At 41.4% G+C, this 129,772-nt stretch overlaps 2 protein-coding genes and 3 gene segments (V, D, J or C); 2 read left to right on the top strand and 3 right to left on the bottom strand.

Moving 5' to 3' along the window:
- Nucleotides 1-14,167: 14,167 nt before the first annotated feature.
- Nucleotides 14,168-80,727, bottom strand: LOC119712788 (ephrin type-B receptor 5). Of its 2 annotated transcripts, none has more exons than XM_038164558.1 (17): nucleotides 80,544-80,727; nucleotides 61,787-62,005; nucleotides 51,493-51,557; nucleotides 48,326-49,022; nucleotides 35,712-35,867; nucleotides 34,373-34,711; nucleotides 25,715-25,839; nucleotides 24,529-24,691; nucleotides 23,637-23,751; nucleotides 20,818-20,873; nucleotides 20,583-20,702; nucleotides 19,934-20,181; nucleotides 18,818-19,033; nucleotides 17,630-17,779; nucleotides 17,288-17,481; nucleotides 15,910-16,065; nucleotides 14,168-14,891 (listed from the first exon to the last, which is right to left on the bottom strand). In XM_038164558.1, the coding sequence occupies exons 2-17, from the start codon at nucleotides 61,878-61,880 to the stop codon at nucleotides 14,783-14,785; spliced, it is 3,003 nt and encodes a 1,000-aa protein (XP_038020486.1). In that variant the 5' UTR covers nucleotides 61,881-62,005; nucleotides 80,544-80,727; the 3' UTR covers nucleotides 14,168-14,782. The 2 variants fall into 2 exon arrangements, with proteins under 2 accessions (XP_038020486.1, XP_038020394.1); XM_038164466.1 differs by lacking the exon at nucleotides 80,544-80,727 and adding an exon at nucleotides 80,042-80,429.
- An 8,368-nt stretch (nucleotides 80,728-89,095) lies between these two features.
- LOC119703477 lies at nucleotides 89,096-99,265 on the top strand. The gene is made up of 7 exons (XM_038143412.1): nucleotides 89,096-89,164; nucleotides 90,329-90,586; nucleotides 93,093-93,114; nucleotides 93,603-93,742; nucleotides 93,852-93,918; nucleotides 96,134-96,310; nucleotides 98,851-99,265. Exons 1-7 carry the CDS (start codon nucleotides 89,096-89,098, stop codon nucleotides 98,910-98,912), a joined length of 795 nt encoding a protein of 264 aa, XP_037999340.1. The 3' UTR covers nucleotides 98,913-99,265.
- A 2,513-nt stretch (nucleotides 99,266-101,778) lies between these two features.
- On the top strand, nucleotides 101,779-103,367 carry LOC119702790. The segment is given in 2 exon segments: nucleotides 101,779-101,967; nucleotides 102,061-103,367. Coding segments are annotated over 2 exon segments (480 nt in total).
- Nucleotides 103,368-109,166: 5,799 nt separating this feature from the next.
- On the bottom strand, nucleotides 109,167-116,184 carry LOC119708200. The segment is given in 4 exon segments: nucleotides 109,167-109,609; nucleotides 110,739-110,756; nucleotides 111,135-111,470; nucleotides 115,885-116,184. Coding segments are annotated over 4 exon segments (624 nt in total).
- A 4,343-nt stretch (nucleotides 116,185-120,527) lies between these two features.
- On the bottom strand, nucleotides 120,528-129,069 carry LOC119707829. The segment is given in 4 exon segments: nucleotides 120,528-122,531; nucleotides 123,663-123,680; nucleotides 124,058-124,393; nucleotides 128,812-129,069. Coding segments are annotated over 4 exon segments (624 nt in total).
- Between the last annotated feature and the right edge of the window lie 703 nt (nucleotides 129,070-129,772).

Here is a 129,772-nt window from a genome sequence, read left to right as displayed (position 1 = left end):
ATAAAGCAGTAAAATTGATTAGAGTGGCTCAATAAAACACAGGGAACTAAAGAAAATAATTAGGCAAACCCAGAAGATTCAGGTAGAGTTACAAAAGATCCTTCAGCACAAATACAGTTCTGTAAACCTGTAAAATAGTCCTTTCAAGCACAGAAGCCCAAACATTCGTAACCTAAAAGATTTAGACTTCAGCAGTGGCAAAAATTGTGATTTTTTGACTACCCAGGGTAGATCACAATGAAATGACATTCCAGACTTTCATATATATTTTCTTCTGAGAAAAAAATATTATCTTAAGCTTGACTTTTGTCCATATTTTTAATTTCCTGCAACTTCATGTTCAAAATCTTAATTATTCTGTAATCAGCTCCCAGGGTGTTTTTTAAACTTATCTTATAGATAATTCAGACTTAATCTGATTTAATTTTTGAATCTCTCTAGGAGTAACAAGTGACAGGAAGACCTGATCAATTTTCCTGGGGAACCTGCTAAACTGAGGGACATTGCTGCCATCTACATTTTGGCCCATTCCTAATGCTGAGGACATCATAGCCTGCATGGCTAGAGAGAAGCTGTAAGGACTTCAGAACAGCCCCCTTTTATATGAAGTGCTCAGAAACCATGGAGAAATACATGAAGGGAACTTAAAAGACTTGGCAGAAGGGTTTCTCTCATCTTTTTGTGGGAAACTAATGGAGGATCAGGACCTACTTTCCAGAGTGGGTTTAGGGTAAATTATGAGCCCTATATCCTCTTTCAACGTTTCTTTGGGACTAACATCCAAATACATGTGCATGATACCTCTGTTTCCTTGAGCAGAAAGGCAGCAAAACAGAGGTCCTGGGCTGTAATTGCAGATGTTTATATTACCCACTGAACCATGAGGAACTATGACAACCATTTATCTTATCTATCTTTTTTATAAATCAGGAATTGCAGTGCTGGTAAAGATGCGTAGCTGACAGCACTACCTGGTGCTGTGCAGAGCCAGTGAATGCTGAACAATTGCTGACTCCATATTCAAGTATACGCCTGTCTCTTCATCCTTTTCAGCTCTTTTCCTAATTTTGTTCTCCAGCCTTGTATAGCTGTGATGTGATACCTTGTTGGCAAGATCTGCTGTTACCCCAGTCTTGCCCTTTCAGCATGTTTGTCAGTAACTGCAGGCTTGACTTCTCAATTTCTTAAGCACAGCCCACCTCATTAAAAGCAGGCAGAAGGGTTTTCATTCCCTCCTTATGAAAAGCATGATGCTGCATGTTGTTAGTACATTTTCTTAGCGTATCACCTTATTTTACTTAAGTTAATAAAGAGATGAAGAAGAAGCTTCTTTTTTTTAATTATTTTTTTTTAATTTGGCAGAGTAAGCTGGCTGGGACTTTGCAGGCTGAACCCCTGTGGCTCTCAGTATCAGAGATAATTACAATGGGCATGCAGCCAACCTTTATGTTACTTAAAAATTATTTACTTCTCTTAACAATGACATCTTTATTTTCAAACTTTCCAGAGGGGTCATTATGTATTGTATTGAGCTGAAGCTCTCATGCTGGGATGGAGCAAGATGAAAGGTTTAAATCTTTAATTAGGATTCTTTTTTATCCGAATTTCCTGGTTAGAGCAGAAGGGTGAGAATCAAAGAGACAGCTTTGTGTATTGGCTGCATATTTCCATCTGTCAGAAAGAAAGGATTTGGTTACTGAATTTTGTACTATGGCAAGAATCAATGATCCAGTCTACTTGAAACTGGTTGACGAACTTGAAATGGGAACAGAAATCCAGAAATAATGCCAGGAATATGTGCAATTTCTGCATGGATCTCTGTTGTTGTGTGCTGAAAAATGCCGAGGCCTGGCCATGTAAAAATGGAAGGTAATTTGACACCTTGTACAAAGTCTAGTCAAGTACAATAAATGTGCAATAACCCTGGAATGCTGAATTACCACCTGGGTCAGAATTATGTTTCCTTTGTGACATCTTCATCAGCTCCCTGGTCATGTAAAAGCTGAATTACAGATCTTCTGGTTATGCAAAATGTCTGATCTATAAAAGGTGGATCATTTCCATGCATGTCTTGAGAGTTCTCAAAGTGTCTGCTACTTTGAGAACAAAAACCTCTAACCAAGTCTGGTTTGCTGATGCAGCAAAACTCATTTCCTGTAACAAATGTATTTATTTTAAGACTATGAATGGGCAATTTTTATTGTTCCAGGCTTTGGGAATCTCCCATGCTCCAGGCCTTGGAGGATTACGAGCTATTCAGAAACTTCTTGCTTATAAAATCTGTTGTACTCGTGAGATGGGTAACGCCCCTTCTTGTGCTAGTCTAGGCTGCAATACTTTTTTAGAAGAAAACTACTGGGGCCTGCATGTTTGGACAATGGGTACTAGACCGTAGCTGTAGCAGAAAATAAACTTGCCAGTGTGAAGGAGAAATGGCTGAATGGTGGGGACTCAGCACTGGGATGGTTAATTTATTAAAATGTCCCTAGGTGCAGTGAGGGAGGCAGCCCTGCATGTGACTGCCTTGTAGGACAGCATGGATGTTGCTCAGCTGTGACAGACACAGCCTCAGAGCTTGTCAATGACACAATGACATCTGAGCTGTAAGCAGGTATAAATATATGAGAGGACAGTATCAGGACATCCAAATGATCAAACATGGTCCAGTAATGGTCCAGAACCATGTAAGAGATTCACTCAGGATCCCTATGAACTAGTGAAAATTACCTGCTCAAGGATGTTTTATTTTATTTACTCACGACTCAGTTTCTTGATACCTCTGAATACTTTGCTTTCACTCCAAGAGGTGAATTGTGTACCTACACAGTCTAAAACACCCATGTCCCTAAACTGTGTATTCATGATGACCTAAAAAGCCTGTAAGTCAATTTTGTCCTTGGAATGTATCCCACTCTCAGCTTTTTTTCTCCATTTCTTTTTCCTATTTGATTTGCCTGGACTGATAATTGAGAAAAATCACATTATGATCACCTCTGCAGGCATGTTTCAGGGCTGACAGAAACAGTGTGGATCCAGATGATGCTTTTCCTATCTGAAGCTCATTCTCACAGATGTTGCTACACAGACCTGCCACAGAAAGCAATGTAAACAGTCATGGGGAGGAGCCTCCTCCCTGAACAAACACAATTCATGAGAGGAGAATGCATCTGAAGTTCTTGTAAGATCATGCAGCCCTCAGGAGCAGTAGTATTTATTTGTGGTTTTGCCTAAATTTCAGGGTGAACACTACATTCACACTGAATTTTTGGAATGGTATGTCACTTTTTAAAATGCTTTCATAGCAACTCTGCATTGTGTGAGAATTGCATCCACTTATTTCAGAAAAAGTCTAAAAAAAGGTAGGGAATAGTGATTTATGTGTGAAACCTAGTTATGGTCAATTTCCCATCTATGAACGAAAGTCTTCATTTCTCTGTGCCATCTGTAAAAGAGCATTTTTTCAGAGCCATAAACAAAGGCTACTTCACTGAAATCTGGTGAAGTAGCATTTCCAAGGACTTGAGATACTTACACTTAAGTGTTTAGAGAGTATAAAATTATGACTGGGAACAGAAGTGGAATAAACAAAGTGCTAAAACACTTAAATGAGAAATGCTGACAGTGAATTTGTTCACTCTGAGTGGCAATTCCTTTCACAGATCTAATATCTGCCTTTGGGTCCAAACAAATTGAATGCTGCACAGATGAGAAACTAGATTAGATCTTATGGTCCTTCTCACAGGACAAAACCCAGACTGTCTTCTAGAAAGTCACTCCTAATATGAAAATGAGATGAGCCTTGAACTGACAATTTCCTGAGACTTGAAAGATATCTTATGCTTCATCTCCCTAGTTCCATGGAAATTCATCACTCATTGCCATGGAAATCTTTGAAAATCCTGTCGTTTCCTATTATCTCTCAGTTTTCCACTAATAAAAGATCTGTGGCTGTGCTATGGATTTCTAGTTGTTGAAGTGTTTCTGGCACATTTGATATGGTGTGAGAGACAATAGGAAATGGTGTGTTGCAGGAGAGACTGCTCTTCACGGTGCTGTGGTGAAAGAAACCATCAGTTTGGTGAAGGTGATCACAGAAAAGGGAGATGATGTCAAGAATCCTCGGGCCACTAAATCAATTTTCAGTCACAACTATTACAATCTCATCTACTTTGCTATTCACCTGTGGGTTAAACTGCTGTGTTTTCTTTATTTCTGACATGGATGTCTCCGCAACTGTCCACCTTTTCTTCCTCTTTCTATCAACCTGTTGAATCAGTAGCATGTCTGTGTCTCTTCCACGAATTGTAACTTCAGAATTGCCAAGGAAGACAAATCTTGTCCATGAACTTTTCTGCAGAAATTTGGTCTTAAAAAAGGAAGCAGTTTTTGGTCCCGGTACCCTAATGGAACTGCGTCCTGTGGGGAAATGCCTGTCTGAGCCTGCAGGCAGCCTGATACAGTGAAAAGTAGCAGGAAACTTTAATCCTGTAAGATAATGGTACTGACAAGAGCTGCTAATGACTTCACTATCACCCATTACAACACTAATACAACTAATCTGAAACTTCATATCATGCTTTCTCTCTCATACCGTGCCCAAAACCATCAGCTCTTCATATGCAACTATGAAAATATTCTACAACCTCAACTGTGAATAGAAATATGCAATATGAAGTTCTGATGTATGTGGAAAGTGATTCTAAACCAAAGTGATCATAAAAAGTATCTAAAGAACCCAAAAGGGCAGACTGTGCAAATGCATTCTCATTGTTAATAATGTATTCAAATGGAACTGTTGTTCTGTGAGTCCAGATGTATTGTAAGGTAACATTTGACATCAGACATGGCTTTATGGTTTGCCTCTTCAATTAATACAGATGGCTTTGAGAAAGTGATATTATTAATTTAAAATTTAGATGTCTGAACATATGTATATATGAAATATTCATTTAATCTCTTATCTACCCTTCTGAAATTGAAAAGCATTGCTTCAGAGTGCACAGACTTGTGATTTTCTTTCCAAAGCCGTCTTTCCAATTTGTTCCTCATGTGGATGCATTTCCTTCTTCCATTCTCTCCTATGGTCTTTGTGTCATGTCACATCACAGCACGCCACATCATCTCTTCTCACCTAATCATATGCTTCAAAACAGCATACAACAGTCACAGACAGCAGATATTCAAAAAGGCCTCAAAAATACAACAACAAAAAAGGGATTGAAATTTGATAAGCAAAAGTGCGTGCTGAGTATCAGGAAATATTTGTGATAGTAAGGAACTGGGGATATTAAGCATTAGGCATTTAGCAGACAAATTCATGCTCACTTTAAATTAGAGTAGATAAAGAATTATTATTAATATGCTAACACTCAGTAAGTCGTTCTCTTGACACAAAACATCTGTCTATGATAAAAAAACTCTCTTTCAAATGCTGGAACACCTCTTCTGCCAGGATTTGGCAAGGCAGAGATGGAAGATCAGCAAGTGCCCTGTTGCAGGAGAGAATAATCTTTTCATTATACTGTTAATCTGAATTACCCCGGAAGAGCAGAAAATCTCTGCAGGACAGGTGGAAAAGAATGCAAATACAAATAATTTTTTTATTTCCACATTTCATTTCTGTTTTCATTTCTCCAAATTCTGTAGCTTGCTTGTTACATTGCTACGTCCTATAATGCTGAGTTTTCCTCTTAAGATACTACTGGGCTGAACTGTCATTTGATACAAACTGGAATAATGCAATAAATGCCAGTATTTTATTTATGTTAGTCAACCAGCTGGCCACTGTATTTAGTAACTGTCAGTGCCACAAACTTTGAGTGTAAGGAAATAAGAAAAGAAATTTACCATTACCTTTATACTGACACTTCAATTCATTTTTAAACCAAACATCTGTGTGGTATATATATGTATATACCTCTGGTGTGTACAGAAACATGTGTACTTTGTGCTTATATATGACTGTACTATGTGTATATTACATTTTTGCTTCCATTTCTTTCCTGGGAACATCAACATCTTCTCCTACTGAAACTAATATTGTAGATCTTTCCATCCCATTGATTTTTCAATATTCTGCTTTAAAACTGTTACTGGTCCATTGTCTAAATTCCAATTCAGAAAGCATGAAAAGTTCCAAAAGAGGGTCACTTATCTTTCCATGTAGATACTTAATAAAAGCAACTTTTCAGAGTTAGACATTTTTCAAATCAAATCTGCTACAGATGGTGGTCTAATCTTACTCTTGATTACTTCACTGTAAATATAGTGACATTTCATTGAAGTAAAGGCATTTTAAGTGAACTACTTTTATGAGGAAAAAGATTCAGTGTAAATAGAGCCATTATGAGGCTGATGAACTCCTTTACATCCCACTCACACTATAAAATAAGATTGAAGTGGGACGTAAGCCTTGCACTGTGCATGATGAACTTCTCTTACATGATGAATGCTAAGTAGGAGCATCCACTCAGGTTCTGTACTGCCCTGCTAATAGACACCACGAGTAAGAGCTCATAAACAGGAGATTATAAACAGGACTTATGATTAATATAAACAATTCCTTTCCCCTTTTGTTTGCCCTTTCTAATGTTTGTAAATAATTATCTTGTTATGCTTCCACTTGTATTTCATTATATGAATAGTTCTTTCTCTCCATCCCACAAAATCAAGAAGATATTTTTCTTTTCATTCCTGCACTAAAATGAAATGCTGAAAAAAACCCCGTTATAAATCATGCCTCTGGCTCTGTGGCTTTGCATAGTCTGGGGATACTGATGGAACACAAGTTGAACATGAGCCAGCAATGACACCAAGAAAGCTAATCCTGGGCTGCATTAGACAGAATGCTGCCAGCAGACTGAGAGAGGTCATCACTCCCCTCTGCTCTGCTCTGCTCTGGTGAGGCACCACCTGGAGTCCTGCATCCAGATCTGGCCTTCCAAGTTAAGAGAGACGTGTAGCTGCCACACGGAGTCCAACAAAAGGCCACTAAGACAATTTAGGGAGTGGAGTTTCTTTCCTAGGAGGTGAGGCAGGGAGACCTGGGACTGTCCAACATGCACAGAAGTCCGAAGGGAGTGTTTAAAGAAGGCAGATCTGGACAGGCTCTTTCAGTGGTGTCCAGTAACAGAAAAAAAGCAATCAGCATTAAATAAAGCATAGCATGTTCCATCAGGAAATGTATTTTACTGGGAGGGCGATAAAGCACAGGAGCAGGTTGCCTAGAGATGTGGTAAAATCTAAATTTGCTGCATTTTCGGTCCTTCTGAGGCTCTAAGCCCAAAGATACTTCTTACTTTAAAATTCTTCAAGAGTTTCCTTGTTTGTGTCTTATGTATTTTCTCAGTGTGTAAGTTCTTATTCCCTTCATCTTCTCCTCTGAAGAACATAAATCTTTCATTTGCTGTCTTTACTCTCTGCTATGACTTAATTCTTGTCAAAATAATTTTCTCTCTCTTTCAGGCAACCCCCCCTAGATTCCTTTACTCTTTTTGCCTTCAGCAAATAATTCTGGAATGTTGTTGTGGGAATTTCATATGAAGTGGTGGTGCGTAAGTGGAGACATTTGTTGACACAGAGCACTCCCTCTGGATCATTTGAATGGTATTTTTCAACCTCATGGTGAAAAATGTTCAGTCTTAGGCACTGGTACACTACAAACTTCAATAAAATGAAATTAGTTCTCCAGTTTACATTAATGGACAAGGGATAAATCTATTCTTCTTTTTTTACCTATGCCACCATCTAAGCAGATGATTAAACAAGACAGAGGAGCTCCAGGAATGGATCCTTGACCTGACTTGGTATGCCAAAAAATGCAAAAGCAGGGGAGATTGATGACTAGGAAATCAATGATACAATTGCTTAAGAACTTAATAGTTCAGTATTGTAGGATCTTGACTATGATGGATCAATTTGAAGAGAGGACTGGAAGGAGTGCATGTTAGTTTTTATAGCTATCATCAGCTTACAAGACTTGGTAATTCACAGGGTACACTCCTCTGTGAATGGCATCACAGATCCCAAGTGATGTATGGACAACCATCGAGTTGCTATGATAAAACACACACATCACAGCACTGTGCAATCCAACAGCACAGTCAGTTTCATAACAAATGACAGGATAATTTTACAGCATGGCCATTCAGATCCACTAAAAGACCTGAACACCTAAATGCCTGAGCCTGTGATCCATAGTTGCTCCAGCTAATCTAACTCAGTTTCAGAGAGGACGTAGTTTAAGAATTTCTTGACTGAGTTATTTTAGACCCCAGGATAATTCTGTTATGCTTACCCATAAAAACACACATATGTGACTTAGAGATTATCTCATCAAGCTTTGCTCTAGCTGTATGTTGTAGGGGACCTATCTGATAGGTACTCTCTCAAAGCAGAAATGTTAAAAATTGACAGGATGCAAACCAGCACTCATGAACCAGCATTTGGCAGGTGAGGTGGTAAGGCCTGTCTTTGATAGGGCCATTAGGGATTCAAAAGTTCTGGATCACTATCATTTTTAGACATTTTATATTTGTAAATTCCTGGTTGTACTTAAAAAATGCTATAGTAATATGGCCCAGGATTTGTAACTCCTCTGCCCTTGGAGTTTCACCAAATTGGAGTCACAGGTTCATTCCTTATTGTATTTAAGAAGGGCTTACAACCCAGAAACAGCTAGATGCTGGATTCATCTGATGAGGTGAAGAGCAAGCAAGGGAAAACTGTGTCTAGGGAGGAAGTGGCAGACACTGATATATGTTCCTTAATACAGGCGGTTCTTATGAATACTTACTTTGAGATTTGGATAGCAAAGTTCCCATACAATTGATCTTACATAGTCCAGACTTATGGGTCATTTAATGGTCTGTTAGATTGAAAATACTCATTAAAAACTGCTTAGCATTGTAAAATGTCAATACAAAGATCCATTTTTTGAAAACTCTCCTCTAAGGAGAGCACTTGACAGCTGGGGGAAAGAAAAAGAGCGCACTTTCTATCTACATAGAATGGGTTTCCTAAAAAAACATTTACGTCAGAAGGATCAGAGTGCCCTGATTGAGTCAAAGAACTCAATTGTGAAAGGCTTACTGTGATCTGTGAGTGAATAAGCAGTGAGCAGTCAGTGTGAGAGGCTGGTTTCCTGTCTATGTAGAGTATTAGTGAAACTGGTTCTGTCTGTTCTTGATATTCTCTTCTTAGAAAGGAAGGCAGAAGATGAGGAGAACCATAACAAGGATGGGAGGACCAAACAAGATGTATGACAGGGAGACATGTAAATATTTCCTTTTTTTAGAATTTAAAGAAGCAATTATGTGACCCAATGATGGTGGAAAATGCAGAAGTCTCAGATTACAAACAGCTCTTTATCCAAATTGGGTAGTAAACAAAAAGTGCCAGGCAAACTGCAATTTAAAATTATCACAGCCATGGGAAAAAACAGTCCAAGGTATCTTGTAGTTTCATCATTCCTGAATTAACCAAGATTAGATACCTTTCTAGCAAAAATTCTTCAGTCAAATGTAAGTTAAACTCAACAGTGGGTCAAGAGGTCAAGTGTACTGTCCTGGAGGGTAAAGATCAATATTCCTTCTTCTACCTTAATAGTAGAGACAGTAAGGCACATTATAATTACTGTCTTTTCTAACAGAACATGAATAGATCTATTTTTAAATAGCTTATTTCAGATAGTGCCTTGTCATTCATATCTGTCCAACTAGATGACTTCTCTGAATAAATCAGATTTTCTTATTTTTAATCTCCTGTTCACTTGCAGAGTTAGTAGAGTTCAAAGAGGGCAAGAGTCTGATCTCAGCAACACAATTGCTTATAAATGATCAATCTGCTCCAGCTGTCCAAATGTACAGGTTTGGCTAAAAGTGTCCAAAATGCGATGAGATGGAACTCAAATTCCAGCTGTAGCCAGCAGCCTGTGTAGTTTCTAGTGTCACTGTAAACTGGAAAAAATCCAACCTTACTTAGCATGGCCTGAATTTAAAGGAATGTTTTCAGAAGCAAACAGCTTTATCACTGTCAGCTAAGCACACTTGGTCTTGTATAAGAGACCTAAGTAACAGGCCAAACTATTAACTATTTAGGGCATAGATGTCAACCCATTGAGCTCATACTTGTGACTTGCTCTTGCAGCACTTGAGTAAAAGACCACATTACTCTGCTTGTTTGAGGAAAAGAGGTCATGGAAGAAACCAGAAGGAAATCTCACAATGTTTTCATGAATCTGCATGTTTCAACTGAGAATATTTCAGGAAGAGAGTTTTCTCATCACCCAGGAAAGGGAAATGAAATAGCTAAGCTCCAAAGCTTTTTGAAGGCAGTTCTGTACCACAGCACATCGGGACACCTAAGTTCTGCATTTAAGCACACCAGGGGGAGTGATTCCTCTTTGAACAGATCCTAGTCACAGCTCCACAGGGTCTAGAAGACACAGTGGCTTTTGATTAGCCCAGTGCAGCCCTTTCAACAACACTGAAGTGGAACAGCTTTACACAAAGAACACGATGACCTTGAATGCCACAACAAATTGTGAATTCAGAGAGAGGTGCCATTTTTTCCATATAGATTTAAAGAGTGAAGGATTAGACTAGCTTTTAGGTAGAGCAAAGAGATTTGCTGTTCCATGCTGTCTTTTAATAATATCCAAAGATTTGAATTTATGTGTGAGCTGCAATCCTCCAAATGCCTGGTACTCATGAATAGTTGCTAATGCACAACACATGTGATCAGCTGATTGCATTGCCCCTCTAGCATTACCTGGTTTCAGGAAGAGAATTTATCACTTTTGTCCTGAACCCAAATCTACTGCCTAGCTGCATCTCTAGGTGTAGAAGACATGAACTTCAAGTAGAAGACATGAATTCTTCATGAGGAAGAATTGTGTAGCCAACTGGTGAGAAAATGTGCCCAAAGCAGGATGGATTCAAGCTGGTTACCTTCACTTGGAATTGCTCTCAGGTAGATGTGTTGGCTGGAATCATGACCAAAGAAGATCCAGTGGTAGGGACAGCTTGTTTGTTTAGTAAAGCCAAGCTCCTTGGTGGTGTTCATCATTTCCCACCACACCCACAGGTTTCATTCAGCTTCATAACATATGAATTGTCTGGGACTTGCTACAGCAGCTTCTTTCTTTCTAGATAGCCCTAGGTGCTGAATATATTTGTGCTAAACAGACAGACTCTTTCAGCATTTCTCTCCACTGAGCAGCCTGTGCTCCCTCAATTTGCCCTAGTACAGTGTTGTTGAAGCATGGACTAGGATTACACCCTTCAATTAAAAAAACCAAACAAACAAGCAAACAAAAAACCCAGGGACTTCAGCCATTTCACCCGCACATGCACTGAAGCTACTTGGGTGCAAAGCACAGAAATCACTGTGTAAGCCATACTGTCATTGAGCCTTTCCTTAAAATCATTTCAGGCATGGAAGAAAAAATCTTAGCTTACGTGCTTGTCTATGAACACTCTGGTGAGCAGGGCCTGCTTCTGGGAGAAACATGCCATGGCTTAGTGAGGCAGGAGTGCACAGGCATGTAGCTCCTGGCTGAGAATTTCACTTGGCTGCCAAAGCAGCATAGGTGGGAACTTGCTTGCCCGACGTGCTCTCTGGCAGCACAGAACATTAACTGACATCCTGGTACAGATCCAATTATCTGTCTGGGAGGCTGTCCAGCAACAGACACCAAAAAGACAGGTTCAAGGAACCTCATCAAGAATAATTACAAAACAGCTTGCCTTAAGGTGAAGTTTCTTCCTGTTTCCAGACAGTGAAAAGTTGGTGTTCAAGCACAAAAGACATTTATCTTTGAAATATATTCTTTCTAGCTATAGGCATGACTCTTCTGAGCTTTCATACAAATATCTAACACTCTTAACAAGGTCTGTCCACTGATCCCCCTGTGCATTTAGTTTATTCATTACTCTTGTACACTGCCTGTTGTAGAAATCACATGGAGTGAAGGTGGACAATAACTTGTTAGTCTCCCATTGCTTCTCTGGCAAAGCTTGTAAGACATTTTCAGCACTGTTTCTTATTCTTCTGGTGAAGGGCAGATAGCAGGTGCCTAGGTGAGCCCACTGCTTTCCCACCTCATTTCCATGCCTATCTCTTAGGGTTTCTCATATACTGCAGGACATCCCAGATGACTGTGGAAACAGAATATAGAATTCCTGCTTTCAGATGACTGAGAAAAGTAAGATCAGGGTACTTTTAATGCTTTTGCCATAACTGCCCTTCCTCCACGCTTGCACAGTTAAGGAGTTACATGATGGCAAATGACACAAGTTGTATTGCAATTTGAGAACCTTTGCATCCCAAACTGTGTAAGAAAATAACCACCAGAAAACTGGGAACACACTGGGAATAAAGAGAATGGAGACACTTCTTACAGAAAAGAGTTATCCATTTGCACTCAAATGTGATGCCAAGCCTGCTCCTTGTGCAGCTCTAAGTCTCATTGTTAACACAACAGAATTCAGGCGAGGCTCCCATTTAATTTCCTATCGCATGAAGAGAGCAAGAAAATGTTTCTTCTGCATGTTTGTTCCTACTAGGCTGAAAAGAGGCCATAAAATTCTATCTAGATTGCTAATCTCTCCAGTAATCCTGACCACTCAAGGCATGGAAATGAAAGGTTGCCTAGTTTCCCCAAATGGCACACAGAACTTCTAGACTACACTCATTTAGGGAGATGCATACATGCACTGTTGTCCTCTGGTGAATATATATGGAAGGTGCTAGCGACCACAGATTCCCCTCAACATCTTGTGCTCAATATGCTTTCTGAAGAGGACAACACTTGTTCTGTCTCAGATGCCGTGGGTGGAGCTGACAGTCAGTCAGCATACACGTGACTGGATGTGTGAGTATTACAAGTTTCCAGAAACCCCTTAAAAAGCACAGACTGAGATTTTCTAGGTTGGACTCTAGTTGGATGTGATTTGGGTTTTTTTTTTAATCTTCACACTCTCTTTGTACTGTCATGAATGTTTTATTCATGTTTCCTTTTATTGTTTTTGTATTGACTTTTTTATATCTTGCAAAATGCGCTGCTGTTCTCCCTCTTCAGCTAAAAAAATTCAAAATAACATTACTCTAATGCTGCAACAAAGAGTTTGAACTGCATTGGCTATTCCAGTGCAACTATTCTGGAGCACCTCCCATCATATTACTGGACTCTTCAATCACTCTTAAATATGGCTTCTTGGTCTTCAATTGTTAGGTTGACTGGGGGAATCTTTAAATCCATACAGGATTTATGTATGTGAAGAAGTTGTGATATTCTTGACAGCTAGAGAAATACATGAGGCTCATGTCTAGTCCTCAGATGAGCACAGATCAGAACAGTCGGAGTTATTTCCTCTCTAGACACACAGAGGGTATCATAACTGGGGTCTTGTTTACCTGGGCCATTTCCATTTCCTTCCTACGTGTTGATGAGGTAGACAAGTGTATAGTTTATGAGTTTTCCTCTCAAGTTCAACTTCATAGGGATAGATAGAGAGATACAGCCCCAAAGCTCTGCTCCTTCTTGAAGCAGAGTTTCCCATAAACAGGTACTTGTCTGCCTGAAAGGATACATAAGCTCTACCATTCTGGTCACTCTCATGTGTCTTGGAATCAACACTGTTGAATCCAAGAACACTGTTAGCCCTTTTTTAAAGACTGAAGTGACCTATGGGACTGATACCATTCCCTGATCACTCTTGACAAAACATAGTGAAAGAGTTTCACCTCACCCATTCCAACGGTCTGTTTGAAGTTGACTACTGCATGTCTGCATTTTCTTAAAAAAAAATTAAAACTGTGCCTAATGGCTAGGGTGAGAAAAAGAGGAAGTATTTTTCAGCAGCAAAGGGTTTCAGATTTTTTTCATTCTGCTTTTCATTGTACAGGGTTCAGAAGAAAACAAAACCCAAGATCTGGGTACTCAGGATTTCCGCGTATCACAGGTTACACCTTTCCTCACAAGAATGGGCTTGTGAGAACAAAAACCTATTTGTTTCCCCCTTCACTTGCAGGTCTTGCAGGATGGATTCTAGGAATCGTTGTGTATTCTGTTGCAGTCCCATAAATAGAGATGGACTGTTCCTCACGTCAGCACAAAAGATTAGCAATTCCCATCATGGAGCAGACCCAAGAACTGCACACAAAATAGCATTGAATTTAGATTCTTTACTCTGAACCTGTGTACCAGGTGACATCTGTTTTTGCTTACCACATGCTGTGCACTAGCTGGAACTTCAGTTCCGAACTGAGCTGGCACACCAAGTGATAGCTTGATGCTCATCTCCATCTGAGGAATAATCTTTCACACCACGATGGCATTCTTCTGAAAAAAACCCTAATTTTTTGTTGCCTTTATTATGTCTTTGCAGCTTTGCTGGGCTCTCAGCCATAAATAAAGCCTGCTGATGACTTTGTAAAGTTGTAAGATACCTTTTGTTGGCAGACAATAGGCAACAGGTGCTTGTGATCTGTCCAAGCCATATTCCATCTCCACCCTGTGTTATTATAACCTTCCCTCCCCAAACCCATTCCCAATGTATGACATCAGCCACATGTAATCGTCACCAGTCATTTAGTTCTGCTTGCAAATCACGGCAAGGCTTGGTTTTTGTTCATGGAACAGGACATGTAGTGTGCACTCTCTGGGTGCATTAAGTCTTCAAGTAGCATACTGACACCTTTTCCTTACATTGAAATCCCTCTGAATTCCCCCAGAACCTTTCCAGAGTTTGAGACTAGTGGAATGAGGATGATGTAAACATCACACTTCAACTGGTTCAAGTTGATTCAAATGGACTCGCATGAGCTGGATGCTGTTTAGAATCTTCTTCTGGTGACCAACGAGGGTGATTCCGATACGCTGGATATCTCTGCAAAGGAACAGAGGACACAGAAGTTGTTAAAATGAACTGCTTGTTCTGAACAGTCTCAGTCCATTTTGTTATAGATGCAAATAAACGGGTATGGATATGTGTGCCTATCTGTGTCTGAGAAACAGCTGACGAGGCCTCTGCTTTTGCTTGACAAATGTGTGTGGGTGGAGGGGGTGTTGGCAGAACTTGGTAGGTACAAAAAGAAACTGGGCCACAAAAAGGATCAGAGGGCTGATCTCCTACAGAAAAAAAGAGAGTTGGAGTTGTTCAGCCAAAAGAAAAGGCTCCAGAAAGAACTTTCTCAATATATATAAAGGGGGCTTACAAGAAAGATGGAGAATGACTTTTTACCACACCCTGTAGTGACAGGACAAGGGGCAGAGGTTTGAAACAGAAATAGAGTAGGTTTAGACTGGAAATAAGGAAGGGTGGTGGGACACAGAAACAGGTTGCCAGGAGAAGTTGTGGATGCACCATCCCTGTCAACATTCAAGGTCAGGCTGGACAGTGCTGTGAGAAACATCATCTAGTTAAAGGTGTCCCTGCTTATGGAAGGGGTGTTGGACTAGATGACCTTTAAAAGTCCCTTCCAACCCAAACCATTCTTTGATTCCAAGAATGTTTGTTTTCCTGGATCCTGTCTTTTACATAACACTTCAATGCTCTATATGGTGTGGCTGGTTCTACACATCTGCTTAAAAGTGGTTGTTATTATCAGTGCTAGCTGTCATGAACACTCTGATATAAACAGGCTCTCTGCAACACTGACAGTACATTTTCTGATGCACACTGGATCCGAATTACTGCTTATAGATACAGATTACAAGTGTGTCACACCATGGATGCTGTCCAGAGGCCCTAGTAATATGCAAGGAACAGTAGCTACTGTGCTTTGGCTTCCATCTCCTTTTTCATGTGTATGTATTTTCCATATAGCAAATTTCTCAGACTGCTTTCACTTTCTGCATGGAAAACTCAGGGTCTGGTATCTGTTTCTCTCTGCTCTGTTACTTACTCGAGAGTCATACGTGATATGACATCAAATGTAGCCAGACCGGCCTGGTCAAAATTCTCCTTGTAGCGACCCATCTTGATAGCATCCAACCACTCGTGAGCATTGCTAAGGGAAGGGAAATCTGGAGGACAGTTGCTCAGGAGAGGCTGAGATGGTCTGCAAAAGAGGCAGGTTCTAAAACTCAAGTTATTGGCATCAGCCGAGCACAACAGTAAAATAAGAATTATGAGAGGGAGAGAATGCAGGCTCCGAAGAGGACAGAATGAAGAACAATGACATTTGTTCTTCATGCCCTGGCTCCTGAAGTCCCATCTTGATGTGCTGTTTTTAGACTTCCAGTGTCCCTTTTTCTGCCTGGAAACAACCAACCAACCCAAGAAATTGATTCTTTCTTCCCAATGCCCATACTCTCTCAGACACATTCTCTTCTTGTTGCCCAAGATCCTTCCACACTTTCTTGGTCTAGACCTATTAGCTGGGCAATGAACAGCAGTGAGGTTTCTGAAAGAGACCTTATACACCTTTTTACCTTTGTGACTAGGTCTCCCTCTCCTAAATGTTCTGTTTTGGTCAGATAGTGACCTATGACACAATGAGTGCGTTATTTCAGCTCCAACACCCACCAGATAAAAGAATTGCACTAAAAGGCTGAAGAGATGACTGTTTACATATGGTATTTGCTCTTTTCCTCATCATCTGCACCTGTCCCAGAGCTTTAACCCTCTTTATGTGGTGCTCTTAGTAAAATGACCATCACTAGATACTGTTCCCCTTCCCCAGCTGTGGAGTACATTCCACTGAGACAAGATTTATAACCACAGGGAAAAACCCTCCAGGCCAGCAGGATGTAATTTCGTCATCAGCCCAGCAGCCAACTAACCTTGGCACCGTTTATCCCTCCAGAGACTTCTTCTTTGCTGACCTCCTGCCTCCTGTTCCATCAGACTGCAAAATGCAGTTGGGAAAATATGGGATGTAAGCTGCAGTTCTAATTATTCCTATGTAGAGACTTCCTTCCCTCCATAAGCTAAGGTCTTCTTTTTCTTCATCATCTCTTGTGGTCACACAATATGGTGTGATCACAGAATATCTCGTGCTGCTGCACCCAGATGTGTCCCTCCCTTCATTCCCTCAGCCTCATGCAACTCCTTGAGATTTATCTCCTGTCACATTCAGCACTCAGAGCTCCCCATTAACTGAATCAGGATACACAGTTCTTCCAACCTGCTTCCTCTCTTTTTTTCTGCTTCCTGTTTGTTCCCAGTCTCAAATGACAGGGTTAGGAAAAAAACTATATAGCCTGACTTCTGGCTTCCCTTTCCTCATGGTGCCTACTGAGAGACAAGTCCTGTTATTTTACATTAAATCCCCACCTCACCTGCTGGTCCCAGTGCCAATGGCTTTGAGGGCCGATGGCTTGCGAATCATTTTATCCAGGGCACTGACTATTTGCTCAAACTTGGGTCTCTGGACCCTCTCCTTCTGCCAGCAGTCAAGCATCAGCAGGTGCAAAACAGTTGGGCAGTCTGGGGGTGGTGGCAAGCGATAGTCCTGGTCAATGGCATTAATTACCTGCAGGAAAAGAAGAACAAAGCTTTATCACAACTGGGAAAATAAAAGACAAAAGAGCTTCAATCACTTGCTGTGTGTGGCTTTCTTCTGCTTGAATTGATATAGGACAGAGAGGCAGAAGTACATCCTCACATCTTCCAAAACTTACATCCTGATTGGACATGTCCCAGTAAGGCCTCTCACCGTAGGACATCACCTCCCACATGACAATGCCATAGCTCCAGACATCGCTGGAGGAGGTGAACTTGCGGTACTGGATGGCTTCAGGGGCAGTCCAGCGGATGGGGATTTTGCAGCCCTGGCAAGCAGACAGAAAGCAATCAGAATGTAGTGAGATAAGGACTGCTTGTGAAAACAACATCACTGAAACAATCAGATGTTAGCAGCACAACACAGCCTGCAGCATGGAGTGACAGTCCCGTTGATTCTGTCTTGGAAACACTGCTGGTTTAAATTCATACTATGTTCAAGGTTTCCACCTTGTTTTGCTGACAAGTTTAATGAAAAGAGAGAATCATGCCTCCTTGATGCTACAAATCCCATGATTTTATACTTTCACAGCTTTACTTGGCAGCATTTGAAAGCGGCATATAGCAAAGTCCTCCTGAGTCACAATCATCTGGAAATCTAAAGCCATTTAAATAATGCCAAACAGCAGCACTTAGGGACAGATACACTGAGTAGCTAGCATTAACTCATTTCCCTTTCCATCTCAATCTCTCTAACTGCACGTATGACCTCTAAGATGAAATACCATTCAGGTGCTGGTTCTTCAAAATGCACAGATCTAAAAATTGTTCCACGTTTCAGTGACTGAATTCTTCCTCCCCTTCTGTTTCAATACACCTGTTATACTCCCACCCTCTTTGTAGTATGTGTGACAGGTGTCACAATTTCATAGTCAATAAGCTCATTTGATGGTTGGCTGTAAGCCCATAAATACACTTAGGTCATTTATCTTTTCTGTAGGAAAAAACCCAACTCTTTCTCCAAAGAGCAGTAGTACAGGATTGTAATCTCTCCTTCAGTCCTTTATCCTTCCTATAAAAAGCTAATGAAAGGGGGAAGATAATAGTTACATCAGGCTGTGAGGTCTGACCTATTCAGTGTCATGCCACAAAGAACAGCACTGAAACTTCACATGGCAGAGTGGCTCAGATACTCAGTTATTTTTAATTTTTACTTTGCTTTGGAACAAACAGCTCACAAGACAGAAGGGTCTACTCCATGCTTCTCTATGGTCTCAAGACAGACTAAAGAGGGTGCACCAAACAAAGGAGGAACACAAGAAAAATTCTGTCAGCACTACACAACTCCCACCGCAGCAGTGACTCACCAGACCCCCAGTGTAGGTGGGATTGGAAGCATCATCCTCCAGGAAGCGGGACAACCCAAAGTCTGACACCTTGCACACCAGGTTACTGTTGACCAAGATGTTTCGTGCTGCCAGGTCACGATGCACATAGTTCATGTCTGACAGGTAGCGCATGCCGGCTGCAATCCCCCGCAGCATTCCCACCAGCTGCAGCACACTGAACTGCCCTTCCTTCTGCTGCAAGGGACGAGGCAAACACAGGCTCTCATGGCCACAGAACATGAAGCCAACAGGGGAGACTAACAAAGCGCAAGGTAACAACGTGGATTTATGAAATTAGAGAACACACATCTTAATTTCAGCCCAAATTTGTTTTCAAGGAAAACAAATAACAAAGGAAGGTGGGCTTAAAGCAATGAACCTCAAATAAAATCAGACATTGGTGAACTTTTCCTGAAGGCAAACCTCCTCTTGGGGCCACAATCCCCTTTAGCATCCTACACCTAACCTCACTAACTACTAAGATGGCTAAATGAATGTGAGCAGACAAATCTGCTTGCACTAAGATCTTTACAATGGCTTCTATGCAGCTCTACTCAGTGTGCTCTTCAAATTGTACCTGCCAAAGCATTTGTGGCTGAATGAGCACATGAATCAGTAAAAAAGGAGAAGTGAAGCAGCTGTACTACATGGATTGTCCATATTTGTGTTTCATTACTAGAAAACTCAAAATCCACAAATAACTGCAAGTTTCATTACTTCATTACAAAGTTAAAACTAGAAAATATTCTGTGAAATAAAGTCTGGAAAACATTATTAGAAAGGAAAAATTTGGAACATGCACATAAGCAACTGAAAGGCTGTGTACAAAGATTTGGTACTGTTTACAATAATTATTGGAGTTGAAGAAATCTAAAATACTGAAATTTTATACGGTTGTTAAGCCCTTGGAGTATTTTCACCATGTTGTCCTGAAACCACTTACTGTGGCTGTTTGCTATAATTTCTGTTGGACCTGAAGAGGGCAACTGAGGGCTTGGGGACACAGGAGTGAAGAAGGACAGGCAAAATTATCAGCTGTGAGACTGGCACACAGTGACATGAAGAGGTTAATGGTTGTGGGAGACTGTGTGGTACCCTGAGGAAGGAATCCAGCGATCCATTCTCCATGAACTCTGTGACAATCATGACTGGTCGGCTCTTGGTGACCACCCCCTCCAGGTGGATGACATTGGGATGCTCAAATTGCCCCATGATGCTGGCCTCGCTCAGGAACTCCCGACGCTGCTCTTCTGTGTAACCTGACTTCAAGGTCTTAATAGCTACCATGTATTCACGCTTCCCTGGGTGTTTTAGGCGCCCAAAGCACACCTCTCCAAACTCTCCTGTCAGGAAGGGAAGAAACACACCTTGAGTAAGGAAGCACAGCAATGGATTTTAGTCAGATGTACTAAAGCATTCTACTGTGGATGACTTTGCGTGATGCTTGGAAGTAGGGTTATGGGACTGTTTAGATTACGGCAAAGCTTTTGGTGAAAGTTGGAGAACACTACATCTTTGGGGCTCAAATGAGGAGTTCTGAGTATTCAAAGGGTGTTTTAAACTTGGTTTAGAGCCAATATCTAAGGGTTAGTAGGTTAAAATGAATTTTGGTAAAAATGAAGGTTTAGATATCCTGGGACACCAGATGTACCATGGATCCATGAGTCCACTTCAGGCCAGTAGTGTGTCAGGTCTCAAGGTGAACAAGAAGGCACTTTAAATACTCCACAGATTCTCACACTACCTGATCCAATGACCTCCTCAATCTTGATGAGGGACACATCAATCTCCTTGGCAAATTCTCGAATGGCTTCATTGGGATCTTCATAGGTTGAAGGATCAATGTAGTACTTCACTCCGAGTCCTGCAGTGGGGGAAACAGTCCAAAACATCACCAGGATCAAACCCTGAGACACACAGGTGTTAATGAGTCCTGGAAAGAGACAGGCCCTTGTCATGTGCTGCTCAAACACACTTACCTCGTGCACCGATATACTGCTGCAGGCGGTCTGTGTATGGGGTCTCTCGCCTTTTACTGCAGGACACAAAGGAAAGGAAAGTCAAAACACACACAAGAGTCTCTCATCAGATGCTGGGATAAGCTTCTCACTGCAAGGCTCAGAGAATCCTTGAAATCAGGGGTAGAAGATGGATGTTAAGATCCTGCCCATCTCCTGGTAACCAGCGCATGCTATTTTTCTATGTGGTGGTTTTTACACCACTGTTGGCACCCCCACATTAGAAATGACAAATGATAGGGCTTTCAACACTATCCTGAAAAAGAATATTACAGTTTAACTTTACTGCCTTGGAAGTTTTATTGTTATTCAGGCTAAATTTGCATTTTAATTTAATTTAATTACAACAAATTATTCTTCTCAATTATAATGTATGCTTTCTTCTGTGATGCCTTTAAAGTTCTTCAAAAACATTCTAAGAGCCATTTACTCTAATGCTTAATATGTATAGATCTCCCCCAATTATTTTTCCTCCTGGCTTTGTTTAACAGCATTTACTTTGGCCACTCTATTCCTAAGTATGGTACCCAAACAAACCACGCAGACCCAAACAGATGGAAATCTGTTCCTTGATGTGACTTTTGCATGTGCAGGTCAAAACAGGCATGGTCTTTATTATTGTAAAGTTTATTGCATATATGCATCTAATTTCCAGTAAGCATAGATCCTTCTCAGCACAGGCATTTTTCAGATGTCATTCTCCTTCCGAATGTGTATTATTCAATCATTTATTTCCCACACAATCTAATTATTTTAGAAGTTTCATTCCATTCTTTGTTTGCACTAAATCTATTTGCCATTTTGAAGCTACTTCCTTTGTTCCAAGCAGTGTTCATTTTTTAAAAAAAGAAAGTATGTTTCATGCTAGTTTCCAATCATCCTATTAATTAAACCAGACTGTAAATCAAACCCTACAGTATCCTGCAGTATCCCTGCTGTCTGCATGGATTTGTGTCAACGCATGTTTTGCTGTTTCAGCATGAGACCTTTTAGCTGCTGATTCAATTAGCATTTGAAGGCAAAGTATCATGAAACATTATGTTACTTTTCTTTATGAACATAAGTAATTCTGACATTCTAACAGCTAACTGTATTATTCTTACTTGTCACACTTATCTCTTTAAATTCTGCTTTCAAATCCACAGACAGTTTTAACTTCAAATTTTTTTCTCTTGTGCAAAGAAATCAGCTTTGCCAGGGGCCTATACCTAAGAGATCTAACTCTGTTGTTGAACCTGAAAGTCATGTCTACAATAATGTTTTTATAGGTTATCTGACAGAATAATTGTTTTCCATATAAAAAGCCAACAAAACAATTAGCTAAAATAGATGTTTCACAGTGCATATTGCCTGAAAAATGTGTACCAACAATTTATAAAAACAAGTTAAAGTCATAGCATTTGACTCTACATATGTTCAACCTTTTAAGGAACTACTCATTTCATTTGGTGTTCCTCATTTTCTGCATCTTCAAACTTACTTTTCTTATCAAGGACAAATTTAAAATAGAAATTTGGTATCTCCACTTTTTCTGAAAAGCTGTCTATTAATGGTACATAATTCTTTAAGTACAAATGAATGTATTTTTTTAGGATATTTCCTCATATGTATATTTACAGATGCCATTAATGTCTTTCCCCAAAACAGTTTTGGTAATATTAAGTTATTCTGGGTTTGGTTTATTTTTTTTAGAAAAATATATGCTTTATTGAGTTGTGCACATAATATCACATTTCCAGCTGTAACAAGAAATTGCATTTTTAACAGTTCAAAGCAACAAAAGGAGGCAACATTTAAAATATAACAATATGTGATAATTCTTTTCTTTCCAGAAAGAAAAATATTAAAAGATAATATGCACAAGAGAAGAAAACAAATGTAGAAAAGGGAAGAGAACAAAAAAGAAATCATTAAAACTAGACGTCACTTTCTAAAGTTAAGTAGTTTATACATTTTTTTTTTTTTTAGGTCAGTAGAAAAAGCTATAAAGTCCCTCTTGTGCAGAGGCACAGTAGAGCAAAGACACAGAAATCCATTACTGACAATCTAGGGGATTAAGTTCAAACCTCAGTAAATTCAAGGAGCGGGTAATGACTGTTTCTTTTCTTCAAATAACAAAACCCTCATTGTTTACTTTTGTACCTCTACAAAAATAGCAACCTTTACTTTTTTCTCTTTAAAATTTCTGTCCTTTTTTTTTTTTTTCTGTAACAGATTATCTCTACAATCTTTTATATGCCCTTTATTCTTTTCAAAATGGAAAGTGGTACTTGCTTTCTTTAACCTGTATTTTATGAGCCAGTTTTCCATGGAACCATTGGGGTTGTATAGATTTTATTCTTCAGCAAATGAGCCATTGTCTTTTGGTCCTTGGTGAAAGGGTATTTATCACCTTCTAAATAACTGGATATGCATACTTATTCCATCAGTCCTTCTCAACTACACTGTTTCATTCTCCACTTGCTTACCTAAAATGTAATTTACAGTCCCTCCTTCACAGCGATGCATTTAAATACCTTTTGAGTACCAGCTTTGAAATGTTTTCCTTGTGTTCATATTGCTAACTAGCCAAATATCAGCTAAGTACATGAGCGGTTTACCAAAGGAGAGGCTCCTCAAATAGGAGTAATGGGGCAGGATCTTTCCTTAATTAGAGAATGGCATCTCAAGGACAACTGGATAAATGCAGATCAGGATGTTTCCCTTAGGACGGGGTTATGTTGCGGGGGGTAAGGAAGTTCCACTGTCTGAAGTGCACATGAGCAGGTCAAGGAATTCACCTCTTGAAGATGATGGCAAGGATGGCAATGGCAGCAATTACCAAGAAGGCCAGACCCCCGAGCGCTGAGCCCACGATCAGAGGCAGTCGGTCCTGCACCATCTCCGAGCGCTCCCCTGCCAAGGAAGACACACATACATACACACGGATGCAGAGGACAGGAACTGTGCAGAGTTTCCCTTCTGCTCACTGAGATCTCTCCCATAATTCCAGCCCTACCAGCCCTTTGCTCCCCAGTCACTGTGCTTCTCCAGCGCCTTCTTTCCTACATCTGAAAAGGCAGTGCTGCTTCTGAATCCACTTTCTCCCTCTTCCCCTGGTCCACTGAGAGTTGACAAGCCACTTAAGCACAGGTTAGCTCTACACCTGGGCTGTAATCCCACTGTCCCCTATTAATGTAGCTTGCCAGTACCTTTGATTCATACCAAAAGGATGGTGATCCTGCTGGAAGGCAAGCTTCTGCACATATGCCTGTGTCCCATCTACCTTTGTGTCCTGTGTCCCACCTGTCTTTTAGACATTCACAGGGCTTTCAGCTGTGAGATGTCTCCCTGACAGCTGGGGGCCAAACTACAGCAGTATATAGTGCTATGTACTGCCACATCTCCCTAAAGAGATTTTTACTGGCACACTGCACCTGCTGGTCAGAAGCACACAGGCAACAAGGAGCAGGGCTGGGGAGTACAGCACTAGCATAAACAATACCCTCTGACAACATGAAGCTTCTCTGAGTGAACAAATCTACATATGCAAATTATTACAAACAGAAATACAAGTTGAGTAGGAGTGTCTGGTAGCGGTCCTCCAGAGGATAAGCCTATACACTCAGGGACACAGGCAAGTGGAAAGTGATCATGTGCAGACCTGAAATGGCACAAAAAGGCAGCCCTTACCTCCTGTTAAAGTCTGGAAATACATCTTCCCACTGTAGGGGCCATAGCCGACTGCTGTCCTTGCACGCACTTGGAAGGCATAGATCTTGCCTGGGCTCAGACTTGATATCGTGGCCATGTTGGTCTCACTAGTTAAGGTCAATGAATTATCCTCATCTTCTGCCTGTAAATGTCAATGACCAAAAAGGAATGTGAAACTTCTGCCTACACTGCTCACTCTCCTCATCACGGCATGACAGTTTCCATGTCAACCCAATATTCTTTGAACCTTTACAGAGCCTCCCAACAACAGCTGCTATTCCAGACCCTACTTCCTCTCACACTACTCATTCCTCACTGCTGTTTTTCATTCCCTCAGGCCTGGGCTCCCCACAAAGCTCTGCTAAAGACTCTCAATCTAAACAAAAATGAAAGACAAAACTTTGTCTTGGGGCTTGCTTTCTATAAACTCCAAACTCATGTACTCTCCTAGGAGAATTCAGAGCAAGAACACATGTAAACTTGTATCCAGGAAGCTGCTATACACCTTATCACAAATAGCAGTTCTTTTTGCCACTAAAAAATAGTAGCCCTGCAAAATCCTGCAGAAGTAGTTCTGTGAAAGACCAGTAATATGGAATGGGAGTTCATCTGAACAGCCCCACACATCTCTTCCCCTCAATTCAGATAGATTAGGAGTCACAAGACAAGTGAATGGAGGACAAATTTGTATTTGCCACCCTGTAATTCCAGCACACAAAGAGGTATTTGCCACTTAGCGAATGAAAGAGGGTATTTCTTCTCGTAAAATTTCTTAGAGATGTCTGTCCAGGCATAAATGGGGACACGAGACTTCTCCTCATAAATGAATGACAGACTTGCAGTGAATCCAATTCCAGTAAAGATATTTAGACACTTCAGCTCCTTCCACTGTTGCCTGTGTCAGCTGATACTAAACCTATCGTTAGCTGCAGCTTTTAAGCTTAAAGAAGTGCCTTCTCTTTTCTTAAAATCTGCCTGGTCCCTGGATGTTTTCAAGTTGGGAAATGCAGATGGACTGATGTCAGATGACATGTATATCACTAACTTTTGGTATTGCTAAAGTTTGTTCCTTCTTCTTGTCTGAAGCATTTTTTTCCACCTTGTTCATTCTGATGCAGGGGTGCATCACCCAGACATGAAGTGCTCACAGTCACTTTTTGCTCACCTTGTCAAAGTAGCGTAGCTGGTAATCCAGGATGACCCCATTGGGCTGGTCTGGCTGAGGCCACGACAGTGTGATGCTGTTGGTGGTACGACTCACCTGATGCATCATAGGCACAGCAGAGGGGACTGGAATAAAAGACAAAAAGGAGAGATTGCAAAGGGATAAGCTTAAAAATGAACTGTAATTGAACATTCCTCAGGATGAGTTAATAAGTTAGGCCAGTTCTTCCTTTAATTTTCCTTAATTTGCATTATGAAGTACTTTGTAGAATAACCAGAAGAAATCCAGGCACAATACTACTCCGCTGGGAGATACAGTCATTGACAACTCAGACTGAAAGTGAAGAAATCTACACCCAACTGATCATGCACAGGAGTTAAGAAATTATCTATATAATACCTGAAATATAATTCTGATCTTCAAATGTGCAATTTTTATGTGCAAGATGAGAAGGTGGTCCATGCCACTGCCTTGTCTTAAGATCACTCCTGGACAAAGAATATGACAGTGGTCAAAACAAAAGCAGAGCAGATTACTTCTCTTCTGCTCCTCCCCTAGACTGTAATTCTTTTCCTGGGGGAAAAAAATCAAGTATAGGCTACCAGAGTAATGGAGGCCTTGTATATGAGACATTCCAGACAATGGAAATCCACTTCTCCCAAAATCATTCATGAACCCATCTGCACACACATGCACACTCTCCAGGTTCATGCAAAAGCCAAGAGTGTTTGAGTTTCATCTTGGGAAGAGATTTCCAAGCAAAAATTTCAGGACAATTTTAAGAGGATCCAGCTGTCTTTCCATAAAGCTCTTCTCAAGTTTTGCTTTCTCTCTGCAAAGAAAATGTCATGTTGCCAAGAAACCTACAGGTAAGCAGCTAGGGTATCCTCATTTTCCTAATGGATGCAACATTTTCAGCAACATTTAAATTTTCCAGAAAAAGCATGCCAATGAAAAGCTGCCACCAAACACCACTGGTTTTAGAAAATAGACATAAACTTCCTTGATGTGAAGAATGAAGCAGAGACATTTGGCAAATGATCAAAACCTGCAGAATAGCATTTTCTTCCCTCATTAATAGTGAAAAAGATAAAAGGATTGTTTTTAATAACAAGATAAAATTATTCTGAAAAACATATTTCAGATGGGCTTCAAACAGCTCAGGCAAGTGGGAACTAATTTAAAAATGTAAATTAAACAAAATAAGAGTCTAAGCAATAAAATACTTTCTCTCCTTGTTACTCCTTTCATTTTTCACCATCTCCTCCAAACAAGATTACACAACTACTTTACCTGCCAATGAGAATGTTGTGACAAGAGTGGAAGAGAGCAACAATTAACCAAGACCATATGTAGCATTTAAGATGCAAATGAATAACACCGTATTAAAATGTCAGGAGGTAACTGGTCAGCTAACATTTGACCAAGACAGATTCTGCTACATTTAATGTTCTAAAAAGTTTAACTCTCTTCCACTGAGACACAAAGCAAACACACAGGAGAGGTGCAAACCTAAATGCAGAGCTACATTGCCAGGGAACAATCTACTTTCTTCTAAGATTTTGCAGAATGATCAGAGTTAAATCTCCCCTCAAGTCCTCTCTTTCCCAGCTCTAACAGTTATTCTTCTCTTGCTTCTCATTTCTTCCTGATCCCAAATTTTCCCCCTACCTGGAGGAATTAATCAATAAAGAAATAACAAAAACATCACTCAAGTGTATCTCCTGACCATGTGCCACAGCATTCTAGAATGTTCCTATTATTCAGATATGTCCATCACTTAGGGTAATCAGATGGTGGGGGGGGGAGGGGGAGGAGGCAACCAGGATACTGCAGTATGTTGTATTAAAAATAGTAATTTTAGTGATTTGCACCTAATAATCAGACAGAGAGCAAAAGCCATTAAAAACTCTCAGTAATAAAACCAGCTATGAATCACTGCAAGGCAGACTGTCTTTAATCTGCCTTTCTGAGACATATTTTAGATTTTGATACACGTGTGCCTCTCTTTTAAGGACCTAAAAAATTATGAAACACTGGCCAGGGAGCTCTTCCATCTCTTGAATGAAAAGAGATATCAAGATTTCTCTTTTGAAAATTTCGTACTAACATGGTATGAATACCAATACTAAGGTGATGTGCAAGGCAAACATAATTGTTGGTGGAGTAAGTACATATTTCCTGTCAGAGGTGTATTATAAGGTTATTCTCTCAGTGTTAATATATTAGGAAATATAAAGTTCAAGGTTTTATGTCTGTAGACATTCAAAGTTCTATACTTCTGCTGCTACAGAAGTGCTAGGTGAGTATTTTCCCTTTTTTCCATGCCAACTTTTAAAAATGTTAGTAACAGAACTTTGCTTTCAAAACTTTCTTCTGTGTACATAAATGTGTCCAGGTCTATATTGATTTGTCAGTTTTATTCTTTTCTTTTTACATGAGGTTTACAGACATAAACATGTTACGTCCCTGTCTAATAGCAGCTGAAATCACAGTGCCTGATTCAATCCAATCTGGGCAGCTGGACTAGAGGATCATTGTAGGTTCATTTCCAACTATGCTATGCTATTCTATTCTATTCTATTCTATTCTATTCTATTCTATTCTATTCTAGTCTAGTCTATTCCATTTACTGAGAGCAAAAAACATGCTATGAGATCAGATCTTTAATTAAGACTGAAAAAGCAGTTCTCATTGTATGCAATTTAAATAATAGCAAATGCATGGAAAATTCTTGCCCACATAAACCCAGTTAAAGCTGTAAAGAAGTCTAAACACCAGTTAAATACTACTCCCAGATTCTATATTCTGTGGGTTGTCAGTTGCAGGACAAATTTTTTCCTGGCAGCAGACACGTGCTCGCAAGACTAAAAATCTATCTCAATCAACAGACTAGGTAAGTAAGGAATGTGAAGGAAGTGCAGACTCATGTAACAATACAATGCAATCCCCACTTCTGCAGAGCACAGCCAAGTGCCATTCTCAGCAGACCATGAGCATTTCTGGCATGTGACATTCAGCCTGTATTACATTCTATGAAGATACTTTGGGAGAGCCAATGTGACCCCTTTGTGGTTCTGCCTGAAGGAGTCCCGTGAGATAATGCCCTGGAGTGAAGAGTGGCTCAAAAAAGCTAGTTCATGTGCAAGGATTACCTCTTCCAGGTGCAAAAGCACTCCATCCCAACAAGAACAAATTCAGGCAAAAAATGCCAACAGGCTTGCATGTTTGAACAAGGAGCTCCTACCTAAACTCAGACACAAAAAGGAAGTACAGGAAGGGTGGAAGCATGGACAGGTAGCCTGAGAGGAACATAGAAGCACTGTCCAAACACGTACACACATGGCTAGGAAAGCCAGAGCCTACCTGGAATCCCATCTGGCTCTGTATGTCAAAAGCAAGATGGGTTTTTCTAAGTACAGAACTGGTTGAAGAAAGAGGGAAAATGTGGGCCAGATGCTGGGTGGTGCAGGGTCCCGGTGATCAGTCTTTACCAGTAAATCTTGCCTTTAGGAACACCAGTTTGTGCAGACCTTGGGGAAGTCTGCAGCCAGGAAGATCTTCCTCATGCCAGATCAGGTGATGGAATATTTAGGCACACTACTCCATTCCATGGACCTTGATGGGATGCATCCTTTGGGCGGATGTCATTTTGAGGGCACTCTTGATAATCTCAGAATCATCTTTGTGACTGTGAGGGGTGCCTGAGGACTAGCGGAAAACAAACGCCACTCCTCTCCTCAATAAGGGAAGGAAAGAGGATACAGGGATATACAGGCAGCTAAGCCTCACCTTCATCCAAAGGGGTTGTTGAGTCTCCAACCTTGGCAATATTCAAAGGTGTTCTGGGTGTGGTCAGGGGCAATTTGCTTGAGGTGACCCTGATGAGCAGACAGGTTGGAGAATATGTTCACCAGAGGTATCTTCCAAGCTCAGCCATTTTCTGATTCTGAGGAGACCCTCATTTAGCAATACTGACTGGATACTCATGGAGTACAAGAGGAGTTCAGACACCTGTCTCGTGGGTCATCACTCTGCCAGCATTCAAACTAAATCCTGCCAAGACCTGCATGTTATATCTAGTTATTTACATGTTTTCTTCCCCTTCCATCTTGCCCCACAATCTTCAGAAGTTATATGGTTTGACCAACCTCAGCTAGGCCTCTAATGTTCACTACCATGTCTCTACAGTCTCTCATGGTTACTTGACTTTTGTTACCTCTTCAGGTATCCTACTCTCCTCATATTCCAAGCAGATGACATGAAGACCCTAGCTTTGTTCATAGCTTTGTTCCAGCTTCCCAAACATCATCTTCTAGGAAGACCAGTCTGAATGCAGCATGGAAATTCCCTTCTTGATGTGTTTATTATCTTATCCTTATTTTGAAAACGTCCTACATTTTTCCACACATTTCAATTTAGTTCTGGCCCTTTCTCTAAATACCGCAAAATCCTTTAAAAGTATCTTGGATTGTATTCTGCCACAACCTCGTACGTTTGCTCCCTACGGATGAAGATGCTTTAAAAGGGCAAATTAGTCAGTTATTTTAACTCCCCTTTCCTCTCTTATTATTAGTTTTTGTATATGCATTCCATTCATGCTTAATAAAAAGGAAAATAGCCTTTATGACACAAGGTGCCATGTTTTACTTTGTATTTTATACTTGCTCAAAAGATTTCTGACTTCATTTGACCAGTAAGTGAAATGTGAATTTTGAAAACAAGCACTTTCATCCTCTGCTCATGCTGCAGAGATTTGGCATAGTAAAGAGAGAAATTGGAATAGTTCCTTTTTGTGGAGTGACCATAGAAACTATTATTAATTCCCAGTCATAGCTGGGCAAATCTATTAAAGATGGATAAATTGACAAATGTCATTAACGTCACTAAGGGAAAAATTAAAACTTAAAAGAGTATTTTTGTTGTTCCTATCTGAACAGAAAACAAAAAAGTTGAATTCTTTGGGAACTTTGGAGAGTGCTCACGGGTGGCAATTAGATCATAAATAAGCAAACAGCTAAGGACTTTGAAGAACAATGTATTTCATTCAGAGGACAATGAAGACTCACACTCCACTTGCTGTACCTGCTGGCTTTAGCCTGCAAAACACAACAGCATGTAGCTTTTGACAACTCTCTTCTTATTTCTTTCTTGATTTGAACTAGAAAATGCCTTGCCTTTGTCCCTGATTTTGCCAACTAAGTCTACTGTACTCTTTTGGCTCTCTTTAGAAAAGCAAACATCTTCAAGCAATTCATCATTTCCCTTCACAATCTCATAATCATACTTGGCATTTAATTCCTTTCCCCTTCTCATACCATTTCATGTGAAAATCTTCTGTCAGGTCCTCTTAAACTTCCTGGCACTACCCAAAAGTGTCCTTGTCCCCATTTATCCTCTTACACAAGCCTTCAGACTGTCTAGCAATCATTTCTGCAGTGCTACAGATTTTTGGTATTGCCAGGTCCCACTGCTCTGATTTCCACTGATGCAGAAGGCTGCTACATACATTTTCACACGTACAAGGCAACCTGGTCAAATAACCTTTATCTTCATACACCTCTACCAGCCCTCAGAATGTCTGGGCTCAGCTAAAAAACCCCAATACACTTGCTTTTAAAAGTCGGCATTGATTTGTTCCAACATTTAAATCTCTGCTGCCTTTCTTTTTTCCTCTTCTTTCTAGGAATGTAAGAACTGCCTGAACGAATAAGTTCAGTAGCATTTTTCTGGCTACAGACATTACTACATGCTTCAGTGAAAGTTGCAGGGAAGAAGTGGTATTTACAGGTAGTTACAGCTGTGCATAGAAGAAATTTTTTCACAGTTCTTTGAATGAAAACCTGACTTCTGTCCTTAGACATGAGACGAGATATTTGTTTATCCTGATAAGTACATTTGAAAATGTTAAAATTATGAATAAAAAATTAGATAGTTTTATTTTTTGTGATAATATGGTAGGAGTTTAAGTTCTTTGCATTTTTGTGTGTCAGGTTCACACATGTGAAAAAGTATAACTTCATTAGAATTACATAATTGCCTTTCATCATGTGGTTCCTGCTATCTGGATCAGCCTTCCAACACCTCTCTATACTTCCTGACATTTATTTAGGTATTCACTCTCAGCACTTCAAACCTGAGCTGAAAGCAATTCCCTTCTCGTCTCATCTCTGCACAGTTCTTCCGGTGATTAGCATATCATATTTGCATTTCACACTATTACTATCCAAACAGGTTTCATTACTGCTATCCAAACAGCTCTCAAGTTTCAGGTTAAGTCTGACAGTAAAGGAGGTTTTCCAGTGACAGCCCTTCTGATTTCAGGCACACGGTCACTGAACAGTAGGAACATCATAATCAGTCTGCCACAGAAAAATGTGATTGTGTAACAAAAGGAGGATCCTATCATGCTCTGAAGAAGGGCCAGAAGACCGTGAGGGGTACGCAAACTCTTAGAGGAGCAGTGTTTTGGAGACAAAGTTGAAAAATGATTAGGTATCATGGGAAGAAGAAAAAGTAGGACTCTTTCCACACAGAACATTGCCTAAGATACCTCTAACAAAGGGGCAGGAGTATTTTTTGGACCAGCAATTTAGAAGAAGAGAGAGAACTCCGACTGATGTCTGAGTAAGCAGAATCTTCAGAAACTGCCAGGACTGGAGGGTCTTTTTTTGGGTCATCTTTAATTCAGTGGAGAGAAAATTTTTGCTATGGCCCTTTATCCTGACACTTTTTTATCCTGTATCTTTTTCTGGTTTGCTTCTTTTGTTTTTTGTACCCTTCATGTTTTCATGTACCCTTTTTCTCTCAGCATGTAAAATCCTGAAAGTTCTATCTCTGCTGGTATAATAATAATAACAGAAATAATAATAATTGTTACAATAACAACAACAACAAGAAGCAATGCTAAAGTGAAAAGCTGCTGAAGGGATCAAAAGGAGGGGGTATGGATGAGACAGGCCACGTGATGGAGGAAGCAGAGCCTTGTTAGTATGAGCTGTCAGTACAAATCGAGGGCAGCTCATCTCAAGCACACTTCTAACGATCCCAAGGAAAAGCAAGGAAAGAAAAAACTGTGACCAAACACAAAAAGAAGCCACTCAGTACACACTGATGTTTAAGGAAGTTGTTCTCCCCTGAAACAGCTTTACTGCACAAGAGAGGCACCTTAGAGAGGAGGACCCAACATACCCAAGACACCCAGAGACACTATGAGACACCTGGAAGGGGAGTGGTCAGAAAATTCAAACAGAAACAGAAGAAGAGGGTACTGGGTGATTCCGGGAAGGAGAAGGAAGCAGCTGCTCAATTAAGTTATCTCTGATATAGATAAAGAAGGTTGAGATGAGAAGCATGAAGAAAGAGATTTCTGTAGGACGTTAATAGAACACCCACCTTTCTCCAGGAGAAGCCAAAGGAACTGCCTGGAATTACCATACAAATTACTCAGCCACATTTTACTGTAAACAAAAACTGATCACCCACTTGCAGCCAAACTCTTAAGGGGACCAGGGATCCTAGAGGTGCTTTGCTACTTGATGTCTGTCGGGTAACATTTCAAAGGGAACCAACAGATCAGCCCCCTGGCATCTATTAACAGCAGGAAATTAGTTGGGGGTATATATATATTCCCTTTCTTTCCATATCATAGAAACAGAAATGATAAGATGTGATTTAACCAAGCACATGATGCCACATCTGGTTTCACAGCACTTCTCTGGAGCTTTACCAAAACCTTGTTTTGCAGGGGTTTCCACACTACACTCTTGAATCTCATACGGGATTTGTTTAACATTTACACAACTCTAAATGTTTGCAGACATTTTCTGTCACTCAGTTCAAAATGTTCCCCCTCTTTCTCCTCTTCATCACATTACTCCTTATTATATCCTCTTAAACAAGCTGTGTATAATTCCTCTCTGTATTAGCTTATACATGCTTGTGAAGAACAACATATGCCCAGTCTCTTAATGTTGACATTTAGCAGAACTCTATGCCTGGATGTATGTGTCTCTCTCCAGCTCCAGTCCTTGTAAATTATATTTACAGGAAACAGAACTCCTCTGACTGCCCACACAACCCATTAGTATGTTAGTTTAGTCATCCCCACGGTTTAGTTTCTAGTTACAAGGATCACGACATCTTTGAATCTAACTGCAAAACACATTTTAATATTTCTACCATGTAAGGAGCAAAAAAAAATTTGTTTCTTATTAAGAGGAAAATAAGACGATGAAATGAAGAAGGGTAGGGGATAGAGAAAATGAATAGCTTCTCTGGCAAAATGATGCTCCCAAAATCCTCATCAAACCCTGGTAGTGTCCCCTTTCTTGCACAATGAAACAATGTGCTTCATCTGACCCATAGCACTACATCTCCTATTGGAATCTTCTCCAGGGCAGCTTCTTCCCCAACAATCACATCAGCTGCTAAACTTGAATTTTTCTGCCAAGAAGCAAGAATGGAAAGCCCATTTACGTAAGACAGGAATGAGAAGGGCAAAAGTGAAACTACGGAACTAGCAGGGCAGGATAAAAAAAGGCACACGACAGGTGCGCCATTTTACACAGGTATAAAGAAAAAACTCTAGGATCCAAAAGATAAAAGCAAATCAAATAAGAGAGACAGGAAGAAACTTCAAGACAGGGGTCTCCTCACCTGACTGGCTGGTGCTAACATTGATGGTGGCAAAGTGAGGCGCTTCTGAACTCAGCTCAGTGACCAAGTTGACGGCCTGGATCTCGAAGGTGTAGTGCACACGGGCCAGGAGGTTGGAGACCTGCACGCGGCTCTCGGTCAGCCCCACCTGGCGCGGCTCGAACTGCACGCTGTCCCCGCAGCGCACGCACGGCCCCGCCGAACCCGCTGGGCACACCTTGCAGATCACGTTGAAGAAAACGTCCTTGCGGCCACCCAGGTCCTTTGGGAGGCGCCAGGTCAGCAGCACGTTGGAGCCAACGATTTCGTAGCTGAGGTCACGAGGAGCAGAGGGGATGCCTGGAAAGCAAAATGAAGGATCAAAATCCCAGGAAAGAATGGGAGAGACGTGAGGGAAGGCAAGAGGCAAAGGGAAGGGAAAAGAATAGAAGAACATGTCGCTTCTTCTTGTCATTCTCACTCTTCTTCAGTTCTTTGAGCGAGGCTAAGAAAAACATACTCTTTGCTGCATCAAGCACACACATTAACAGAGGAACAACTGTATTAGCACATTTTAGACAAACAAAATTACAAAGAAGAGTCTTTGTTTCAAGGGTGCGACTTTTTAATTTCCCTAAAAGAACAGCCATTGTTTAGGGAAGTGCCAATCCCTTGAAATTTTAAACTTTACACAAGCTTAGTAAAAATTTATCTCTACTGAGACCTGTAATTCTCTCCTTTTGCATCTAATATCTCTGAACTTTCTCACACTTTAGTTAACCTGTTGCATCTGTTCCAGGAACTGGACACCAGTTTTGCCTGTAATTATTCCTGGTGCCAGCCAGATTCCTCAATGGCATCAGAGGTAAACTCTGATAGTTGAAAAACTGCCCATTCTGTGCATCCAACACTTCCCTTGATGACACAGAGACAGTGAAGAGAAGGAGGAAAATGCAGAGGGTGAGAAGAAGGCATGGGGATGAGAATGGGAGACAAGACACTGCAGCTAAGAAGTGAAAAGTTCAGAAAGGTAGAAGTAGGCAGCAGAATTGCACTGCTAAACCTGGGCGCAGACATAAAGCAAGAAGGGAAGGGGAGGGACAGAGAGGCTGAGCTCAGTAACAGGGAGGGGTAAGGGAAACATTATTTACAGAACATTTTCCTCTGAAGGCTGTAATGAAACCCAAGAATCATCATTCTCACCAACACTCTGTAGTCAGGTGCAGGAGAAAAGGGAAGTTTTGGGTTATTTCAAAGGTCTTGAGAAGAGGGGAATTGCAACCCCCCCTCTAATCATTTGGGTACATTCTCTCTCATTAACTTCCCTTCTTGCTTTCAAACACTTCATCCAAACACTTACCAGTACAGGGAGCATCAGAATTGTCCGAAGCAGATCGGTAGTACCGGTTCTGACACACGCATTCCCGGGAGCCCGGCAGTGGAGCATGGCTGTGGGCAGGGCACAGATGGCAGGGGTCATCTCCCACAGATACTTTAAAGAAACCAGGGGCACAGGCTAAGAGGAGGAAAATAAGAGAGGCAAAAGCAGGAAAATCATTTATTCAGATTTCACAAACACTGTAAATGTAACACTGTAAGATGTAAATCTTATTTACATTTAACATGTGCTGCTTCTTCTGGGAGAAGTTATTGCATAGAGCTACTACTGGTTTTGGTTCTTTATGGAGCATATTTTGTCCAAGCTGCCATTTCAAAACAGTTAATTTTATTCTGTATGTAAGCGCTTAAATTGATTCACTGGCAGATGAAAGAGAACCAGTCCTGAGACAGCTTTGGCCACCTTGAATAATTGTCTTCTCATTATTCACTCAAAGAGCTTTTAAATTGGAGAAGCCAAGGAGCCCAGCCAAGCGATTTGTCTTGAAATATCAAACAGTTACCCACACCTCCTTCCCCACACCCAACACAGCCACAAAATTGGATTTTTTATGCTGCCTACAACAGTTTCATTGCTTAAAGTAATATACGGTACCATAGCTGATTTTGCATTAAAACTAAAAGCAGACATTAAGACTGGCAGTCCTATTTTTTCCTGGAGGTCTGAAAACTTCCCAGTAATGGATAAAAGTATGTTAATTAGTCAAATTTAATCTGCAAATGCATAGGAACATGTATATGCAACAAGCTGAAACAAGGATGGAAATCCATCCTACAGGGAAAGAAAATGAAAAATGAAAAAAATAATTTATTAACAATATGGGAGTACGGCACATTCTAGGTTTGGCAAAGATGCCTAATAGGAGGCGCTTGGACCTTATATATAAGTGCTAGGGTACAGCTTTTACTGCTTTTATATACGTTTTCTAAAGATGATTTTCTATATAAATAGTTGCAGCTCTTTTAGATTTTATGGACTAACAAACTCAGGTGAAAGTTCACTTGCAGCTGACATTTGATTCATTGATTTCACAATGAAGAGCATTTACAAGGAATGGGAAACTTTCGGATAGACCCCAGATAAGCATTTGATGTCAGAAGACACAAGGGGCACCCTTAAGAGCAGAACTATTCTAGTGGTTACTGTAAGCAGAATATTCCAATAGATTGAGGACAGCAAAAAATACCTAAAAAAGCAAAGCAAGTAAGAGAAGAATATTGTATAGAGGTGTATTATGAAATCAGAATCATATGTGTTCAATCCCCTCTGTGGCTACAGGCGCAGTCCAGAAATAACAGCCAATAACATCTGTGGAGTCCCATCAGGTTTATGCCTCTTGTATTACTTCATCCTCTCTGTCAAAATTCTTCTTGGATGCACAGAGCAACCTCCACATGTACACAGATAAAAGTGGTAAGTCCTGGAACAGGCCAGACCATAAAGGGGACTTCAATAACTCTGAATGATAGGTATGAGATAGAGGAACACTGTTTCTTTCCAGCACTCAAAAAATGACAACATTCAGTGTGTGATACATTGCCATTTGGAAAGGAAAGGGGAAGAAGAGAGTGTAATTTTTCATGTGATGGATAAGAAAAGTGCAACCGCCTTTGCCTTCAGGCCTTTATCCAGCAGAAAATCAAATTATTCCCATATGGACAGATACGTCCATATGTTTGTATGGACAAGAAAGAATATGTAAGATTTTATCCACTTCATAAACTATACACCTTTCACTCAATTTTAGGCTCTCTTAACAGCCACAGATGTAGAATATAATATTCACACTTCTTGGCAAAGGCATTAGTACTGAAACTACAAGTAGTATGAATGGGAAGTTCTCATCCAACACACTGCAAAGTCATTCAACCAAAATTTCAGGGATCTTTCTTTCTTTATTTCAAGTTTGAGAATGCTGAACTTAATGTGAAAGTCTTTGTTTTCTTATCTCATCTGTTTTTTTCTAGAATCAAACTCCTTCTGGATCATTTGTTGAGGCTCAGAATTAATGCCGCATTCATTCCACTTGTCAAGGCAGACCCTGTAGAATGGTTATTTTCTTTCATTCAGTATTACAGCCCGATATCAAGTAGGACACCTTGCTGCTAGTCACAATAATGAAAATGAACAGGTAACGGTAATGTCTGCCATGTATGTGATGCTAAAGGGAAATCTGTAGAGGGTACAGACTTTACCCCTGAAGTACAAAACCACATTTACCGTACAAGGACAGTGCAAAAAGATTTCAGGTAAATTCACCTTCAGCACAACTGAAAATCATATGGAAAGCTAGCAAAGCTGTGAATGAAGAATTTGTCTGGTATTTAGTAAATAAAAATAATTTTAAAATAAACATGTTGTGTTAAAATAAATAAACATCTATTTTTACAGAGTTCTTTTAACATCTACTGGCAACTTGCTGTTGAGCCTGGGGATGCAGGGATGAGGTCTGCAGAGATGGCACACTGTTGATGAATTAGCCAAAAGTAGTAAGCACAAGTGCAGTGCTGCAGGTTTAATGCAATGGAACAAAATGGTGCAGCACCGCCTCAGAAAGGCAGTCTGTGTAAGTAAGAGCACCTCTACTGCTTAAAAGGCCATGCAAGATTTCATCCATGTTATGGGCAGTCACTCCAAGTGACCATAAACATTCAAAAGCTACTTGTAAAAACCAACCAACCAACACACAGCGCAAGAACACAAGCCTCTAGACAGGAACATGGTGTCAGCTGATGGATAACAATGTTATCTGCTTATATCACTGATGCAGTACACTGCTATAGGGACAACACTCTGGAACAGGTATGTGTAACAAACACCAGTGATCAAATACTTACACCTGTTCTTAACTACCTCACAAAATCTAATTTCACCTTCCATGCACTGTGCTTGGCATTACATGTCCGAACCATATGCAAAAGTAGGTTATTGCTGTCTCCCCAAGCACTGCCCAGGGTCCCATGCCTTTTGTCTTGTGACACTGAGCTGATTCCTTGCTACCTAAGAGATCTCTTACTCACCGAGGCCGCATCTATTTTTGAGTGCAATCCCAGAACTGTAAGAGTCACTCAACGAAGAATTGTTTATTTAGGTGCAAGAGTAATGACAGCATGAAAGCAGGTGACTTTACGGTAAATTACAGGTCTAAACAAGAAGAATATTTCCACCAACTAAAGTAGCAGGCTTCTGAGAAAAAAACTTCAAATATGAGCAGCAGACCAAACCAAAAGAAAAAAAAACAAAAGCCAAAAAGCCTAACCACATTTAAGGAGGAACCTGGCCTGCTGGCCTGTTTGTGATTTTGATACACTTGCCATTTATATCTCTTCCTGACAACATCTCCAGGCCAAATATTCCCTTGTCCTTTATTTAACTTAATCAGAGTGAAGCAGCCACATAGCCTCATTAATAAGCACTCCACTAGAGCTGAGTAAACTGAAGAAACAAAACTTCACTGCAGCTGTTCCACCAATGAAACACATTTCAGTAATATGCTCACAGGTCCTATATGCTAGACCAGAAGAGACTGATGTCTTGGCTGCACCAGATGGCATTCAATGTTTACATGTGAAAAACTGGATGGAGCTCAGAGCTGACAGCTGGAATCAGCCTCCCATTCAGAGGCACTGATCTTCAAGGGGGACTACAACCAGCCTACTACACTGGAGGAGGAACACAGCTGGGCATAAGGATTCCAGGAAGTTCCTGGAAAGGATCAGGAACTACTTCCTGACCCAAGCAATAGAGGAGGCAATGAGGGGAGGTGCCCCCCTGGACCTGATGCTTACAGACAAGGAAGGGCTCACTGGTGATGTGAGGGCTGAAGGCAGCCTGAGCTACAGTGACCATGACATGGTGGAGTTCAAGACCCAGAGTGCAGTGACCAGAGCAAAAAGCAAGCTCACAACACTGAACTCCAGGACAAGCAGATGTGACCACTTGGGTGATTGGGACGAGTCCCATGGGATAATGCCCTGGAGTGAAGAGGGACGGGACTCAAAAAAGCTGGTTCATGTACAAGGATTACCTCTTCCAGGTGCAAAAGCAGTCTATCCCAACAAGCACGAATTCAGGCAAAAAATGCCAACAGGCCTGCATGTTTGAACAGAGCTCTTAGAACAGAAAGGAAGTATATGGAGACAGAAGCACGGACAGGTAGCCTGAGAGGAACATAGAAGCATCCAAACACGTAGACACATGGCTAGGAAAGACAGAGCCTACCTGGAATCACATCTGGCTCTATGTCAAAAGCGAGAAGGGTTTCTCTAAGTACAGAAGTGGCTCAAGGAAGACTAGAGAAAAAGTGGGTCGACTGCTGGGTGACACAAGACAAGTTCTTCACATCAGTCTTTACTAGCAAGACCAGCCTTTAGGAAATCTAGGTCCTGGACACCTTGGGGAATTCTGCAGCAAGGCTGATGATCTTTGACTTCTACTCAGCTTTGGTGAGGGTACACTTGGCGACTCAACACTAAACTGCGTTGAGTTTTAGGCTCAACACCAAACCATGTTGAGTTTTGGGCTCCCAAGTACACTAGATATGTTAACGTATTGGAGAGAACGCAGCAGAGGACCATAAAGATGATGAAGGGGATGGAGTATTTCCCACAGGAGGAGAGGCTGATAGAGATGGGACTGCTCAGCCCGGAGAGGAGAAGGCTTCCAGCAATCTCATGAATGAGCACAAATAGTTGAAGGGAGGAAGTGAAGAGGACAGAGAAAGGCTCTTTTCAGTGTTTCTCAGTGACAGGCCCAGAGATGAACAGCACAAACTGAAACACAGCAGGTTCCCTCTGAACACAAGGAAACAGTTTTTTACTATAAGGGTGATCGAGCACTGAAGCAGATTACCCAGAGGGGTTGTAGATTCTCGTTCCTTAGAGAAATTCAAAAATAGTCTGGACCTACTGCTGGGCTACTTGCTAGAGATGACCCCGCTTGTGCAGGGAGGGGGTTAAGGTGTACTCTAGAGATCTCTTCCAAGTTCAGCTATTCTTTGTTTCCCCTTAAACATAAGCCAATTAAAATGTGTGGATAGAGCCCTGTGGCCTTGGCTGCCTCACTGCCAGATCATTCATCACATACATGATTGTGGGTGGGTGGACAAGGAACAATGAATGGAAAGTTCTTGACACTAGACTACATCTCATTTCAGATGCTCAGAAGTGAAATGAGAATAGGATTGTCAGGCTCCCTCTGAGGGAGGGGCCTGAGAAAAGACTTTAAACAAGACAGAAAAGTGTAAAGAAAAGCAATAAGGAAAGGATTCACTTGCCCGGTTTCACTCACATTACAGAAATTGCACCTGAAGAACTATGGAGTGGAATACTGAGCAACTTAGGAGGGAAGATCTTTCCACAGTGATTATTTTTTATTGTTGAGTGAAAAAAATAATTACTACATAAACCTATAATCTCACGTTGTTATTTCCAGGAGGGATGGCAGATATAGAGAAACAATCATGCTTTGAAACTCTCATTCTGCCCCTGGGTATTTCTATTTCCAGAAGAAAAACAGCAAAATGAAATCACATAGCATACTGCAAGCAAAGCAGATTTACAGTGATTAAACATGATTCACATCGCTCTCACCTTCTTAATAAAATATACTTGGAAAAATAATACTATGGCCTAAATTTTGGTGTTGCTTATATTTTATGTCTGTAATTTTGGCCAAAATGGCCAGACTGAATAAAGCAGACACTAACTGGTCTCAAACTACAAAAAGCTAAAGAATGGCTTCCAAAGGCAGGCACTGCATCTATCACAAACTTTCTGCTTCCACCTGAACCCTGCCTCTGCATCCAGTCAGAGAGCTGCTTACATTCAGAAAAACCTTTATCCCCTTCCAAAATTGCCTATGATAGGCTGCCCACAGCACTCAGGACTTCAGCCCACAGATAGCAATAATAATTGTTCCCAGGACATGGAGCTTTTCCTGGCATTGCCTCAGTCCAGTCACTATAAATAGTATATCGAAAGTCAAGTCAGGAGGAAAGAGAAAAAAATTCCCTGGCAATCTAAATAGGCAAAAGCCACTTCCTCTTATTCAAGCACTTACAGTGAGCCTAGGGCTGTCTTCATACACACAGACAGAATCCATCTCTCATTTGTTTCTGAATGATCCTACCTTGCATTCTCTTCTTACTGCAAATCATGGCATCAGGTCCACTTGTAGGCAAGTCCTACAGCCTCTGCAGATGACTGTGCTCACTGGAGACAGTCATAACAATGTTCAGACTGCAGCAGGCCCACTGCCACCAGGACTAGGATATTTTCCCTTAGTGAACACTACCACTTCAAGATCATCCCAGAGAAAGCCTGAACAGGAGCAGCTTCTCCTGAAACACCTCCACCGTGTTCCTGCAGAACAACTTCACACAAAACATGAACACCAGCTAAGCCACAGGCTTTGTTACTGGGGATAGTGCAACTTACCATCCTCCAGCACCAGAACCTTACAAGAAAACACAGACCTAGCTCTGATTGATTCACAATATCTGATGCAGGGACAGAGGGTTGCAGAGCTAGCACCTCAGGGAGCAGAGCAAGCTGCCACTTCCCATCAAGTCAAGCCTACTATGAAGGGAGAAGGCAGAGTTTGGAGTGCGCAAGCGCTTTTCCTTCAGCTTGTCTCAGTCATTTTTCATATCTTGGCACAGTGTCAGAATGCCACAACAGTTCAGCTGGGCACAGCTCATCCCAGACACTGACCCAGTTTTCCTCAGCTCCCCCTACAACACTCGCCCCTGTGTTGCCTGTGTTTGCCTGACTGCTCACTGGACATAAGTTCCACCGGAAAGGCCAGAGGAGCCGCTTCTGACAGACTTCTAGCAATAACAAATAGCAAAACCAGCAGAGAAAAGTGTTGCAATCATGGAGTGGCAGTAGGGAGAGGGGTAAGGAAAATGAAAATGAAGAGAGGACAGACCAAGAACCAAAGAGGTAGAGAAAGAGGCATTAAAAAGCTCACTTGGACAGTAAGGGCAGAGACAAAATATTTGGAGAACTAAGCAAAATGCAGCAAGAGGAGAAGGACCAAGAAAGGCAGCTGGAAACTTCACCAGAGCTTTAGGTACACCCAGCAGTAACTTTAGGGAATGTGATACAGGTGACACTGACTTTTTGTATGCAGATATGACTTGAAACTGAACTGAGACACAAGAAGACATTTAGAAGAGCATAAAATTGCTCTCAACTGAGACAAGTGATCTGTTTCTTGTATAGGAGTTCTGCTCCCAGGTGTACTGTGGGGCAGCAAGAATAAATACTAGATGTGAGAGTACTGAAAATGAACAGTGCCAAAGCTGGAACTGAAGTCAAACAGGGAAGGATGAATGGACACAGATGATTTTGAGGCCTAGGGAAAATTGGGTGTGCAGAGCTACAGAGGGCCTCAAATGAGAATGACTCTAGTTAAAGGGATGGATTTTGGCACTTAGAGGTCAGGATGATGGAAAGGAGTTAGCAACCAATAATATTGTAGAATCATGATGTAGACATTTAGACATTGCATTTTTCAAAATGCTAGAAAGACAGCATAATTAGTGTGCAGAAAACACACTAGAAAATAAAAATTGCTGTGTCTTTTAGACAAAACACTTCTTCCCAACTCCCCTTCCCATAAATATATCTATGGCTTGCTTATGGTGGTATTAAATTCCTACTGGGCCAGGCTATTCCACAGCGACTGCTACTGTGCATCTTGCATCTTGATCTGAATAAGGTGGGATCAGCCTGCAAGAGAAGCCAGGCACAGTGATGCAATAGGGCCCTGGGTTGATCTATAGTTTCACAGTTACTACAACTGTTTGGGTGGGGAAGAGAGACTGGAAAATGAAAGAAACATAAGGACAGAAAAGTGTGTCTTTTGATTCTTAAAGAAGAGTATCAAATCCACTGAGATAAAATAAATTAAATGACTAAGAACTCTTTCCTGCTTAACTGTTGATAGGAGATCAGTTGAGTAAGGGATTTTTTAGGTAAAAGAGGTGGAGCTGAAGCAATTACTGCCTAATTATATGTGGGAGAACTGCCAGGGAATGGGTTGTGTGAGGAAAAAAAAGGCAAAAACACGAGAGGAAAGATTTGGGCAGGGCAGGACGGAATATGAGTAGACAGCAAGCACTTGATAAAGGAAAAGAAGCAAACTACTTGAAAAGCACCAAAGTGTATGTGCAAGTAGCAGAAGGAGGCTCAAGAAGCTGATGAAGGGAGCAGTATGGAAGAAAAAAAATTGAAAAAGGTAATCCAGATCAAGGCACCAAACATTATTGTCAGCTGTGAGTTTATCTTGAAATTAAAGCTCTTACCCAGGAGAGGCTAAGACACTGGGTTTGTTCATTTTGAAGCAGAGCAGGCTGTGGGGCGGGAGCTTACGGCTGTCATCAGCCACCTAATGGGAGGATATGAAGAAGGTGTAGGCACAAGGTGGCAGAACATGAGATAACAGACACAAGCTGTAATAACCTCTTACTACATCTTACTAAAATCTTCTTCTACATAGGAAAAAGTAATTTCACCATGGGTGTTGTCAAATATTGGAACAGTTGCCCAGGGACATTGTGTAATCTTCATCTTCAGTAATAACTAAAACTAGAGTAGAACAGGCCTTGAGTGACCTAACCCAATTTGGTCCTGCTTTGAGCGTCGGGTTGGAGCAGATGACTTTCAGAAGTCCCTGCAATGTAAATTATCCTGTGGTTTTAAAGGAAGCAACCTTTAAGTGATTAAAATTTAAGAAGAGCTTATTGTGTTCTTTTTTCCCTTTGCTACTAGTATGTGCATATTTTTAGCTGACTATCAAATCTTTTATTTTAACATAAATCTTAACACTCTTTTAGCCTCACACACTGAAAAAGGTTTATCCAAGATGATGAGAAAGGGCATTTTTTAGTAATACAAAAATAATCATGCAATATTCTTCCCAAATGAGACCTCCAACAGCTCCGTGCACAGCTGCTTGTTCCTGTAGTTATCAGTAATACAGATGTGATTCCTTCAGCAATCAGAAGGGACTGCAACTAGCTGAAGGACACGGGCAATTTTATGGAATCCTTACATCAACTACAGATGACAGGCAGACCTTTTGCTTGCTAAATACTCTCAGAAACAAACATCCAGAGAAAGAAGAGAGGAGAAGCAGCCATGTGGATGGCTAACCTTGGTAACCACCCAAATGCCCACCCTCTTACTCTCCCTCCTCAGCAAGAGATAGGGAGAAAATTGGATGACAAAGCTCGTGGGCAGCGGGTAAAGAAGTTATAAAGACAGAGAGCTTGTTTACCAATTACTATCGCAGACAAGACAGACTTGGCTTGGGGAAATTTAACTTATTGCTGATTAACATAGATTTGGGTAATGAGAAAACAAAAACAAACATTAAACCAACACCTTTCCTCCTCCCTCTCCCAAGTTCAGCTTAAAGCTTTTCACTCCAAACTTGTTACCTCCTCCTCTTTCTAGCTGGTGTTTTCTGCCTCTGATTAAGTATGTTTGTACAGAGGTGCCACACACATGGCTAATCAGCTCAGCTCTGTCCAGAGCTCTGCCCTTATTTATTTGGAAGACAGCTTAGCACTTTATCAGGCAGTCATTCCTCTTCTCTTTTTTTGTCTACAGCGTCTAGAAAATATTTTTTAAAATGTCCCTGTCATAAATTCTAAATATTATTTTCAAAAGCACCTGGTAATCTAAATCCTATATGATTCTGCCTGGCAAGGCACCCTGTGTGCATACATCTACAGAAAGAAAAGGAACTAAGGTCCCAACCTTCTTTTTTCCTCTGTAAACTGCCATTCTCTTTTTTGACTGTTCAGCATGACAAGTCTAATCAGATAAAGTGAAAAGTGAATCCCACACAGATTGCACCCCACATCGCCCAAAAGGCTTGCTAAAGGTTGCTGTTTCACTCTTCTATTTAGCTGGAGAAATCTGCCATATAGTAACACAGAGCAGGCAGTCTTATAAAAATAAGGAAAGAAAGTACCTTAAATCATGATAGGGGGCAGGGGGAAAAGAAGGGCTTTCTATCTATCTGCTCAGAATGGCTCTTGGCAGATTTGTTGTTCTAAATAAAGAGGTAACAGCTGGTCCAGGAAGGACTCCACAGGCTTGCATATGGTGAGGGGGAAGGCAATGCCCACACACTCTTCTACCAAAGTGTAAGAAGGAAACTTGCTTCTCCTTCTTATCCTTGGTTGATTCTTCAGTCTTATTAAGAACACCTTTCTGCATTACCATCAGCAGAAATCTGCCCTTGAGCTATTGCTTTTGTTCTGTGTTTCATCTAGAACACTGTGGCTGCTCTGTATCAGGGTGGACGTCTGTTCTCAGGAAAGGAGAACACAAGCACAGAGGAGATGGGCTGGAGAGGACTCCACGCAGAGAAACACCAAGCAAGGGGACACAAGCTGATTGTGGCTTCATTCAGACAGGACAGCAACATGTTGTTAGCAGGAGAAGAGATCAGGAAGGATGATCAAGCCAGAGGAGTTTACAAAAAACATGAGGAGGAAGGAATACCCTTTAACATTATGATTCATATTTGGTTGTCGTTGGCTACTCCAGGCTACTCATGGAATCTCGGGAAGTAAATTATAGGAAGTGACTTTTGTAGCTTGATAGACTGTCATTATTTCAGTTATTCCTTATAATATTAACCATTTTCATCTGTCTCCAGCTTCTGTGACAATGAGGCTGCAAGGAAATATCAGCTTTCACTGAATATTATGGAAAAACAGAAGACATTTCTTTAAAAAAATCCTTGTTTTTATTTGGCAAGCCAAATTTTTTCTTTTTTTTTTTTTGACTGCTTAAGACTAGTATCTGAAACTAAATTATTGACTGGCAGTTTATTTAGACTGTGAACTAGTCATGCTACTGATGCAGACAACAAATCATTGTCATACAGAGCTGCTCTATGTCAGAGCTTACTGTCTCTGAAGCAGCACTAAATGAATGTAGTTACATTTCTCTCAGAATGAGCAGGATAAAAAGGCACACATAGTTTAATTATTCTCAAAGTTTAAACAAATGAAAAGCACTTACCAATTTTAATTGCTTTTTAAGTCTCCAGTACAATGACCTGTATTTTAATAAAGCTATTTTGCATGACCCAAATCACTTCATGAAGCAGGAATTTAAGGTAATACTGACAACATTAATTATTCGTTGCATTTGCACTCTGGTGTTAACCAGAGTATTTGTACGTTCCATGTCCGAGTTGAACTCTTGTTTGAATAAATCCAACTTTTAAATTTTGTCTGCAGCCAAAAGTGTGTTCCACATGACACTTATTTTTTAGAGTACTAAGTGTAGTGCAGCAACATTTTAGACTGCTGAGAGATTTTGAGTAGATTAAAACAAAGGATGCACCAGAAGAACATCATACACAAATCAAACAACCAACATAAGCAGTTTGCTCTAATGGACTGTCCTAACCTAAAGATAGGACCACAGTCATGACATTAGACTGGGTGCTCAGGCTTGGCCAGATTTTAGCCCCGTACCACTTCTGGGTGACACATAATGTACTCTACTTCCTCCTACAAACATATCACAGAAATACCATTGGCCCTGGGGCAGAGAGTATATTATTGGTAATGATGATACCATTGTAACTGCTTTTTCCAGTCAGGACAGGCTCATAGAGCCACATTTTCCGTCTCCCATGACCAGGCTGCTGCCTTTTTTTTTATTTTATTACTACACACCAGCAAAAGGGCCCAAAATAACTAGGACAGAGAGTGTATTCGTTCTGGGCTCAGCTCTCCTCCAAGTGGCATCTTCCTTCTAATGCTGCTGCCTCTTGGTAAAGAAGTGGAATTATGGTAGATCTGGCTAGTGACAGCTCCTGCTAGTTCTTTATAAGTACCCTCAGAGGCTGTCTCTGGTGGCAGCTGTAACTAAGGCCTGAGTGGAGTTTCCAACCATATTCTTAGCAGCAAGCAGTGGTGTCCTGATTTTGGCCAGGACAAGGACAATCTCTTCCATTAGCTGGGAGTGGGCATGGCTGTGGGGGTGTAACCAGGAACAGATGTTACTCTACACCACCTCTTACCATTGACAGGGGGAGGGAGATGGCATTCACACTCCAAGGAAAAGGGCATTCCTTTCTGTAGTGGGAAAACCTTTCTGTGTTGGAAAGAACCAATCAGATCAGTATTTGTTTATTGTCACTTCCCATGTAAATCATCTGTCTTACACCTTTTGTTGTTATTATTGTTGTTGTCACTGTTCATTTTATTATCCCATTGCTGTTTCCAGTAAACTGTTCTTATCGAAACCGATGATCTTTGCCTTTTGTGCTTCCAACTGGAGGGGGAGCAAGTCGCAGCGTGCTTTTAGTGGCAATACCAAACTAGAGAACACCATTCCTAAAACATGACAAGTGGTCACTCCAACTCCAGTCTGAGGAGCTAAATGTGTGAAAAGAGGCTGCTACAAGGTGATCTCTGTGAGAAATGATTTACTATCCCAGCTCTGTGAAATTTTGGCTAGGGCCAAATATTGTTGGCACAAAGAACCAATGAAAAAATGGCTGCCTAAGGGGAAGAGGAAAAAAAGTTCTCTCACCTTGGCAGGCTCTTTCATCATCCACAGGCTGGTAGCCAGCCTTGCAGGTACATCGTCCAATGGCCACCATCCACTCCCCTTCTCCATTGCAGTGCAGCCGAACACTCGAGGACCCCGTCGTGCTCGTCTCTTCAGCGTTGGGTACACATGTCCCCGGGGACTCCACCAGTGAGGTCCTCTCCCCGCCAGCAAACGTTTCAGGAAAGGAGGCAAATCCTTTCACCACAGCTGGGCACTTGTAGAAGAAGACTTGGACTGCCACCAAGGACATGCAGGCTCCCGAATCCTGGAAGGCCAGGTAGAAGCCATGCTTGGTGAGTGGCCCAAAGCTACGTACTTTAACATTCATCTTGACCACCTTCCCAGTGCTGTCCACCTGGGAAAAGCTTTCATCAGCTGCAATAGTATCCACTTTGGTCCAGGGGCCCTCACGCCACTCTGGCATGTCCTGAGAGGCTATGTCAGCCTCTGACTGGTGGTAGTAGAGTGTGAAAGTCTCCTTGCAGGAAGAGGCCACAGTGCGCATGCTGGCGCAGTCCCTCACTGAGAAACGGAGGCGGACGTGGACGCGGTGTGCCCCGCGCCGCTCTATGAAGTGAGTGCGCAGCCAGTTATTCTGACCTGGTTCAGCCACGTTGCACACTTGAAAGGTTCGGATCAAGCGCTTCTTGTCATCCAGGACACTTACCTCATCCCACTACAATGGATATAGAGGAGAAAAAAGAAACAGGATAAAAAAATGGATTTAGTATTCATTTGCACCAAAAATACAGGACAGGTCTTTGTCTTCCCCCTCTCCTTGCCATGTCTATGACAAGATTTGAACTTGTTGATGCTATGTGCAGCAGAGCCTTCTAGACAGAGTATGACCCTGCAAAGAAGAGCAGTCAAAGCTCTGAAATAAGAATTGTTGTGACAGAAAACATAAATCATGCAAAGTTGGTCACATGACACCGAGAATCTTAAAATGCGAGAGTCACACTTTATTCCTTCCTATTTTCCCATCTCTTATCTCCAGAGACAAACCAAATGACACAAACGAATGAGACAGAGCAACAAGACACTGTTCTCTGGAGAACACATTAAAGCTTCTACCTAGCTTTACTACAGTGAGAGCTGTGTTCTGACATCTCCTATGCACATAAACCACTCTGCATGGCCACTGCAGGGGAAGGTCCAGATCTGGTTTGTGGCTGCAGGAAGGCACAAGGGAGGGATAAGGAGGGGTGGAAGCAGGTTCCTGTACAAAGCTGTAAGACAAAACCCTCCTTACCCTCTCAACAAGCTTTACAGAATAGGTACAAGGCCTTGGGTATGACAGAAGACATGCACAGTGAGATAGAAAATAAGGGACCCGCTCAAGCATTCTCATGAAGGTCTGACCAACCAACTTCTCACAATAAGATCTGCATTAAGACCATTTGCCAAGAACACAAACAACAGCAAGTTACGGTCATTAGCGAGTTACTCCTGTGTGAAACAGAAGCACCGTTTTACTGATCGGAACATCTTTTCAGGCAAGTGCTGTCTCCCTGGGCCCCAGTTTAGCAATGTCACCAGATGATGGAAGAGCTTAGTACAGCCTTCAGACTACTATCCACACCTGCTTTTTCACATGGGTAGAAATAATGTCCCAACAAAAAGTGCGAAGTTGATCGTGAAGAGTTTTCAGGGCCCTGGATGAAATGTTAAAAAATCAGGAGCAGGGGTAGTTTTTTCTCAATGTTTTCAGTAGTAGTAAGGCACATTTGAAAGAAACAAATGATGCCAAGACATCAATACTGGCTTCAGGACTGGTGCCTCTGCCAAAATGCTTGGGTTCGTAACCACTGAAGAATCTCTGAGACATAGGGTGTGTTGGGACATGACAGGATCCACCATCCCGATGGAAGAAATGTATCTTTGTTCATAAACTGGAGGGACTGATTGAGAGATGTAATCTATAATTGATATTGAAGGAAGGGCATACCTCCAGGAGAGCTGAAGGTAAACCAAGGACTGGCATAGCATAGACTTAGGATGGCAGGGCTAGCTGGGATCATGTATGCTGCTCCTGGGAGCATGGAGAGCTCAGGAGCACAATTGACATGTTTGTACACTGTGGGAGCATTGGGCAATCATTCATGGCACAAAACTCAACAAGAACAAGTGCCAGATCCTGCACCTGGGATGGAGTAACTGCAGGCACAAGTACAAACTGTGACAGCAGTGTCTGCAGAGCGCCCTGCAGGGAGGGCCCTGGGGGTGCTGGGGCAGCAGCAGCTCAGGGAGAGTCAGCAGGGTGTGCCTGGGCAGCCCAGAGGGCAGGAACCGTGTCCTGGGGGCATCAAACACAGAGCACAGCCGGGCAGAGGGGGGATCATCCACTGTGCTCAGGGCTGGTGCAGCCTCGCCTGGAGTGCTGGGAGCAGCTCTGGGTGCCGCCACTTAGAGGGGTTGGAAAGTCTCTGAATGTGTGCAGAGGGGGGAAACAAAGCTGGTGAAGGGGCTGGAAGGCGTGTCCTGGGAGGAGCAGCTGAGGGCTCTGGGTTTGTCCAATGTGGAGAAAATAAAGGCTGAGGGGTGACCCCCTGCTCTGCAGCTCCCTGAGAAGGGGAATTGGAGAGGGAAGTGCTGATCCCTTCTCCCTCAGATCAATGACAGGATGCATGAGAATGGTTCAAATCTGCCTCAGGGGAAGCTCAAAATTGACATCAGGAAACATTTCTTTACCTAGAGGGTGATCAGACACTGGAACAGGCTTCCTAGAGAGGTGGTCAATACCCCAAGCCTGTCAGTGTGTAAGATATATTTGACAGTGCCCTCTATAACATGCTTCAAATTTTGGTCAGCCCTTAAGTGGATAGGCAGCTGGACTAGGTGATTGTTGTAGGTACCTTCAAACTGAAATATTCTATTCTATTCTATATGGGGGGGGGGGGGGGGGGTGCTGCAGAACTCTTTAGTATCTCTGGAGCTCTGAGGTGAAGGAATAGGGTAAGGACGAGGCAATAGCATTCCACTCAGCACCCTTCTCTCTTAACAATCTGGCTTTGCAAAACACACTGTGTTCAAATTCTTCATATATACAAAATCTATAAACCAAGTCTCACAGTTTCCCTTTATTCATCAGATGCATGCATGTCTCAGCAGACAGAGTCAAGAAGAGGGACAAGGGAAATACTTACCCCATCAGAAGGGTGTGCAGTCCAGCCAATCTCTGAGGTCTCTTGAGTTGTATCCAGAAGTATTTCTGTTTGTATTTAAAAAAAAATTAAATTAAAAAAGTATTTTGTGCTATTCCAAGTCAGACTAAAATCTTATCTGTTCCTCTCAAGATTGTCTTGTAGAGGACTTCCATACACCAAAAATCAACACTCATGTTTTGAGTCTAAATATGATAGGTTACGTCCATACTAATAAATTAAGAAAGGCCAAGACAAAGGCAGAGGCATTGGGCACATAATCATACTAACTCATGATTCTCAAGTTGCTTGGCAATATTCTCACCAGACTTTCCCAGGCAAAGTATAAGCACACTGACAGCATGGTGCAATGTTATCATAATGAGCAGTTCAGATGAGGCCACACAATTTTCGGAAAGGAAAAGGCGGGACACAAGATGAGCTACATGAATACATGCCAGTCTCATTAGGACTATGGTTGCCCATTTTATCTGCACATGTAAGTGTGGACACAAGGCCAAAGCATGTTTGTTCTCGTTCTGGAACCAAATTTCTTTAGGAGTTTATGACCCAGCTGAACCTGTAATGGATTAATTTTGTTCTGGAACTGGGAATTACACTGCAGGCCTCTGTAGGAATCCCAGTATAAAATAATCTGTTGCATTATTTCACTGCTCAAGAGTAGGGTACATGCATAACTTCACAGGCCTAGTTTATTCCCACAACTAGTCCGCATTTCCACTGTTATTGAATCTACCACTGGAGACATATATCAGCCTTGCCTGCTCTTGGACAGTTATTCTCTGCTTGGGTTCAAAGAAACACAAAAGAGATTTTGACAGTACAAACTATAAACATAGTATTCTCTAAAAGAGAATGTCAGGGTCTGAGACCACTGTGGTATGCAAGCATGTGCTCTTCACTCTGTATATTTAGGACAAAGAATAAGAAAATGACTCAGTTGAATAGGTATTTACATGTGTTGCTATATACTGTATAAACCAACTGGCTTTTCTTAAATTCTGGGAAGCTTTATTTGCTTATTTTGATCTTCATATTTCTATCTTATTATTAAAAAAAAAACCTGCAAAAACCAGATTAAAAAATCCAACCCAAAACCTAACAGCCAGCTTACTAACAAATAAGATTCAGGATCCATTATTAAACCTTGCAAAGGTTTAGTAATATGATTGTTCCATGTTTTATGCAGGAGAGAGATCCTCAATGGTTTTTATTTCCAGTTATGATTTGCTTATGTCACTATCCCTACCAATACACCTGGGGATTCACTCCACATTAATCACTGGAAAGGAAAGACTAGGCTCATCCAAAAGCAGACATGATCAAGTGAGCAACTTTATACAGACCTCAGCCTTCAGTGATGTCCCTGAACTATATTCCCTATATTCTTACAGGATATTTTATACTTTTTAGACCTCCCTGAGGATGCAGCTCCTTGATTCAAAAGCAGTGCAAAATATTAGGGCTGGCTTGCCAAACCTGGAAAGAACTACTGGCTAGAACTAAAGTACAACCCCACTAAAATTAGGTAACAGACCTCAGGAAATGCTGAGCTGCTCAGTTGAGCTGCTCAGTTCTCAAGGATTGCTCAGCTGAGACAGCCCCTCTGAGCAGCAGAACATCTGCAAAAGGCCTATGCCTCCCTGAGGCACAGTCTTCCCTAGGCTGCCCTAGCAGCAGAGGGACTTGGCATTCCCCCATGCCCATTACCTTCTCAATTGCACAGTCTGGCACAGGGATTGCACAGTGTCATGTCATTACTTTGCCACTGGGATCCAGACATAGCCTTGATATGCTGAAATAGTACACAAGGCCATTTTTCAACACAGAAAGAACTTTTTTCCTAATCAGATCTGAGTCTCCCATTTACCAAATTACAGTGCTTCTACCCTTTGAAAACTCTAGAAGAAAGTAACATAGGAAAAGGTAATCAGGGCACGGAAAGCCATACAGAAATTGAGAAAGGAATGGAGAGGAAAGGAAACAGAGAAGACTTGCTCAGTAGCCCATGCTCTGCCTTGTCAAGCATATTCTCCAGACAACTTCTCACCAGTGAGCAAGGCAGTATTTACCAAGCAAGTGAGTATTTTACAAGCAAACAGAAATAGGCAGTCTGAAGCAGACAGAACTGTCCCTTTCACAGTGAATACTTTAAGTCAGAAACCACTAGAAAAATAAGAAAAGTACACAAGAATTTTGTGTGCATAAATCTCATTTCACAACCTACGGCCAAAAGTCGCTCACTATTTTTGTTCTTCCTCCCTTTCCTACTGGCTGTATGCCTGGAATCACATCCCCAGTCACACTAGCTGCATGCACACTCGTAAATCTAACAAGCTGTTAAACTGCTCTCTAGCACTGAGGACAACAGGCGCAGTATGGTTCATGTTCCCATGGCTAAAAATTCCAACCCCACAGAAGTGCACAGCTGCATCCAAACCACCTCCCAGGAATGGTCCTCAGTCCATCCTAGCCCCTGATCTATGTGTAGGCACTGTTTGTGGTAAGATTATTTGGCATGGGCCAAACAAACCCATGGCTGTGCTCATAATTTAACAGCACTCATGACTACATGTGTACAGGTATAAGCCTTCATTCTGACACTTTATTAGTACTGATGACTGAAGTGGCACTTCACATTCTCACTGGGCAGGGCCAGACCAGTATTCTGCAGCTCTTCAGTGCCAACAGAAATTATCTGTTCAGCTGACTTATCACCTTGGAAGAAAAATGGCTTATACCATTTCCACATTGCTCAAAATCAAGGGTCTTGCAACATCAGGTTAGACTCAGTCTCAGTCCAGCCCATGGTGCTGCTAGAGGCAACACAGATTTAAGTATCTTAGGGTATCATTGGAGCAATATTCCACTCTGCATTAAAAATTAGGAATACGTAAGATATGTGAGCAACCTAAACTAAAAAAAATTAAAAAGTAAAAAAAAAAATCACTTTTTATAGAAGAGTCACATGGGTTCATTACACTCTGCAAAATCTGAACTCTCATTTGAGCATCCTCAGTTCTTGCTGGCCAAAAAGGGTGAAATAAAAATCCCAAATACTTCAGCTTGTACTATTCTATATTTACATCACAAACCAATCTACATTATGCTATAATGTCAACATCCAGAAAAACTGGGCAGAGGCTGGAAGCTATTACAGATCAGGCTGTTCAGAATAGGCACATTAATAATTTTCACATTTTGGTCTGCCTGTGCTTTCAAGCAAGACTATTAAGCGCTTGTGTTACAGACAAAATGATCCCCTGATGCAAGAGGATGACAATTCACCCAAGGATGACTGACCCTTAGACAACCTTCATGGAGGCAGAGATGGCCTAACAGCTTTCTGGATTGAAGAACATTTGCCCCCGGTGTCCCAACAGTGCAGTGGTGCAAGAGGGAATTATACAACCAAAGCCTTGCAAACTACAGCCACGGACAAGTGAGTCAATCCTGAGAAGAGAATAAAAGAATCCCTTTACCTGTGTGATGAGAATCTACTACAAAACTGTAGAATCACAGAATGAATCAAGCTGGAAGGGAAGTACAGAGGTCATCTTAACCAACACCCCGCTCAAGGCCAGGCTAAATTACAGTAGGCTGCTCCAAACCTTGTCCAGTTGAATTCTGAATATATCCAAATATACTGGTAGAAGGCAAAGGGCACTATGGTAAAAGGTAACATTCAGAGAGTTTGCTTTGCTATGGAGCTGAATGCCCCAAGCAGCAAAACTTACTTGCTTAACAGATTTGAAAAGAACTGAAACATTTCTGAGCTTATTCTGCCTTCTATGATCATTCCTTGAAAAAGTAGGAAGAGTATGAATGCTGTCTAAGAAGGCTGGGAAGAGAAAGCATTCCCTAGGCTTGTGCAAAAATAGTGTTAGGAGTTGTCAAATCCACTAACCTCACACAAGCCAGGCTGTTGCAGCTCCGTGGCCCCAGGCACAACCAATAGCAGGGTTAGGTGGGTATTCCCAACAGGCACACACACAAACACATGCAGGCACTGCACATCTATGGATGGCCAGCCACAAAGATCAACACAGACAGAAGCACTCACCAGGCATGCAAACAGAAACAGCCCAACCAATGGCCTCATCCAGCTCCCCTTTCTGGTTGGTCAGGATTAAGGTCTGTTAGTGGGAAATATATGTGCATTTGTATACAATGCGGATCTCTGCAAAAACTGTCCTTAAAGATTTAGCCTCCTGACCTCTGGATCTGTGGTCTTTCCATCTGCTGGCACCTGAAGCTCATAGCCCCACTCCAGGTGTGAGTAGTCAGACAGGCTCACTCACTGATACATCCCTTCATACACACACAGAGGCACACCATGGATCCCCTGCTAACTGGCTTTAAGGGTGCAGCCTACCCAGCAGCTAGCCCTGGGTGCTTGCTCTCCTGGGTTGTTATTCTGTGGATCTCTCCAGGAAGTGGTCTTTGACACTCGGCCTACCCAGGAGTCGCCCCGGGATCATCTTGTCACCGAGATGTATCACTGAGATATACAGCACATAGACAGTATACTCAATATCCTCTGAATTTATGGTGACCAGAATAGCTGACCTGGACCTCCTCATAGTTCTTCCCTCACTAGATAAACCCCCCCATTTGTCTCACTCATAGAGAGACACACATTCAAACTGGTGTCTCATTCCTCCTCCAGACTCTGCTCTTTCCCTGCCTTCCCAACCCACTAACTCCACCATCAAGCTAGTCTGGCTTGCTATGGACATCACAGACTCAGTAATACAAGCTCACTCACTCCAGCTGCTTGCATGACAGATGCACAGATCCCATGACCTGTGGTCCACTTTGAACTCCTAGCACTTGATTTTCATCCATTCCATGATCTTCAGCTGCTGGTAGTGCTGACTCATGGGCCACTCTGACCTGTGGTTCAACTCCAGTTGCTGGTATATAACTTTAAAAAATGTGCATACACACACAAAAACCCAAAGCCCCTTCAGCCAGGTAACTGGTGAAAAATGGAATTTAGTAAGAAGATAGGATAGACTGTGGTGATCAGATGCCTGACAGCCATACTGACCTGCAGCTGGTGTATGTGACTGGCCCCTTATCTCTCTACTTTCTCACACTTAATTCTCCCTTTCCACACCTACAGTTACTCCTCTAAACAACCCACAGTAAATTCTGCAGATTATCTCCCCCACGTCCATAATAAATACCATGCCCCAGTTGGCAATAATCTCCTTCAATCTGAAAGGTGTTCCAGAGAGCACTTTCATTGATTTAACTTAATGGGTTGATTCCCACCCCACAGACTGATCACACTCCTGTGATAGCTCTGGGAGAAGCTGGGTCAGGGCACTTATTTCTCTGTTAGGTTACTGAGGTGCCCCTGCCTTTGACTGGTCCTCTGTGCTCCTTTGAGGACGGGGAGAGGACCCTTTTATCAGGAACCTTTATCAGAAATCACTCATATAAACAAAATATATTCATTCATGGGGTCTATCCTCTGGAGACAAAATACAGTGAAACCTTTAGGAAGCCTTAAATACACTACAACATCTCCCAAAACTAAACAGCAGTTGAGGTGAAGTAAATAATATATCAATAGCTAATGAATGGCATATGCAACTGTAGTAAGTACTCCTTTCTTAAAAAATGAGTTGATGAAACAAGTAAAAAACCAAACAAAAACAGCAAAAAAATCCTACTTTTTCATAACTATCCAACACAAAGGCTGATGTCATTTTTAAAAGAGAAAGTCTTAAAGATTAGCAATAACTTAATATGAAAAAAGCTACAGAATTATAGGATATGCCTCCTAATAGAAGAGAATATATACAAAGCCAATCTATATGAGAGAAATTAGTTCAATTTTTTTTATTGCATAAAGCTATAATGTCAATCCTGCAATGAATGATCCTGTGTTACTTCTGTAATGTTACTTCTCAAATGCTATTAATTTTAGAATAGCTATTTGGAATCAATGGGATATGTGTTTAGCAAGTTCCATGAAGTATAATGTAATTTAACTGCTTGCTATGTCAGAGCAAAATGCTGACACTATCAGAACATCAAAGTTGTCATCTGCAAAGAGGAATTCTCACACTCCAACCAGGAGTTATGTACCATCTGTGAAAGAGAGAAATGACAGCCAAATGGTGTAGGATATGGAAATACACAGCTTTTTGCAAGGTAACACAGTTTTTAAGCTTTATGAATGATTGTGTATTTTTCTCTTCCCCGGCCCCTTTCTTTTGTTAAAGCTCTAAGGAAACTGCTGGGATTAGCATGTTGCACTACTACCCGATGTCAGAAAATGCAGACATCAAGAAATTAAAATAAAAAAGGTCCAACTTTGCATATGAAATCCAGTTAAATTACTATCTACAACTTTCCTAGAGATACAATATAATACCTACTCTCCCACAGCTTAAGAAGTTCATTCTCCAAACACCCACTATTAAGTCTAGAACTTGGGTCTAACTGCCACTGCCATCAAACCAGCTACTTTCAATACAGCACAGCATGACTTTTAATGCTTATCTACGTTCTCCTGCTTGCTTTTTTCATAGACATTAAGAAGTGAGCTTATGCCTTCCAAAGTTATACCAAGGCATATCCTGAAAGTCCCAGAGACCCTGCATTACAAGAATGCCATTCCTTTTCTTTGAAGCTTTAATTAGCTTTGAATATAAACAGTGTTAATTGCAGCATGAATAGTCTCTCCTGTCCTACTGGCCTCCAAGCAGCAGATTGGGAACAGATTCAATGCAGGGCATGGTACAAACCTGGGAACAGGGAAGTCTCTAACACAGGAACTACACAGGAATCTATTATGGAAGAAAATGAATCAAATGGAGCTGCTGAGACTGACCAAAAGGATAAACCCCTGTCTGTTCCCCCTTTACAAACAGGCTGCACATCCAGCCCAGTCTCATTCACATTCCACAGGTCTGCAACAGGATATTCCTCTGCCCTGGGCTTTCCAAGCATGTGGCAAAGTTTTTGGCATGCAGGAGATTGCCAGGAAAAAACTGTGAAGAAAATGTTTGCTAGGATTTTAATAACTCATGTGAATCACAAGCAATCAAACTAAAAAGTTAATTCCACTTTGTTTTTTTTCCCTGAAGTAAAATGACACTAATTTAAACCTTTCTTTGTATATACTAAACTGCATATAATAAACCAAAAGACAGTGGTATTTTTCACGCTGAAGATTCTCTCTGAGGAAGGTATATCTTCCTCCACTTCAAAGGCAAGCCAATTTGAGCAATCAATATATTATTTTCAACAGCCCAAGACAACAACCAGTTAGTAGAAAAAATAGGGGGAAAATGAAATAAGAATGTCTGACCTCACTACCTTTTTTCTTCCATATTCCCTTTTGCCAAAGAGATACTCATAATGCAAAGAGGTTTTACCAAAGTAGAAGAATTATTCTCTCTATGTCTTGAATTTCTGGAAGATACTTAGAAAGATTGTCCAGCTATTCTGCAGGCTTGAGAGCTTGTTGTAAAATAAATGCAATCACTTACAGACAGAACACATCATTCCTTTGGAACATATTTAATGAGTTCAACAAAACAAACTTTGCTTGTGTTTACAGCTGTAGACATTTATAACTCCATCAAAGCAATACCAATATTCCACATAAAATTGATCTCAGTGCCCTAGCAAGAGCTATTTCATTAACAAGTTATCACTTGCTCTCACCTATCTTGACTGCAGCCATCATGCATTCTTAAAGTCTATGCTTCATAAACTTTTAAAATCAGAGAGGTTAACCTAAAATGTTAACTTAAATATTCCATGATATACTGTAATTACATACATGTATACATTTTTATAAAAAAATGAAATTACTGACTGTATTTCTTTATGTAGTTTGAGAAAAAGGAAAAATCCATTACTTCACCCAGCAAATAGCTCAAAAATAATGCTCTCAAAACCAAATCCTCAAAAACTCTTGCAGAGCCATAAACACTGAAAAATGTGATCTTAACGAAAACTTCTGTGCAATTGTGTTTCCTTTTATAAAGGTAAAAAAACCCCTGTATATAAATGTTTTCTGTTTGCAAAGCAGTCTTCCCTCAAATTTCCATTCAGGCTTTTTTTTTTTTTTTTTTTTTGTGTAAAAATCATGTCTGGAAAACTTTGCACAGACATGCTCCTTCCTGGTGAAATCAGTGTGTCCAAATACTAGAGCTGTATTAAATAAATTCAGCCTAATGTCTCCTTTTTATGCATTAAAACCAATACCAACAAAACAATTTCAACTGCTTGCAACAACTTTTTTACTTCTGAGTCATGAAGGTAACACACATGAGGGTGTTTGAAGTCCCATTAGGTCCTGTAAAAGCATGCTGACTTCTTTCTATCTGAGAGGCATTCTGCCTAAGAAGTATTTGCTCTCTTCATAATGAATATAAAGATAGTCTGAATCTTTCGACTACTTCCCTTCCCCTCTCTACAGCTTCTCCCTCTTTTCTTAATGATTAACATTAAGGTTTAGAAAATTTCAAAGCTTGAACAACATTTAGTTTGAGATAAAATGTTATTTACATTCAGACTTTAACTCAAATGCCTGAGAAACACTAGGAAGAATTGATTGATTCATTTTCCCACTCAGTCAATTCTCTTTAGTTGGAGGTGAAATGTATTTTTAAACACCATCTAAAACTTCTAAGAAGCTCTACAAAAACTAAAGACCACACTGGATATTCCCTATATTTTTCAACTTAAATCTGAAACCTGAATTTCAAGTTTCTACTATATAATAATGAGTCAACAAGCAAGCCATGGGCCTTTTTTCTTCCTTATGGACAGCTCTGCACTAAAGCAAAGCTTTCTACATAGTTATCATCAGACTTTCCTCCCCTACCATATAATTTTTATTTGACTTTTAACCACAACAAAAATGCTTACCTCTGAGATGCAAATCAGCTTTAAAGTGCAAACTTAGGACCATGCAGTACAGTCACAATGAAGATGCTGACTCCCCTGACCCTGAATTGAGAGCTGAAGTTTGGCTCATGGACACCTTTACTGTTTCTTCTCCACAGGCAGAATTTTACTGTCCTATTTTAATCCAGGCAGGTCAACTATGCGATCTGTGAAGCTGTATCACACAGTACTTTCTGAACTCTTTTTATCTCTACAAACTTTCAAGACTGAGCACTGAATTTAAAAAATGTTCATTTGTACAGGCATCACTCAGTTACTACATATTTGCAGAGAGAATTTCTATCTCAGTTTCTCTACCAGTTACACAAGGAATTACACAGTAATTTTTAATACAATTCTAAAATCAGCAATTCACAGAATTTCAGAGATTTAAGAATTTGTATTATAATCTTACATCAATTATTTAGCCTCTGAACTTCCCACACACACTGTATTTCCCTCCTATTAAGAGAAGGGATGCTTTAACAAGCTTTCCTCTTTTTATTAGATCTCACACTATTCTCCTTTCCTTTCCTCTAGGTCTTTCCTTGCTTCCCTTTGATTCCATCTCTCCCTCCTCTCCTCTTTCAGTGGCTTTCAAAAATGCAAGAGATGAACATTCATCACAACGCAGTACAGTTCACTGAGCACATGTAGCTGCAAGGATATTCTTGGAACAAACAAGGGGACTGTTTACAGTACCTCTGCCCTTCTCTAACTCTCTTCCATAGCTCTCATCTTATCTCCTGCTCTCATCGCCCTCCCTTCTATCATCTATTCTTTCTTCTACCATTTTCTTGGCACCTCTTTTCCCCTGCCTAGTTTTTCCCTACCCTGCCTCCAGTGCTTTCTCCCTCCTCTCTGCTGGCTGAATGTGAACTGCCTCTTCTTGTTAATGCAAAACATTATATCTATTATTTGAGGCAAGTTTTTCAGAGGTGAGACAAAAACTTGATTTCAGCCCATTGGGTGCTGTCTTCTTGAACAGTATAAACGTCCAGAGATTGTTTCACAAAGCAAACATGGTGCAAGAACAGAAATACCAGAATAAAACACACACAAAGTGTAGACAAGGAGCTTATTTCTGGAAAAAAAAATCTATTCTTTGAGGCAGTCACTTCTGAGATAGTTAGTAGTAATGCTCACTAATGATCCTTCGTAAGAGGGTTTGCCTCTCCCACCAGAAACAATACTAATAACTTTTTAAATCCCATGAGATAGTGATCAACCATCAAACAGAAAGACATGTGCTCAATGCTCATCTGGACTAGGATATAAGCATACTGGAGAGCACACTTTTCTTTTTTTAACCTCTACAGAAAACTCTTTAGGGTTGATGTGAAACATCTGTTCTTACCTTCTAATGAGGTGACTAGATGAAAGAAGAAGACCATCCAGAGCCAACCCATTCCCGACACTCTTCTTGCACTGATGCCAGCATTAGAATCCATGAAGATTCTCTGTAAATACCACCATCTTCAACAAGCACACACCACTCCCTTGAAACGGTCTGAGATTTCTTGGAGCGTTTTAATATCTTCCCAAATTAAAGCACACAGGTCTTTGCAGAGAAATACTGTTTAAGAAAAAAACAGAAGGTAGAAACAGAAATCAGGTCACTCTAACACAAAACTGACAGTTTTTGTACACCCATTCCATCATTTACTACTTCCAAGTTATGGGTAAAAAGGAGTAGCACAGACCCAGTATTTTCCTTATACCCACCCCTCAAGACTTCAGTCCGTCACAGTGTTTTTTGCACTGCCAATACACACAGATTTTGAGACTTTCATGGCATCAGGGACAGTGTGGTTCCCAAATCAACATTAATCTCTACCACAGTATAGACTGTACTATTACTCAAGTCCCGATCCTTTCTGCATCTTTGGCAATGTTTCTTGGAAGGTGTCCATTCCATCTCCCCTGTATGCTTTTCAAATTCTGTCTCTTGTAGTTTACACTTTGCCTTTTAAGGACTCTGCAGGGCAGTAGCCATGACAGGAGAGATTTTGCCAACACAGATCTGCACAGCTGACACACTTGTACTGTATATCAGATGCAGGCATTTGTCCCTTTAAGCATATGACTGCACAACACTACCAAGTTGTACAGTATTTTCCCCACTGATTTGTCGTATGTGAGGAAGCAAACGTTGTGATATTTAAGGTCAAATAGGGAGCCTGCATTACAGCCAGAAAAGCACACAAGTCCAAGTTTATTATCCTAAGTGGGAAAAAATCCAAACAAAACTCTACCATCACCATTAAGAACCTGACATAAAAGCTTATCTTACAGTAAGGGAGCAGCATGTAGCCTAATCCAGCACTGCATTAGATCAATACAGCATAACAATTTTGCTAAGCAAGGTAATTCTAGCTCCATCTGTCCAATTCTCAGCCCACCAGAGAAATATCACAGTAATATGTAGGTTGCATGCAAAAAGCCAGTGTGTTTTTTTTTTCTTCAGGTGCTCTTTAAGCAGAGCATTGAAAATGCTCCAATGTCTTCAGTGAGACAGTGAAGCGTAGCTAAGGAGAAAGAAAAATGTCTCAGGCAATATACAGAAATGGCTCAATAACTTGGCTGAAAGAGGGGAGGAGGGGGGGAAGAGTTGTAATTAAAAGGGGCAGCCTCAGTGCAATTATCTGAAAACCTTGCAGTAGGGGATTTGAGTAAGTTGGGCATAGGAGAGGAAAAAGCAGCCTGGGGAGTATGCGAAAAGGCAGCGGAGCGCAATTTGATTTGCTTTACTGGAGAGAAATTTGGGCAGGATAGAACAGCTCTCTCTTCCGCCGCTCCCAGTGAGAACCTAGAGCACCCAAGACAGATGAACCAAAGGCACTCTGGGCATCACTAAAATGTAAGGAAACTAAAGGAATCTCAGCAAGAGGCAAAAGTTTTGATTCATGACTTCTGAGGAGAAAGAAAAATAAAATAATTAAATGTGACTGAGAAAAAATTAAGATTAAATGTGAGGATGGATACAGGTACTGCTTATTACTTTATGAAGTGTGTATACAACACAACACATCACAGAATAAAAACACCACTGGATGCAACTGCAAAAAGGAGAAAATTTCAGGGTGAAAAGTCAGGAAGTCCTTCTTTACAGAAACTACCCAAGCACACAACAGAAGTCTCCTGGAAAAGGAGTAAAGACTGCTGCCTGAGCCACCAAAACAAAAACTGGGCACACCAAAATCAAGCCTGCAAGACACCTCTACGTGGAGACATAAATACTCACCATTTGTACCGGCAGTCAATCTATAATATTATAATATCTGTACGTTTTTTATTAGGTCAGTGAAATCCTAAGAGATGGGGACTTTTAAGCATTCATAATGAAGACAAGCAAATGCAGAAACAGAGGTCAAACAAACTGAAGAATACTTTCATTTCAGTCAAGGGGACCTCATTTATCTGCAGAAGGCTTGAAAACAGCTCGCAATTCAGATATTTTCATGTCACGTAACTTCGGAGTCACAGAGAAGAAAACAGAACCCAAATATACTTTGGCTGCTGAATCTCATGCCAAAGCATCGAAATTACCACAAAACGGATATAACTGAAAAATCCCTCGTACACAAAACCAGACAGAAAACAATTTCTGGCTCCAAGGAAACCAATTTTTCTTCTGCTGCCCTCCTCACCTGCACATCTCTCTTACAACATCTGTTTGCCTTGTCCTCGTTTCCCCTGTATCCCACCAAAGTTACATTGCTCTTCAAGAGGAATCATGCAGCCTTTCTCTGGATTAGACTGGCAATTATTTTCCTTAAAATAAACTGTGGCTAAATCAAAAAGCTGGTTGTGATTTAGCAGATAAAAAAGGCAATTTTTTTTTTTTAGGGTTTTTTTTTAGGTTTTGGGTTTTTAAAAATTTTTTATTTTGCCTCTTCCACACCTCAATGAAAAATGCTTACTCCACAATGAAGGATGGAGAGAACATTATGGAAGCATTTAAGGGAGAGTAGGAGGGAAGCACTAGCCTCTGTGAATTAAAGAGTACCAAGCCCCTAAATTGCTAACCACTGCCCTGCCCTTCCCCCTAGCACTTGATGTGTACAGAATCTGACTACACCCAAAGACGCTCATCTTTCATTCTTCAGTTCTCCTACTACTTCTACCCTACACCAAACTACGTAAACAGAAACCTCAAACCACCCCAACTTTCAAACCACCCTCTTCTCTTGTCCACACAAGCACCTTTCCATGGCCGCCTCAGCTAGTTACTTGTTCCAAAACTGCTTTCAGCAAGATTACCTCTCTTTGCTATGGAATCCACTATTCCCCACACTCCTCCAAATCCAACTGCAAAGCCATGTATCTTCTGTGCACAGGATCCTCTGATAAACTTCCTTAAACACACCTTCTCTTCCTCTCTCTCCTCAAAGTACCTGAACTTGCCACTCATGTACTCATGTCAATCCTCTTATGATAACCTATTTTAAGCATATATTTCCTTAGCTAGGGGAATGGTCTCCATCTCCTTGGAAGTCCTGAAAATTTTAAACCATCTGAGAAGTGACAGTTCTTGAGGATCAAAATGTCTTTTAATGATTCAACCCTATAAAACTGTGAAGATCTCAAGAAGTCAGAAAAGACCACTCACATATTATTTTTACTGTAAATCTAAGCTCCAAGAGATGGGAGACAGAAGTTTCTGGGTTGTCTCCTTACATTATTCACCAAAGCTATCATGACTGTTTATTTTGGCACCATCACTGTGGTACCTAGATTACCAAAATTTATGTTTGAGATCCCAGTTAAAGAGATAAATGCAATCATCACCACTGTTTTCAAGAATCCTGGTTTCTTAGCTAGCTGAACAATCAGCAAGGGAATAGAGTTCTTTGGGAAGCTTGTCAAGGTGAGTTTTCAACACCACTAAGGATGGAGATTCTTCAATTTTTTGGGGGCTTCTGTATAACATTGAACTCAGTAATTTTTTTTTTACTGGGGATTTTTTTCTTCCTTATATGTAGTCACAATCTCCTTTGCTCTCTTTTGCTTTCTATCTCAACAGAAGATAGTCAGCTCTTGCCAAACACCTCAAAGCTTCTTCTACCCAAGACTGAAAACACAAGCCATTTCAGCTGGAAAGCCTTGAATGTGAAACAGCATGCCTGGCTTGACTGGCACTGTTTAAGTCCTGTTTATTCTCACCAGACAGGGCTGGTGCTGTAATTTCTCACTTTTTCTGAAGTCAATCTTGAAGTGGGAACACTTCAGTGCTATCTCCAGGCAAATGATGCTCAGTGCTAGAGAAGAGATAGGGATAGTGCTCACACATGTGCTAAAACAACTGATAGTAGTACAGTTCTGTCTTTGTGAGATTTCTGTCACAAAGAGGGCTGCTGTCTGTCCATACTGTACCCAAGCTGTGGCAAAGCATTTCATGCAGCCAGTAGCTTTGCAGCAGCTTCTTTATGCAAATAAAGGATTCCCTCAAAGTTCAAGCATTGTCAGTGATGACACCTGAAGAGCCATAGGGCACCAGTGCTGCTAAACAGGTCAGCATTAATCAAGAATTCCCTTCCATCAGTGCATGTGGTTTTGTTTTTTTTTTTTTTTTGAAAGGAAGCAGGTTTGCTCCAAGGTTTGTGCAGTCACTCATTTGAGAGCACCTCAATGGTATATGTCTGGAGTCTTGATGGAGGTGGTCATGCACGTGACAAACCTAAGAGGGGTTTCCTTAGAATACACTGCTTTTTTATTCTTCTGGGGTTTGCAGGCACTCTGGGACTGATCAAAAATGGTGACAGCTAGATAAACTGTGTTAATTCTGTGCTGGTCACAGGTTCTTCTGTACCTAAGCTTTGAACAAAACCCCTCCTTTTCTCAATTTTTTGACTCCAACCATAAAACTGTGGACAGACCTTCACCGAAGCATGTTCTAGCTTACTACACAGACAATATGTAGCCACAGATCAGAAAGTAAAGTACAGTGACCCTATTCCCCTCTGACAGACACCACCTGCAGAACCTGACATCAAATAGCATTAACCACTCATCAGAAGCATGCATCTGTCTGGCTTCCACAGGAGGAATTCAGGCATGCATTTTGGATTAAGAAAAAAGCTAGGATTGTTCAGGTGCTGCACAAGCTTTCTGGAGAGAAGATGAGGGCCTGAATATAGCTGTTTCTTTGAGTTCTACATTTCAACACATAAGAAACTGCAGAAGCAGATAAATGTCCACCTAAGCCAAGTTTTCTCTGTGTCTCCAGTGCCAGGAAGGGGTGCTGCGTGCAGATAGCTTGCCTGCCTGACCTCTATGTGACCCACTTCCCTCCTCTTCCTCCGGTATCCACAAATGTAAGACAAAGATTACTCGAGAATATCCCCCAACTGATTCACTTTAGTATCTCTTTACGAATTCATCCAATCCCCGTTTTGAACTCCTAACAGATTTGGAAAGATGTCTATCCTTGTGCAACAAAGTATTTTAACGTATTTATATTGTTCTACTAATAGAAGCTGAAATCGTAACAGTGCCAATTTTTTTTTATGCTTTCAATTCTTCTTATCTGTTCCAAGAACTTTTCCAAATCATCTTGTTTCCTCCCACTGGAACAATGCTTCTTCCTCATTCATTGTTAACTGACTCCTCTAGGCCTATTTCACAGTAGAAATCATTATATGGGTCTAACTTCCCTCTGCTACACTTAATTCCACAAATTTTCCCTGTATTTGTCATACTTCTTCCTCACACAAAGGATCTAGATGCAAAATAAATGCACCTCAAGAATTCTCCAGGGTAGAGAAAATGCTGTACCTTTGCAAACACAGTCTTTCCTCCCCCTGCACATTTTGCACTGTGACTCATATCAGCTTAACATTATCTCTCAGCAAGAACCATTAAAAAGATAAATGAGCACAACATCTGGGAGAGTCAATAAACTACTATTCCAATTAATTTGTGCTGCACACTGATTCATCACATTTAGGCAGAGTACAAAAAGTGGAATTAATACCTCTCATTCATGATAAATAGGGAATCATGATAGTGTTACACATCAAGCAAAAGGCCTTCCCCCCTCCTTTCTTGCCCCCAGTTCAGTCCTACTATAACTGCTCCTTTGCCACTGGGATGCCCTTGTAGCAGTGGTCACGCGTCTCACTGGGATAAATCTCACAATGCTGTTGTGAAAAGCTGTCACTCAGTGCCTGTCCAGCACTCTGAGCATGACATAATATTGCCTACCTTCTTTGTCAGACAATAATTACAATAACTGCTATTCATAGAAATCTTTCTACGCCCCAAACAGGAAGTGAATTGGGAGGGGGGGGGGGAGCAACACATAATTTATCGCTGAGGGTTTTAATATAATGAAGTTAATGTGTTTTCTTCAAAAATTCTATTACTGGGACACATAAAGCACCACAGAAAAATGATTGATTAAATAAATAGATCATTTTAATAGCTGCTGTATATCGTTTTATCCTCTGTTACTAATTGAGATTATTTTTAATGACTCCGAACTACTTTGAAAATATCTGAGATGAGAGTAGGATTTATCAAAAAAACCCTAGTGGATTTTTTAGTCTGTTCAGTTGATTCATTTACTTTTGAGAGAAACACTCTAGATGAAATGTATAACTAAGTTGAAAGGAATACTTCCTCAAGAGCATACTTCATAGCTGGCTTGATCATTTGCTTCCTACAGATATCTAGATAGAGTTGTGTCTGCGTCTCTTGGGATCCCTTAAGTATACAATGACACTCCAAAAGCTGATTCTGAATGTTCTCCAAAGAAAGGCATTTATTTCCTTGTTTACCATGGAAACACCAGGCATCTTGAAGCTGATCTTCCATGCTCTGATTATACATTTCCTAGTGGGATCCAAATTAAGAACTTCCATAGCTCTTAAAGGGAAGAAAGAGATGCTTATTTTCATGAATTTTTATTAAAGCCTTGCGGCTCTAATAGGGTGCTCAACTTAGAAGCATAATCACTCAAATGACCTCTACAGTCAGCGGACTGAGCTGAATCATGTTCACCAGGGTAACTAAGATCCGCACTAATTAAAAAGGGAGCTATGGACAGCAGAACAGCTCCCTCCCGATGACTCCCCAGGTGCAGCCTGAAGGTATCTGGGGAGACTCTGAGCCTATCTGCGATCTCCCAACCCACACAGGAGGGCAAGTTAGCATCTCTTTAGATAACTACAGTGCTTTCCATTAAATCTCTCTTCTCTGCCATGACACATACTTGGCTAGAGTAGCTTTATAGCTTAGCTTGTAAATCTAGTCTTTCTTCCTAAGTAAAATTCATTCACAGCTGCCCTGTGTTTCTGGAGACTTTCTCAATGCCTCCACATCATGTTTTGCTATGCCTAACAAAGATGGACACTGATCTCTTGAAACTACAGCAATAAAAAAAAAATCTAATTAAAGATACAGATTCTTTCTTCCATCTACCATGTACTTGAATTACATACATATTAAACACAATTAAGTTCCTGAAAATGATTTCTTCCCACCTCACAAGATTTGACTTCACTGACAATTTTTATAGTGATTTGTGTAGTTTTCAAAGAAACATTGGCAATTATAGTCAAGTTTCTAACATTAACACTGGGAAGCAAAACCCCAGCTCCAGAACATTAACAGTATTATAGAATGAAAAATGTGAAGAAATTAATAGTTATTTATGTTATCCATTACTTGCTTGATAGATACTCTTCTAAAATACAACAGGAATTGAAGATTGAAGTGATACAGAAATTACTCCCTTTGAATTTTCATACTGTAAATAAAGGAGACTGTGCAAACAGGGAGAAATGAATTAACAGCTGTCCATCACATTTATCTTCTTTGATGGAAAGAGAAGATGACAACTGTACCCACTGGGTATGGTTTCGCTGTCCTGTTATTGATTGTACTCAAATTTCTCAGGATACTTCTCTCAGTACAACTGTGCACAGATCCCTGCACTTTTATCTATGTAGAAATAAACATGATGTTATCAACGTCAAGTATAATTTACCTTCAACAATTATACTTTCATCTGTACAAAAGGAAGACATAAGGCTTCAGCAAGGGAAAAAATATGCAATTCACAAACTCTATGGCACAGCTGCAAACCTTTGTTAAGCGCTTTGTAAAATGTTGTATTTCCAAAATTCTAAGTACAGAATTTTAAGTTTAGAATACTAGACTCAAGTATCCCTGAAGATCACCACATTATTAACTTCTTGGTGAAAGTAAACTGTGGTACTAAAAATTCTTTGAAAATTGACGCTTCCTTCTCTGATTCAACTTAATTTTAAAGAAATACCCCAAAATTCACTGAAATTTTATAATAGAACACGTCTGAAAACAAGAAAAAAGATACACCCTATTTCAGCATTTAAAAGGGGAAGGGAAATAACACATTTTCACAAATGGTTATTAAACAAAGAATGTTCTACTGTCCTGGTTTGGCTGGGATAGAGTTAAATTTCTTCTTGGGAGCTGGCACAGAGCTGTGTTTTGGATTGAGAATACTCTTAATAACACAGATGTTTTAGTTGTTGCTAAGTAAAGCTCACTCTAAATCAAGAACTTTTCAATTTCCCATGCTCTGCCAGTGAGGAGATGGACAAGAAACTGGGAGGGGGCATGGTTGGGAACAGCTGACCCGAACTGGCTGAAGAGATATTCCACACTATGGAACGTCATGCTCAGTACATAAACAGAGGGGAGGTGGCCAGGATCTGTTGATCATGGGTCAGGGATGTGCTGGGCATCCATCAGTGGGTGGTAAGCAACTGTACCATGAATCACTTGTGGTTTTTGGGGTTTATGCCTCTCTCTCCCTTTCCATCATCATCATCAACATCATCATCATCACCATTATTATTGTTATTATTTTACTCCAATTCTTAGACTGTTTTAATTCTTGTTATATCAACCCATGTCTTTTACCTTTTTCCAATTCTCTTTCCCATCCCACTGGGATGGGAGGGGTGGGAGGGCAGGGCTAAGTGAGCAGCTGTGTGCTGCTCAGCTGCCAGCTGGGGTTAAACCACGACAGTGACGTAAAGAGAATGTCCCTAAAATCATATTTTCATCTACTCAGCAATGCTGATCATGCTTTATTTTTTTCAAGTGAAATTAAGTTATTGTATACCAAGTTCTGTTTGCTGATGTGTGGAAAGTGGTAAAGAAGCCAAGCATAGTGTTTGCAATGGCCAGACAAGCAATGCCACAAATCAGAAAAATAACTTTGACATTTGCTGACCAAGTCTGCAAATGTAACTGCAAATCTGCACAGACAACACAGAGCTGCACAACAGCCTTAAAGGCATTCTCAGGACACTGGAAAAGAAATCAAGGGCCTGAAGGGTTGAGCAGGAGCAAGAGTGAGAGTGGCTTGCAACACTAAGATATGAATAAGTCTAAGAAAAGAGATGTTTTATACTAATGCTCCTTCCCCATTGTAACTTAAGAATGTAGCTTTACATGGCATGTCTAGAAATATATGAACCAAGATCCATACACAAACACTCAAAAGATATAATGGAGGGAAAAAAAGAAAAAGCTGAAAATACTTTTCTTAAACTGTTCATTGTGGACCAGTTTGCAAAATCCTTTAGTAAGGATTAATATTTTCTTCAGCTGCAGTAAAGAACTTCATTTTTTGCAAAAATATGCTTACTGTCTTCATCTCTATTTTTGCTTTTGACTTCATGAGGGTTTTACAGTAAGAAATATTTAGCATAAGCAGAAAATGCATGTTATTCGTATTCACAGTATCCAAGGTTATGTTGTCTATTGGGATATAGTGGCAGCACTGACAGCCGGTTAAAAGATAATGTTCCTCTTCTATGGGAATTCCCATCATTTTGAAATTGCCTTTCATTCCATGGGAGAAACTGTCATTTCAAAACAGATTACAGAAAGGACTAATAATATTAAAGCATCTTAATTTAAGTGCAGCTCTTTTTATTAACCTCCTGTCTGGCTTCAATGAGGCAGCTTGGGTTTTCAGAGAATGTGCTTCATAATTTAAGGGTTAATTAAAACTACTTTTTTCCATTTTAATCAGTTTCACAGCCTTGGGCTGTCATAGAGCTTGGTTCACAAATTGTTGGCTTCATGCATTTGCAGATAGAGGCTACTTTTAAAACTATTTAATTACTAGCATTATTTATCATCACTGTTTTTATTCCTGTTAAGAGAAACAAGAATGCTTCTTTGTAAAACAACAAGGCAGAAAAGCACTGAAGCACGATCACTTTACTGACTTTTTCACTGCTTTGACCTGGCTGTCCAGACCTACTCTCCTACCTTCACTACATGCAGATGATTACCCGGTACCTCCCATCTAGTTATAACCCCACAGAATTACAAATACCAGTTTTTGAGTTCATAAGGTTGCCCCAACAGAGGGCTGTAACATAACATACTCCCTGAATGGTAGTGAGAATAAAAAATTATATTCAGTCAAGCTGATTCCCTTACATTTTGCTGACTGCACCAACAGGCTGTACAATATACAAGCTTTAGCTCCAGCACGTAAATTAGAGCGTTTGATGTGGAAATATATGCACAAAACTAGGAAGCTATGAGGGAGGGAGAAAATGGCTCAGAGAAGAGCTCTACAACACAGCCTTCATTCTTTTATGACCACTATTTGCCTAGATGGGAATTTTGTCTGTTCTACCATTAGTTTGAGTCTCACATTCATGTTAGGTATTAAAACATCACAAAACAACCCTGCACTGCACTGGTCATAGTCTGAGAAGTGCATACCAACACTTACTACAGTCTGTCTACAGTCATTTTCTGCAGGAGGTGTTACTTCACTGTGCAATAACAGGCAATTAGGGAGCTACCTTGGCAGCAATCTCTCGAAAACACAGAGAAAAGAACTATGAGACCTAGAACATAGGTGAGAAAACAGATGGTTACTCCAGTTTTGCTGTCTTCAGCTCCAGTCTTGAAATACATAATATTCATTTAGACTCAGTTGTCTTTCCTCTTACTTCCTTGGTCTTACTGTCAAAATGACTGAACTGAGCAACAAGAACAGACACTACAAAAGTTCTACTGGACTTCAGAAACATCTCACTTGGTCTTTCACACTAAGTTTCTTTTAACTTTTATCAACATCTAGATGTTTATTTACAGGACAACACTAATGATTCATGCTGATTTAAGGCTTCGACCACGTTTTCACTTTGATTTTGGGAATCAGGTTGCCCAAAATTGGGCCTCATCTACGAGACAATAAAGAGGGAATTGAAGCAGAAATGGTAGCTTGAAGAAAAGAAGTCAGATGAAGGCTGCAAAGAAGAGGTGATCTGAATGGCAATGAATGCTTGAAACAATTACCTGAGTTCAGTGAAGCATCAGAAGGAGCCCATGTGTAGCAAAATGGGTTAGAGAGCTCCACCAAAAATTTGAACTTGCCACTGGCAGAGCCTGAAGAGCAGCCAATTTTGTTCTCAGGTCCTTCCCTCCTCCTCCATCCTGCAATTCCAGTTCGATGTTCCCACCCTCAGGAAATGGGAACATTATGTGCCACTAATACTTCAGCTGAACAGAAATAGTCTTAAGAGGAAAAGGGAAGGCCAAGCAGGTTACGGTAGAAAGATATTTCAGGTTCATAGCATCTCTTTCTAATGCATGTTTGTATTATTTTTTGTGCCAGAGATGAAAGCAACAACACATAATCCTGCCTCCTCAGTGTCTCAAAGGCTTATTTATGTTTCAGTGTGGATGCTGGGGCTCACTGCTCTTGTTACATCCACATCCAACCTCCAAACCAAAGGATTACATTTAAAATGGAGTGAGTACAATACACCACTTCCTTTCCTTGGATATCAACCAGTCTTGGTCCTAACAGATCAGATCCAAGGTACATTTTCTGTCAGGAAGGTAGTCCCTCCCCCAGCTGTTGGTAAGACTATAATAATAGAAATGAAATGAGGAGGATGGGCACCTTTATTTAGACGCTATCTGGCCTACAGTCCCACGTCAACTGCAGGATTTTTGTCGGTGTATTTCTTTAAGCTTCCCTAGTCATATTTTAAAATGTCATTAGCAATAACACTTCCATGACTTTCTACAATTTTTGCTGGAAGAAACCACACCTTAATACTGAACTCAAACCCATCTACTTTGGGCAATTTGAGCCAGCCCTTTTCCTTTGGCCAGCACATTGCCTAGAATCCTGTCAATAGTCTTTTAGGTACTCTAGCTACTCCAGAGCAAACCTTTTTCACTCCTCAGTAAGTTAGTGCTTTTTAATAACATTTTAAAAATTCCCTATAGTCAACTAATCACTTCTGTTGCTCTTCACTGAGCTCCCAGTTCATCAGTGCTCGTCACAGAGAAGTTCACACAGTCAAACACAAATAGTCTCTGTGCATTTGATTTAGTGCCATAAAGTCAGGGACTGTCCAATTTCAACACCACAGGTTCAGAGGCACAAAAGAAAAAAAGTAGAAAATGCCAAGCTAATATGCTATGATCTGGGTGGAACAGAAGGTGGCTAAGCCTTTAAAAAATCACCTAAAAACTACTTTTAAAAGAACTTTCTAAGGATTTAGGGCAAGTTCCCCCTTCCCACTCTGATTTCCATATACACAACTCTTTTCAATACTGGCCTGGTACAGTGGCCTGGTACAGACTATTGGCCAAGAGAAGCAGGAAATGTACAATTCAACCGATCCTGTTCTGATCCTTTCAATTAGGACTGTCCAGTAGGTGTTAATTTATCAAACAGAGTAAGATCTGTTTTAGCTTAATTCTTTTAAAGAATTTAACATTTTTGTTTTTACTATGTTTCCAAAGACTGATTTGCTTTCTTCACACTCTGTCATCACGCACACTTTTTGCGGGCTAACCCATTAGACACAATCAAAAGAAGCTATTTAGGAGACAATTCTTAAAGCTATTCTTCTCAGGTAACAGGGATCTAGTCACTAATTTGATTACACAGAATCACAGAGTGGATTGGGTTGGAGGGGGCCTTAAAGACCATTCAATTCTGACCCCCTGCCATGGGAAGGGACACCTTCCACTAGACCAGGTTGCTCCAAGCCCCATGCAGCCTGGCCTTGAACACTTCCAGGGATGGGGCATCCACAGCTTTACCAGGCAACCTGTTCCAGTGCCTCACCACTCTCTGAGTAAAGAATTCCTTCCTCTACACCAACCCTTTAAGTCTGAAGTCTTTCCCAGATACTGTATTGCTTACAAGTCCTTGCCAAAAGTCCCTCTCCAGCCTTCTGACATCCCCTTTAGGTACTGGAAGGCCACAATAATGTCACTCCAGAGTCTTCCCCAGTCTGAACAATCCCAGCTCTCTCAGCTTGTCTTCAGGAGAGGTGCTTCACCCCTCTTCACCCTGGCCTTTTCTGGCCCTCTATCTTCCGCCCGAAGATGTCCTTAGTTCTTCCAAGAACCTGCAGTTCTCTGAGACCATCCAGAGCCACTTCTAATTCAAGACTGGTAAAATTATCCATGAGAAACACACAACCATCAACACCAATCTTGCTGTCTGAGTTAAGAGGACTTCTGACTGAAACAAAGAGCACAAGTCATGCATCACTCCCATTACATTATTTCACCAAATGTCTTTCTGGTGCTCAGCCTGCGGCCCCAAGCAAAAAAGGTAGCTACAGTAAGGCTCAAAATGAAGACTAATTACTCTTCAGCATCTGACTCCACATACATGTCCCAGCAGAACAAGGCACGTGCAAACTAAGAAAATTCCCTCTGTCAAAGCCTCTACCTATCCCCTAGATTTTAACAGACTAGTGATTTACACTCAAGTCACCAGAATTTGTTCTCACATCACATGAGAACATCTTTATGTACTTCTAACATGGTTAGATACTGGAAGAGGAGAAGACCACTAAGATCCTCTCTGCATGAGCAATGAAACAAACATTCCTCAACAGCACTATTCCATTCCTATTACCACAGTGATGGCAGTGCTAACTGCTGTATGGTAGCCCCTTTATGGACAACACATGCACCAAATGGGATTAGTAAACTCATTGAAAAGTGAAAATGTCAGTACATATTTGCATCCCCATTGCTGCTGGCACCAACTGAAAGCCTACTGACATTAGGAAAGGAAGGGACCATCTGGGAGACAACTGCAGGCATGCATCCCAATCCAGCTGTGCTTCCAGCAGCTTCTTCCTGGCTCAAACCCAAGAAGGAGTAATTTCAAACATCTTCCTGGTGCAGAAAGCATTCCAGATTCTGCGTACTGGAATGAAATTGATCCTAGCTGTGAGTGAAACTTAACATTTGGAAATTCGAACATTCTTATAAACAGCCCAGTTTGAATTTCCAAATTGAAATTATTCAAAAGCTGCCCAGAAGAATATGTAATATTGTCCCTCTTGTGACATCCCACTTTGTTCTTAGAGAACAGTTAAGAAGATAAGAGAGTTCTGCCAAGGAACCATGCTTCCATTTGCAGACATCCCCAGGATCTGAGAGAACCTGTGGTAAGCCTGATGCTAAAGGCTTCCACACAGGCGTCTGTATCCTACACACTGCCTCTGAAGTGGTCAGCTGGGCCAAACAGATTCATATCATGTGAGTGTTTTGCAGTAAGTGGGAGAGAGATCAGGTCATTTAGGTAGCTTTGAAAGCTTTACAGTAACTTGGAGAAACATCAGTATGCTAAAACAGAAGTATCTTACAAAGAGTCAGTAGTTCTCAGTCTTTAGCTTCTAGGGTTTAATTACATGATTTAGACACGTTGGATATTTTCCAGAGACATGGCACAGAGCAAAAAACTGTACTTGGAAACTGCAGAATCAGCAGAGGAATCATTTACTTGGCAAGCTTAAGGAGACAGGGAAAAAAAAAAAAAGCCTGTCTGAAAATGAAGTCATGTATGTTTCAATGTGCAGGTCTGGGCTGGCGAATCAAGAGCGTAAGGATTCAGCTTTCACATGTAAGACCAGTTTTCAGGCTGGAGAGGCTGTGCTCTTACGGTACCCAGCATCTTCTCTGCTGCCAGGACAGCCCTTTTTTCTGCTCTTTGCCCGCAGCTGTGTGCACACATGGGCATGCGCACACGCGCGTGCACACGGGCGTGGGGGTGTGCATGTGAAACATTTGAACAAAAATCTTCCTGACAAGCAGGTCTGAGTGGCAGAATGCACAGGGGCCTCTGGAGGCGTGGAAAATTGAAACCAGTGACTAGAAGAGCTTTTCTCAGAAGTGATCTCAAGAACAATCTTCAAGTAGAATCCCTGTGACAGACGCATCAGCTTGCTTCATGGTGACTTTTTAAGAGGCAAGATGGCGCCTTCAGTATAAAATAAGGTGCCAGGATCTCCAACATGTACACATATTTTAAATGCATTTTTAAAAACACAACATATATTAACAGTACACTTCTGACAAAATTCTATTTCTGGTGGCAGAGGAGTATTTCTTGAAAGCTCAACAGAGTGCCTCTCTGGCACTCTGAGAGAAGGAAGTACTAGTGTAGTTCTTTGTTAAGTTTAAAACTCCTTGTATAAATCAAGTGTGAGAAGAGTGACAACATGAAACGGCTTTTTCTTACTCAGACTGGCTGCTCACATGTTTGATTGCTGTGGCTGACATGAGCAATTAAGGAGCTTTTATCCTTTTGGGGGTCTGTTTATGTAGCAGCACTGGAGAAAAAGTGCTAGCTTGCTGTTGTACAACATCTACAGAATTATATACAAAATACACCTGTGTTACACTTGTGTACACCCCTGAAGCCCATGACACTTCATGGTTGCCAAAGAGCAAATAGGGAGAGAAGCGTGATATCCACCCCAAGATTTATCAGGTAGAAGCTGAAGTGTCAGATCATAATGAGTTGGAAAACTGCTGAATGCGTGCAGTCAGCAGCTGGAAGAAATACCTTACCTGTATTTCTGTAAGATGATACAAAACTTTCTAACAAATCAAAATCAACAGCAAGATATAACTGTAATATAATACTAAATCAGGTTAAAGGAAAAACAAACAGTAAACAAGACTAAATAATTACAGTATTATAGGGGCTCATCAGTTTCCCCCTAAACCTTTAATCAACTTTTCACAGAAATAAGTCCTTGAGCTCTTTGAAAAAAATCATCACATGTTTATGACCAAAACTAGACAATCTGGAATATTCTCAATAAATACTTTTTAATGACAGCACCCTTTTCAGAAGATACTGCCCTCTTCTTTAGCGGCTAAATGACATTATAAGGCTCCAGCTTGACCACCAATTTGTACTTCTTCCACCTTCTATTGTTTATGTGTGCAGTAAACATATGCAATATGGCCACAGAAATGAAAAATAAAAATATATTGTGCAACCTTAAGTGTGCTTCAAAAGCATTCTGCACTAATCTGTAGGGATGTCAGGTTAACCCTCTGCACAGGGACTGCTGATGGAAAATGGAAACTAACGTTTTAGGCAGAGCAGATCAGGAGCATTCCTGAACCAGAGAAAAAGCATGCATAAATTTTCTGACAATCCAGAGAAGGAAAGTTGGCCAAAAAACAAAACTGTCTTAATTGGAGGCACATGAGATAAAGGGGGGGTGGGGGTGGGAAATACACTCATCTTTTACATGATTCTCTGCATATGGCACATGCAATATCAGAGGGGAGAAGGGGAAGCCATCTGCACCTGGGCACAAAGAGGGATCCACACAGTGAATCCATACAGGCATAAGGAAGACAATTCTCAATGGGCTAAGGGATCAGCTCCCTTGTCAGACACATCTGCTGGCAGCCTATGGGAGCAGGCTGGAGGATAAGCAGCTGTCTCCTTGGAGCCACCAGCTGCCTTCCCCCCAAAAAGGATTTACATTGTGCCATTGGTCAGCCTCCAAGCAAAATACAGGAGGCAAAGACAGTAGCAGCCTTGGGCAAAAGAAAAAAGAATTAGACATCTCCTCCCCGACCCCCTCCAAAAAGTCTCCAAAACCTAAGCTGTTCATGCCACAGATAACAGCCTGGAAGAGCTGAGAAGTTCAGAACAATGCAAGAAAACATGACTTTCTGTGGAGTTTCTGTGATTTAATTAGGAAGAGATACAATCCTATTTCATACAATATCCAGTGCCCCAAAGTGATGCTTTTTTCAAAAACCAAAACACATGGCCATGCAAACAATTTTGAGCAGCTCACTGCAAGAATGTCAAATAGGAGAGAACTTAGAAGACAAGAAAAAATGTTTAGTGACTAGCGGGGAGCACAAGTCAAGGAATTTAAAACCGCACATGCGTAACTTGGCCAAGAGAGCATACGTGCAAAAGGCAGTAAAGGAAAGGATGCAATTATGTGCAGTTATCTGAAGCTTGCCAATACATTAGCAAAGTAAACTGAAGTAGTGCAAGGTGCTGAATTTAGGGAATGAACTTCTAGAGAAAAACAGTCTTTTTTTTCTGCAATGAGATGGGGTGAGAAGGATTATTACGTTGTGGATTATCTTTTCCTTTCCTTCTCCCAAAGGAACATCAGCTTTGGAATTATTTCAAACTGGGAATGAAGAAATACCTAAAAGTAGCCAATAAATCTTGTATTAATGGCTTAGGGCAGGTGGATCAGCTGTGACTAAACATGAGGCGCACCCACACCCAGTTCCACATTTTGGATTAGAACCGATATAACAATGAAAAAGGAAGCCTCCTCCTTCATTGCAGCTGAGGCTACAGATTTGTCTCTGTAACACACGTGTCTGGTGGCAGCTAACTCTCCTTCACTTTGTTGTTTCCATTTGCCCTCTCGCTCTACTTCATCATGAATCTGCATGACTTGGTATCACTGCTAGTGAAGGACGCCCCTTGGGAGACTTGCTTCCCCATCTTTACTCTCTGATTTCTGGAACTTGTAGGAAAGGCAGGTGATACTCATTCTCCTTCCCAACCAAATGAGTGTGGTAATAGCAAGAGAAACTTCAGAGTAAGTGAAATCATCTCAGTGGATCCCACAAAAGGCAAAATTAAAATTACCCATCACAACAGCCCCTCCCACATTCACAGATTTATTTAGCTTGAGTAGTAGTAACTTGCATCATCTCCTTGAAAAACATCCTAACATGGCTTTTCTCTGCCACAAGCACTCATACAGCCATCTGTCCCCCACAAGAGAGCTGAGCAACCCTACCCACAGACAAGGCCACACAGCCTCCCTTGTGTCGTTCCACCAGGATCGCGAACCCACACCAGCATCCATCAAGCCCCGCTCCTGAGACTTCAAAGGCAGCATTCCCCTATGGCTCACCAGGGGGCTAGAGAGAGGGGAAACACCGCTCGTGGGAGCAGACCAAACGCACCACCGTGTGGAAGGGCTCTGGGGGTGATGGCAATCCCCGTGAGCCGAGAGGCCGTGACCCGATTCCCCGCATCTGTCCCCCCCGTGCCCACGGACGGCACCTGACAGCAGACGCGCGCTCGGGGGAGGGTCCCGGTAACGCCGCCTTTGAACAGCACACACCGGGAAAGGAGGAAAAAGAACATCCCCTGAGGAGTTTTAACCCCTTTCGAAGTACTCCTCGTTTGTTCTGTGTCCCCTCCCCCGGACGGCAGAGACCCGCGGGTACCCGCCACCACGTCCCGCTCGCTCCGAGCGCTCCGAGCGGACTCACAATGCCCGTCCTCGCCCGCCCGCCACGGTACCTTGTGCAGGACTCCAGCAACACCCCCTCCACTTCCCAGCATTACTCGAGCAGTGTTCGCAGGAGCCCTTCCCGCTAGAGCCGTGCCGCCCGGCCTCCCGGCATCAGAAAAGTTGGACAAAGACCATTTTCACCGCGCGAGTTGCACCATCCCGGCGGGCCAGCGCCAGCTCCCTCTTGCTCCGCGCCCAACGCCGCTTTGTCCCACAGCCCCGGGCACAGCCTCTGGCCTCGCTCGACGTCTTTCAACAAGTCGGATGCTTGTGAGCAGTCCCGATCCTTGCGCTCCCTTCCAGGCCTTTCACCGGGAATGTCCCCTCCCCGCCCAGGTTCCCCCTCCTGCAGGAGTCTCTCTTTCTCTCGCTTTCCACGATCTGCCTTGTCCCTGTCTCCGGGCTCCTCTCTCTCTCTCGCTTTCTCTCCCCCCTCCCTCCCTCCCTCCCTCCCTCCCTCCCTCCCTTCTTCGCCGTGCCCCTCCTCCATTCTCTCTCCGCCCCCCCGACCTGCTTTCCTTCGCAGAAGCCCAGCGATGGCAAATGGGGGTGGGGGCGCTGCGAGATCCCGCACTCCGCGGCGGCTGCAGCCACTCCTGTCACTTCCGCGGCCATCGCCATCCTGTGCGCCGCGCGCCCCGCCGGCTCCCCCGGCCGCCGGCAGCCTCCCCTCGGAGCCGCTCCGCTGGGCGGGTCGCTGGGCGGCACCGGCTTCCCTCCGTGATCCTAGGCTGTGCTGCTGAACCCCTCCCGCTTCCCCCAGCCAGCCTCTTCCAGAGGGGGATTTTCCAAAAGGGTCTTCCCTCACCGCCTGCTGTCCGGGGATCCCGAGCGTGGCCGCAGCTGTGCCTGCCCCAACCTCTGGTCGAGCCCCTGCCCCAGCCCCTACCCCTGCTCGGTTCAGGTCAGGAAGGGCAGTGTGGCTGCACAAGACTGATCCTTGGTCAGTCTCTCTTGAGATTGTTGAAATCCCTGTTATTGTGTGCCATCTCCTGTTGGTCTGCATGACCCAGCCTCAAGTTCGTGCATCTGTGCTTACTTTTACTCCACCTCCAATGCTTCCTCTCTACTCAGCCCTGGAGAGGCTCCTCTGCAGTGCTGTGTCCAGTTCTGGGCTCCTCAGTCTAAGAGAAACATGGAGTTCCAGGAGCGGGGCCAGAGGAGGGCTACAAAGATTATTAACTGGCTGGAGCATCTCTCTTGTGTGGAAAGGCTGAGGGAGCTGGGCCTGTTTGGCCTCTAGAAGAGATGTCTGAGAGAGGGCTCATCAATGTTGAGGGCGGATCCAGACTCTTCTCCATGGTGCCAAGCGCTAGGACGCAGGGCAATGGGCAGAAACTGATGAACAGGAAGTTCCACCTGAGTATGAGGAAGAACTTCTTCACTGTGCGGAGGACTGAGCACTGGGATGGATTTCCCAGAGAGGTTATGGAGTCTCCCTCACTGGAGATATTCCAAAGCCATCTGGACACAATCCTGTGCCGTGTGCTCTGGGATGATCCTGTTTGAGTAGGGAGGTTGGAGCAGATGATTCCTCCCGTGATCCCTTCCAACCAGACCCACGCTGTGATTCTGTGAAATGTCACAGAGGCAAGGTGCTTCCTTGATTCTAGGTACTGACAAACCTCAATCATGTGGGGGAATCAAACAGGGTTTCTCAGTTCTTCCAAAAGAGAACCTCACCTTCCAATGTGGAAACAAAGGACTGAAAGCATCTTTCTTGAAGAATCTTTCTGGATTCTTGAAAAATCGTCTCCTGCTTCCTGCTAGTGCAAGAACAAGAGTCTACCTACTCATTCTGCAAACGTCACTGGGCTGCATACAGAGAAAAGCGGATGAGGCACACAGCATTACCCTCTGCTACCATTCAGTGAGGTACACAGCTGAGTGGCAGAAAATGAGGGAGGGTACAGTGAGCTAAACACAGCATGCATTAGGAGTGGACAGAAAAGATATCAAAATTCAGTGCCTTACAATTCATAAATGCTTCTGTGATAACACAGAGCAGAATTTTGGGCTTCTGTTCACAAAGTAACTCCCTTTGGTTTGAAGTATGAGCTTCACCACACACACATTAGAAAGTGACCGTGATTCCCTTTCACGAAGACAGTGGTGCATATACAAAAGCAAAAAGCACATTCAATGAAGTTCTGCTTAAAAGAAGTACCATCAGCAGTCAGTGACACATCTAAGTGTTCAAAAAGCTAGGGCTGGTTTCCACAGAACACAGCCTTTTCTAGCACTTCTGTATATATGCAGAGTAACACAAATACCTACTTCTTCCCAGACAGCATAGTTTCTTTCTTAATCCTCTCTGTGGGGGTTTCTAGACACCAATTACAACAGACCTCTTTCCTTCCAACTTCCCTCCCTCTCCCTCCCCCCATCTGTTTCTAAAATAAATTTACTTCAGGAGAAATTGCAGGTATTCAGCTCCTCCTGGAATCTGTTCCTTACTAGTTGGGTAGTAAATTTTTTGCACATATGTTTTCCTTTCTTCCTCGTTTTACTACTATGAGGAGCATCTGGCCCCTAGAAAGGAGCAGTGGGACTGTACCATTGCACTGGGGTCGGGAAAGAGGTTAACTAGCTGCTTTGTTCAATAGCTGCAGAAACACTTCCTCCCCTTTATGGTAACGGAATATTCCCCCCAAAACCTCCTCCTCCTCCTTCTTGTGGAATGAAAGCCAAGCATGAGCGAACTGCTACACTGAATGGGGAAGTCTGAGAAAAGTTCCTGTGCACACGTGCAGATGCTACATCCAAACCCTCTTTAAAACTTCACCTGGTGAAAGGATGGCTGACAGACAGTCTTTTATGAGGGATTAATTTTTATGTCAGCATTTAAATGTTTTTTCTCCAGTGTTGCAGCATTTTGCAATCCTGCAGAATTTCTATGTTTAAAAAAAAAATTTCTAGTTTCTGAAATCTTCCCTCTGCTAGGCAAATTAACGCACCCTACCAGAAAACCTCAGCCCTCTTAATATATAAACAACCACAGTGGACATGACAGAAACAGAGAAGAAAAAGCTCTCAATCTCACCTACCACACATGGATCGGATTCTCAGGAGAATCTTAATTGTGACAAAACCAGTGTATCTCATGCAACAGTGTGGCTTGCATGATAGAGAGCTGTGATCTCCAAAGAGGGCTGCATGCACCTCAAAGGGGTATGCAAGGCAACCCACTGTTGTACAGGAGGAAAGTAATAGAACTTCAGTGGTACATAATTTATAAATAAGTAAATATATGTATAACGGGGGTGTATGCTAAAGCCTTTTACCAAGAGGGATGTGTGATCAAGAAAGTTTGGAAACACTGATAAAGGCAATCATGTACTCCAGATTACTCAGACAGACATTCATTTTATAGACACGATTCCACACAATAGTGAGTTTCAAATGTCCAGACACACTAACAGATCTCGTAATATTTAAAGTTGCAGTTATTAAAACAATGGTCAGAGCAGCAAAGCATAATTCATTTATCAAATACTCTCCTCACTGTGTGAAACGTGTTAGGTCTTGAAGAGAAAAGAATTGGAATGTGCAGGGCAGACCACACAAACCAAAGAGAAGAAAACCACCCATGAGAGAATAGCTGAGGAGGATAAAAGGGAGGGGTGAGGCTAAGACAAGGGGAATAGAGTTTCAAAGAAAAAAGAGAGAAGAAGGAGGGTAAGAGTAAGAGAGGTGGGAGACAGAGGTAGAGAAAGCAAGATACACACAGAGCAACTATAAAAGACAGACAAGGAAAGAGGGATGTGAAGAAGAAAGGGAGGAGCTGGGAACAGCAAATAGAATAGCAGCAGAGCAAAGAATAAGAAGAGTACTATTTATACATGAGAGGACATGTTTGACAAGCAGTTTTGAAGCAGAACTATTTAGTGGATAAAATCTTCAAGAAGATTTTTTCAAGGGCAGATTTATCACTGCAACTGTCTGAAATAGCACATTTTCCTTCACAGATTTCTGAAAAATAATCATACAGATCAGTAAACTAAAACCTTATAATATCCTTCTGGATACCCTATATCCAAAGCCTTGTTGTTTTGTTTGTTGCTGTGTTCGGTGAAGTACAAAGGTATTTTCTCCCTAAGAAATCCTGGCACAGAAAGAGGAGAAGCTTACAGAAAACTCAGATAACTGAAAATAATTTGGGGAAGTACAGAAGTGCAAAGGACTGAGGGGCAGCTCAAGATGGAATGTGAAAAACCAGACGCTGCACTTTTACAGTTTCCACACTGGCTCTTGGAAACCACCAGCATACAGTCATGCTTTTTAATTTTTTTTTAATCTTTATCACAAATAATGAGATTTTTTTACCAGCAAGAAGTTTTCTGAGTCTCAGTATTCCCTTGAAACAAGCAGTGTTCTTCTGCTTACAGACCAGGCTTATTCTCTGCTTTTGTTCCTTCTTTGCCATCATTCATTTCTGCTTAGGGCTTTGCTTATGAGCTGTAATGGAAATAAATGCTAGAGAGGAGAAAAACCACAATCTACATTAGCTGACTATTCACCCACCTGTATTTTTAATCATTGTTTTCATTAAGTATGTGTATCAGTTGTTATGAAAATTATCTTCTTGACTATTACATCAACCAATCTTTATAGTGTAACAGTGTATTAATTTTGTTAACATATATTATTTCACATTGTACACTGTATTGTCACAAAGTTGTGAAATTTTACTGAGGTTGGTATTGTTCCTGCTTAAGTAAAAGAAACTAAAGGGTAACCTAGTCCTGGAAATATGGACTTTGACAGCCAAGATAACAGCAGCATCTTAGACCGCATCTTGCCAGCATCTTCTGGCATCAGAGCAAATAATTATAGCAAGACTGAATCCAGGGATGTCTGGATCAACAGATAAGCAGTAAGAATTCTGCAAAAATGCAGGTGCTTTGCAGAGATTTACTGTTATTAATAATCAGTAGTGTGGGTGTAAGTGATTAGTCAAATAATGTATTACCTGAATATTTGAAGGGTATAAGAATTGTATGTAAAACCACATTCAAGTTGCCCCAATTTGGCTGGGACACCTCATGCACGTGAATTAACATTTGCTCATTGTAATTCTATGCTTTGCATCCTAACCTCTCTCCTCAGTTGGCACGGGCCAGTTGCAAATTTTCGTGACAATTTCAAAGGGGAAGAAACAGCTTGAATTGTGCCAGTTCACCAGAGCTACAGTCTAAATGTCTGCTTATCTATCCATTTTCCAACATCCTACCTATGCAACCTGAGTGTTCTAACACACTCATCACACAGACTGAGTGCCAGTGCTCATCATGCTAACAGCTAGAGGGAAAAACAGTCATTTTTTGCTGTGGACCAGGATTTGGGGAACTTTAAAAAGAGAAGTGGCTGCCTGGGAATCCATGACTGGTTTTACACTAAGCCTTGTTCCTTGCTGGGACTGGACACTATTTAGTCAATTCTGTGCAGACCTGCAATCCAGCTGTGTCAGTTCAATACTGCTACTAGGTTTTACCTGAATGCCCAGACCTTGTAAATTAATTTTTTGCTTACTGGAACATGAGACACTACAGGGTTTCTGAAGCTGCCAAAGGGAGAAAAAGTAAAATTCATGTGCTCTGCAGCCATGGCTGAGGAGCAGAAATGTGCAGTTAGAGAGATGTATATTTATTTTGCATATATTGTTATTAAAGTGCTATGAATTCCCTAGAAATTATGAATGTATAGGTATATCTTTTATAAAGGGATTGAAGTTGTGAACTTGTACGTTTTACAATCTCCTCTATATTTTATAATGTACCTGAGACCAGCCCTGTCTGTCTGCTGATCCATGTTGATCCAAGCTTCACTCACTTCCTTTGGATGTGTGCTGCAACCACAGTTCTTGACCAAGCAAGACATTTCTAATTTCTCCTTGTGAAAACCAGAAACTACAAACTCCTTTTGGAACAGCACAGACAAAGTATCACTGTATTTTTTTCAGTATTGTCTGTTTGACTTGGAAGGAAGAGGGGCTCAAGTAAACTGCAATTATCCTATTGTTCTGTTGCTTCCATAAGAGTGTTTGGAAATATTCCATACTTTAGGGAGATCTGTGCTAGATTTGAGTGACTGTTGCTCATCTGAAGAATGACTCCAAAAAGCTGCAGATTCCAAAAAGCTCTATTTTCAGTTGCATGCTTATGCTCTAGTGGAAAAAATGGACCAACAGTTACGTAGATGGAAAGGGAAGTTGCACTTCCTAAATGCCCTGGGATTTAAACAAAATTGCCCTGCTAAAAAGATCACATAACATACAACTTATTCTTGGAAGCCCAGTAGAAAAATAAGGACATTAAGTTACTGGCATTGAAAGGCAGAGAGGTGAAGTTTCACACCCTCAGGAAGCTGAAAGGAATGGAGCTGAGCTTCCATGAGAGAACATAAGGTACCCACAGGAGTTTTCTTTTTGGCTGCCAGAGAGGGTGACTGGTGCCACCCTATGTCCAGACCCATCAGTAAAGGTCTGTGAGCCTGCACAAACTTGCAGCGAGGGGTTACATAAATGACTGCCTGTCTCATTTAGCTGTTGGCTGAAAAATGAGTAGGAAAGGAGAACTACAAATTTAGTTGGGAATAAAATTATTTATTTTCTTTCAGAGAGAAAAAGAACGTGGGAAGTGTTAAAACAATTTTGTTTAGCATGAAGCTTCACTTAATGTAATTATTTCAGGAGTTTTTCAGAGAAGGGAATGAATGGCTGGATACATCTCCTGGCAGAAAAAGTGTTTCATGAACAGAACCGGTCAGTATCCTGGCAGCTCCTGGGTCTCAGACTGAGCCAGTTTGTTCCCCAAGCAATGCTTAATTATTTGTAAGATATGGAAACATCTCAACAGAAAAATTAATTTCTCATTCAATCTCCCATGCACTGACTGGCATATTCAGGAACCCAGAGGTGGCAACATATTTCTAGAAAACAGTTTAAAAGCACTGTAGTGCAAAATGGGAATTTACTTCTAAGGCTGCAGTCCCACAGATATTTCAACCTCACAAGAATATGAACCTCTGCAGAGACAGATAACATAACACTTCTTTTTCTGCCCTTTCCTCATCACCTTCCCAGTGCTATCAGCAAAGATTTGTGCAGTGATCTGGATCAAGGACCTGATCTGTCTGAAAACTAATTCATCAAAAATTAAATGCACAATTTTGGTGTACATGTAGGAGACTTAATGGAATTCAATAAAATGCTACAGCTAGAAGATGGATGGGAAGGCAAAGGGTGGGCAGGTTGGGGAGGGACAGTCAAGAGAGTTGATGTTTGTTTTAAGTGGCCATGTGCCAATCCCCAGAGTATGAGGCCTTTGAAACTGAGTATCCCATAACAGGGATGTGTTTTCAGTACCCCTTGCTGTTGCACTCTGTATGAAACTGCTCTCTTCCCACCAAAAATAAAGCTGCAAAAAAGAAAGAAATAAAACTGCTAAGAAACTATGCAAGAAAATAAAGCTAAACCTGAAAATGCCTCCAGAAATTGTTGAAATGCCCTTGTTGAGTAAATCTGGAAAACACTGAGGGTGTGCAGGTGTGAAGTCACACAGGTTTAGCCACAGGGTAACGTGCAAGGAGTAAAACCTCTATGCATTAGGCAGCACAGCTGCAGAAGGTAAGTACCTTGAAGGAAACAAAAGCAATGAACAACTGCTTATCTTCATGTTGGGAGTAATCTATTACAAATCACATCAGCTCTCTTGCTTATCACCCTGAATCATAGAATTATAGAATCAAAGAATTATAGAATCACAGGATATCTTGAGTTGGAAGGGACCCATAAGGATCACTGAGTCCAACCCCCCACTCCTCACAGGACTGCCTAAATCTAAACCATATGACTTAAGTGCTCCTTGAACTCCAACAAGCTTAGGGCTGAGACCGCTTCCCTGGGGAGCATGTTCCAGTGACCAATAGTGCTCTCAGTGAAGGAATTCTTCCTAATGTCCAATGTAAACTTCCCCTAACACAGCTTCATATAATTTCAGTGGAATGAAAAGACAATAAAAATGTCTTTATAAATACATCAGCAACAAATGGAGGGCTAAGGAGAATCTCTATCCTTCACTGGATGCTGCAGGGGCAAATGTAGTGACAAAGGATGAGAGAAAGGTACATAATAGACCTTTCTTGCCTCAGTCCGTATTAGCAAGACCAGTTCTTCAGGTACCCCGCTCTGAGATGGAAGACAGGGAGCACAATGGACCCCTCAAAATCCAATGGAAATGCTCAGTGACCTGCTGCAGACACACACAGGGCTTTGGATCCAGATGGGATCCACCTGAGGGACCTGGATCACCAGGGAGGGCCCAGGTGACTGGATGTTGACAAATGTGACACCCATCGAAAAGAAGGGCGAGAGAGAAGATCCAGGGAACTACAGATCTGTCAGGCTGAGCTCAGTACCTGGGAAGGTCAAGGAACAGCTCATCCTCTGTGCCATCACACAGCGTGTGCAGGGCAACCAGGGATTCAAGCCCAGCCAGCATGGATTTAGGAAAGGGAGGTCCTGCTTGACCAACCTGATCTCCTTCCATGACAGGGTACTTAGTGGATGAGGGAAAGGCTGTAGATGTTTTCTTCTGCCTGGACTTCAATAAAGCCTTTGACACCATTTCCCACAGCATTTTTTTGGCATAAACTGGCTGCTTATCACTTGGACAGGTGTACTTTTCACTGGGTTAAAAACTGGCTGGATGGCTGGGCCCAGGAAGTGGTGGTGAAAGGAGTTGTGTCCAAATTAGCAGTTGGTCACCAGTGGGGTTCCCCAGAGCTCAGCACTGGGGCCAGTCCTGTTTAATATCTTTACTGATGATCTGAACAAAGGGATCAAAGGCATTCTCAGTCAGTTTCCAGGAGAGGCTGGGTGTGTTGACCTGCAGGAGGGCAGGAAGGCTCTGCAGAGGGATATGGACAGGCTGGACCCATGGGCTGAGGCCAATTGTATGAGGTTCAATAAGGTTGAGTGCAGAGTCCTGCACTTGGGTCCTGACATGCAGAGTTACAGGCTTGGAACAGAGTGAAAGGAATGTGGCCCAGCATAAAAGGACATGGCGGTGTGGCTGAACAGGAACTGGCAGTGTGCCCAGGTGGCCAAGAAGGCCAATGGCACCTGGCCTGTATGATCAATACTGTGGCCAGCAGGGCCAGGGCAGTCATCATCCCCTATCTCCTTGGCACTGGTGAGGCCACACCTGGAATCCTGTGTTCAGTGCTGGGCCCCTCACTACAAGAGAAACATTGAGGGGCTGGAGTGAGTCCAGAGAAGGGCAACAGAGCTGGTGAAGGATCTGGAGCACAAGTCCTGTGAGAAGCTGCTGAGGCAGCTTGGGTTGTTTGGCCTGGAGAAAAGGAGGCTCAGGGGGACCTTAACAGGCTTCACATGTGCCTGAAAGGAGGGTGTAGCCAGGTGGGGGTGAGTCTATTTTTCCATGTAGCAAGCAACAGGACAAGAGGAAACAATCTCAAGTTGTGCCAGGGCAGGTTTAGATTGGAAAATAAGGAAGATTTGTTCACCAAAAGGTTTATCAAACACTGGAACAGGCTGTCCAGGAAAGTGGATGAGTCACCATCCCTGGAGGCATTTAAAAGATGTGCAAATGTGGCAATTAGGGACATGTCTTAGACACAGACTTGGCAGTGTTGGGTTTATGGTTGGATTTGATGATCCTTAAGGTCTTTTTCAACCTTAATGATTCTAGATTTCCTTGTGTCCTATCTTTGGTCACCAGAGAGAGAAGATCAGCACCTCCCACTCTATTTACCCCATGGGAAGCTACAGGTCACTCCTCAGCCTTCTTTAGGCGCAACAAACCAAGTGACCTCTGTCTCTGGAGATCTTTCATCATCTTGGTTGCCTTTCTCTGGACACACGCTAATAATCTGTTGTTCCTGTTATGCTGTGGTGCCCAAATCTGCGCACAGAACTTGAGGTGAGGTCACATCAATGCAGAGCAGAGCAGGACAATCCCCTCCCTCGCCTGGCCGGTGATGCTGTGCCTGATGCACCCCTGGACACAGTTAGCCCTTTTGGCTGCCAGGGCACTGCTGACTCACGCTCCACTTGCCCTCAACCCACACCCCCATATTCCTTCCCACAGGGCTCTCCAGCCTCTCATCCCCCAGTCTGGATGTATCAGAGTCCAGGCTGTGAACACAGCGGACTTAAGATTTGTGGAAAAGGTACGAAAAAGAATTGAAGAAAACCATGGAATAGCGAGTGTAATTTTGAACTAGACTCAGAAGAATAGAGAACAAGTAATAAATTCTTCCTCGCGCTGAAGTCTGAACGCCGGGTGCAGACACTGTGTGGAGGGCCCGGCACTGCTCAGGCTCTCGCGGCGAGCGCGGAGCTCGGGCCGGCTGTGGGCGTACGGAGCCCCGCGCGGGCCATTTCGGGGCGCCCTTCCCTGGGCCCGCGCTGGGGAGGTTCCGCGGCTGAGCAGTGCCGCCCGGCGGCCAGAGCTGGTACTGCACCCCGAGGCACCGGCTCGGCCCCGCAGAGCTGCGGCTCGTCCTGCGCGCTTCGCAGAACCAGGCGAGTAAAACCATCCAAGTGTTGGAAATCCATGAAATAAATAAAATAAAATAAAAAAAAACAAAAACAAAAAACCCCCAAAAAACCCAAAACTAGGACAGTACTAGCCCTCTCCTTTTTTGGGTCATCACTAGCACTGCACAGTTCAGGGTACTGAAGTCGGTAGGGAAAGCAATTTGAAATTACCTACCTAATTTCTAAGTGACTGACTCCTCACTAATCATTAACTGCTATCCTGATGGGCTTTCTCTGCTGCAGAAAGTACCTTGAAGCGATGGGTGCTCGCTGTTTAAAGTCATCATTATGTAAATATTATTTTTCAAAGTCTGTGATTCCTCTGTGATGCTTGTTGAAGCTGTACTCCTTCAGCCAAGACAGTCAGGGTCCTGAGTGCACCAATAAGCTTTAAATTGTTCTCGACAAGCCCACTTGCACTCTCCAACAATGCAGTTTCTGTCCCTTGCCCCAAAAAGCTGTATTTAAACTCAAATGTCAGCACACATCCCTTGTGCAATTTATGTTGAGAGCAGGTCTTCCACCTGTTGGTGTTGTTGGTAAGATGGGTGAAATGCACCACTGGTCTGCAGGTCCTGCCTTGCATTTGTCGTTAGAAAAAAAGCTCCAGAGATCTTTTATGGACAATATTTACAAATTGCCTGTTCTCATGTTGGCAGTCTTCTGCTGGCTCGTCTAAAGGCTTTCTCTCCTACTTAGTGACCACTGGACTGATGCATAAATGCTTGAGAGCATTTGAAAGGCAGAGTGTCATTCAGGAAAGGCCAGCTCAAGGTTTTTGTCACTGACACAAGTGGCTATGTTACATTGCCAAAATACAGACATTTTTATCAGATCCCATTAGAATTACTGAGACAATAAATCAGTCCTTGTACAGACAAGAGCAGGAAAATGTCATCCTAAAGAAAACTGTAGGCTTTAGGGAAAGTGTTATGGAACTACTTCTGCAAGGTCTATCAATTAGTCAGGCTTGTAAGGACCTGTATGTGGTTACATCTCACCTGTACTGCAGCTCACTTGCCATATAAAATAAGAGTTAACAGTTTTGACAAAGTGCAACCAAGTGAATAATAAAGAGTTGCAGGGGGGAAAAAAAAGAAAAAATGGGGAACTTGCTGCTGTGCTTCACAGCAAAATTGGACAGGTCACCCAAACAAACAAACAAGCAAACAAATAAATAAATAAATTGTGTGCATGCAAAATGTGTGGTACAGTTGTTGTTTTATTACAGCTGATTATGTGTCTGCTCAGAGAGGACAAAGCAAATAGCTTGTCTGGGCACAAAATGCAGGTGAGGAAGAGGACACCTCTCCTAAAGCAGGTAATGAAGCCTGCTTGCAGTGAGGTACTTTCTGGTTTCACATTCAGCAAGATGAACAAGGATGTGGTTGAAAGATTTCTGTCTGTAACTGCAAGTTTGCATCCTCAGCTAAGAATTCTCTGGCTCAGAGAAAAAAATACCTTCAAGAAAATGCTGTGACTTCAGATAAATGCAAGACTGTCTTTGAGGGTCAGTTCTTAAACTGTGGCCTGTAAAGAAAGTAAAGCTGTTGTGTCCACAGTAAGGTGGGTTTGCTTTTTTCTGACTAAATAGACTGGCCTAATGCCTTGCTTCTACCTCAGTGTCCTAGGGAGAGACCTTAATCCCAAATTACCTGTCTTTTGCTTTCTACAAGCCCATTTTCCTTTTTCATTCACATTTATCCTAGAACACAACCTTTGTCAATTTGCCTTACAATGAGTCTGTGATAGTCTAATCAGGCAGTCTGGTATTTTTACCTACTGACTTTCTGTCATTCCCTTCATAAACAAGTGTTTTTTAATGAATTGCTGAAATTCTTCATTTTCCTGGACTGAGCTACTGCCTGAGCAAGACTAAATCAATAAATGTTTTGAGCCAATCATTTAAAAGGAGAGGAAGTTGCCACATGCAAAGAGGTTCATGCAGTTGGTTCAGGGTTCAGCATCCTACAATCAAAGAAAATAAATTAATGTGAAAAATTGTAAAGAACAGAAATTAATGTGAAAAATGTAAAGAACAGAAATAAATGTGAAAAAATCATGTTTAAGGTGCATTTATCTCTTCTTTCAAAGATGGAACATAAGGAACATAACTCATAAAAGGAATACTCCAGGAAAATGGGATCAGTTTCAGAACTAGTTTTTCAGTAATTCTCTGGTAAAATGCTTCTGTGGAAGTGGAATGTTGAATAAAGCACCATAGGAAAAGTATTAACTTTAGATTTTTCAGGAAATTGAAAATATAATTAAAAGGGGGAAACTGGGAATAAAGGGAGAGTTCCCAGCATAACCAAATAACAAATCCAGACGAATGAATTAATGGAGACTGAAAAAAGGGAGGTTTTGTAGGGAAAAATAAAATCCAGGCAACAGATAGAACATCTGGCTTCCAAGTGCCTGATATCTCTTGCTGACATCAGTGCAGTAGCAGGACAGGAAAATGCTGACACGAATGTTGTTGTTTCTCTTTACAGCTGCTGAATGTAAGGACACATTGTAAGCTCCTGACTGGAGCTGTCAGGACCAAGAGGTGTGTCTTTTTTTTTTTTTTTTTTCCCCTCCTTCTTTCAGGTGAGTGCTCTCAGACCTTTTGGTAGCCTCCCTGTTTAGTTTTTCAGCTCCAGGGATCACCAGTGCAGCTTTTTGGAAAGCCGAGTGGCACTGCTCCCATCAAGCAGCCGCCGGCCCGTGGGGAAGCTTTCGCAGCGCCGGTGCTGGGACAGTGCGAGCATCCTGCGCAAACGTGTCACAGGCAGCTGCCAGGGAGCACACGGAGTTTCAGCAGCAGTGACACCAGAGGTGCGTTACTGGTGCCTGGAGCCTCATGCTGAAAACACATGAAAACACAGCTCTCGCACGGAGCTCTTTACGAGCTGAGCAGGGCCGGCCGGCTTTCAGCTGGCATTTCCCACCCTCTCTCAAGGGAGGTGCCCCGGACTGCTTCCTGATAAATACGGGCTGTTTACCTTTTGTAATCCTGGAAGCCGAATGGAAAAGGAACTTTTCATTAGTGAGGTCTTTTCAGAGGTTTTATTTCAGATCAAAAGTACAATTACTCCCAAGTTTCAAAGAAAATTCTGAGTTAATCAAAAGGCTTCTTACTGATTTTTTTTCCATATCTCTGGTAAGTTTTGTACGTTTTTTCATTGCCGTTTTGCATATAAAAGTAAGATTCACTGGAAAATATAAAACTGCCTTCTCCTTGAGACTGTTCTTAAAATCTGCATTTTCAGGATGTGTGGAATGTGGTTCACCCACCTCAGTCTAAGGAATGCTCATCAGTGAGAAATCCATGGAAAGGTGAGCCCTCAAGTGTGTTCATGCCCTAGGGGAAGGGGAAATAGGATCAGCTCACAATCAGTTTAATTATGTGTGGGAGGGACCATTTCTTTTGACTCACCCTGCACTGAGATTTTATTAATGACTAGGGAACAGGTTGTTCTTAAATCTTGTTTAGGCATTGTGCCTGTTCCCTAAATTCCTGCTCGGGAGCTGGCTGGCACAGCTCGTGCTCAGGCCTGACGAATGCTGGGGGCAGACACTGGGTCAAAGAGAGAGCACCAGTAGGCAGGACAGGTGCCCAGAAAGGGGCAAAGGGCCATTATGCAGCCATCGTCACCTGCAGATCGCTGGCACCTGCAGCCATCCCCTCCGTCTGCCACTTTCTGCACAATCTGCTCATTTATGAAAATTATTTAGACCAAACCTTCAGGATGGAAGATATAAAACCATCAGCTTATTCAGAGTGCATTTGGGGCAGACACAATAGCAGCTGGATTGCTGGGACTTTCGTGCTTCCCGGTGTTTCACAGGGGATGCCCAAAGCGTGATGGAAGAGGAAGGATGGACATTGTCTTTATTGGATAGATGACTAATTGATTTTTTTTTTTTTCCTTGTAAGAGCATCAGTTAACAATTATGGATTCTAAGATTTGAAACCGTATTATTGGAATGCTGAATAAATGAATTCCTGTGATGGACTAGTCTAGGCAAAAGGGGGTCGAGGTCCTGTTTGTCAGACTGGCAGCATTTCTTTATGAGCTTATGAAATAAAATTTAGATCACAGGTATTTTATCCTGTAAATTTGAATTATCCCAATGGACCATGGCCAGACATACAATTTGACAGCACCTGACAACATGTATGTCCTAACACTGTTCCATCTGCAGTCTTTTCTAGAGATGTTTCACATTTTCCCACAGGTTGAGAAAAACTAAAGCATAAATGATGCATAAGAACTTGTTTTAGGGACAGAAGAATGTTGAAAATTTTCAAGGAGAAAAAACAAGGCTATAAATAACATCTTCTCTGGGCTGCTTTATGAGAGAAAAACTAATGTCTTTACGAACAGTGTGATGGGTGAAGGGATGGGTGGTAACGTCTTTGAAATGGGTCTTAATGTCTCCACGGACTTAGGGCGGCAGGTTTGTTGCAGAGCCCTGACACCTTGGCCCCTGAAACAGACAAGGGGCTGCACAAGCCTGAACTTCTGAGCTTTGGGGTAAAAGAGCAGGTTCAAGGGGGCAATATGTGGTAGGCGGTTCGGGAAGGCTGTACCTTTCTAATGCCTCAGCAACGGGGAAAGGAAGAGGGAAACGTGCGGCTGGGAGTTTAGGATCAAAGGAGGCTGCGCCCTCTGAAACCCGAGAGAGAAAACCCTGCAGGTGTGTGCCCCAGTGGACTCTTCCCCTTTCTTCAAATAAAGCTGAAGGACTCCTCTGTCTCCTTTTTTTTGGGCATAAACCTCTGGTGCTTGTGGATATTCCTGAAAATTATACCTGTTCTTTAACATAAATAAACTTTGTTTTCTGATTTCTTTTAGAGTATCTTAATGCAAGTTGAACTATAGTGAATAATATATAGAGGAAAATACCCTTTAGCCCTACTGCTATTAGAAGTTCAGCCTAGTTCTTCTTAAATCATCATGTGTAACTGCAGAAATAGGAGATTAATTGATTTCTTGTCTTTTATGTTCCTATTTGTCTGCATATACTAATTTATTGACATATATTTCATGCCAACTTTATATCACAGTTTGAGAGGAAATTGTGTTACCACATTTTGCATGTACATCAACATAAGTTCATTCCTATAATCATATTGCATCCCAAACTCTTTTTCAGCTTCACTAAACAGCTTTAAAAGCTTGTAGAGAAAATTTAATAAGGGTTTTTCTGTGGATTCAAGTATATTTGTTAAAGTCAATAGTGTTAAAGCAATGGAGAAGCTCACATATATCTTAGTTATAGAAGTTTATCAATGCTTATTGAAAATCCTTTATCTTTCTCTATGAAAAAGTCTAGATACTCAAGTTTTCAAATGGAATAGTAAAGTTTATTTGTATTTTATTGTCCTGGTTTCAGCTGGGATAGAGTTAATTTCGTTCCTAGCTGTTGCAGTGCTGCATTTTGGATTTGGAAAGAGAATGGTGTTGGTAACACACTAATGTTTTGGTTTTTTGCTTTATCCTGAGTCAAGGACTTCTTTCTTTTTCCATGCCTCATGCTCTGCCAGTGAGGAAGTACACAAAAGAAGCTGGGAGGGAGCATAGCTGGGGCAGTGGGCCCAAACTGAGCAGAGGGATATTCCACACCATAGAGCGTCATGCCCAGTATTTAAACTGGGGGGAGTTCATGGAACCACAGCCAGTCTGGGGTTGGTCAGAAGGTGGTGAGCAATTGCATTGCAATGGTGAGTGCATCACTCGTTTGTTTCATTATTATTATTATTAATTTTCATTATTATTATATTTGACTTTATTTTCAATTATTAAACTGCTCTTATCTCAACATACAAGTTTTACTTTGATTCTCCTCTCCATTGCATTGGGGGAGGTGTGGGGGGAAAAGGAGGGGTGAGTGGCCATGTGCTGTTTCATCTCCAGCTGAGCTTAAACCCATGACAGTCCTTTTTTGCCAAAGTGGGGCATGAAGGTTTGAGATAAGGACAGATCCAACCAGAGCCTGTTGTGAGATTTTTTTTTCCTTCTTTCTTGGTACTTTGATTACCTACACAACATCAAATATCACCACAAATAAAGGTGCTTATGGACTTAAGTGTTATTTATGATTCCCATCTTCTTTCCCAAAAAAGAAGTGTGTTCAAGCAAGTATAACTAACTGCATGAGTTATTTTCTCAGGATGTAATAAGAGTTATGAAATATAACAGTGTTTGTGTACATTACTGCACAGTGAAAGTGGCCTGATAGATCATGCTCCTCAAACTACAAAAAAAGGTATTAATGTCACTCAGATTCAGCCCCCCTTCCCTCCATGTTTAACTGTTCACAGAATCAGCTTCTAGGTAATTTTAGCCAGTATGTAATAATATTTTTGGACTAATCTGAACAGTGAAAAAATTGATAGTTGTGACAGATATAGAAATAGTAGTACTCTTTCTCAATCACATCCTATTACCAAACATATAGTTATATCATTATTAAAGCTACCTTAAATACTGTAGGGTTATACCTCTGTGTTGTAGTATCATCACCCAGAAGGATTTCTTCCTTCTCCCATACAGTCCTGCTAGCATCATAAAACACAAGCTGTGTTTCTGACTGGCTATATGTTATTTTGATGTTGTTTGCAAAGTCAAATGTTTTGGTTTTATTTTTTTTATCATATGGATAAGATTGGCAGCAAAGAAAATAATTTTATTTGGTGCTTATATGTGAGATTTTGTACAGATGTGCCAGAAAGAAAACTCTGCAAATAAATACTTTTATCACCATGTGATAAAATACAGTTTCAGGCTGGTTTTAAGGTTTTGCTGACTTGTCTTCTTTCCTTGGTTTTTGAGTAAACTGTTGAATAGTTAATGAGCAGTATCTTCTACTCAAGAATGTGTGGCAGCCAGCATCCTTTAGGTTTTATTTGCAGCTGCGCTTTAAAGCATGCTTCTTTATTTACATGAGAATTTAGAGGTCTATAGCTTTTGCTTCCTCTGCAAAGTATTTTATTGACTGCATTGACAGCAAATGTCCACAAAATCAATACCTTGAATGTTAGACATTGCTTAGGTGAAGGACAAGTAGCTGTAATTGCTGCATCTTGGTCCACAGCATTGCAAGTAGACTAAACATCCTTTCCTTGACTGTATATTCTCTTTATTTCAGCCTCCCCCTAGCTCTCTTCTGGCTGAGGTAATACACCTGTTGGGCTCCTGTCTGCTATTTCCAGTTCTATCTTCTCACTCACCAAAGTAGTTGCATTATTAAGAGACAAGAGGATTTAGCTTTATGCCAAACTTTCTCTTTTAGTATTTGACTCCTAATGCTGCCTGTTTTCCCACTCGCTCTCCTTTCTGAAGCACTCACAAGCTGGTTTATTAGTGGGAAGCAAAAGATCAGTAGGGCTGCAACATGCTTGATACCAGCAGCTAAAATAGGAGGCAGACTAATAGGAGTTGTGATCAGCTGCCCAAGGAGCCATCAGTCCTGCAGGACAGGATATTCATGGCTTCTGAGTAGTGTGATATGAAAGACTAAACCTGGATGAATGTGATAATGTGCTTTATTCTGGGGTTGATTGCCAAACAGAGGAAGGCTTTCAGTATAATTCCTCTCACTCTGTGTGATTGAAAGAACAGAAGGTAGAATTTGCACGATGAGGTTGTGTAGGCCAGATGAGTGGATGAGGGAAGCCTAAAAGTTTCTTGTGTTCTTAAACATTTAAAAGATGACCAAAAGTAGGCATTTGAAGGTCTAGTAATGGAAATTTTAAAAGGTTGCTTTGTTCTCTGGAGACTAACAAAACTACAGTCTGATCACAGCTGTGAGGTTTGGCAGGCCTTGATGCAAAAGGGCACAGGCACAGAAAACCTGTTTAGCAATGATGAATTTTAATTGAGGAGGAGGAGGAAAAGCAAGAAGATAAGAAGAGGAGAGAATGGAAGTAATCTGTAAGAGTGTTGTATACAAATTCTGGAGCAAATTAGGGATAAGCTTAAGGTTAAGACAAATGGCAGTGGATGATGGAAAGCCTGAAATGGTATGTGATTCAACTGGTCTGTAGCTTTTACCTGCCTGGAGGAAGGAAAATTATCTGAGATCAATGATGTTTAAGGAAAGAAAGATACCTGGGTGACCATTGCTTCTTCTTTTTATCACAACATCCACTAAATACATAAACAGAAAGGACCTGCTGTGTATGAGATGACTTTCTCCTTTCTCTAGTTTTGTTTGTTTGTTTTGTTTGTTTTACTCCTTCCCTCTTTCCTTCTTTTTCAGGTGGATTCTCTGATTCTCCACCAGGAGGGGCACAGAGACAATCTTGCATTTACTGCTTCTAACAATCAGTTCAGGAAGTTGAGACAGCATGCTTTAGTGCAGGCAGCAAAACAAGTGGAAGTTTAGATTGAGTATAAAAACACTTTATCAGAAAAACAGTAGACCCCAAAACACTGGGGTGCATTACAGTGCCAGGAGCCTTCAGTATGACCAAGCACATGCAGATCCTGCAACAACAACAAAATAATCTCCTTTACTCTGACTGTGAGTAGCTGAACAGACTAAGTTTCTGGCAGTAATCCAGTCTCTTTCCCTTCCACCCTCACCAGTGGATGTTCCTGTGATAAACAGTCCATTCCTTAATTCCATTGTATTTACAGTAAGAGTTTAGAACTGGTTCAAATAAAAAAAAAAACAAACAAAGAAGCTGTCCTAAAAAAAGTGGATTGGAATTCTAGGCCTGAGAAGGAGGACTACAGCACCAAACCTACATTGCCAGTGCCGTAACTGAATGACAGCAATCTTGTGCTGTGCCGAAACTTCCATAACCCTCACTGAGAAACACACAGGGTTCTGAAACAGAGACACTATCTAGGAGTTTGGGATCTCCTGAAAGGAAACCTGTAATTCAGCCCTGAATAATAGTAGCATGCCAATTTCTGACAATGAAGAGAGCTAAGAGACCCCTGATTTATGAGATAAATATTTTTACATCTCTGCATGTTATGAAATTCACACTGAAACCCACAGCAAAATCCTTCTCTATGTAACTAATCCTTACCAGAAGTGCTGTGTGAAATTGAACTGACCACAGAAGAGATTATGGAACATGCAAATTAACAGCTGGCTTACAAACAGGAGTGAGTATTCTTTCATGTAAAATGTTCCTGATATTCATGTACTCATGACTGGAAGGTGACAAATGTAACTAATTTTTAAATAAATCTGACAAATTGAGAAGAAAAAAGGGTGTGTTTTCTACATTGCATCTTGTCTTTTTTTCCTGACAGGATAATGAACAAATATTTTTTTCCTACCCTAAAAAAAAAAAAAAAAAAAAAAAAAAAAAAAAAAAAAAAAAAAAAAAAAAAAAAAGTGCAGTATTTAAAAGAAATTTAAAATGTTTTTAATGTAATTTTTTCCTGAAAAATGTATTAGCAATTACTGTATCAGTTCTACTAACATTGCTAGTAATAACTTTTTCCACATCTTGTAATTTCAGTGTCACACAAAAATTAAAAAAAAATGGCTAAATGGTTAATAATGACATTTGTTGAGAGTGAAGCCCATGTTACATGTGTTCATTCCCATTAAGAAGAAAGTAAGCCTGGTAGGTGAATAGGTTACCAGCCATGTTATGCTCAGAGTGCCCCAGCAAGACATTTTGATGCCTTTATTTTTACAACTTCATTGAGAAGACCAACCCAACAAACTCACTGCCAGGATTAGGTAGTGATGAGGTCGTTCTGTCCAACTGCCCGCACTTAACCACTGGTGTGCAGCAGGATGTTGTGAGTCGTATTTTCCTCTTGAAGTTCTTTCACTTTGTATTAAGTGAATACAGACTTAACTAAAATATTTATTGAATAAATACTTAAATATTTATTGATCAAACATAGAATCTGCAATCTAAGCTATAAATTTGTATTTTTTATACAGTAGCAAAAAATTAGTCATTAATCTCTTTGTGATACCTTACAGCACAGTGCACTAGAGAGCTGGTTTGTCAGGATTCAGATCTTGTCTCAAAACAGCAACATGGGATTTGAATCAAGATATTGCTCTGAAAGGTTTTACCTGTAACATTGCTGTAAATCCCCTCCTCTGCCTGATGTACCATGTAAAACCCAGAGGAAAACTGTGTTCTGAGTGAAAAGAAGTTTCTCTTCCCAGCCCGTTTACCTGGATTTTAGGACAGTTTTTACAGCATATCTAGTTAGGAACTTCATCAGCTACTACACACAAGTTCCCCTCCTCATCTGCATTATGTTTTTGAAATCCCATTCTCAATATCACCTCTGATATTTTTCTTGTCCAGATAAAGAACCTGTGTACTTGTTAGTCAACGCTTTCAATGCAGCATTTCACAGTCTCCAGTTTAATAACAGACTCATATATCTCTGGTACATTAGTTCCAGTCCCTTTTCCATGAATATCTGCAAATCCAAAAATAAGGATGTGTGAAAAATAATCCTCTAAGGATCACTGTAAACACCCCCTCACTCCACCAGATGGTACCCTTTCACTTAGAATATTTTCACAAGAATATTTTCAGTAGCACAGATCTTGTCTTGCTTGATATGAGCACTGGCCTCTGGGGCCACACTTCAAAGCTATAAATGGCAAATTATGAATAGTGTGATGGCTCCCATTGTGCTTCCAAAATACCATGGTGGGACAGCAATCAATCTTCCTAATACAGGTTAAAAGTTTGTGTCAGAATCAGTGGTGTCACTCTGGATCCTGCAAGATATATATATATATAAAATATAATTAGTACAGGTACTCCTGGCCAAGAAATTGTTAGATATTTACTTCAGGAATAACCCAGTTTTCCTTCATTTTTGCTTTGTGCTAAGGCTGCAACAGGCTCCCATATAAAGCTCTTCCCAAAATAATATCATGCATGCTTGTTCTAACAGGTGGAGAAAGAAGAAAAAATATCAATGCCTGAGCACAGATATTTTATTTTTCCTGAAAGAAAAGATCCATCAGTTACCAATACAAAATGAAACCACATTATTTAGTTGCACTAAACATTTTCTGGTTTATTCTGGAGACAAAATATCAAAAGGTAAAAAAACACAACAAACATGCAAGGGTAAATAAAACCACAGTTGTCACTGGTAGAGTATGAAAAGCTTCCAGATGAGTCAGTTTGAAATTTTCTGTGTGTTTTCAACACATGCACTTCAAATAAAGGGTTTGCTTGAAATCTTGCAGGAAGGAGCTTGTTTTTCAGTGTAGATGTATCTGTTACAGAGATATCCGCTGTTGGTTTAGGGGAAGCAGGTGAAACAGATCTATATGAGTCATATAGGGTAGGTTCACTGACTCCCGAGGCAGAAGTGAGGATGTGGACGGCTCTGTGTGTGGCAATGTACTTCTTTGGAACAAGTAAGGAATCCGTAGAGCCATAATATCTGCTCTGCTGCTGGGAGAATGTGGCTTACTTGTTTTACTGTGTTTTTGTTTTGTTCTGTTTTACAGGAGCCGAAATCACCCAAACTCCAAGTCTTGTGGTGAGAGAAGATGAGAATGCTACCCTGAAATGCAGTCAAAATGATAATCACAATTCTATGTACTGGTATCTGCAGCAGCCAGGGAAGGCGATGCAATTGATTTATTATTCCTATGGTTTAACTCTGAAGCAAGAGGGTGACATTTCGGGTGGATTTCAAGCTAACCGGCCAAACCTTGCAGAATTCTATTTGGATATTTTGTCTGTGAAGTCGAACCACTCAGCCGTCTATTTCTGTGCCAGTAGTTTGGACACAACACTTCAAAGTCCCTTGCTTTCTTTACATAAACCTCTCCCCTTCAGCACCTTCCATCCGAAGGGAGCCGCTCTCAGCACAGGAAAAGGGGGTGTAGGGCAATCATCTACTCACAAACCAGATGTTACTGAGAAGGTGGAACAAGAGTAGGTAGACATAAGACCTAGGCAAAATAGGAATTTGAAATGCAGGCTAATTGCTGAACTCCTCTTTCCTGATCAGCTACTTATCCTCTACCTTATCAGTACAATCAATAAAGATGGTTAACAAAATGGAGATGTAAAGTAAAGGAAATGTAAATTGTAGTTGATACAGCCACAAGTTATTGTCCACTAAGACATTTTCATACCTGACACAGAACAGTTGCCTGACATACACAAGTCTGAAATACTTTAGAGATAGTGACTTCTATGTGCCCTCTCATTCCTTCCTGAACCACAAAGTTTTTCACTGTGCTTGGAAAGGTTACCCTAATCACAAGAAAACTGTAGAATTACCATTTTCAATGGTGATGAAAAGGAGTCTGAACAAAAGACGATGCAGGAATAGAATCTATACAGAACTAATATGCAACACACTGGATTAAAATTAAAAAAAGAGGAGTCATCACTATGGCTTGCAAGTGCATAGACGAAATCCTGAAAAGCTGTATGTTATGGAGGTTATAAAGTGGGAAGGCAGGTAGTCAAAGTATTCCAACTTGGAATGAATTCACATTCAAGAAAAAATAACATGTAGATTTTCATTTGTTCAGAAATTGTTCTGACTATGGAGATAACTTCCAGCTGCATAGTGAATCTCATACCACTATGTGTGCCTCATCTATCTCTTTATATCTCTCTCGCACCACTGAATAAGCAGCAATATTCATTATTAATCTGGTTGATACCTTCTCTCTGTGGCTGAGTTCTGTGGGCTTATTTTTATCCACGGAAACTTTGTGATGTTTCTCAAGGCCTTATAGATCTTTCTGACTGTGAGCTAAGTCCTGATATGAACACTGCTTCAGAGAGCATCCATATTTTGAAGACGAAAAAGTAGAGAGGAATGAAAAAACAGGATGTGAATGTAAATTTATATACTGCATAACCTCTCCCTGACAGGATATTTCTGGTTTGGAATGAAGACTCTTTCGTGCCACACAAAAAGACTTACCAGTGTCTTTCCATCGCCACCATTCTCCCAGATAGTGGAATTGATGCAGTGGGATTAGTCATAGCCTGAGATACTCTTTGGTGTAAGCCTTTCATGGTGATAATGTAACAAATTGTCTTAAATTGTTCTAAACCAAAAAAAGCACTAAGCAAGGTTCTTGTGATGTATAAAAGTCACCTGCATAATTTGCTAGTTTTGAAATAAAGAATAATAATAACGTGCTTCCAGTTTTGGAAAGGTTTAAATAAAGGATGTAGAATGGGAAGATTCCATGATTAGACATAGCATCCACACTGTGATATTATTCTTATCCCAGTCTGAACTATGTCAGATTATATTGTAAATGTTGTAGGGCAAAGGACTATTACCATGCATGCAGGATAACCATACTGATCTTCAAAGGAAATTTTCAATTTGTGATTATTGTGCAGTGTTTCTTCATTGGGACGGGAGTTACTGGACTACAGGCACATCCCTGGAGAAAAGTCAAAAGAACTTTTATGTGAATCCTTTAAATATCAGCTGACTAGCTAGGAGAACCACTTTGCAGAACAGTAATTAAACATGAATAGGCAGCAAGCCCTTTCAGCAATGAAGGCTAGTTGCATTTTTGGTAGCATTAGCAAGGGTGTAGTTATCATGCTGAAGCACCCTTGAGACTACATCTGGAATACCACCTCTCTAGTCCACACACATTCCTGACCTGCTCCAGCCCCACTAAAACAGAGATATCAAAAACTGTAGAGTGCAGCAGAGGGTCAGTCACTAAGATAATCAAGGGACTGGGGCAGAAACATAAGAGAGGTTGAGGGAATTTATTTTGTTTATCATGGAGAGAGGAAGACTAAAAGATTAGTAATTGCATGACTCCAAATGCCTAACCAGAGTTGTAGTCTTAGAGGGCCACAGTGGAATGAAGTGGGAACAAGCTGCAGCAAGATTAACTCTCATTAGACATATTAAAAAGTACTTTCTCTTGATGATGCTTCCACACTGGAAAATGTTTATTGGAGATTTTGTCAAATATCTGTCCCTGAAGATATTCAGAAATCGCCTGGACAAAGCTCTGAGCAACATAAGTTGAAGCATTGGAGTTAGACCTGTTTGGAACAGAAATTTGTATTGAGAAGTCCCCTCTCATCAATTTTTCTACAAGTGTATGATTTCTTATTATCTTGATTTGGTGATTTGAGATGCCTAGAAAAAGCATCACAATTTTTTTAATTTGTAAAAGCAGGTCAGCAGCTCCCCCAAAACCAGAAAACTTTTTTTTTTGTTTGTTGCACAACAGAAAGAGCACCTGCACATGCAGGACCCGTCTGCTGACTTCAGTAACAAGAAGATTGTGTGATAACTTGAGGCAAAAAACCCAACAGCTTTCATGTGACTGTTTATGTGTCACTTTTTCTGCCCAGCTGTTAAATGGTGAACAGAAAGCCACATCCTGTGCATTGTCCTGAGAAGCTGGGGTGGTGGTGTGGTAAGAGAGGCTGATATGTTATCAAAATGGTTTTCTGAGTAAATGTCAAACCACATCCTGTTTTGGTAAAATTTAACTGCTGTTCCCTTAAAGAGATATTTTCCAGCGCATATTGGCACATCACCTGCTCTCATTCTGAGGTACTATTTTCTGCTGAGGCCTTCAGAGATGGTTTCCTCTGCTGTTGACTCTGAGTTAAACAGAAACTCCCTTTAGGACCTCTGCTCTAAGCCTTCTACTTCTGCCTGGCAAGTACATTCTCAGGTCTCCTGCTTCCAAAGCTTCACAAGAGCTCCTCTACCTTAGACTGCAGTATTCGTACATCTATGCAAGAAACATTTACACATAAAATGTATGACTCCGTTCTTCTTTTAGTCCTCTCTGAGCTTCCACTGAACCACCAATGGTTTAACTTGAGGTGTGAGGTAATAATGAGATGCAAAGTGGATGAATGATCACCAGAAAGACTCTCCACATTTACTAATCCCTTGGGTGTGTAGTTTATGGAGCACAGAAAAGGTCACCACAAACACAGTTTTACAGAAACAAAATCTGGTCCCTTTGCTTCTTGTCCACTCCAGGATAGATTCTCTTCCCTATCTCTCAATTGTACCCTTTTACCCTGTCTCTGAGTTATATATTTATTTATTTTCATTCTTAGCTTGCTTTACCTACTCTTTATTTTCTTACTCTTCCTAATTTTCCTTTTTACTTCTTTCTTTAAAAGGTCAACACAAGTTTATCATGCTACATCTACTGCCGAGTGCACCTGGCACTCTCTCTCCTTCTTTTTGCCTAAAATCCTCCCCTTCATTCTCACTAGCTGGTTCGCTTGAAAATTATAAGAGACACAGTGTAATTGTAGAGAAGTGGACTTACATACATATCACCCTGAAGACACCACTTCATCCAAAGTGGTCTCCTGTAGGACTAGAAGGAATGACAACAAAAGAAGCAGAGCACAATTCTGCTTCTCTCCTTGGACCTAAGCATCCGCCCCATCACAAACATCCTCTGTACAAAACAAATTGAAAAAGAGCTTGATGGACAAAAACATTCCTTTAAACAAACTTCAATTCAAAAGGAAAAAAAAAAGGGATATAATATGAGCCCAGACATGTATGTATCTCTCTTTTAAAGTGCCCTCTTTGCACAATCACATGTATAATAGCAGGAGTGTGCGGGAATGAGGGAATGAGAATTACATGGCTTGTAGCAAGCATGGAAAAGAACAGGATTGGATTGCTGACCTTGGTCTCAATTTCCAGTGACTGAGAGATATGAACTTAGTGTGGGAACATTCTTCTTATTCCAGAGTCTAAAGGGAAGATTCTGTCATTTTGCCATATCAATTTCTTACACAGAACCGACTAGTTATGTCTCTCCTTCACACCATAGCTTGTCTGCTCCAAAATTGCTATGCCCAAGTTTGTCCTCTGTTCACATGGACCAAGTTCTGCCATGACTACTCTGAAAGTCTGTGTGTGTGACGACAAGATTGATCGGGGGGTTTTTCTGACAGCCCTGATAAATGCAGCCATTTTCACCAAATGTCCCAATAAATTATATTCATCTTAATGTGTTTCAGGCTGAGCTGGAATTATTTTTTAATACTCCATTCTGCTGCGCTCTAGTCTATTCTAACTTCACAGAGCGTGAGTAATGGGGCATCTTGGGAAAAAACGCATCATCAGAATCAAAAATGGTTCTGTTTATCCTTGTTCTACCCCCTGAAATGTGCCCCTTTGTACAACCTTCTCACGATTCCCACTTGCTGAGAACTGTTCCTTTTCTTTCTTCTCCAAAGAGGAAAGGGACACCTTTCCCTAGACCAGGTAGTTCACATCTTGTGAATGTAAGACCCCTTGAAGCACTTTTGGAAAAAGGAAACATTTTTTTTTCAGGAAACAGTTCTCTGTTTTGTTTGAAGCAGCCAACGAGATTTCTTAAGCAATTTCTGTACTCAGAACACCAAAGAAATCTCTTGGTTCAGTACAGTACTTTCTCCTCTTCTGAAGTGTTTTGAGGCGATTAAAAGATTGACAAACAGAGAGCAGGAAAATCAACTGCATTTTACTGCATTACACATATCTGTCCTCTAGCACTAACATGCAGCTTTTTTCTTTAATGACATGAATAGAGATATGTCAGATTCCTCTCAAGCCTGCTATCAGATCCTTTTGAAACAAACACATTACGTGTCAGGTGACTTTTCATCTATTCACCAAATTTCCCATCACTACTACAGTGCATCCTGTGTTTTCACCAAGAAAATCCCACAAAAGAACCAAGCTCCCATGCCTCTTCCAAGAGGATGTCACTTCTCATCTGGCTGGAGAGCTGCTTCCTTCTCTACCACCTTTGAATTCTGCAGCTGCTCTGGCTCAAAATCAGCCCCTGGCGAGGGCTGCCCTCCAAAGCCTGCAGCCCTGCTCCACTTGTTGGTACACAGTGTAAGTACTGGATGAGTCTCTGCTGTTCCCATAACAGATAAGTTACTACAACAGGGATTGTCCGTGAACGATCTTTAATGTGCATTCTCTATGGCACTATTTGTCATTGAAAGTTGTGTGGTAGGCCATTATTACTACAGAAGACCAAATTCAAAAACAACAGCTCATGCTTTTCAAGGGAAAAGAAGTCAAAACTTTATTCCTAAATCAAGGAGATGAGTTCTCAGCCTCTGAAGATTAAGAAGATGCTACTTTTAAAGATATGTTACAATGAAATATGATACATTATGATATGGAAGTACAGGGAAAGCTCAGCAGAGATTACAAAAACGTGAAGAACAGGATGGCAACAGATAATTACAAAAAAATTATATTCAGAAGTTCGTAGAAGCATAGATATTCAGCGGTGGAAAGGTAGCAAACTTGTCATGTTCCTGCTGATGTGATGACAAGGGCTCGTCATTTATTCTCTTGATAGCTTGACACCAGTCTAATTGAAAACAAAATGAAGTAAATTAAGAAGAGCAATAAAATAGCAATGATAACAACAACAACCACCAAACAAGAGAAACAAACACAGGAATTGGCTGGTTGACCTTGCCCAAAGAGTTACCATCCATGGCTTGATGTTCAAGCGGCAGTCAGTCATGAACAGTTTCTCTCAAAGGTCTGTCCTGGGGCCAAAAGCATTTTTTCACCTTTCACCAGTGTGTCATTGACACTGGGAGCAAGTGCACCCTCAGCAAGTTCAGAGATGACACGAAGCTGTGTGGCCATCGGTGTGTTTGAGGGAGGGGATGCCAACCACAGGGACCTGGACAGACTTAGAGAGCGGTTCCATGTGGACCCCCACCACTCCCAGCTGCAGTTCTGTGTCCAGCTCTGGAGGCCCCAGCACAGGAAACTCATGGCCACCACACAGCAGGTCCTGAGGAGGCCCACAGAAACCAGTCTCAGGGCCTCAGGTATGAAGACAGGCTGAGAGAACAAGCCCTCTGGAGACTGGAGAAGAGAAGCCTCTGGAGAGGCCTGCCTGAGGCCTTCCCACATACAGCAGTGGGGGACTTTTAAGGAAAACAGAGATGTTTTGCCAAGGCCTGCAGTGACAGGATGAAGAGCCCTGGATTTAAACTGATACAGGGTAGCTTCAGATTAAAGGCAGACACTTGTTCTGGTGAGGGTGGTGAGACAGTGGAACAGGTTTCCCAGAGACGCTGTGCTCCTTGAGCTGTGCTCAAATACTTTCCACCCCTGGAAGTATTTGAGGTCTGGTTGCATGGGGCTTTCAGCAACCTAGTCTAATGAAGGATATCTCTGCCCATTTCAGGGTGGGATGGAACTAGATAATCTCTAAATGGTCTTTCTAACCTAAACCAATCTGTGATTCTATGACTATGATCCAGAAATGTACAAATCCACCCCCTCCAGTATATGCTTGCAAAAGGACCAAAAAAAGTATAACAGATTGTCTGCATCCTCGCCCTCAACTCTACCAGGTCACTTTTCAAATAAATCCCCTTGTTCTGTTTTTATAGTGCCATGTGCTGACACTTCTGCTGCTCTCACTGCATGGAGGTTTCCTCTGTAGGAAAAACTTGCTAACAAAAAGCATTACCTGTCAGTTAGTTGAATTTATCGCATTTGTTTGGATTGATCCCACATTTCATTATAAATATTTGTGTTTGATCAGATTTATCCCCTGCATCACCTCAAAAACCTGCTTATTATTTTTGCTGCAGGTGTAAGCCCCTTTACAATGGTTACACAAATGTGTGATATATCTGATATTTCCCTCATTTAATTTCTGGGCATCTTGTCCTTAATTCTCATCTTGTTCATGTGTTTAAAGAGGATTGTGAGAAGGAATTTCTCTGCTAGATAGCACTGATTTTATTTGAGTTCTGCAAAAACAGTAAGAGAAAACCCATCACTTGTGCTTCTTCAAGCTGAGCTGCACAAAGCCTGGCAGAGCACCTGCACAACAGCCACACCTCTGAGAAGAGGTTCAGCCTGCATCCACTGATCCTTAGTGAGTAAGCCCAGCCTTCCAGGGCCACTCTGACTTACCTTGGCCGTCCACACCAGCCCACTCACCAAAACTGCATAGACCAAGGCTTTGCCACAGAGGATGAGGTAAGTGAGCTTCAGGGAATTTCCATACCGCAAGTACGACTCTGCAAGACAAACACCATTTGTGTATTCAATTTTCATCCTCATCATTTCCAGATGCTGCTTCTAATGGAGCTTGCATCAAATGAGAACCCTTGAAACCTTTAGCTAAGCAACATGAAGGAGCTAGAGCCAAATGAGTGGCTCTGTTGACACCAGAGAACCAGGGAAGGGACAGACCACAGTGACTCAAAGTACCAAAAGAGAAAGCAAGTCTAGGAAAGACAGAGATGGGCTTTATGCTGGGAAAGTACTGAGTTCCCCACCAACTGATGAACTGGGCTGTTCATCGGAGTTCCCTATGAAGAATGCAAAATAGGCTGAATCAAAAGATAGAAGTGTTTTATTTTGTCTCCTTACTGTCAGTGGCCTTATGAATGCTGCTGATGTATCAGGAAAGTGTTACAAAGCCCAGAATAACATGGCTTCTAGGAGTTTTATTCTTGAAGATTTTTCACTCTTAAGGGGTTGCCATGGAATTGAGATACAAGAACTGTCTTGGTTCCGCCTTAAGATTCCTGAAGCATTAAAGAAGTTCTTGAAAAACAGGAGTGTGCAAATATGTATACAAAGAGGAAAGAAATGTAATTTGTAATATGGATATCCTCCATACATGACAGCAGTGTGGAGCAGAATGTGACTCCTCATGGGAATTGTTCTGAGTTTGATACCGAGAAATATTCAGAATATCATATCCTGAATCTTAGTGTCAGAATCACTTGGATAAGTATGGATCATTCCTTTCCTGGCTGAGCAAGGATATTGCCAATGGAAGTCAGTTTCTAGGACCGGAGGAGACGATCAGGAGTAAATTACAGTCTACAGGAAGGTACCAAGACTTCTTCAATTTTCAAAAGAGAATAATATGGCAGAGCTAAACCCCAAAGCTGAGCTACATACAATATGCACTAACAGCCCTCCCACAAAATTTGCCCCTTTTCCTTTTTCTTGTATTCTTGTTTTTTTTTTTTAAATCCACATTCAAATCACTTACAGGAGAAAGAAGAAGCTATTCATACAGCAGATATCTCCCACACGTTGTACTTAATGTCAGTAAAACTGGCATTACAATACACACTGATAATCGCCTGAGAGAAGAGGCCAAACTCCCTTTACGTGAGAAGCCACACGTACCTTCTGTGAGTGCACAACCTGAAAGACAAAAATGAACTGAAAGTCATGTTTCTCCTCAGAGCAAACAGAATACAGATTTTAGAAGTTTCACTTTATCAAACACTGCCTCATTCTTCCTGCTACAACTAGGTGTTTCATGATACTGTGCCATTTACTCTACTACAGAGATTTCTGAGTGGAAAGTCTGAAGAAACTCTACATGTAGAATGGTAACACAGGGACAGAGGCCTGGGAATGGGAAGAGACATCTGCTAATACCTAGATATTGAGGTATGTCTTTGTGCCAGAAGAACACCTTGTATGGAAATTATATATAGATGTGGTTCATATCATAACACTTGCTCTTTTGACCTGTGATTTCTTATACAGCATGGTAGGAGATGTTTTTTTACTCACCAGCATCACCACGGATAAATTTGTTTATTGATGCTGTTGTTCCATTCTGAAAAAAAATGGCAACACACTCAAAGCGATTCAGAGGGTTGAACCATTCCCAGGCTGGCATCCTCAGTCGGCTGGTCCGGGAGTAGGTGCTCCCATTCTGTGTGGAGGACTCGTCTGTCCCCACCCCTTCGGTCCTTTTCACACCATTCACCCTCCAGACCAGAGTCAGGTGGTCAGGGTAGAAACCAGAGGCCAGGCACACCAGCGTGGCCTTGCTCTTCTCCTGGATCTCCTGCTTTGACGGGGAAAAGATGGCCACCGCTGGAGGTATGATTTCATCATTCTTCCCTGAAACACAAAGCAACATGGTCCAGAGCCTCCATCCCTCTGTTCAATCAGAACCCCCTGGAAACGGTCCTGAGTTTGTGCCGTGTTACTCTTGGAATACCTGGCCTTTTAACTGCCGTCTATCGGACAATTAATGTCTGTTGGATATCACACACCAGGAAAGTGGAAGGATTTCTTTTCACTCATCACACAGAAACCTAAAGGGTCTGGCCACAGAAATGCACATGGATTTCTTCTATTGCACATGAATTTCTTGCATTGCCACTGTCAGAAGAATGCAAAGCTGCAAAGAAACTGAGCAAACAGATGGGCAGAAAAGTCCCCAGTTTTGCTCTAAGTAAGGCCTGTATTTGTAATATTGCATTAATAGATAACGGAATCTCTTATAAGGCATAAACACTTTCTGCAAACTGAGTTACATTCCTGGGGAGGGAGTTCAGACATGGTGGTCATTGCAGCGTTCAGAATTATACTGTCGTGGGATACCCTACTTGGCCCCCCATCCAAAGAGATGACCTGGAAGGAAGGAAGCAAGGAAGGAGTTGATCCTTCTCACTGTCTGAAGTGAAAAACCATTGAGGCAGGTAACATGAATTTGCCAGGGACGGGTTTTGCCTTGGGTCTTAACCAATCCATTTTTAAGACCATTAAACATGACTTCATGTCATTTAATTTTTAGGTCAATGTAGGTATGAGAAGCTCTGATCTTAGGCTACACGCCTTCCCAGAATGATGCAAGATTCTATACACTTGCAAATCAAATGTTGTTCCCTGTCCTAAAGTATTTAATACCTGTATGGTTTTCAGGGCAGCCAGGACAAGGGAAGAGATATAAATCTTGACTCCATGTTTCAGAAGGCTGATTTATTATATTATCATATATATTATATTAAAAATACTGTATTAAAACTATACTAAAAGAACAGAGAGAAAGATGCATCAGATGGCTAGACGAGAATTGAATGGAATGAATAACAAAGTTTCGTGATTGTTCAGAGAGTCTGAATAGTTGCAACCTTGATTGCTTATTGAGTAGAAACACTTAACATTGACCAATCAGGGAAGCTCCTGTTACATTCCACAAGAACAAACAATCATTATTTACATTTTATTCGTAAAGCCCCTCAGCTTCTCAAAAGAAGAAAATCCTAGCAAAAGGATTTTCATAAAATATTATAACTACAAATACCTACTTGTAAGGTTAATGAGAACAGACTTTAGTCAAAAGGATGTACAAGGCGGCCATGAGAAGTTTTTCAGAAGCCAAGCTGTGTCCCTAAAAGACATGGGGAGTTTCCATGTGCTATATCAAAATGTCTTTTTGACTCATCTAGCATGAGAAACCCATGAGGTCTGTAGAGTACTGCGGGAAAAAGGAATGGAGGGAAAACTATGGAGCCAAAGAGAAAATTATTGCTCTGGGTTGGTTTTCTCATATGAAGGCACTATGAATTGTGGATGTTCTTCCTGATCACTCTCTCCTTTGCAGACAAAGAGAGGTAGCAGAATGAGCAGAAATTAATATCTTGCAGAGATCCTGTCCCCTAAGCCCTCGTGTTTGCATTCAAATGACGCCTTAATTGTGACCACCAGTGCTTGCTCTGCAAAGATCCCTGGGCTGCTTCTGTATGAGCTTGTACAGACTTTGGATGACCTGGATATTAAATAGAAGCAACTCCCTAGAGGGTTTAGCACTGCTCTGCTTTCCGTTCAGAGGGTATGAAGAGAGGTTAATGGCTTCTACTTCTCCCTTCCAGCACTTGGCGTTATGATATTTTTCCTATCCTAGAAGTATCTCTGACAAATTCTTTGGCTCATAACCTTAATGGCAAATGAGTGATGGGATGGAAACAGATAGGAAAGCCAAAGAAAAAGGAGCCATTTTACAGACTAAAGAAAAAATGAAACAACAAAAAAGTGGAAGGTAGGTGAAAAAGAGAGGCAGAATGAAAGAATGATAAAACTACTGTAACTACAGGAAAGACAAAGAAAATCAGAAAGTTAGCATGCCTGAAATGGAATAAAGGGATTGGTAAAAGCAAGAACTAGGAAAAAAGTCTGATCAGCAGCCCATTATGTTCAGGTCTTCCTTTCTGCTCATGGTAGGTACTGACACAAAGCCCGATCACTTCCATGCATAAAATTCATTCCCTCTCACACAGACTTCACCCACCCGAGAGAAGAAGTATCACAGTTCCTCCATTCCCATCATTGCAAGTCAGTTTCATAATTTCTTGTTATCTTTCACTCCTACTGTCATTTTAAAACCGTCTGTGTCTATGCTACTTATCATGAACGCAGGGGCAATTTTCAAGTGTCCTCCACACTGAGCACTTGGTTAAACAACAGCTCCTTACCTATGACTCTGAGCACGGTGCCGACTCCAAAGTTCAGCTGCTGGTTTGCACAGCTGTACAAAGTCAGGCTGTAACCCCTAGTGTCATTATGCTCTTCTTGCCAGCCACATAGCTCCTTAAAATGGTACAGTTTAAAGGAGCAGGCACCAGTGAGGCTTTCTACAGTTTCCTATCAGATGGGGAAGTAGCAGATGGAAAAAGATACTTTGCCCTGTGATTCCGTCATGCCCTGATATTGGTGATGTTAAATCCTTTGCTGGGATAGGAGAAAACAGAGAAAGAAAATGGGGAAAAAGAAAAAGAATAGAGAAAAAAGTAGGCTAAGAGAAAAATAATACAGTCCTTGCTGAGCAGTAGAGGTTGTGAGAAGGATTGTTTGCAGAAGCCAGCATCCCAAAGCAACTTTAGACAGCCTGCATACCATCTGTGGAGAGGCAAGTAAAGTGCCAGCAAGATTACTCTTTCCCTCCATGGTTCAGCCCACAAGAGAATGCCAACTCTGCTTCCAAAATGCCGCTTTGGGATCATTACACAGACAAACTGCAAAAAACCTGCAGACCAGAGAAGCATTTTTCATTCCCAACCTCTATAATATTTCCTTGAAAGATGGGTGAAAGTAAAATTATTTATTCCCTTCTCCCTTCATGAAGTTCCCAGAAATGAAAGACAAAGGCTGCAGACACAAGGACCTCAGCATTTGTGCCTGTAAATCCTGCCCTTCCATAATGGCACATCTCATTTCAATAAGCAACCAATAAAGTATTAATCCTGTTCTCATGGCTGCATCAAAAATTATCATTAGTAAGCTTTTAATTAAGAATATTCTTGTCCCCTAACCAGTATCACATAGATCAAAGAAATCTGTCTTCTTACTTACCTATGACCGTAAGTTTTGTCCCACTGCCAAAGAACAGTCTATTATTATTCACACCATTTTGCAGCTGCAGAAAAACCTCTCCTCTACTCCCAGACCTCTGAGCCAAGCCTGTGCACTAACCCTCCCCTCATGTGGTACCAGCAAAGGAAGAAACATAGAGTACATTTATCTCAGGTCTCCTAGAAAACAGGCCTTAAGGGAACAGCACCAAATCGGTGTCTAAACAGCTGAGATCAATATCAGAAATTCCCTATACAGAGCCTTTTTGCTTCAGGCTCAATCAATTGTTGGAGCTTCCACCAGTTCTTTGGATGATACTTATCTATGCATCTAGGTGTCATATTAGAATATTAGAAAATATTTCCCATATGTCGACATTCCCTGAGATCTCTTTCTCTTTGAAATGAACCATATATTATTTTTTCTGTGGTTTTCAGTTGCTGTTTAGCACCTATTCTGAAACAGTAAGACCATTGTCCTCTGTGATCTTTGCATCACCATCCAGGTGAGCCTCCACAGTGGAAAGAAACTGGCTGTGCTGTGGAGAGCTACTTTTGATAACAACAAGGACTTTAAAAGCTGCAGAGAGATTTTTGCATTGCTTATTAGATAGTTGGGTATTTCTTAGTGCCTTCTTTTTTATCAACCAAAAATGCTAGCACACTTGCTTTTCCTGGTTATCTGAGACAACACATTCATCCTGGGAAGATCCAAGATAATTTAAGCTTGTATCGTCTCGATTTTGTTTCCTAGACCCCTTCAAAGTGTAACTGTGAGTCAGTTCTTTCCAGACAGATAGACAGCTTTTCACTGACTTGTCCTTAATCATCTCTAGCCTCAGCAGAACCAGCATTACAAACAGTAGCTATACCTTTGGGGGAAACTTTTGCACGTGTTGATTCATTAGGACAACTTTTTTTATGCCATGCACACATTACTTGTCCCATTCCTTATCCTCATTCTTTCTAGGGACAGCTTTTTCTTTACTGAAAACACACTCATTCCATTCTCCAAAATGAAAGGTGTGTCCCTGCCTAGAGGATCCAACTTTGTTCTCTGAAGTAGATAGGGTTACTAACACACACCAGTTTAATAATGTTAGGGAGGTTAATGATGATGTTCTCTAAAGAGAAGACATGGCATTTGAAGTGAATTAAAAGAAGAAACAAAAATTTCTTACCTATTACTGTAAGTTTTGTGCCACTGCCAAAACGCATATCAGCACTGTTCACAGTGACAAAGGGATGTATGATAAGCTAAGAGACGGGATGCACTGCAGCTGCCTTACTATAAGCACAAACTTTAGAAACCGTTACTGTTTTTGGAATCACAAACATCATCCATTCTTTATTTGAGGTGCTTTCCCTTTGTCAGGGAACTAAAACAAATCCCTTTGTTTCCCCTTCCATGGCAGGCCAGCTGTCTTGAATAGTCTTTCAGGATCCTGTTCAGTTTTCTGATAGGTTAAAATAATCCACACAAGGAGAGCCCAGAAGAATCTCTTGACTGGTCCTAGACAAACCCTTCATAGCCATTAGGAAGACTGCAGTGTGATAGCAGGGATAGGGATTACAGGCAGCCTTTGTTCTCACAGGCATGAGGCAGTCAGCAGATATTGGAGGATTATTTAAGAGAGAAAAGCCCAACACATTTTATGTAGTGCCTCTGAGAGATACCTTCTACAAGTCACAATTCCTTCTCTAACACTTGTACCACATTAAGAAAGAACCATTTTGGCATCTATTGCAAACATTGGTGCATCCAGAAGAAAAAAATGGTAATTCCAGCTTTGCATGGTTGATAGGCTTTAGGTACATCTGCAATCATGAATTGCGATATCTCAGAATGTCCTAGGTTGCTTGCCAGAGAGGGCAGGCTCAGTTCTCAGATGATGAAAGTAAGTCCCAGCATACAAGGTCTGTTAAGAGAAACCAAGGCAGAACACGCCTGCTCTGCTGCAGGATTCTATGCAGCAGCCTTCACATGCTCTGCCACAAGGCTCATGCACCCATGGGTTTTTGTAAAGGCTTCCTGGGGAATGTATCAACGTGGTCCCACCCCCGCTGTTGTGCCACAATGCTATAACCTGGTACAAAAACAATCCCACCCATGACTCCACCCCCTGTTTTTGTCAAGCTGGAATGACTGTCATGATTACCTGTGCTGCTTTGGACTGTAGTACTGATAGACTGTGGTGCAAGTTAATTTCCTTGAAAGAGGCTGCTGTGGGGTGTGTTTGTTCTTGTTCTGCAAATACTGTTGACAAGATGGAAATGTTTTTGTGATTGCTGAGTAGTGCTTACATGGCATTCAAAGGCTATTCTGCTTCTCATACCACCATGCTGGCAAGGAGGCTGGTGGTGCATGGGAATTTGGGAGGAGGGACAGCAGGGAGAGCTGATCCAAGCGATATTCCTGATCCCACAGTGTCACATTCACTATGTGAAAGAGCCGAGTAGGGGGAAGAAGAAGAGGGAGATATTTGGAGAGATGGTGTTTGTCTTCCTAAGGCACCGTTAGGTGTGATGGGGCCCTGCCTTCCTGAATGGTTGAACACCTGCCTGCCCATGGGAAGTGGGGAATGAATTCCTTGTTATCATTAGCTCGTGTGCACAGTTTTTGCTTTACCTCTTAAACTGTCTTTATCTCAAGCCAGGAGTTTTTCGCTTGTGCTTTTCTGATTCTCTCCCCAGTCCTGCTGGTGGGGAGTGAGCAAGCAGCTGCATGGGGCTTGATCCTGGCTGGGGCTAAACCATGACACAACCACAGACCACATCCTTCCTTTGCCATTGCTGTTTCTATCTGATAGTCCAATTGCCTCTCAGTGTACCCACTATCGCTCAATTTATAATCTCAAGATTTTTTTCTTATCCCTAAAATGGTAACACTTTTTATTCTTTTATTGGTTGGCTTTCTATGCAGTAATTTTTCACTTGGTAGTGTCATGGCAGTGTTCATGCTGCTTTCCTTTCAACTCTTTGTTTCTTCTGCCCCAGGATGACAAGCAAACCTCAAGCTCTCATTTTTCAATTTTTGATTTGCAATGAGAGTAATTTGCTTCCTACGGGCTGGTGTTGGTCTCTGTAGCTTGGTGTTGCTTGAGAGCATCCACCCAGGGCTTGTGACGCTGAGAAGGCTTCATCTAGGCGTAAAAGCAAGCCTTCATTTTGCAGACTGTCTGAAGGGATAGGAACTGATGGGGAGAGGCAACAGGCTACATTTGCCTTCCTCCCTTATATGAAAGGGACACCATCTTGTCTCAAAAAGGGTCAAGACATAGTTAGCAACCTAACCTAAACATGTTCTTCATATTGCTCTTTCTCAGTTTCAATTGAATCTTTCTTAATATGAAAAGCAGACTACAAAAACAGAAAAAAATGCTTCAGAACAAAGGCATTCTACAAGGAAAATCTCAAAACATTTTTTCTATCATTTTCAGGTATCCCAGTTCATCTGCATCCACACTTACACTATCGCTCCTCTACCTTAGACTGTGTTTTTCCTACATCTATGCAAGAAACATTTACACATAAAATGAATGACTCCATTCTTCATTTAGTCCCATGGGAGCTCCAACTGAACCACCAATGGATTAACTTGAGGTGTGAGGTAATAATGAGATGCAAAGTGGATGAATGATCACCAGAAAGACTCTCCACATTTACTAGTCCCTTGGGTGTGTAGTTTATGGAGCACAGAAAAGGTCACCACAAACACAGTTTTACAGAAACAAAATCTGGTTCCCATTGCTTCTTGTCCACTCCAGGATAGATTCTCTTCCCTATCTCTCAATTGTACCCTTTTAGTCTGCCTCTGAGTTATATATTTATTTATTTTTATTCTTGGCTTGCTTTTCCTACTCTTTATTTTCTTACTCTTCCTAATTTTCATTTTTTGCTCCTTTCTTTAAAAGGTCAACACAAGTTTATCATGCTACATCTACTGCCCAGTACACCTGGCACTCTCTCCTTCTTTTTGCCTAAAATCCCTCCCTTCATTCTCACTAGCTGGTTCCTTGAAAATTATAAGAGACACAGTGTAATTGTAGAGAAGTGGACTTACATAAATATCACCCTGAAGACATCACTTCATCCAAAGTGGTCTCCCGTAGGACTAGAAGGAATGACAACAAAAGAAGCAGAGCACAATTCTGCTTCTCTCCTTGGACCTAAGCATCCGCCCCATCACAAACATCCTCTGTAGAAAACAAATTCAAAAAAAAGCTTGATGGACAAAAACTTCAAAAACTTTCCTTTAAACAAACTTCAATTCAAAAGGAAAAAAAAAAAAAAGGAGATACTATATGAGCCCACATATGTATCTCTCATTTAAAGTGCTCTCTTTGCACAATCACCTGTATAATAGCAGGAGTGTGCGGGAATGAGAATTACAGGGCTTTTAGCAAGTTGGAAAAGAACAGGATTGGATGGCTGACCTTGGCCTCAATTTCCAGTGACTGAGAGATATGAACTCAGTGTGGGAACATTCTTCTTATTCCAGAGTCTAAAGGGAAGTCTTTATCAATTGCCAAATTCATTTCTTACATAGAACCACTTAAGTATGTCTCTCCTTCACACCATAGCTTGTCTGCTCCAAAATTGCTATGCCCAAGTTTGTCCTCTGTTCACTTGGACCAAGTTCTGCCATGACCACTCTGAAAGTCTGTGTGTGTGACGACATGATTGATCGGGGGGTTTTTCTGACAGCCCTGATAAATGCAGCCATTTTCACCAAATGTCCCAATAAATTATATTCATCTTAATGTGTTTCAGGCTGAGCTGGAATTATTTTTTAATACTCCATTCTGCTGTGCTCCAGTCTATTCCAACTTCACAGAGCGTGAGTAATGGGGCATCTTGGGAAAAGAACCCATCACCAGAATCAAAAATGGTTCTGTTTATCTTTGTTCTACCACCTGAAATGTGCCCCTTTGTACAACCTTCTCACGATTCCCACTTGATGAGAACTGTTCCTTTTCTTTCTTCTCCAAAGAGGAAAGGGACACCTTTCCCTAGACCAGGTAGTTCACATCTTGTGAATGTAAGACCACTTGAAGCACTTTTGGAAAAAGGAAACTTTTTTTTTTCAGGAAACAGTTCTCTGTTTTGTTTGGAGCAGCCAACGAGACTTCTTAAGCAATTTCTGTACTCAGAACACCAAAGAAATCTCTTGGTTCAGTAGGGTATTTTCTCCTCTTCTGAAGTGTTTTGAGGCGATTAAAAGATTGACAAACAGAGAGCAGGAAAAACAACTGCATTTTACTGCATTACACCCATCTGTCCTCTAGCACTAACATGCAACTTTTTTCTTTAATGACATGAACAGAGATATGTCAGATTCCTCTCAAGCCTGCTATCAGATCCTTTTGAAACAAACACATTACGTGTCAGGTGACTTTTCATCTATTCACCAAATTTTCCATCACTACTACAGTGCATCCTGTGTTTTTACCAAGATAATTCCACAAAAGAACCGAGTGAGAGAAAAAGCAGCACCCATGCCTCTTCCAAGAGGATGTCACTTCTCATCTGGCTGGAGAGCTGCTTCCTTCTCTACCACCTTTGAATTCTGCAGCTGCGCTGGCTCAAAATCAGCCCCTGGCGAGGGCTGCCCTCCAAAGCCTGCAGCCCTGCTCCACTTGTTGGTACACAGTGTAAGTAATGGATGAGTCTCTGCTGTTCCCATAACAGATATGTTACTACAACAGGGATTGTCCGTGAACGATCTTTAATGTGCATTCTCTATGGCACTATTTGTCATTGAAAGTTGTGTGGTAGGCCATTATTACTACAGAAGACCAAATTCAAAAACAACAGCTCATGCTTTTCAAGGGAAAAGAAGTCAAAACTTTATTCCTAAATCAAGGAGATGAGTTCTCAGCCTCTGAAGATTAAGAAGATGCTACTTTTAAAGATATGTTACAATGAAATATGATACATTATGATATGGAAGTACAGGGAAAGCTCAGCAGGGATTACAAAAACGTGATGAACAGGATGGCAACAGATAATTACAAAAAAATTATATTCAGAAGTTCGTAGAAGCATAGATATTCAGCGGTGGAAAGGTAGCAAACTTGTCATGTTCCTGCTGATGTGATGACAAGGGCTCGTCATTTATTCTCTTGATAGCTTGACACCAGTCTAATTGAAAACAAAATGAAGTAAATTAAGAAGAACAATAAAATAGCAATGATAACAACAACAACCACCAAACAAGAGAAACAAACACAGGAATTGGCTGGATGACCTTGCCCAAAGAGTTACCATCCATGGTTGGATGTTCAAGCGGCAGTCAGTCATGAACAGTTTCTCTCAAGGGTCTGTCCTGGGGCCAAAAGCATTTTTTCACCTTTCATCAGTGTGTCATTGACACTGGGAGCAAGTGCACCCTCAGCAAGTTCAGAGATGACACGAAGCTGTGTGGCCATCGGTGTGTTTGAGGGAGGGGATGCCAACCACAGGGACCTGGACAGACTTAGAGAGCGGTTCCATGTGGACCCCCACCACTCCCAGCTGCAGTTCTGTGTCCAGCTCTGGAGGCCCCAGCACAGGAAACTCATGGCCACCACACAGCAGGTCCCAAGGAGGCCCACAGAAACCAGTCTCAGGGCCTCAGGTATGAAGACAGGCTGAGAGAACAAGCCCTCTGGAGACTGGAGAAGAGAAGCCTCTGGAGAGGCCTGCCTGAGGCCTTCCCACATACAGCAGTGGGGGACTTTTAAGGAAAACAGAGATGTTTTGCCAAGGCCTGCAGTGACAGGATGAAGAGCCCTGGATTTAAACTGATACAGGGTAGCTTCAGATTAAAGGCAGACACTTGTTCTGGTGAGGGTGGTGAGACAGTGGAACAGGTTTCCCAGAGACGCTGTGCTCCTTGAGCTGTGCTCAAATACTTTCCACCCCTGGAAGTATTTGAGGTCTGGTTGCATGGGGCTTTCAGCAACCTAGTCTAATGAAGGATATCTCTGCCCATTTCAGGGTGGGATGGAACTAGATAATCTCTAAATGGTCTTTCTAACCTAAACCAATCTGTGATTCTATGACTATGATCCAGAAATGTACAAATCCACCCCCTCCAGTATATGCTTGCAAAAGGACCAAAAAAAGTATAACAGATTGTCTGCATCCTCGCCCTCAACTCTACCAGGTCACTTTTCAAATAAATCCCCTTGTTCTGTTTTTATAGTGCCATGTGCTGACACTTCTGCTGCTCTCACTGCATGGAGGTTTCCTCTGTAGGAAAAACTTGCTAACAAAAAGCATTTCCTGTCAGTTAGTTGAATTTATCGCATTTGTTTGGATTGATCCCACATTTCATTATAAATATTTGTGTTTGATCAGATTTATCCCCTGCATCACCTCAAAAACCTGCTTATTATTTTTGCTGCAGGTGTAAGCCCCTTTACAATGGTTACACAAATGTGTGATATATCTGATATTTCCCTCATTTAATTTCTGGGCATCTTGTCCTTAATTCTCATCTTGTTCATGTGTTTAAAGAGGATTGTGAGAAGGAATTTCTCTGCTAGATAGCACTGATTTTATTTGAGTTCTGCAAAAACAGTAAGAGAAAACCCATCACTTGTGCTTCTTCAAGCTGAGCTGCACAAAGCCTGGCAGAGCACCTGCACAACAGCCACACCTCTGAGAAGAGGTTCAGCCTGCATCCACTGATCCTTAGTGAGTAAGCCCAGCCTTCCAGGGCCACTCTGACTTACCTTGGCCGTCCACACCAGCCCACTCACCAAAACTGCATAGACCAAGGCTTTGCCACAGAGGATGAGGTAAGTGAGCTTCAGGGAATTTCCATACCGCAAGTACGACTCTGCAAGACAAACACCATTTGTGTATTCAATTTTCATCCTCATCATTTCCAGATGCTGCTTCTAATGGAGCTTGCATCAAATGAGAACCCTTGAAACCTTTAGCTAAGCAACATGAAGGAGCTAGAGCCAAATGAGTGGCTCTGTTGACACCAGAGAACCAGGGAAGGGACAGACCACAGTGACTCAAAGTACCAAAAGAGAAAGCAAGTCTAGGAAAGACAGAGATGGGCTTTATGCTGGGAAAGTACTGAGTTCCCCACCAACTGATGAACTGGGCTGTTCATCGGAGTTCCCTGTGAGGAATGCAAAATAGGCTGAATCAAAAGATAGAAGTGTTTTATTTTGTCTCCTTACTGTCAGTGGCCTTATGAGTGCTGCTGATGTATCAGGAAAGTGTTACAAAGCCCAGAATAACATGGCTTCTAGGAGTTTTATTCTTGAAGATTTTTCACTCTTAAAGGGTTGCCATGGAATTGAGATACAAGAACTGTCTTGGTTCAGCCTTAAGATTCCTGAAGCATTAAAGAAGTTCTTGAAAAACAGGAGTGTGCAAATATGTATACAAAGAGGAAAGAAATGTAATTTGTAATATGGATATCCTCCATACATGACAGCAGTGTGGAGCAGAATGTGACTCCTCATGGGAATTGTTCTGAGTTTGAAACCGAGAAATATTCAGAATATCATATCCTGAATCTTGGTGTCAGAATCACTTGGATAAGTATGGATCATTCCTTTCCTGGCTGAGCAAGGATATTGCCAATGGAAGTCAGTTTCTAGGACTGGAGGAGACGAGCAGGAGTAAATTACAGTCTACAGGAAGGTACCAAGACTTCTTCAATTTTCAAAAAGAATAATATGGCAGAACTAAACCCCAAAGCTGAGCGACGTACAATATGCACTAACAGCCCTCCCACAAAATTTGCCCCTTTTTCTTTTTCTTGTATTCTTGTTTTTTTTTTTTTTTAAATCCACATTCAAATCACTTACAGGAGAAAGAAGAAGCTATTCATACAGCAGATATCTCCCACACGTTGTACTTAATGTCAGTAAAACTGGCATTACAATACACACTGATAATCGCCTGAGAGAAGAGGCCAAACTCCCTTTACGTGAGAAGCCACACGTACCTTCTGTGAGTGCACAACCTGGAAGACAAAAATGAACTGAAAGTCATGTTTCTCTTCAGAGCAAACAGAATACAGATTTTAGAAGTTTCACTTTATCAAACACTGCCTCATTCTTCCTGCTACAACTAGGTGTTTCATGATACTGTGCCATTTACTCTTCTACAGAGATTTCTGAGTGGAAAGTCTGAAGAAACTCTACATGTAGAATGGTAACACAGGGACAGAGGCCTGGGAATGGAAGAGACATCTGCTAATACCTAGATATTGAGGTATGTCTTTGTGCCAGAAGAACACCTTGTATGGAAATTATATATAGATGTGGTTCATATCATAACACTTGCTCTTTTGACCTGTGATTTCTTATACAGCATGGTAGGAGATGTTTTTTTACTCACCAGCATCACCACTGATAAATTTGTTTATTGATGCTGTTGTTCCATTCTGAAAAAAAATGGCAACACACTCGAAGCGATTCAGAGGGTTGAACCATTCCCATGCTGGCATCCTCAGTCGGCTGGTCCGGGAGTAGGTGCTCCCATTCTGTGTGGAGGACTCGTCTGTCCCCACCCCTTCGGTCCTTTTCACACCATTCACCCTCCAGACCAGAGTCAGGTGGTCAGGGTAGAAACCAGAGGCCAGGCACACCAGCGTGGCCTTGCTCTTCTCCTGGATCTCCTGCTTTGATGGGGAAAAGATGGCCACCGCTGGAGGTATGATTTCATCATTCTTCCCTGAAACACAAAGCAACATGGTCCAGAGCCTCCATCCCTCTGTTCAATCAGAAGCCCCTGGAAACGGTCCTGAGTTTGTGCCGTGTTACTCCTGGAATACCTGGCCTTTTAACTGCCGTCTATCGGACAATTAATGTCTGTTGGATATCACACACCAGGAAAGTGGAAGGATTTCTTTTCACTCATCACACAGAAACCTAAAGGGTCTGGCCACAGAAATGCACATGGATTTCTTCTATTGCACATGAATTTCTTGCATTGCCACTGTCAGAAGAATGCAAAGCTGCAAAGAAACTGAGCAAACAGATGGGCAGAAAAGTCCCCAGTTTTGCTCTAAGTAAGGCCTGTATTTGTAATATTGCATTAATAGATAACGGAATCTCTTATAAGGCATAAACACTTTCTGCAAACTGAGTTACATTCCTGGGGAGGGAGTTCAGACATGGTGGTCATTGCAGCGTTCAGAATTATACTGTCGTGGGATACCCTACTTGGCCCCCCATCCAAAGAGATGACCTGGAAGGAAGGAAGCAAGGAAGGAGTTGATCCTTCTCACTGTCTGAAGTGAAAAACCATTGAGGCAGGTAACATGAATTTGCCAGGGACGGGTTTTGCCTTGGGTCTTAACCAATCCATTTTTAAGACCATTAAACATGACTTCATGTCATTTAATTTTTAGGTCAATGTAGGTATGAGAAGCTCTGATCCTAGGCTACACGCCTTCCCAGAATGATGCAAGATTCTATACACTTGCAAATCAAATGTTGTTCCCTGTCCTAAAGTGTTTAATACCTGTATGGTTTTCACGGCAGCCAGGACAAGGGAAGAGATATAAATCTTGACTCCATGTTTCAGAAGGCTGATTTATTATATTATCATATATATTATATTAAAAATACTGTATTAAAACTATACTAAAAGAACAGAGAGAAAGATGCGTCAGAAGGCTAGACGAGAATTGAATGGAATGAATAACAAAGTTTCGTGATTGTTCAGAGAGTCTGAATAGTTGCAACCTTGATTGCTTATTGAGTAGAAACACTTAACATCGACCAATCAAGGAAGCACCTGTTACATTCCACAAGAACAAAAAATCTTTATGTATATTTTATTCGTAAAGCCCCTCAGCTTCTCAAAAGAAGAAAATCCTAGCAAAAGGATTTTCATAAAATATTATAACTACAAATACCTACTTGTAAGGTTAATGAGAAAAGACTTTAGTCAAAAGGATGTACAAGGCGGCCATGAGAAGTTTTTCAGAAGCCAAGCTGTATCCCTAAAAGACATGGGAGTTTCCATGTGCTATATCAAAATGTCTTTTTGACTCATCTAGCATGAGAAAACCATGAGGTCTGTAGAGTGCTGCGGGAAAAAGGAAGGGAGGGAAAACTATGGAGCCAAAGAGAAAATTATTGCTCTGGGTTGGTTTTCTCGTATGAAGGCACTATGAATTGTGGATGTTCTTCCTGAACACTCTCTCCTTTGCAGACAAAGAGAGGTTGCAGAATGAGCAGAAATTAATATATTGCAGAGATCCTGTCCCTAAGCCCTCGTGTTTGCATTCAAATGATGCCTTAACTGTGACCACCAGTGCTTGCTCTGCAAAGATCCCTGGGCTGCTTCTGTATGAGCTTGTACAGACTTTGGATGACCTGGATATTAAATAGAAGCAACTCCCTAGAGGGTTTAGCACTGCTCTGCTTTCCTTTCAGAGGGTATGAAGAGAAGTTAATGGCTTCTACTTCTCCCTTCCAGCACTTGGCATCATGATATTTTTCCTATCCTAGAAGTATCTCTGACAAATTCTTTGGCTCATAACCTTAATGGCAAATGAGTGATGGGATGGAAACAGATAGGAAAGCCAAAGAAAAAGGAGCCATTTTACAGACTAAAGAAAAAATGAAACAACAAAAAAGTGGAAGGTAGGTGAAAAAGAGAGGCAGAATGAAAGAATGATAAAACTACTGTAACTACAGGAAAGACAAAGAAAATCAGAAAGTTAGCATGCCTGAAATGGAATAAAGAGATTGGTAAAAGCAAGAACTAGGAAAAAAGTCTGATCAGCAGCCCATTGTTTTCTGGTCTTCCTTTCTGCTCATGGTAGGTACTGACACAAAGCCCGATCACTTCCATGCATAAAATTCATTCCCTCTCACACAGACTTCACCCACCCGAGAGAAGAAGTATCACAGTTCCTCCATTCCCATCATTGCAAGTCAGTTTCATAATTTCTTGTTATCTTTCACTCCTACTGTCATTTTAAAACCGTCTGTGTCTATGCTACTTATCATGAACGCAGGGGCAATTTTCAAGTGTCCTCCACACTGAGCACTTGGTTAAACAACAGCTCCTTACCTATGACTCTGAGCACGGTGCCGACTCCAAAGTTCAGCTGCTGGTTTGCACAGCTGTACAAAGTCAGGCTGTAACCCCTAGTGTCATTATGCTCTTCTTGCCAGCCACATAGCTCCTTAAAATGGTACAGTTTAAAGGAGCAGGCACCAGTGAGGCTTTCTACAGTTTCCTATCAGATGGGGAAGTAGCAGATGGAAAAAGATACTTTGCCCTGTGATTCCGTCATGCCCTGATATTGGTGATGTTAAATCCTTTGCTGGGATAGGAGAAAACAGAGAAAGAAAATGGGGAAAAAGAAAAAGAATAGAGAAAAAAGTAGGCTAAGAGAAAAATAATACAGTCCTTGCTGAGCAGTAGAGGTTGTGAGAAGGATTGTTTGCAGAAGCCAGCATCCCAAAGCAACTTTAGACAGCCTGCATACCATCTGTGGAGAGGCAAGTAAAGTGCCAGCAAGATTACTCTTTCCCTCCATGGTTCAGCCCACAAGAGAATGCCAACTCTGCTTCCAAAATGCCGCTTTGGGATCATTACACAGACAAACTGCAAAAAACCTGCAGACCAGAGAAGCATTTTTCATTCCCAACCTCTATAATATTTCCTTGAAAGATGGGTGAAAGTAAAATTATTTATTCCCTTCTCCCTTCATGAAGTTCCCAGAAATGAAAGACAAAGGCTGCAGACACAAGGACCTCAGCATTTGTGCCTGTAAATCCTGCCCTTCCATAATGGCACATCTCATTTCAATAAGCAACCAATAAAGTATTAATCCTGTTCTCATGGCTGCATCAAAAATTATCATTAGTAAGCTTTTAATTAAGAATATTCTTGTCCCCTAACCAGTATCACATAGATCAAAGAAATCTGTCTTCTTACTTACCTATGACCGTAAGTTTTGTCCCACTGCCAAAGAACAGTCTATTATTATTCACACCATTTTGCAGCTGCAGAAAAACCTCTCCTCTACTCCCAGACCTCTGAGCCAAGCCTGTGCACTAACCCTCCCCTCATGTGGTATCAGCAAAGGAAGAAACATAGAGTACATTTATCTCAGGTCTCCTAGAAAACAGGCCTTAAGGGAACAGCACCAAATCAGTGTCTAAACAGCTGAGATCAATATCAGAAATTCCCTATACAGAGCCTTTTTGCTTCAGGCTCAATTAATTGTTGGAGCTTCCACCAATTCTTTGGATGATACTTATCTATGCATCTAGGTGTCATATTAGAATATTAGAAAATATTTCCCATACGTTGACATTCCCTGAGATCTCTTTCTCTTTTAAATGAACCATATATTATTTTTTCTGTGGTTTTCAGTGGCTGTTTAGCACCTATTCTGAAACAGTAAGACCATTGTCCTCTGTGATCTTTGCATCACCATCCAGGTGAGCCTCCACAGTGGAAAGAAACTGGCTGTGCTGTGGAGAGCTACTTTTGATAACAACAAGGACTTTAAAAGCTGCAGAGAGATTTTTGCATTGCTTATTAGATAGTTGGGTATTTCTTAGTGCCTTCTTTTTTATCAACCAAAAATGCTAGCACACTTGTTTTTCCTGGTTATCTGAGACAATACATTCTTTAATTTATCCTGGGAAGATCCGAGATAATTTAAGCTTGTATCATCTTGATTTTGTTTCCTAGACCCCTTCAAAGTGTAACTGTGAGTCAGTTCTTTCCAGACAGATAGACAGCTTTTCACTGACTTGTCCTTAATCATCTCTAGCCCCAGCAGAACCAGCGTTACAAACAGTAGCTATACCTTTGGGGAAACTTTTGCATGTGTTGATTCATTAGGACAACTTTTTTTATGTCATGCACACATTACTTGTCCCATTCCTTATCCTCATTCTTTCTAGGGACAGCTTTTTCTTTACTGAAAACACACTCATATCTTCTCCAAAACGAAAGGTGTGTCCCTGCCTAGAGGATCCAACTTTGTTCTCTGAAGTAGACAGGGTTACTAACACACACCAGTTTAATAATGTTAGGGAGGTTAATGATGATGTTCTCTAAAGAGAAGACATGGCATTTGAAACGAATTAAAAGAAGAAACAAAAATTTCTTACCTATTACTGTAAGTTTTGTGCCACTGCCAAAACGCATATCATCACTAGTCACAGTGACAAAGGGATGTATGATAAGCTAAGAGACGGGATGCACTGCAGCTGCCTTACTATAAGCACAAACTTTAGAAACCGTTACTGTTTTTGGAATCACAAACATCATCCATTCTTTATTTGAGGTGCTTTCCCTTTGTCAGGGAACTAAAACAAATCCCTTTGCTTCCCCTTCCATGGCAGGCCAACTTTCTTGAATAGTCTTTCAGGATCCTGTTCAGTTTTCTGATAGGTTAAAATAATCCACACAAGGAGAGCCCAGAAGAATCTCTTGACTGGTCCTAGACAAACCCCTCATAGCCATTAGGAAGACTGCAGTGTGACAGCAGGGATAGGGATTATAGGCAAACTTTGTTCTCACAGGCATGAGGCAGTCAGCAGATATTGGAGGATTATTTAAGAGAGAAAAGCCCAAAACATTTTATGTAGTGCCTCTGAGAGATACCTTCTACAAGTCACAATTCTTTCTCTAACACTTGTACCACATTAAGAAAGAACCATTTTGGCATCTATTGCAAACATTGGTGCATCCGGAAGAAAAAAAATAGTAATTCCAGCTTTGCACGGTTGATAGGCTTTAGGTACATCTGCAATCATGAATTGCGATATCTCAGAATCTCCTAGCTTGCTTGCCAGAGAGGGCAGGCTCAGTTCTCAGATGATGAAAGTAAGTCCCAGCATACAAGGTCTGTTAAGAGAAACCAAGGCAGAACATGCCTGCTGTGCTGCAAGATTCTATGCAACAGTCTTCACATGCTCTGCCACAAGGCTCATGCACCCATGGGTTTTTGTAAAGGCTTCCTGGGGAATGTATCAACGTGGTCCCCCCCCCCACTGTGCCACAATGATATAACCTGGTACAAAAACAATCCCACCCATAACTCCACCCCCTGTTTTTGTCAAGGAGGAA

The sequence above is a fragment of the Motacilla alba genome, chromosome 1, assembly GCF_015832195.1.
Source record: "Motacilla alba alba isolate MOTALB_02 chromosome 1, Motacilla_alba_V1.0_pri, whole genome shotgun sequence".
Classification (NCBI taxonomy): Eukaryota; Metazoa; Chordata; class Aves; order Passeriformes; family Motacillidae; genus Motacilla; species Motacilla alba.
The sequence above is the reverse complement of the archived record's forward strand: the minus strand, read 5'-3'. Positions and strand labels throughout refer to the sequence as shown.

Bases quoted from the DNA above. Each gene is read 5' to 3' on its own strand.
- LOC119712788 (XM_038164558.1), bottom strand. From the start codon at position 61,880: ATGGATTCTAATGCTGGCATCAGTGCAAGAAGAGTGTCGGGAATGGGT. The intron at 25,840-34,372 runs GTGAGGAGACCC...CTTTTATTCCAG, and splicing joins TGTTAGCACCAGCCAGTCAG to TCCCCTCTGCTGTGCCTATG. The intron at 14,892-15,909 runs GTAAGTAACAGA...GTTCCTTTGCAG, and splicing joins ATATCACGTATGACTCTCGA to AGATATCCAGCGTATCGGAA.
- LOC119703477 (XM_038143412.1), top strand. From the start codon at position 89,096: ATGGCGGTGTGGCTGAACAGGAACTGGCAGTGTGCCCAGGTGGCCAAG. The intron at 89,165-90,328 runs GTATGATCAATA...CTCGCGCTGAAG, and splicing joins AGGCCAATGGCACCTGGCCT to TCTGAACGCCGGGTGCAGAC. The intron at 90,587-93,092 runs GTAAAACCATCC...TTCTCTTTACAG, and splicing joins CGCTTCGCAGAACCAGGCGA to CTGCTGAATGTAAGGACACA.